This window comes from Pelodiscus sinensis, chromosome 31 (assembly GCF_052426305.1).
Source record: "Pelodiscus sinensis isolate ZL-2025 chromosome 31, ASM5242630v1, whole genome shotgun sequence".
NCBI lineage: Eukaryota > Metazoa > Chordata > Testudines > Trionychidae > Pelodiscus > Pelodiscus sinensis.
The window spans coordinates 14,813,385-14,929,222 of record NC_143082.1 but is presented as its reverse complement, the minus strand read 5'-3'; the positions used below and the strand labels follow the sequence as shown (position 1 = coordinate 14,929,222).

At 56.8% G+C, this 115,838-nt stretch overlaps 3 protein-coding genes across 7 annotated transcripts; 1 reads left to right on the top strand and 2 right to left on the bottom strand.

Annotated features, from left to right (window-relative positions):
- Positions 1-24,573: 24,573 nt before the first annotated feature.
- BCDIN3D (BCDIN3 domain containing RNA methyltransferase) lies at positions 24,574-31,647 on the bottom strand. The gene is made up of 2 exons (XM_075901673.2): positions 31,388-31,647; positions 24,574-26,281 (listed from the first exon to the last, which is right to left on the bottom strand). Exons 1-2 carry the CDS (start codon positions 31,580-31,582, stop codon positions 25,688-25,690), a joined length of 789 nt encoding a protein of 262 aa, XP_075757788.1. The 5' UTR covers positions 31,583-31,647; the 3' UTR covers positions 24,574-25,687.
- A 10,843-nt stretch (positions 31,648-42,490) lies between these two features.
- FAIM2 (Fas apoptotic inhibitory molecule 2) lies at positions 42,491-92,339 on the bottom strand. Of its 5 annotated transcripts, none has more exons than XM_089774661.1 (12): positions 92,186-92,339; positions 70,449-70,638; positions 65,007-65,110; positions 63,157-63,221; positions 60,293-60,346; positions 57,075-57,125; positions 55,736-55,775; positions 53,324-53,361; positions 52,614-52,701; positions 51,512-51,607; positions 47,053-47,106; positions 42,491-42,700 (listed from the first exon to the last, which is right to left on the bottom strand). In XM_089774661.1, the coding sequence occupies exons 2-12, from the start codon at positions 70,516-70,518 to the stop codon at positions 42,551-42,553; spliced, it is 810 nt and encodes a 269-aa protein (XP_089630787.1). In that variant the 5' UTR covers positions 70,519-70,638; positions 92,186-92,339; the 3' UTR covers positions 42,491-42,550. The 5 variants fall into 5 exon arrangements, with proteins under 5 accessions (XP_089630787.1, XP_089630788.1, XP_089630786.1 ...); XM_089774662.1 differs by lacking the exon at positions 92,186-92,339 and adding an exon at positions 88,744-88,851; XM_089774660.1 differs by lacking the exon at positions 92,186-92,339 and adding an exon at positions 78,268-79,626.
- A 5,917-nt stretch (positions 92,340-98,256) lies between these two features.
- On the top strand, positions 98,257-109,388 carry LOC102463738 (aquaporin-2). Its single transcript, XM_075901674.2, has 4 exons — positions 98,257-98,701; positions 103,028-103,192; positions 103,962-104,042; positions 107,362-109,388. The coding sequence occupies exons 1-4, from the start codon at positions 98,342-98,344 to the stop codon at positions 107,575-107,577; spliced, it is 822 nt and encodes a 273-aa protein (XP_075757789.2). The 5' UTR covers positions 98,257-98,341; the 3' UTR covers positions 107,578-109,388.
- The last annotated feature ends 6,450 nt before the right edge of the window (positions 109,389-115,838 follow it).

Sequence of the window (115,838 nt, the reverse complement as noted above, 5' to 3'; positions counted from 1 at the left end):
TTCCTTGAGGGACGCGCGACAATAATCCTTCAGACCCTCCTGACGAGCCCCTGCTGATGCCTCCCACGGCAGCAGTAGCTGGCTTGGCCACCGCGTCCCGCGAGGCGCGCACGATCAGCTGAGGATCCTGCGCAAATCTGGGTCCATCGAACCATTTCCTCCGTTTGCTCCCCTCCCCTCCCCCTCCAAAAACTCCCAGAAAGTTCAAAATGTTTCCTTCCAACAACCAACTCCCTCCTGCTTTGCAAACTGCTGCACACACGCCAGGGCGAGACGACCTGGGGGCAGGGCTCCCCCTAAACGCCAGACCCTGCCGAGCCCTGGGCCGCCAGCCGAGTGGGCCAAGCATGAAGCAGGGCTGGTGGGAACCGTTCTGAAATGAAGGGGACACGACTCGGGGGGGGGGGGTGTTCAGGAGCCTGCTCTGACGAGCACAGAGCTCTTGGCACGCCGGGCGGGGCTGAGGGGCCGCAGGGAGAGCGGGGGAACGGGAAGGGGTCGTGTTTCCACACCCAAAAGGCCGGGGGGGAATGGAATCCGGGGGCGTGTGAGACGTGAGCTCAACACGGGAGTAAGCGGCACTGTCCGGGTCAGCAGCTGCAGCTCCGTGCGGTAGGAAAGCGTCCCCGGCTGGCTGCCCTGGCTAAAGAGCATCTAATCACCTTTCCGCTCAGCCTCGAGGGAGAGGAGAGGGAGGTCTAGTGGTGAGAGTGGCCAGACGGGGTCAGACCCAGTGCCCTGTCTGCCAACAGTGGCCAATGCCAGGTGCCCCAGAGGGAGGGAACAGAACCGGGAATCACCAAGTGATCCCTCCCCCATCACCCACCTCCAGACAAACAGAGACCAGGGACCATTCCCACCCATCCAACTAATAGACATTGATAGACGTAACCTCCATGGATCGATCTAGCTCTTTTTCGAACCCCGGTAAAGTCCTGACCCTCACCACATCCTCTGGCGAGGAGTTCCACAGGTTGGCTTTGCACTGAGTGAAGAAAAACTTCCTTTGGTTTCTTTTCAACCTGCTGCTTATTCATTTCATTGGGTGCCCCCTAGGTCTTATATTGCAGGAATAAGTAAATAACTTTTCCTTATTCACTTGTTCCACACCAGTCAGGATTTTATCCTGATATCCCCCCTTCGTCTCCTCTTTTCTAAGCAGAAAAGTCCCCGTCTTTTTAATCTCTCTTCCTATGGGACCCGTTCCAAACCCCTCATCATTTTTGTTGCCCTTTTCGGAACCTTTTCCCATGCCAAGAGATCTTTTCGGAGAGGAGGCGACCAGCAGCCCGCAGCATTCAAGATGTGGGCGTCCCATGGTTTTATGGAGAGGTATTTTCTGTTTGATCTCTAAGATTTTTTAACGATTCCCCATGTTCTGTTTGCTTTGCAATAAATCTCCAGGCATTGCCTCCAGCCGAGGAATTCAGGGACTGGCGCCGTTCCCAGATGCAACTGAGGCGGCCTCTCCCGCGGAGTGGCAATATTCGAAATGTCCGGCTGTGGAGGGGTGCAGGGTTGCGGGAGTGGGGTTGGTCCCCAGATATTAGCGAGAGCAGGTGGGTGGAGGATACCACCCCCGTACCAGACAGTACCTGGCCCACCTGGCCTCGTTCGTGACTAGACGGTAATGTACCGGTGTCGGCTGGGCGCCCACATTTCCTCGTCACCTGCGAGGGCAGCAGCCGGGAAGGACTCTGGCAGATGTGCCGAGGCAGGTCCGAGTGGACGGGTCAGAGCTCCGCCACTTCTCTGGTGTGGGAGAGTCAATGCCTGGACACACACCTGGGCCACGCTCAGGTGCTCCCAAGCGTGAGCTTCCAGCGCCCCCTTGTGGCCAGGTGTGCTCAGTGCAAGGAGGCCGAAGCAGGCTCCGAGGCCTGGATGCAGGGTTTGCTGTGATCCTGGCGCTCTGTGGACCCCGCGCTCGGGGAAGAAGGGAAACCAGAGTCCCCTCGTGCCCATCCGAATGCAGGAGAGGATAGCCTCATACCCTTCCCCCAAGCCTGGAGCGGCCTCACTGGAAGAGCTGAGCCCATGCAGCTGGTGCCCTTTCCTGGGACTTAGGAGAGCTGGGTCCCTGCTCCGCCACTGCCTTCCTCTGGGCTCTTGGGCAAGTCACTTCGCCGCCCCGTGCCTCAGTTTCCCCATCTATAAAAGGAGGGAGATGCGCGGATGTAATACCCTCCGACAGAGTCCCTCCATTACAAGGAATCCCTTCTTTTTGCTTTACCATCCTGCCTTCGATGGCCCGAATAACAGGGGGGCCACATAACGTGTAGGCGGTGGGGGCCAGTAGGCACAAGCCCCCCGGGCCAGGCGCTCAGCCCCGCTTACAGTCCTGCGCTTTCCACCAGCGGCTTAGGGAGGCCATGGAATCTCCATCGCCGGGGATTTCCAAGAGCAGCTTAGACACCCGCCCGTCAGGGACGGGCTAGAGAAGACGCAGCCCTGCCAGGCCCCAGGGCACGATGCAGATGAATGTGGGGGGGGGGGGGGGGCGGGACAAGGGGCAAAGAAGATGGGACCGGCTCTTAGGGAAAGCCTGGAGCTTGAGAAGGGGCGAAAGGCGCCGGATGAGCCTCCTACCCATTCCCAGCGCAGGGAGCTGCAGGGAGCAGAGGGCGGGTTGGTCTTGCCCGGAGAGCGTTGTCCCCCCCTTCTCTCTGCGCCGGGGAGGGGAACCTCAGGCCAGGGGCCGGATGTGGCTCTCGGCTTGCCTGGATCCGGCCCCCAAAGCTCAGGGGCCCCCCCGCTACCCTAGCACGGGGCTGGAGAGCCCAGAATCTACGAGGCGGGGTGCCAGGGGGGATGTGGGGAGCCGCTTTCTCCTCAGTCGGGGGCACCTGGGCTCTTGGGCAAATCCCATTGAGGGGTTTGTCCCTTTGCTTTTCACTGGTGTGTGGCCCGACCGGAAACCGTGCCTCAGTCTCCCTCTAGCCAGCGGGGAGGCCCACCCCGGCTGGCCCGCCTTCCTGCCCCACCCCTTCATCTAACCTGTGTTGTGTGTGTGTGTGTGTCCCTCCTTCCTTCCACACCTGCATCTAACCTGTGTTGTGTGTGTGTGTGTCCCTCCTTCCTTCCACACCTGCATCTAACCTGTGTTGTGTGTGTGTGTGTCCCTCCTTCCTTCCACACCTTCAACTAACCTGTGTTGTGTGTGTGTGTGTGTGTCCCTCATTCCTTCTCCATCCCTTCAACTAACCTGTGTTGTGTGTGTGTGTCCCTCCTTCCTTCCACCCCTTCAACTAACCTGTGTTGTGTGTGTGTGTGTGTCCCTTGTTCTTTCCCCACACCTTCAACTAACCTGTGTTGTGTGTGTGTCCCTCCTTCCTTCCACCCCTTCAACTAACCTGTGTTGTGTGTGTGTGTGTGTGTGTCCCTCCTTCCTTCCCCACCCCTTCAACTAACCTGTGTTGTGTGTGTGTGTGTGTCCCTCATTCCTTCCCCACACCTTCAACTAACCTGTGTTGTGCGTGTCTGTGTGTGTGTGGTGTCTGTGTGTGTGTCCCTTGTTCTTTCCCCACCCCTTCAACTAACCTGTGTTGTGCATGTCTGTGTGTGTGTCTGTGTCAGTGTGTGTGTCCCTCATTCCTTCTCCACCCCTTCAACTAACCTGTGTGTGTGTGTGTGTGTGTGTGTGTCTGTGTGTGTGTGTGTGTGTGTGTGTGTGTGTTCGTCTCCCCCCCCCCCCCCCGGCCGGGCAGGGTGACACGCCCAGCAGCGGGTTCCAGGCAGGTTCTGCTCTGCCGAGGAGGTGGAGCGAGTGGGGTGACTTTTTTGCCCGTATAAGGCGACGCGTCTCGCCCGCCCGCCCCACTGGCCCCGCAGGGACACTCTCCCCTCCCCGCCTCGCCAGGTGGGGGGGTTGCACCTGGGGGGGAGAGCACCTCCCGGCCGGATTTCTGGGGCTCGCCTCTGCTCCGCGCAGGAGCGGAAAACGGAGCCGCGGCCCTGTGTGACCCCCCCCCCACACACACACACCCCACTTTGCGGCACAAGGCCCGGGCACCCTTGTAGTCCTCAGCGCTGCAGAACGGACCCCTCCCCCCCACACACACCCCCCACTTTGCAGCACAAGGCCCGGGCACCCTTGTAGTCCTCAGCGCTGCAGAACGGACCCCCCCCCCCCCACACACACACCCCACTTTGCGGCAGCAAAGGCCGGGAGCCAGGCAGGCCGTTGGCAAGGGTTGCTCTCCCTGTGCGTCTCCGTCCAGCCTGCTGCCACCCCCCCCCCCCACTCCGTGCCGGCCTCCAACGCCCCACAGGCCGCTCTGCCGCTGCCCCTTATCGAGCCCTGGAACCGCTCGCTGTAGCCCTGTCCGGCGCCCCCCGCCCACGGCCTGCCAGTGCCCCTCGGTCCTACCCCCTGGGCCCCAGTTCCAGTCGGGCGCCTCACTCCTGTGGCTTCCCCACAAGCACAATCTGCTCCTGTCTGGCGACCCCTCCTGCCCCCGAGCCACCCACAACTCTGCTGCTGCCCCCACCCCGACCTGCAGACCCCCTCCCCCTCCACTCTTCTAGCCCAGGCCTCGCCGCTCCTTTGCCCCCCTGGCCTTCACGCCTGCTCAGCAACCACCTCCCGACCCCCTCTGGGCCCGCACCCACCCACTGCCGGTGCATGGCCCCCTTCCCGCCTTCCCTCCCCGCCACGGCTACAGAGGGGCAGCGGCTGCGCTCCGGGGGGGCCTGCAGCGAGGGGTGGTTGCCCCTCAGAACGGACCCCCCCCACACACACACACACCCCGCATGGCGCCGGGAGTGCCCACCGGGCCCCCGTGTCGTCTCATGCCACGGCTGCGTGGGCCGCCACGCGTGGGGCTGTAAGGCTACACTGCAGGAGCACATGGCGGTGGGGGAAGGAGAAAGACCCTGTGATCCCGTAGGGCTCAGCCGGGCCCTCTCCAGGGCCCACAGGGGCCCGGGGCCTCTCCCAGTTTTGGTGGCCGCCAAGCCAAAACAAAGCCAAAGACACGGCGCCCCGTGGAAACCGAGCTGAACCCCCCAAGAAGCACAAGATGCCACCGGGATAATTGCTGAGTTAGCCACGGCCTTTCCCGGCGCACGCAAAATTCACAGAGGTCCAGATTTGAGTCCCAGGCCCTGGGCTCAGCTAGAAGCCCCCGGCACCGGCTGCCCACCTGCCCGGCTCTGGGGAGCTCGATGGCCGGCCGCCAGGTTGGCCCCGCACCGTTCTGGCAGGGCCCGAACGTGCACGCCAAGCCGGCCGGGACCCTGCATGCCAGAGCTGATCGGGCGGGCCCAGGAATGTCTCCGAGACACTGCAGAGGCCTTGTTGTGCTGCCAAGAGGCAGCGTCTTCCTTGCCAATGCGCGGGCCGGCTTCCAGGGGGGGTTGCACCTGCCCGCACCGGGCGGAGCCCTCAGCAAGCGCCCGCACCTTTGCCCGAAGGTGTGCCAGGCGCTCTCTTTCACACACACACCCCGGCAGCAGCTGCTGCCTCAGCAGGCGGCCACGCCCGGCCCCATGCTTCCCACAGGGCCACCGGCTCGGCCGGAGAGAAGCGGCCACGCGGCTGGTGGCCCACGAGGACCCCAGAGAGCCCCCCCATGGAGCAGAGCCCTGGCACGGGGGTGGGGTGGGGCTGGCGGGTGCGGGTCTGCGTGGGTGGATGGCCGGGGTTTCGTTGCGCTGGAGGCAACAGGACGGCAGGGCCCAGTGACCCAAACACAGGCCTTTTGGAACTGCTGGGGTCGCCTGTGGCCTTGGGGGACGGAGGAGCAAAGGCTGTAGAGGGCAGAGGGTGTGTGTGTGTCCCCCACCCCGGCCTGGGGCAGCTCAGACCCCAGCTGAGATCAGGGCCCCGTTGCGTGAAGCGCTGTGAGGACCTCCGCGGAGATATAGCCGCCTCTGGAACGCTGCGTCCGAGGTGGTCGCCTCCTCTCAAGAACGGTATCTTAGCATTGGGGAAAAGTTCAGAAAAGGGTAACAAAAACACCGAGGGGTTGGGAGCGGCCGCCATGTGAAGAGAGATGAAAAAGACGGGGACTTTTCCGCTTAGAAAAGAGGAGACGAAGGGGAATAGGATGGAGGTCTGTAAAATCATGACTGGAGTGGAGAAAGCGAATAAGGAAAAGTTATTTACTTGTTCACCCAATGAAATGAATAGGCAGCAGGTTTAAAACAAACAAGAAGAAGCATTATTTTCATGCCGCGCACAGGCAACCTGTGGAACTCCTTGCTGGAGGATGTTGTGAAGACCAGGACCATAATGGCATTCAAAAACGAGGTAGATAAATTCATGGAGGTTTGGTCCATGAATACTGATAAGCCAGGATGGGCAGGGAGGGTGTCTCTCGTCTCTCGTCTCTGTTTGTCAGAGGCTGGGAACAGGTGACTGGGGAAGGATCATGTGAGGATTCCCGGTTCTGTTCACTCCCTCTGGGGGACCTGGCATTGGCTGCTGTCAGCAGACAGGCCCCTGGGTTAGCTGGACCTTTGGTCTGACCCAGTCTGGCTGTTCTTATGTAGAGACAGGGCCGGGCCCCATAAGCAAAAGGCAGCTCTGGGGGAAATCCATGCTTCCTTGTATCCCAGAAGCCAGCCTCATTTTCTACTGGGGTCAACAGACAAGCCAAAGGGTGGGAGGCAGCGCAGAGGGGAAGTGACTTGCCCAAGGCCACCCAGTTGGTCAGTGGCAGGGAGTAAAACCTGGGTCTTCTACTCTAACCACCCAGCCCGCGCCCGCCCCGCTGCCCAAGCCCGCACATAGGTGTCATGCCGGGGGTGGGGTTTCCAGCGGGGGCATAGACTCCCACCAGCAGCCTCCAGAGCCACGGGCTGACGCTGCCGGCCCAGCAGGGAGGCATCCGGAGCCCGGGGCCCGTGGGTAGGGCAGGGCGAAGAAATGTGCGAGATGGAGGCTTGGGCAAGATGAGTCACGCTGGGGCGCAGCCGCTGGGGCTCTCGCCGTGGGAACCGGGGCGGGGCGCGAGGGGCCGTCTCCCCGCGAGAGGGGCTCACGCCGAGGCGCCAGCGCCATGCACACAGGGGTCTGGGTGCCGGGGAAGGGGCTGAGCCCGGGTAGCTCTAGGCCGGGTATATCTGGCGGTGGGAAAGGCCCTGGCTGCTTTCCTGCCCAGGCCTGTGTGTTTGGGAGATGACAGGCCACACCCTCTGATTCAGGGCATTGAAGGGTGTTAAACACAGCGCGGCGGGGGGGGAAGGGGGGAGCCACCTCAGCGCTAAGGCATCCCTGGGTGAGTCACCCACCGCAGAGGGGCAGGGGCAGGAAGAGCCGGAGAAGGGCTGCGCCTACCCGACAGGTGCTGACTGGGAGGCGGGACTCTCCGGGAGCAAAGGGAGCCTGGTGCCTTAAAAACAGCCAGACGGGGTGAGACCAAAGGTCCATCTAGCCCCATGCCCTGTCGGCCCACAGTGCCAGGCGCTCCAGAGGGAGTGAACAGAACAGGGAGCGATTCCTCCCATCCCCAGCCTCTGACAAACAGAGGGACACCACCCCTGCCCAGCCTGGCTAAGAAGTATGGATGGACCTATCCTCCATGAATCTATCTAGTTCTTTTTTTGAACCCTGTGAAAGTCCTGGCCTTCACCACATCCTCTGGCGAGGAGTTCCGCCGGTTAACAGTGCGCTGCGTGACGAAAAACTTCAACCCGCTACCGATTCATTTCAATGGGTGACCCCCATCCTTGTGTTAGGGGAACAAGCAAATAACTTTTCCTTCGCTTTCTCATGCTGGGCTTGGTCCTGCCTTGGGCAGGGGGCTGGACTTGATGACTTCTTGAGATCTAGTCCAGCTCTGTTTCTATGATTCTGTGCTCAGGCTTGTGCTAATGAGTCTGGTTGTTTTCCAGCACAAGGGAGCATGGTCTCTCCCGCTGCATATGCTCCCGGCCTTCTCTCGCGCCCCGGCACCTTGCCTCGTCTTTCGCATTGGCGGGGAGGGTGGTACTGACTGGCAACGTCTCATATCCACCTACTCCCACCCAGGGCCAGATGAAGCTATGCCGAGTTTCAAAAGCCCCACAGCATTACCAAAATATGGGTATTCCTCTAACCGAACGGACAATGAAACCAGAAACAATACAGTTGTAGATTTCCATCTCTACCGACTCACAGGCGAGGCTGCAACTAAAAACTAGCAATTTTTAAAATTAATTTAGAGGCCTCTCATAATCCGAGGCCCTAAAATACGGCTTCCTTAGCTTGTGCGTTTCCCAGCCCCGCACGCTCTTTGCATGCAGGCGTGTGCCCTCCGTTTCCAGCACGGGGGGTTGCAGAGAACTGCTTTAAAACATGAGCCAGGACGTCTCAACACACAGAAATCCGAGGAAAAGAAACACATCCCCCACCCCGCAATGATGTGTGTTTAATCTCATGATTTTAAGGCAGGCTCATGTCTGCAGGGTTCAGGCCTTTGCTAGATCCAGCTAAACCCTGCTAGAGGCCTTCTTGGTCTCCTGCCCCCAACACGATTTGCTCCCTAGTGTTTGCTTTCCAGTGCCTGATCTGGTTTAGCTTTCCGTATAGACCAGTTGGAGACGCTTCGGTAGATTCAGCTGCTACCCAGCTAACTCAGGAGCGATTCAACTGCCACCCGGCTCACGCCGAGTGCCCATGGCCGGCAGCCCGTGTTTCTACGGGTGGTGCACGCCCACCTAGGGCTCGGTGCACTGCACAAAATTCATTCCACGCAGGGCACGACAACAGCGAGAGGGAGCATTGCACGGGGCCCTTCGGCAGCTGGAGGGAGGACGATGAAACTGCAGACACCGTGTGTCCGTGTGCAAGAGGCAATTCCCAGCCCGTGCTAATCGCCCCAGCGCCTAACGAGCACGTTCCAGCCTGAGCAGCCAGTTTAGAGTGGCCCCAGGGGATTGGCTCCATAGGTAGGTGGAACGTGTTCTGCGGGTTGCACAATGCAACGAGGTAGGACACAGGCAGCTAGTGTCTCCTAGAGAGAGGCCCCAATCCTGCAAGGTGGCTGAGCCCTCCCAGCCCGGGGCTTTGAATGGCAGCGGGGGGCTCTTGACGGCTCCAAGGGGCATTGCAGGAGTGAGCCCCGTGTGCAAAGGATGCACTGGGACACCACGGGTGCATCAAGCTTAGGCTGGCCCTTGGGAAGAGCCGCTACCATAGCCGGGTCACATCCTGCTGCAGAGATCAGCCAGTATCACCCCACTGATTCCAGGGGAGCTGTGGGCCCACAACTGGAAGATGCCCCATTACTGCTTGAAGCACTGCAAAAGAACCAGAGTCAGCGCCTTGCTGTGCCACAGGTTTCCTATTTGACCTTAGTCAAGTCACTTATTCGCTCCGGGCCTCAGTTCACCATCTGTACAATGGGCATAAGAGCAGAGTCCTACCTCACTGGGAGGTGCCGAACTACTGAGGTGAGAGGGAGCATATAGGTACCTTAGATAGGGGGTGAAAGTGCTAGTGGACATGGGCACTGAAAACAGAGCAGAGACCTGGTAGGAGCTGGATCCTGACTCCATCGATGGCTCTGCTCTCGCTCGCAGGGCCTGAAGTGCAAATCCGGAGTGACTCCAGTTCCACTTCTCCTGTTTACACACGTGCGGTTGCATCAACAGAAGTGGAGTTACCCTAGTGAAATTGGAACCTGGCCCACTGTGGAAGTTGCGACCAACTGCCATGTGTGAGGTCTTGGAAAGGCCTGGTAATTTGAGGGTCTGTTCTGGCTCCCCTTGGATTCGGTGGGAGCAAGATCAGATTCGGGAACGGACACGTATCCTGCTCTCTCTGCAATGCAAAAAGAAACGTGGGGTGTTTTTTGCAGACTCTCCCTGACATGCAAGGAATGGGGTGGGGAACGTTGCAACACAGCAGGCTGGGCCATTTATAGCTCAGCTCCCTCGGTGGTCATCTTTGAATGCTCGCTGGAGTGTTTTCCTTTCTCGATAGCATCTGGGAGGGGGTGACTCCGACAGCTAGACACCAGCTATTAAAACACGGCCCGTGCGCTGAAGAAATGTGAAGTCACAAACAGAGATTAGAGGCTGTTGAGGAAGATACCAGGGATTGCAAAAAAAGCTGACGCACATGGGACTGTCAGGGACGGCATGTGTGCACACAGGGCGTGGGTGTGTTTGTGTGTGCCCCGTTCCCACGCCTGGGAAGGTGTCTGTACCCGTGAGCGGAGCTCTGGGTTCTGAGTGCAGAAGCGAACGGGCCGGGCAGACATACCTGCGTCTGGGCGTGTGAATTTGTGCGGGGGAGCGTGCGCACACGCGTGTGAAGCCTGTGTGCACGTTAGTGTATGGGCATGGGCGTGAGTCCATGTGCACACACGGGGGAGGTCTCTGTATGTGTGTGTGTGGAGGGGGTGCGTGTTTGCACGAGAGAATTTCGTGCACCTTGCATGAAAACCGGACTCTCAGCGGGGCACAATGTTGCAGCTACCTCAAGGGTGCATCACTTTGGCCCCGCAAGAGAAACATCCCCCTGCCCTTAGACATCCTGACTCTCGTTGCAGGGCCCGGCGGAGGCCTGAGGCCACAGAAAGGGGGAGTGCAGGGCCCGTTCCGGCTACTGCTGGGTCGGAGGAGCAGCGCTAGGGGAAGCTGGCAGTTAGCAAGCCCAGCGAATTCATCCCAGGCCTGTCCAGGCTCCCGAAGGCCCCCCTCGGCTGGAGATCAAACCGCTGAGCTGCCGGAGTGGACAGGAGAAAGCGTTCACGTCCTTTGGGATGCCAGGGACCTGCCGTCCGATCTCCTGCGTCCGATCTCCTCTGCACCCGCAGACGCTGAGCCACAGCCCAGGGGCGGTTTCCCTGCGCTGCGGGGGAGGCCAGCTGATTTAGTGGGCGTCACTCCCGACGGACGTGACACAGACCCACGCCCGACGGAGCCACGCCGGCGTAATCCCGGGCGAGAGCAGAACCGGGCCAGAGTTCGGAGCCCTGTCGGCCGCTGACCTGGCCCCTCCCGGATCCCCCCGATCCAACTGCCCCCCAACTCAAGGGGGGTTGGAGACCCAGCCAGGAAGGTTGCCTGCAGGGTTACGGCGCCGCAGGCCGAGTTCCGCAGGTGCAAACGCTGCTTCTGGCTCCCACGGAAGCAGACGCCAGTTGAAGGCTCATGACCGGGGTGGCCCGTGGGGCGCAGTCGGGGGCTGGGCCTGCTCCCATCCCCCTCCCCAGCTGGACCACGGCGGGGAGATATTGGAGCTTAGGGTTACCCAAGGACAAATGGCCACCAGGAGGAGGCCAGGCCAAAGGGCGTAGCCGGCCTTCTCCGGTAAGACGACTGAGGCGCGCCGGGTCACGGCTGGCTGAGCTCGGGCAGCATTTCAGCCGCCCCCTGCATTGCAGGCCCCGTGCTCAACCCCCGAGCCCCCTCTGCAGCCGCGGCTTCCAAAAGCCCCAGGGCGGGGCCGTGGGATGGCGGGCGCTGGGGCTCGTGGCTGGGGGGGGATCCGGTGAGCAGCAGGAGGGGGTTAAGGCAGCTCCCTCCCTCTCCTGCCCCGCAGGCTGCGCCCCAGAAACAGGCAGGGAGGGAAGGGGGGGAGGCGCACAGGGCTGCATGCACGACCCTGGCCCCCAGCACTAGCTCCGCACTCCCACTGGCTGGGACCCTGCTGCCGGCTACTTCTGGGGTGCAGCCTGGTCTGCGGGGCCAGGAGAGGCAGGATGCAGCCTTAGCCCCCCCTTCCCCCCGCCCCGCTGCACTGCTGACCCAGAGCCGCTCGAGGGAAGCCCCTCCCACCCCCCAGAGCCAGAGCCCCCCCGAACCCCAAAACTCCATCCCCAGCCCCACCCCAGTTCCATTCAGCAACGATTTTCTTTAACTGGGTCATGAGAAAAAACCGGCTGAAAAGCGCTTGCCCTGCAAGGCCGGGTTCCCCCCGCCCCGCTCTGGGCAGGCAGGGGCCCGTGGGCTGACAGCCCCATGCCGCGCCGCGTCACCTCCCTGCCCAGGGAGAACCCGGGCTCCCTCCAGGCGGGCCCACCCTGGCCCAGAGCGCTTGGGGTTTTCTTTGTTCTCTCTTTGTCAGCGTTGTTCCCAGCACGGGGCGGGCCCCGGGCCCCGCCCAGCCCTTCCCCTCCTGTGTGCTGAGCTGGGAGCTCCCAGCGGCCACCCGCCAGGGGAGTGGGGGCGACGCTGCCCGGACGGCGGGGTCTGCCCTAGATGGCAGGCGCCCCCCCTGCCGGCGTGCCAGGGCGGAGCGGTGGAGGGATTCACTCACCGTCCGTGGCGGGCCAGCCAGGCGGGGTCTTAGCACCCGTGGCACAATGCCCCCCTCCCCCCCAGGCGGGCGAGAGCAGCCCTGGACTCGTGGGACCGGGCCGCGGTGAGCCCCCGCAGACCCACAGCCGCCCACGTGGGCCTGGGGGGCCAGCGAGCCACCTGGCGTATGGAGGCTGCCGCGCCGGGTCCGGAACCGGGCCACCCAGCGGCCCCCGGGGAACACGGCCGAGACCTGCCGACCTCCCGTCACCCCCCAGCTGTCTGACAGCGGCCGACCTCGGCGGGAGAGGTTCCGGGGGAGCCCCAGGAGAACGGGGGCGATAAGCAAGTCGGGAGCCACCTCGTCTGCATGCGACTAAAATACCACCCCGGGGGGGGGCGGGGGGGGCTTGTTTGGAGCAGGGGCTGCTGACCCACCAAAAAATCGGCTGGGGGGTCGCGCACTGAGAGAAGCGAAGAAAAACCCCTCGGACGGGGCTCTGGCTGAGACGCAGAAAGACGCCTCCCCAGAGCCAGGGGCCTGACTTATAGATGTTGTGAGCGTCCCCCACAGGCTCTGGGGTGGGGCCAAAAATGAGGGGTTCAGTGTGGGGGAGGGGCTCCAGGAAGCACGCTGGGGGTGGGGAGGTCAGGACAGGAGGGCGGGGCAGGAGTGGGGTGGGGGTACAGGGTCTGGGGGAGGCGGGTGCGGGGTCCCCGATGCTGGGGGTGGGGAGGTCAGGACAGGAGGGCGGGGCAGGAGTGGGGTGGGGGTATGGGGTCTGGGGGAGGCGGGTGCGGGGTCCCCGATGCTGGGGGTGGGGAGGTCAGGACAGGAGGGCGGGGCAGGAGTGGGGTGGGGGTATGGGGTCTGGGGGAGGCGGGTGCGGGGTCCCCGATGCTGGGGGTGGGGAGGTCAGGACAGGAGGGCGGGGCAGGAGTGGGGTGGGGGTACAGGGTCTGGGGGAGGCGGGTGCGGGGTCCCCGATGCTGGGGGTGGGGAGGTCAGGACAGGAGGGCGGGGCAGGAGTGGGGTGGGGGTCTGGGGGAGGCGGGTGCGGGGTCCCCGATGCTGGGGGTGGGGAGGTCAGGACAGGAGGGCGGGGCAGGAGTGGGGTGGGGGTACAGGGTCTGGGGGAGGCGGGTGCGGGGTCCCCGATGCTGGGGGTGGGGAGGTCAGGACAGGAGGGCGGGGCAGGAGTGGGGTGGGGGTACGGGGTCTGGGGGAGGCGGGTGCGGGGTCCCCGATGCTGGGGGTGGGGAGGTCAGGACAGGAGGGCGGGGCAGGAGTGGGGTGGGGGTACAGGGTCTGGGGGAGGCGGGTGCGGGGTCCCCGATGCTGGGGGTGGGGAGGTCAGGACAGGAGGGCGGGGCAGGAGTGGGGTGGGGGTACGGGGTCTGGGGGAGGCGGGTGCGGGGTCCCCGATGCTGGGGGTGGGGAGGTCAGGACAGGAGGGCGGGGCAGAAGTGGGGTGGGGGTACAGGGTCTGGGGGAGGCGGGTGCGGGGTCCCCGATGCTGGGGGGTGGGGAGCCCAGAGCTTTAGGGGCCCGATCCAGGCAAGTCAGGGGCTGGCTCCAGCTCCCAGGCCTCAGATTCTCCACCCTGGTTTGGAGCCTCCAGTTCTTGCTGCTCTGGGAGCGTGAGGCCAAATTCCAGCTCAGTGAGGATTCCCAGGCGGAGAATTTCCATCCCTCCTGGATCGAGCCGCTCGGGGGGGGGGAACCCCGAGACCCCAGGGAGGTCCATTCCACGTTCCCAGGGGCTGCACAGAGGCCCTGAGGCCACCTCGAGATTTTAGGGCCAGCGGGAACCATTGTCTAGGCCGGCGGTTTTCAAACTCCGGGGCGCGCCCCAGGACTGAGGGGGTGGAGTGTGGGGCCCTGGGTCTCATGGCTGCAGGGGGATCCGGTGAGCAGTGGGGGGGCTACGGCAGCTCCCTGTCCTGCACCAAAGACTGCGCTGCGCCCCAGAAATGGCCTCCAATCGTGTGTGTGTGGGGGGAAGGGGCCCTGGCTCTGCACTCCCATTGGCTGGGAACCTGCTGCCGGCTGCTTCTGGGGTGCAGCCTGGTCTGCGGTGGATTTTCACACCCCTGGGAGGGGTGCCGAGGCACGCCCCAGGCATACTCAAACGACACACGCCCCAGGGGTGCAGACACACCGGCCTAGAATCCTAGCACACGAGACCGGGAAGAGGTCGTCCAATCCAGGCCCCTGCCCTCCCGGCAGGACCAAGCACCGTCCAGATCATCCCGACAGGCGTCTGTCCAACCTGCTCTTAGATATCTCCAGGGATGGAGATTCCACAACCCCCCTGGGCAACTTATTCCAGTGTTTCACCCCCCGGAGAGTGAGGGAGTTTTTCCTAAAGTCCAACCTGAACCTCCCTTGCTGCAGTTGAAGCCCCTTGCTTCGTGTCCTGTCCTCGGAGGCCTAAGAGAACAATTTCCCCCTCTCCACGACACCCTTTTAGGTCCTTGAAAACCGCTCTCATGTCCCCTCTCGGTCTTCTCTTTTCCAAACTAAACAAGCCCAGTTCCTTCAGCCTCCCCTCCTAGCTCCTGTTCTCTAGACCTTTCAGCATTTGAGTTGCTTTTCTCTGGACCCTCTCCAATTCCCCCACCGCTTTCTCCGAATGTGGCACCCAGAACTGGACACAACTCTCCAGCGGAGGCCTGACCAGCGCAGAGCAGAGCGGGAGAACGGCTCCTCGGGTCTTGCTCACCACACGCCTGTTCATGCCTCCCAGAACCGTGTTTGCTTTTTTTGCAACAGCGTCCCACTGCTGACTCCTATTTAGCTTGTGGTCCGCTCTGACCCCCCGATCCCTCTCTGCAAGGCTCCTTCCTAGACCTGCCCGTGCACGCACTTAGAGCACACACCACTGGCAAACACATTGGCCTGGCACCTCCGAGGCATGGTGGAGAGCCATGGCGTTCACATGGCTGAGCGAGCTCTTTTATTCCCTGCTCTTTTTAACCCTGCAAAGAAAACAGGACACCGTTGCCAATATTTTCATTCGCCACTTTTTGTTTGCAATCCTTTAAAAGAGCTTTCTCCTTCCCTCCTCAAACACACTCACCCGCCCCCCCCCCCCCCCCCCCGATGCCTAAAGTCAGCACTTTGCACAAAACCAGCTGAAGCTGGTCTCTGTTGTTGGAAAAAATAACTCACAGGCGCGCATGCACACAACCCCCACCGGAGAGCAGCTACCAGCCGGGGCCTGCTGCCTTGGCAGGGAACGGACACGTTCTGCCGGTGACACGCCAGTGAGAAATGCAGAACCAGAGAGAACACAGAACAGCAGGGCTCGGTCTCCTTTTCATACTTACCCCTCCAGGCAAAGCCCACTGGTTTTGGCCACTAGCTAATCACTTAGGAATCTTGCCAAGGGAAATGACCTAACAGGATCCTGCTTGACTTTACACACCTTTTTGACCCTTGATCTGCAGCCCACAGGGCAGTTGAGGAGGTGAAGGAAACCGGTTGCAAGGCCCAGAATGACCCTGTCATGGATGGGTGGGGTACCACCCTTTTCTAAATATCCCACCGCTGCCACCATGTTAAGATTGTTCCCCACTTTGGCACAGAGAATGCAGGGCTGGGTCTACGCTCCTGCTCTAGGGAGCCCAGGATACCAAAGAGCTTCTACAATATTCACTGTACACCCTTCTGAAAAGCCACTGCAGACTTTTTAGAATGCTCCTACACCCGGGCTTCTTTCAGACCCAATGGTGCCGCGTACCTCACGTTAAGACACACTCACAAAGCCGATCTCACACTCGGCCTCATTTTCACAGCACCAGGGCAGCAGGGAGAAAGGCGAAGGCAAGAGAGCAAAGATCTCTGCCGTGCAAAGTCAGGCTTCCATTTCGGTGGTTGCCTGATCACCAGCCATCTTCTGTGCCAGGCCCATTTCTCAGCTGGTTCATTCTCATTTGCACCCTGTCGCTAAGTCCTGAGCTTTGCATCCCTGCCTCCCCACCCCATGCAATTCTGCAACGGGACGTGCCACGTGCTGGGGTACCAAGGAAGGGAAAATCCTTCCCCCAGAAGAGCCAACCGCCGGAGACAGCCTCCTTTGCGGAGGAGCAATATGAGCAGCTCAAGCGGCAACCGCCTCGTGTATCGGCAACAGGCGGAACCGAACCTGGGACCTCTGTGCACGAGCCTCTCCGGCTTGAGCTGAAAGCCAGCTGACGCTCAGCTAAGCCTGTCGAGGAAACGCTCGCTCTGCAGGTGGGCTTAAGCGCCCCTCCACGGGCCCGTGAAGCACACTCAGGAGGAGCACAGACCTCCCCCGCACCCAGCTAAAACAGTGCCTTTCTGGGAAGCAGCTGAGATGAAAGGGACAGAGAGAACAGGGGCTGAGAAATCGCATCTTCCAGCCAGGAGAGGAGCCGCCTGCTTCTGTTCTTTGATCTCGGGCGGCGAAGCTGACAGATCTGCCCTGCTCCTTTGATGCGTCATCCCTCCGCTTGCCCTTTCTGGGGAAGGCAGGCCTGCTGCCGCACGACCAACAGGCTCATTCAAGCCCCTGGATTCCGATCTCCGGGTTTCAGCAGTGGCGACGCACGTTTGCAAATCTCAGTGTTTCTGGGGGAGGCCAAGAATGACCCTCACCCTGAGAGGCAGACCCGCCAGCCGGGCCTCCACACCCCGCTCGTGCCGGGTCACTGACAAGCACAGCCATAAAACTAGGATCCCCCCTTAGGAAGCGGATTTCTCCTGCCGGGTCTGGTCGGGGCCCGCGGAGTCCTGCCTCTCCTCCGGAGCAATCTTAGCCCCTCGAGCGGGTGGCCCTCTCCCCCCGCCGCCCACACAGAGCGATGCTGAATTTCCCCAAATGGTGCACGAAGGGGGAAGAATCACCATTGGCCGGGGCACGCCCGGCGCCATCGCATCTCCCTGGAATATCCCGATCCAGCGAGGCCGGCGCGTCTCGCCGCGACGCTTGGATGTTTTCAGTCCCCTCCCGGCCCAAAGAACCCAGGGCCCAGTTTCCCTGTGCAGGACTGAAGGGCCAAAGGCCTGCCCCCCCCCGGGCAGTGCAGAGATGAAGGCAGCCAAGCACGGTACTTTGCGTCTAGGCCTGATCTGAATCCCAGGGAAGTTAGTGGGCGGCGGGGGACTTTCTGCGGCGGGCGGATCAGGTGCTTGTATGTCGCACTCTCCTCTGCAAGGGCTTCACAGCTGCAAATCGGCCTCCCCAGGCGGGAACTGCAGCCTGGCGAGTAGGAGCGGCCGGTCCCCAGTCCCGCAACAGGACCCAGGGCACGGGGCTCAGCCAAAGCCGCCTCCGAGCACGGGAAAGTGGAACGCCGTTTCCTCCAGCCACTCCCGCGCCCGGTGACTTTTCGGCGCGTCCGAGCCGGGCAAGGGGGGAGTCAAACCCCGAGCCAGGTCGAGGCGCGGGGTCGGGATGGGGAGGCCAAGACCCCCCCGAAGCTCTCACCCGGACACAAAGCCAGGATCGGCCCGAGTGGCCAAGGCAGGCGACAGAAGGGACTGAATCAGGCTTCCCCCCAGGAAAGCGGCCGAACTCTTGCCTGGTCTAAGGGCTCTTGGGCGCTGGCTTTGACCAGAAACTCCATTAGGGACCAGAGATCACGGGTGAAGGCCCAGCTGGGGAAGGCAAGCCCCAGCCCCGCCCCTTCTGCCCAAGGACCGCCCCTGGAAATCAAGCCCCGCCCACCCGCAGCCCGATGCTTCCTCCCTGATGGCTGGGGAAGCCGGGAAGCCACACTGCAGGCCCCAGCCTTCCCAGCAGCCGGGGCATGTAGGCTCCGGGCGAGGGGGGAACCTGTATGTGTGCATTCACAGGTGCACCCTGGATGTTGGGGGCCGAAGGGTCCTTGTGCTCTTCCCTTCCAGTCAGGAGGAGATGCCCCATTTTCCATGGGTTGGCAGCGCCCCCCCCACTTCCCCTGCCCCTCTCTGGAGAAGAGAAGAACATGTTCCTGGAGCCAGGTGGGAAATCACACCCAGAAAGCCGAACACAGAAGAGCTGAGGCTCTGCCACGGGACGCTTGTAGCAACACGCTACCGAGCTTACGGGAAGCGGCTTGCCGAGGGGCGGGGCTGATTCTTATTTCCCAGACTCGAGTAGCACACCGTTGGCCAGCTCGGGCTGATCGCGGGGAGCTGAATGAATTGACCCATCCATCGCCAATGCTTTATTCGCCGCGAAATCTGGCATCAAGAGGGGGGGAGTAGGTGTCGCGGGGTAAGCAGCAACGTAGGGGCTCTGAGTTCCGTATGAAAATCCCTTCCCCTCCCACCTTTACTCTTCATGCAAGCTCAGCTCTAACTCTCCAGCCAGCAGAAGTCTCTGCAACAAAGTAGTCCTGGCTCTCAGTCCCACCCCTTCACCTGATCCCTCTCCTGGCATCCATTTCCAGACACACAAAGGCGAGGGACAGCATCCCTAGCCACCGATGGACCTGTCCTCCATGAATCTATCTCGCTCTCTTTTGAACCGTTAACGTCCTGGTCTTCACAAAGTCCTCTAGCGAGGAGTTCCACAGGTTTTCAACCTTCTAACAAAAGGAAGTTTTTCTTCAGTCCACAAAGCCGGCCTGCTGCCCCTTCCTAGTCCAGGTTGCTGCCCACACATCTTCTCCTGCTCCATGTCAGAGGAAGGAATTGGTCTCCTCACCAACCAGACACCCACACCAACCCTTGCTTGTTTGGCTCCCAGAGCCTCCTTTATGCTGGGTAATTCCATGTACTTAAATGGTTCGGCTACCGGTCCACCGAGGGGTTAATGAAAGGACTGAGTCCCCAGAACAGAGGGTCTTTGGGTTTCTTTCTCCAACCCAAAGCCCTATGGCCCCGGAGGTGATCAGGTGCCCCTCCTAAAGACGTCCTCCTGGTGCCTTTCCAGACAACCAAAGGCTGGCGGGACAGAGAAGAAGAGGGGAGCTAACTCGCTTTTAAGAAAGATGTGGAGAAACTGGAGCGCAACCGGGGGAGAGGGCTGCAAAAGATGAACAGGGTCAGAGCACCTGGCCAGCGAGGAAAGGTTAACCAGGGCACATCTCGCCTTCAGAAAAGCAGCCTGAGGAGGGAACCTGGTCACGGCCTTCCATACGGTGAGGGCTGTTCAAAAGAGGCCCGAGGTCGATTGTTCTCCATGGCCACTGAAGGCCGGACAAGAAGCACCGGGCAGCACCGACCGCAGGGGAGATGCAGGTTAGAGATGAGGAAAGCGTTTCGGATGATGGGGATAGTTAGGATCTGGAGCAGGCTTCCAGATGTGCGGAATCCCCATCACTGTGGATTTTTAAGAACCAGCTGGACGAACACCGGCCAGAGATGGCCTAGGTTTACTTGGTCTTCTCTAGGGTCCACCCCTCATGTCTGTGTGTGAGCAGCGGCTATTTTCAAGCACAACGCTGAGCTCAGCGCTGTTGTCCAGAAAGCCAGCGAACGGTGAATCCGGATTAGTTATAGCAGCCCTACGAACCCAGCTGACCCACAGCCACCCAGGCTCACCAGCCTGCAGTCTCATGACCTAGCGGCCCTACCGTTTCTATGCACCGTATATCCACCGTTTGCCCTGTGCACTCCACCTAGGGAATCAAACCGGGTGGGGAACCACCAAAGTGTGGGATGGGGGGCTGTCAGATGGGCGGGCGTGGTCCACAGATGGACCGTTTGGCTAGTTCCTGCCGGGTTGGCTCTGGGCTTTTCTGATATGAATTAGCAGGCCAAGCATCAACATAACCCCTCTCTGGGGAATTGCAGGAGGCAGAGGGGGTTAGCTCCATCACAGAAGAAGCTGTTGCGTCTTTCCCGTCCCCCTCTCAAAGTGAATCTTCAACCTGCCAGAGCTGGAAGGGGTGGAGAGAGAAATGTTGGAAGAAAAGCAGCAGCTGGGAATCGAACTGATGTACAAGTGCGGGGATTAGATGGGGCGTCAGCACCGCCTGCTGGGCCATTCGGGGAACAGCAACAGGCACAAAGGGGCTGGCTGGGTTGCAGCAGGTATGTTGTGGTGTTGTGTGGAGAGAGGCCCTGATCCACGCCCGTGGAAGTCAGGGGACGCTTTTCCCCTCAGCTGCAAGGGGCGCTCGACCACGTCGACACCGCCACAAAACGTCGGTCACTCCGGAGCGGCCGCCCCCGGACGACAAGACTTACACCGGCCTCCACGCCGGCGTGTACGGCGCCACCTCACCGGGACAGCTTCCCCCGCCAGCACCGCACCTGCCACTGACGGGATTGGGGGAGGGGGGATGTTACGCCAACAGGCAGGCATCTCTCTCATAGAGCAGGGTGGGGGAGACGTTTTTGGGTCGGGGGCTGCTGCTGCACAGGAAAATCAGCCGGGGGCTACACACAAGTGACAAGCAAAAAAATGTTTTAAAAACTCCAGATCCTCATTGATTGAAGAGGAGAGCGAGGGGGGATTTGAGAGCAGCCTGCAACTCCCTGAAGGGGGTTCCAAAGAGGCTGGAGAGAGGCTGATCTCGGGGGGGGGGGGCAGAACAAGGAGCAATGGGCTCAAGTTGCAGTGGGAAAGATCCAGGTTGGAGATGAGGAAAAACTCTTTCCCTAGGCGGGTGGGGAAGCGCTGGGCTGGGTTCCCTAGGGAAGTGGTGGAGTCTCCATCCCTAGAGGTGTTTAAGTCTCGGCTTGACAAAGCCCTGGCCGGGTTGATTTAATTGGGATTGGTCCTGCCTAGAGCAGGGGGCTGGACTTGACCTTCTGAGGTCTCTTGCAGCTCTATGGTTCTATGACTGAGGAGAAAGCCCCTCCCCACATTCCCCTCCCACACCAGAGCCTGGTGGGCCCAGCTAGTAGATTTTGTGCGCTCCAGACCCACGGTGGAGCACCAGTGGGGCTGGAGCACCAGCATGAGCTCTCCACGGCTGGGGGGGAGGGAGCCCTGAGCCTTGGGAGCTAGATCTAGACAAGCTGGGGCTGCATTTATCCCCCGATTCTGAGCTTCCCCACCCCTGATCTAGAGCAGCTTCATCACGTGCTGCAGCGCTAGAAGAGTGTTTGTGCCAAGATCAGAAGAATTCTCGAAAAAACCTGCCCCACAGAGCCCCAGGGTTGGGCTGAATCTTGAGAGAAACGGGCGGCAGGTCTGCGCCCCGCCCCCCGCGAACCTCGGGAAGGTTTTAAACGCTGTCGTCAGAGGATTAATAATAACGAGAGGTGGAAACGAGCGTAACCCCGGGCTGAAAAACTGGAGGATCAAGGCGCTTAAGAGGAAAACAAGCCCCTTCCGGCTCACTCGCCAGCCACTCTGCTCAGCCAACTTCCCCGTAGGCCGAGCGGGAGAGGAATTCATTCTTCCAAGCCTGGAACGCCAGCCCCCTAACGACGCTGCCTGGGATTCAAAGAGTTTCCTGCCAGTGGCACACACAGCAAAGGGAGCAAGGGCTGTCGCTTCCAGACAGCGGCCACGACCGTAGGATTGGGCAGCGAGGGCAGAGCTCTCTTCTGGTCTGTGCTGGACGTCCCTCCGGCTCACGTTCAGGATTTCAGCCAGACGGCGGCAGGGGGAGAGAAGGGATTTTCCACACACTCTGGGATTGTCCCCACGCTCTGGATTCCGGGAGGGCTTCTCCCATCATCTGCCTCTTCAGTGCCAGGGGAGCCTGGAGACGGGCTTGTGGGCAGGGAAGCTAGGGGTTGGAGATGCACCAAAGCTTTCCCACTCCTGGCTGCTTGGCAGCCTGGTTCTTGATCCTCTGCTCTGGGTCTAACTCAGGGGTTTTCAACATACAGGTTGTGACCCAGTACCGGGTCCTGGAAGGTCGGGCATCGGCCGCACTGCTGCAACCTGGAAGTGGCCAGCAACAGGTCCAGCTCCTCGATGGGGGGCTGCCCCTGGCCTCAGCACCGACTCCCCACTGCCATTGGCCGGTTCCTGGCCAATGGGAGCAGCAGGTGGGGGGGGGGGGACACCTACTGGCGAGAACAGAGCACAGAGCTGCTGGGAGCTGGCCACAGCACGGTCTGGGGTGTGAGAAGCAGGAAACCTGCCGTAGCCCCCCTGCAGCACAGCCGAGCGGGAGCCGCTTGGAAGTCAGCCTGCGCCCCAATCTCCTGCCTCGCCCCCTCCCTCATTCCTGACCCGACACCGTCGCCCGTGTTCTAGCCGTGAGGGGTCACTGTGTGGGGTCGTGAGCATCAACAATTTTCTTCAACAGGGTTGCAAGAACAGTTCGGAAACTCGTGGTCGAATCCCTTCCAGGAAAAAACTTTCCCGTTAAAAGTATTTCTGCAAAATCTTGCCAGTCTAGACGCACCCTAATTAGCGAGGGAAAACCCAGCTTCCAATGAAGGAGTGTCTAAATTGGAGGCCCCCTTTGAGCTCAAGGCACAGGTCAAACGGCCCTCCTGCACCCCGCCCCCTTCCCGATTGGCCCTGAATCCAGCCTCCCCTGGGCTGTAATATCTTCATCTCGTTTTGGGTGCGGGGTGCAGTGTGCAAAGGCATTTCTGCCCAGTGCTGGGCAGGAAGTCTAGAAATGAGAAGGAAGGGGCTGCCGGGCTCTAATGATTTACGCAGAATGCAACGGGGTCCAAATTACTGAGGCGCTCGCTGGGCTGGGAGACGTCCAAGCAACAGCCTCAGTTGTTACGACCAGAAATAGGGCTGGTAAGTCCGACATGGTTTGATTCCTCCCTGGGAGTGGGCCACGAAGAAAGGCCTCAGCTCGAGGCTGAGCGCGGTGCTGTAACCTGGAGATGCTGGTTTGTCAGATAAGATGGGCCAGCTCCCTGCCCGCTGAAGTCACATGGGACTAGGCATGCGAACAGGTATACAGTTAATCGATAAGCCTGGCCTCAGCGATTAACCCGCACAGTTACAGGCACACACATACCATCCTGCTGCCTCGGTATCAGAGGCAAGGGGGGAGGAGGGGAAGGAGGAAAGTGGGAGCCAGCTTTTAAGCCGGCTCTCCCCATGTGGCGGCTCCCGCGGAGCCACCTACTCCCTTCCCCTGCTGCCTCCCACAGAGCAGCAGCGCAGGGTGGGGGCAAGCGGGAGCCGGTGCTAGGGGGAAGTTGGATTAAAAGCTGGCTTCCCACAAGCACCGGCTCTTGCCTGCGCCCCTCCACCTCCAAGTGTTAACGTGAAAAAAATTCAGCAATTATGTTTACAAAAATAAATGTATTTTCACACCCCAACATGCAACTGAATGTCACAGTTGTTTTGATTGCTAACTTGGAGTGCTGGCCGTGGGTGATTACATATCACCTCCCTGCATTCTCCTTAGAGTTTTGATTGGGTACAGAAGTCTTCCCTCTCTCTGAACTTGCGCTCTAGAACTGTGCACAGTGTTCCACGCTCAGCCAAAGGGATGGAAGACATCAAAAGCTTGCTGGGTGAAAGGAGGTTATCACTGCCAATGACCGTTCCTTTACTACTTCTCTGAACAAGTTTGTATTTCCAAAAGCAACTCGAAGTAAAATTATGCTCGGCAGCAATGGAACCATGCCTTGAACTCTGCCCATGAGGCCTTTTTGTGATTCCCGCTCCCTCATGTCATCGATAGGAAACACCCTTTGTTTGTGAGTAATACTCAGATTCCAATCGCTAATTTCGCTCACCCTTTGCCTTTAAAACTCTCTGGCTGACTGCAGGGCTGCGATGGGATTTGGTTAAAAATGTAAGCCCATAATGGGTTGTTTAATCATTTCCTCAAGCACTACACAACAATACTGTGATTTAGAAAGCTCCAATAAGGGGGGAAAAGACAGTCATACAGATAAGCAACCCATGGAGGTTAGGTCCATAAAAGGCTATTAGCCAGGGGATAAAATGGTGTCCTTGGCCTCTGTTTGTCAGAGGCTGGAGAGAGATGGCAGGAGACAAATTGCTTGATCGTTGTCTTTGGTCCACCCTCTCTTGGACACTTGGTGCTGGCCACTGTCAGCAGACAGGATACTGGGCTAGAAGGACCTTTGTTCTGACCCAGTACGGCCGTTCTTAAGTTCATGGTATTCCACCCAACTGCATGAAACGTTAGACAAGAACGCCTCCTGGAGGAAGATTTTGTCTCTGCAGTTTTTCCTTTCATTGGATCAGTATCATTAAAGGAAAATGTGCTAATAATTTCAATACATATCCAAGTTTAACTCCAACTCTACTGAAAAGTAATAAAGAGGTAGCCATGTTAGTCTGATCTTGCTAAAACAAAAGGAAAAACTATGTAGCACTTTAAAGACTAACAAGATGGTTTAAGTGCTACATAGCTTTTCCTTTTGTTCCAACTCTATTGTAAGAAAACAGTGGCACATGGAACTGGAGAGCCTTATAACTTACACCTACCTCAAGTCTTTGAAGTGTGCAAATTATAATTAAACCACAAGACACGTGTATTCTGAAAAGCAGATGAAAAGTAAATCTTCTCAATTACCACAAGTACTAGTAATGTTTACTAGCTTTATTATACACAGCTGAACAATGATAAAAGAGCTAAAATTGGAATTATGTTGAAAATCATTACAGTGTGATGATAAATATGAAATGTAGAACTGCTAAAAAGGATTGAAATGTGTCTTGATAGAAAAAGGAAATGTTTTAGAATTCTTTAACTGTATTTCCCACATTTTAAGGCTTTTAATTGCTGTCTTACCTGAAAAAATATTAACATACCATTTCAACCAAGGCCCTTGATTTCAGGAAGTATAAATTATCTTCCTATGATTAAGGTACCAGCAAAGGCATTTCTTTTATTGCAAAATTGTACTATAAACTCCATTAGCAGAACCCTTGATTTCTAAAATACAACTGAATATCCTTACTGGTTGCATGGAAAGGCTGAGAAGAAAAAAATAAAAGGCATGTCTGATTAAAAATAAAAAATAGCTTATCAAGCGCTCTCCCTTGTGTCACAGAATTATAGGGACACGAGTCCCACAAAAACTTCATTCCGTGTGACACTCAAAGGCCACAAACGTTGGCCAGCTGCTGAAGTTGGCTTATGAGACAAGTGGCAGTAAAGTTGCCTTGATACTGTTTAGGCCCCTCTTAACGCTAGCCAAATCCACACCTCTTGGGAACTGACCTTCGGAGGCCACTTACAAATACGAGGAAGGCCAGTCAGAAGTTTGTCGGAAACATTTACTAAAGAAAAACATTACAGGAAGTGAGATAAGAGAGTTATCGCACGTGATAAGTGGAAGTGTGTTATATTCCTCTTTCTTAAAAACCCCAGGGAAAGACAAAAACACGGGTTATTTCCTGGAAGGACAGTGCATGTACAAAGCACTTATATGGCACTTTTTACCTTCAAAAGCACTTTCTAAGAGCATCCCAAGAGATAGGGCACAATTATCATGCATCTTCTGCGGATGGAGAAACTGAGGCAGAGAAGGGTGAGGAGACGTGCCCAAAGCCACTCAGAATCAAAGCATGAGATCGGGGATGTAGATTCTGAGGCTCCTAGCTCCCAGTTCTATACTCAAACCATCAGCCCCGCCACCCTGCCCCCCTGCACGGGTGCAAGAGGGTGTTCTCAGCAGGCCTCCGACAGCCCTCTCTCAGAGTTGCTTGTGAGCCAATCTGTTTGATTTAAAAAGCAAGAGGCGCCTGTCCCAGCTGGTGCTCCCAAAGCAGCACACTCGTTCCATGGCCCCGTCCTCAGTTAAGATCTCCGTGATCCTTTCCGCCATGTCCCCGTTGATGGCCAGCGAGCGGAAGTGGTCGAAGTCATTCCTCCCCAGCTTGCGGAGGCGCCGGGCGGCTGCTCTGTAACACTTCCACGGCTGGGGTTCCACCAGCAGGTACTTGCACCGAGACGAGAGGTAGGCTAAGAACTCCACCAGGCCATCGTCCCCGTGGTTGAGGTGGATCCACATCGTCACTGACATACAGAAGCCCATGTCAAAGGCAGAACGGCGGAACCGGCTCAAATAGGTGCTGAAGAGTAACTCCCGGGCGCCAGGGTCCATGACGTCCAGGGTGGCGTAGGAAATGGAGGCCGGGAAGGGGCTGCCTCGCTCGGCCCTGTCAATCAGCGCGGCGTCAATGTCGCAGCAAAGAAGGTGCAGATCCTTTCCAACCACGGGCAGGGCAGGGCAGGTCTCGTTCCCCTGAAGGCCCAGGAGGTGCCGGTACAGAGCAACGCTTAGCTCCTGCGGAAGGAAAAACAGCAGGGGTTCATCGGGCAGGCCCTGCTGTGCAGTAGCCCACCACTAAGGCACGAGGGCCCAGCCTCAGCCCGGGTCTCTGATTTTCCTTGCGGTTCTGAAGTCCGGCAAAGTAAGGTAGCCCAGTGACGGAGTCATCCTTTCTGTAGCCAGGCCAAAAAAATGCCATAGCACGTGTCACTTGGAGATCTCCAAGGGCTTTTAAAGACATTCATTATCTAAGCATCACTCCCCCCCCGCCAGTGTTATTCCCATTTTAGAGGCATTAAAGTGACTTAAATCAGGATCGCAACCCAAGGACTTGATCCAATGCCCACTTCCTTCAATGGGAGCCTTTCCATTCACTCTACGGGGGGCTGAGTTACACCGCAAGGCAGCAGCAGAGCCAGGAACAAAAGACAGGTCTTCTGACACCCAGTATCCCGCTCTAAACACTGCGGGCAAGACTAGCCCTGCCATCTACATCCTGCTGAATACCCCCTTTCTCTGGGGAGGCGGATGCTCCCTAGGTAAGCCTCAGAGGACTAACAGCCAGAATAGCGATGTAGAAGGCCATACTGATAGTAATGCACTTCCGTTAGTTACGGACAAATATTTCCCAACTATGTATTTCAGCTTGTCTGTCTGAGCATGCTTGTCTGTCTGTCTGTCCGTCCAAGGATCCAACTAACTGGTAAGAGCTAGGACGACCAAATTTGGCAGGCAGCTTCCTCTGATCATAACTTAAACTGAGGCAGCTGCTCTCGCCCATCGGGACAGGGACATCGCGGGCTGTTCTCCTTTGTCAGGGAGCAAGAGCAAAGCGCAGACAAACTGGGACCTCCCCCAGCTGAGGGACATACACCCTGCCCCTGGCAGTGCCCACTGGAGGTGCTGCATCCATGGAAAGGCATTTCTCCCCGGCCCCAAGCTGCTGCGGGCAGAGAAGGCTGGGGTTGTCCTCTCCCCCCACGGCAGCCTGCATCATGAACCCCTCCTCCCCGGCCCCACCCCAGAGCACTGATTGAAATGAAAACAAAATTAATTGATTTAAGGATCAGAGAAAAACTGGGTCAATCTTCTAGTGATGACAAAAAATAGGTACTGGCAGGGCTTTTTTTCCCTTTTCCTTTTCCAGGCTGTTTCACTGAATAGGAAAATGTGTTTTTTCCATCAAAGTTACTGGTCAAATTTCCAAATGACGTAACACCGAGGAATAAACAAGCGGTGTACATCCCTAGGGATGTACAAGTAAAGCGTATCAGGCTATGCATGGATATGATGCCCTCTAGTGGTCAAATACTTCTTTGCTGGCTTCTGTAGTTTAGTACAGTTCTCAATCAGCTGTCCAGCGGCCCCTGGGGTCCTTAAGCAGGTTTCAGGGAGCTCACCATGCAGTAAGGATGGAAGTGTGTAAAGTTTATTAGGTTCTGTTAATGGTTTAACTCTCTAGAGTCCCAGCTGCCGGCAGCACCCCTGCACGTATGGGCTGTAGAAGCTGTAGAAACCATTTTCATATTTAGCTAGAAGCCATCTTGTATATCAGAAACCATTTCAGCTTTTCTCTCAAGCACGTAGACCAGAGTGAACTTTCTGTCACCCCGTGAGAAGAGGCCTACAAGATGGGCTATTGGTATGTGTTAATTGGGCTGGTTGGGACAGGAGATGTACTCCCTCGTACTTGTCCGCCATCTTGTTGATAAGGCTTTGTTTTTCCAAATTTAATTGAGGATTTCTGTAATTGGATGCCCTGACGTCAGACTGTTTGGCTAAGAGTATAAAGATACTAGGATTAATTGTATTAGCAGCCTTACTGGGCCCGGCTCTGCTGTGACCACCTTTGGCTCATGCTGTGCTTTATTAATTAATAAAGCTGTTTGTTAGCTGCCTAAACACAGAGGAGCGTGTTTTTGCTTCGACAGGGCTTTCGGCTGCCCACCTTGACCTCTGCCACCAGCAGGCATCCCGACATATGTGGGGCCAGGAGCTGGGACCCCAGAAGTGGGGACACCCCTCTAGCACTTGTTCCTCCCTACCCTTAGGTTCCTGAGTAACTGTGTAACCAACAGAATCTTGATCAGTTACAGAGTTACTGTTTTGAGCCATTTTTTACATCCCTACCATGCAAGATCAGTATTAGACTCATTTCTGCCCAGAGCAGAAGTCACACCGCATGGTGCTGAAGCCTGGGGCTCCGAGTCCTGACCCCCGGGTCGGAAGCCAAAGACTGAGTCACTTAACAGGGCTGGCGAAGGTATGGTTCCCCAGGTATTGCCCTGCTTGCTAACCACTCTGAGGCTGGCCTTGGTTTTTATATGCAGAAAAACATTTGCTGCAGCCCAGTCAGGTCATGGCATTTTTATACCAGCTTGGGAGAAGGACTCAGACAAAGGCTGAGAACCCGTTTTAGACACTGTGGCCTTATGACCCAATATTTAGTTGATTTCTTTAAAGCTCATTGGAAATGAGGTTTAGAATCATTCACTTATCCCTTAGATCAGTGGTTCCCAACGTGGTACCCACGGGCGCCATGGCGCCCACAGGGCCATTTCTGTGCGCCCACCAACTGATCAGGGCCGTCCCCTCCCCCGAGGCACATGGGCGGCCCCGCCCCCAGGCGCGCGGTGCATGGGCTGTGCCAGCCCCGGGCGCGCGGCGAATGGGTGTCCCCGCCCCTCGGCGCGCACATAGGAGCGGCACTGACCCCGGGCATGCTGTGCGTGGGCTGTTCCAGCCCCAGGTGTATGGCATATGGGCGGCCCCGCTTCTGGGCGCGCGGCACAGGAGCAGCGCCAGCCCCAGGAATGCAGCGCATGGATGGCACCAGCACTGGGCACATGGTGTATGGGTGGCCTGGGCGCGTGTGCAGCCCTGCCCCCATGCGCCTGTGAGGCCCCAAAAGGTTGGGGATCACTGCCTTAGATAATACAAGGAGATGAAGAATAGCCCTAACAAATTACACAAATGCATCCAAAGTAGAATGTGGGCTGGAGGGGTGCATGTCCCCACACTGGGCAGGTCCAGTATAATACATGAGTATTACATTTGTGTGGCATTCTTTTTAATATAGCTCTCAGACTAATAAAGCCCTCTCCCTCTTTAAGTGCCATTTTTAAAGTCACCTGCAGCTTGTACCCTGGATCATTTCTCTGTGCACCGAAGAAGTCTAACACCAACAGACCCCTGGTCGTTGGCAGGCAGGATCAAACCTGGAACCTTTGGTGCTCAGCGCTTGAGCTGAAAGCCACAAGGCTCTTAGTTAAGGCTGTAGCAGACTAATTTGTCTCTAAGTCTCAGTGCCACTGCTGGGCGGAGAGGAGGGGGGCGGTGAGAGAAGTACACCCAGACATGTGGGGGTTACAGACACACAGCCACTTTTGGAGCAGAACGCACCACACCTTCAAACACTTCAAAAGGAAAAATATCTAACAATCTCTCAGATAAAATGCAGGGAGAAATTAGAAAAATAAAATATAATTACATAAGAACATAAGAATGGCCATACTGGGTCAGACCAAAGGTCCATCTAGCCCAGTAGCCTGTCTGCCGACAGTGGCCGGCACCAGGTGCCCTGGAGGGAGTGGACCAAAGACAACAATCAAGCAATTTGTCTTGTGCCATCCATCTGACAAACAGAGGCCAGGGACACCATTCCTATCTCCTGGCTAATAGCCTTCTATGGATCTAGCCTCCATGAATTTATCTAGCTTCTCTTTAAACTCTGTTATAGTTCTAGCCTTCACAGCCTCCTCTGGCAAGGAGTTCCACAGGTTGACTATGTGCTTTGTGAAGAAGAACTTTTGCTTATTAGTTTTAAACCTGCTACCCATTAACTTCATTTGGTGTCCTCTAGTCCTTATATTATGGGAACTAATGAATAACTTTTCTTTATTCACCTATTCTTTATTTCTCCTAATCTCCAATCTGGACCTCTCCCACCACAACTTGAGACCATTGCTCCTTGTTCTGCCATCCGTCACCACTGAGAACAGCCTCTCTCCATCCTCTTTGGAACCCCACCTTCAGGAAGTTGAAGGCTGCTCTCAAATCCCCCCTCGCTCTTCTCTTCTGCAGACTGAACAAGCCCAAATCCCTCAGCCTCTCCTCAGCTCATGTGTGCCAGCGCCCTCATCATTTTTATTGCCCTCCGCTGGACTCTCTCCAATGCATCCACAGCCTTTCCATAACAGGAGCCTAGAATAGGACACAATATTCCAGATGTGGCCTCCCCAGAGCCGAATAAAGGGGAATAATCACTTCTCTAGATCTGCTGCCCACGCTCCTCCTAATTCAGCCCAACATGCCCTTAGCCTTCTTAGCAACAAGGATACGCTGTTGACTCATCTCCAGCTTCTCATCCACTGTATCCCCAGGTCCTTTTCTGCCGAACGGCTGCTTAGCCAGCCGGTCCCCAGCCTGTCACAATACTTGGGATTCTTCCGTCCCACGGGCCGGACTCTACACTTGTCCTGGTGGAACCTCATCAGATTTCTTGTGGCCCAACCCTCCAATGTGTCCAGGTCACTGGACCGTGTCCCTGCCCTGCAACGTATCTACCTCTCCCCCACCCTCGTTCCCCACTCTCCTATTACCCACGGTCTACTGCTCCCCACGCTGATCACATCCACCGCCCCTCCCCCACGCTACCCCCCAGACCTCCCCTCCCCCTGTGGAACCCCCACCCCCATCCACTGCCCCTCCCCCCACACTACCCCCAGACCACCCCTCCCCCTGTGGAACCCCCGCCCCCATCCACTGCCCCTCCCCCTGTGGAACCCTCAGACCCCATCCCCCAGACCGCCCCTCCCCCACGCTACCCCCAGACCGCCCCTCCCCCTGTGGAACCCCCAGACCGCCCCTCCCCCTGTGGAACCCCCAGACCGCCCCTCCCCCACGCTACCCCCAGACCGCCCCTCCCCCTGTGGAACCCCCGCCCCTCCCCCATCCCCCAGACCGCCCCTCCCCCACGCTACCCCCAGACCGCCCCTCCCCCCACACTACCCCCAGACCGCCCCTCCCCCTGTGGAACCCTCGCCCCCACCCACTGCCCCTCCCCCCACGGATGCCCCAGTCCCCCATTCATGGCCCCTCCCCCCGGGGCCCCGCCCCTACCCCCGAGTTGCACCCCACGTCCAGCCCCAGCAGCGGGGCGGGCCCGGCGGGGAAGAGGCGGCCGAGCAGCGCGGGCGGCAGGAGGCGGACGCGGCCCTCGGGCGGGTGGAAGCGGGCGTAGTGCGGGAAGTTGCCGTAGGGCGCCGCGCCGGGCGGGGGCATCGCCTCAGCCGCCTCCCGCGCGGGGGCCGCCATCTTGGCCGGTCCCTCGGCTCCGCCGCCCGGCGGGCCCCCAGCGCCGGCGCTTCCCCGGCCCGGAGCAGAAAGGTTCCGCGTGGCCGCGCTGCGCATGCGCGATCTCGGCGCGCGGGGGAGGGGGAGGAGAGGCTGAGCGGGGAGGGGAGGAGCGGTGCAGCAGCAATTGCCTTCCCCCGAGTGCACGCTCCTGGGACAGGTGCTGCTGCAATGGGGAGTGTGGCCTGGTGCCCACTCTTGGGGTCCCTTTAGGGGCTTTCCGCCAGACCCGCCCTGGGCTGTTAGTGGGTCTATTACTGTAGGACCTACAAAGCCCAAGGGAGAGCAGAGCCCCCCTGTGTGATGCACCCGGCTCTGGGTGCCAGATGGTTTCAGCAAAAATAGGGGACACGCTTGACATGACATCGCCACCGACATCACAGCCCATGTAGAAAACACCCGACAGTTCTGTTGGCTCGTTTCTATTGTCTCCGTGTGTTTCCCGAACAGAAAGCTCAAATACCGGACTGTCCGGTTTGAAACAGGACATCTGGCGGCTAAGGTTGCCCGGTGTCCGGTATTCAACCAGACAGTCCGGTTTTTGGGCCCTTTGTCCGATGTAAAAATTCAGAAAATACCGGACAGGTGCAATGCCTGGTATTCTGGCTGGGTGCCCGACGGAAGCCTGGCGGGGGTGGGGGGAATGACTTGGGTGTTGGGGCACAATCGGCGCTGGGCGCCTCTGGTTGCGTCTGACGTAGGAGTGACGCCTTGGGGAGGAGGAGAAGCCCTGTGTGTGCTCCTGAGCGCTGGTCCAGCGCGTTGTGGAGCTGTAGCCGGGCTCCTTGTGCTTCTCTGGGACTGTGTGCAGGACAGGCAGCGCCCTGGGATCTCCATGTTCCCAGGTCAGTCCCGCTTCCCGCTGGCTGATTCCCTCCCCCCGCTCCCTCCACCCCCTCCTGGCCAGCCGTGCTTCCTGCCGGCCGGTTCTCCTCCTACCGATCTCCAGCCAACCCTGGTTCCCACGACACCCCCCCCCCCCAACCAGCTCTGCTTCCCGCCAGCTCCCCCCCCCCCCCGATCTCCCTGGCCAGCCCTGCTGCCCTCCCCCCATCCCCCCCATCAGCCCTGCTTCCCATCTCCCCCCCCCCCCCCCCCCCCTGGCCAGCCCTGCTCCCCTCCCGGCCAGTCCCCAGGTGCTTTTCCGGAAAAACTTGCCAGCTGTCTACACTGTCCGCTTGAATTTCCGCAAAAGCACGGACGATCTCATGTAAGATTGTCAGTGTTTTTGCAGAAATACTGTGCTGCTCCCATGCGGGCAAAAGTCTTTTTTCGAAAAACTTTTGCGCAAAAGGGCCAGTGTAGACAGCAGAGATTTGTTTTCCGCAAAAAAGCCCCGATCACAAAAATGGTGATCGGGGCTTTTTCGTGGAAAAGCGCGTCTGGATTGGCCACGGACGCTTTTCCACAAAAAGTGCTTTTGCAGAAAAGCGTCCTGCCAATCTAGCGCTTTTCCGAAAATGCTTTTAACGGAAAACTTTTTAAAGTCAGGGTAAAGGCTCTGGGAGAGGGCCACAAATGAGGGGTTCAGTGTGTAGGAGGGGCTGCCAGGAAGTGATCTTGGGGTGTGGTCTCTGGGAAGGAGATAAGGTGCAGGGTCTGGGCGATGCGGGGGATGCTTCGGCATTCAGTTATTATTCCCTGCAAAGGGGTGTGTAGAGACATGCCCACACGGTGGCGCTGAAAGTTAAAACTGTAAGTGCTGCTCTCTGTCCGCAAAGGGTGCTATGGTGTTCGGCAATAAAAGCATTACACACGTTCTTTGCAAAGTGGGGTGTCCAAAATGAAGCCCAACGTAGGCACCCACAGTGGCGCTGGAACTATTGTTGGGGGGTGGGTGCTGAGCTGCAACCCCCTTTGGACCTGTTGAGCTCGGGTTGCGGACAGCCAGACTCCGTCGCTGCAAATGACGTCCAGTCAGGTTGGGGCAGCTGCAGAGCCCAGGGCTAGTGGCGGAAACCCAGGGCAGACAGGGCCAGTGGGATGCCGGGGAACTCCAAGGGCCAGCGGAGCTTGTGGGACCAATGGGTGACAGGCCCTTGAGAACTGGCGGAACCATGGGGGCCATCATAGCCTGCGACAGCAGGACCCCGGGGGGGGCTGGCAAAATACATGGGGCAGGCAGCACCCTGCAGGAGCCAGCTGGAGGTCCTTTCCCCCGCCCCACAGCCTGCTACGAGTTCTCCATCTCTCAGTTCCCTGGTTTTGAGTCTTCTTCAAATAGGCGAGTACAGGGAATTCACTCACTCCAGTGGGGCTAAAATCTTGCTCCAGAGCAAGGAGAAGGCTAGGTATCTCATCCCCATTAATAATTAGGCGCCGAATAATTATCTAATTTATTAGCGAGGTGGCCTCAGAGGCTGGCGTGGGCTGGGGCACTTACTTCCTGTAAACACGGGAGCCTGTGGCCCCTGTGTAGGTGAGTCGGGGCAGGAGAGATGGAGCGTCCAGGGCTGTGAGCGTGGGATGCATTGGTCACGAGGGGAGAACACGCCGTGCAGGTCAGCCCGGGACCAATTAAAACTTCACCCGCTATTTTGCTTATGCCCGCCAGCTTAAAGGGTGAAGGCGGCATTCCCTGGATGAGAACCAGCAAGAGGCGACGCGCCAGACCACGGCAGACAGGTCGAGAGGTGAGCCAATATCTCCGATGGCCAGCGGGAGGACACGAGTGCAGGAAGGCTCTGAGTTAGGAGCAAGAATTTTTTCCAAGGTCTGGCTGGAGGGGTCTGAGCTCAGCATCTACCTCATCACCATGTTTAGGGTCAGGAGGGAATTTTCCTCCGAGTCAGATTGACGGAGACACTCTTCGCCTTCCCCTGCAGCACTTCCAGGTTTCAGCACAAGTAAAACATGCTGGGTCCCGTGTAGCTTGAAAACTTCAAACCCAGATCTGGGGATGTCAGTAACTTTGTCAGAGGTTACGGGCCTCCCCCAGGGGTGCGGCGGGTGAGGTTTTGTGGCTTGCAATGTTCAGGAGGTCAGACTAGCTCAGCGGTGGGCAATTATTTTTGCAGCCACTTCACAAATTTTGATGACTAGGGGCTGGCTCCACCTAGAAGGGGCGAGGCCTCGAGTGGAAGGGGCGGGGTCTTGGATGGAAGGGGCGGAGTCTTGGGCAGAAGGAGTGTTCCCACTAGGCCAGGGGTGGCCAACCCAATAAACAAAGAGACGAAGCAGTCGCCGAAAAAATGCAAAGAGCTGCACCAAAATTGTTGAGCAAAAAAAAAAAAAAAAACGAACCAGCTTCCTACGCTACCCCTTTAAAAACTGCAGGCAGGTTTTTTGGCCACATCAGGCTCCCATCGTCCACTGCCACCTTGCTGGCGCCATTTTGCCGTGCCGGACGGCTTCCCTGCATCCGATGAGCACAGGGGCCCAGGGGCCGATTGTAGGGGCGCATGGGGGCGCTTTGAACAGTGAATGACTTTACGCACTCACCCATCTGCAAGCCTCGATTGGTCTGAGGGTGGTCTGGGGCCGGATCAAAGGGCTTGGTGGGCTGAATGCGGCCCGCAGGCTGTATCTTGCCCCCGCCAGCTGTTATACCTAATGCTTGCGCAACGAGGCCGAAATGGAGCTAATTAAACATGGCCACTCCAGAGGCCAAGTGTGGAAAGCAGCTGCCACTGGCAGCAAAAGCCAAAGCAGCCTATTGGAAGCTACGGCTCCTTTTCCACACCCCATCTCCACTGGAAGGGTGCGCTCAGGGGCTCTCCCGTTAGCACCTCCTGGTGATCCTCTTGCACATCCGCCCCACAGGCCGGTGTGCCGCCTCTCGCTGATGTCTTGCCCGCTGTCACGTCTGCTGGACCCGTGTCGCCCTATGGATGGCAGCATCCTCGTCAGAGCACAGCCCTGCTGGGCTCTTCCCTTCCAGAGCATGGTACCTCAGTCCGACAACCCAGCCACTTCCTCGGGGGTACCCGAGCCCACCCAGCCAAGGGACCCTGAAGATGACAGCCACACGCTGGATCCCTTCCAACCTCTCAGTCTACTTCCCTGCAGCCCCAGCACCTACTCCACCCTTATGCCCCTGTTAATATCCTGGTCTTCACAACATCCTCCGGCAAGGAGTTCCACAGGTTGACGGTGCGCTGCATGAAGGAAAACTTCCTTTGGTTTGTTTAAAACCTGCTGCCTATTCATTTCATTGGGTGACCCTTAGTTCTTATGTTATGGGAACAAGGAACTAACTTTTCCATATTCACTTTCTCCACACCTGTCATGATTTTATAGACTGCTATTCTATCCTATCCCCCCTTAGTCTCCTCTTTTCTAAGCTGAAAAGTCCCAGTCTTTTTAATCTGTCTTCATAGGGCAGCTGCTCCAAACCCCTCATCATTCTTGTTGCTCTTTTCTGAACTTTTTCCAGTGTTCCTGCCCTCCTGAAGTCTGCGAATCACTGATACTTACATACTTTCACACAGATAGTCTGGGCACTGTTATGATCCATGCTGAGATGCGGATGGCAAACCTATCACGTCGTGCACCCCAAATACCCTGCAGCGTCCATTCATAACACACGTGCTAAAGCTGTGGAGGAGTTGAACACAGAGAGACTCCCAGGGTTCAGTTTGCAATTATCCAAAAGAAGGTTCTTTCAGGGGAGAAAATATCAGCTGCTAACGGGCTCTTTAGCGGAGAAAGGCAGGGCAGGAAGCAACATTTGTAAATGAAATTTAAGCATGTTGAAATGAGAAATCAGGCACGTTTCATTTTAACCCAAAGGCCAGGTCTACACTACGGGCAAAAGTCGACCTAAGATACACAACTCCAGCTACGAGACAGAGTCGCTGGAGCTGACTGACCGTAGGTCAAATTTCTGCAGCATCCCCACTGCGGGAGGTCGACTTCCCTTCCTCCTCACGACCTGGTGGAGTACCAGGGGCAACCTCAACGATCGATTGAGTGAGTCCTCACCAGACCCACTCAATCAAACTCCGGGAGATTGATTTCCAGCGTGTGGATCTCTGGGTAAGTGAAAAGAAGCCCAGAAGGTGATTACAGAGCAAAAGCCACCAGTACACAAGGGGCGGATTTTAACAATGCCTTGACATTTTTTAATCAAGACCGGCTGCCTTTCAGGAAGAGATGCTGCCGTTCATCCTAAGTTATTCTGCTCGGTCCCGAAGTAGAGGAAATTCCCAGGCCTCGTTTTATACAGGCGGGTCCCAGCTGATCCCAGGGGTCCTTAAAAACCACGATTTTGAAGGTTCTTTCTGAGCTTAAACAAATCCAGTCTCCAAAGCCAGCGTGCCCTCCGCCCTCGCCCCTGCCAAAAAAGAAAAACCAGGCTCTTTCCAGTTTTGCCACCATTTATTAGCAATGTCCAGAGAAAATACAAAATTTGTATTTACAACAAACTCAAAGGAACGGCTGGAGGGCGCCAGGCAGGTGTTGGGCTGGGATGTCGAGGGTGGAGGACAAGTACCGCACAAGAGTAGCTGTGTGAGATAAGCAATCCTGTATCCCCCAGCCCGCCTAGACAAAACCCAGCCCCCTGCCCTCCGATGCATCTTCTGTAGCCGCCCCTCTCCTGCGCCAGAGAAACCACCAGAGATGCCGTCTCTCTCGGGGCTCAGGCATTCCACCCTCCTGTTCCACCGGGGGCGTTGGCTGTTGGCTTCAACGGGGAACAGGATCGGGCCCTGGCTTGGGGGGCCGGCGGGGATGGGATCCTCTGCAGTTCCACAAAGAAACACAAGGGGGCAGCAAGCTATTTTGATTGTTTTGCCCTGGAGAGGGACTTCTGAGGTTTCCCACTGGAAAGCAAAGGGGACGGGGGGGGGGGGACAAGAGGCAGGAGCAGCCACGCAGACCTGGGGAGTGAAACGTGCATCACTCCATGCCGGCAAAGCGGGCAGGCCCCAGACAGGATCCGGATCTGGACCCCTTCCCAAAGCCAGCAGGCATTTGGATCCAGGGTTCTGGTGCAACCCAGTGTCAAGACAGGAGGCAGCTGCAGACCTGGGTCTGGGCTTTTTCCTACAGAATATGAATGCCCAGATTCGGATCCTTCTCCGTGAGAGGCCTGTGGCAGCGAACGCCTCCAAAGTCAGCCCTGGGAGCGGGTGCCGAAGAGAGAACTTGCCCTTCTCCACAGTAGTTGTCCGGGGGGCAGATAATGGGGGAAACATCAGTCTACGCTAGCACAGATGCTTGCAGAGAGCCTCTGTGTGGGTCTGACCGGGGACCCGATGAATGGGCTGTCCCGACAATTTCTGCCTTCCAGCTGCATCGCTCGAACCACGTCTCTTAGGGGGCGCTCTGCTTTTCCCCCATCTCCTCTCTGTCTTGTTCCTAGGGTGACAGTATCCTACGCAAGATATCGCCTTGGCCCAGCGAACAAACACATGCACCACCACATGTGACAAGCTAGAAAGGGAACGTCAGCTGTGTGTCATAGGCCCTGTACTGCCAGCAGCTAATGGGGATTTTCTTTGTGTCCCGGCATGTGGGCTTTTGGACTAGAAATACTCAGGCTCTACCCCTTCTGTCGCCGGGAAGTTCAGAATGGCCACCGCGTGCAACATCTAAGCAGACGCGTTATATACCAGCCTGTTTACTTTGGCCTGCAGCTTCCTTCGCAGGCCACAGGAATCTCATAAATAAATTAATCGGTGGGTTGGGAGGTGCCTTGCGTAAGAACTAATTCTCAAGGACATTGGCAGGGCAAATATGTTGGAAAGCAAATTGTGCTGGCTCCTTTCAGCTGGTAAATTTCCAGTCTGCTTCTCTGCGCACCTGCACCCTGTGTCCTCATGGATGCCCGTGTTTGGTGCACACTCTGCAACAGTGTAAATGAAGCCACGTGACACGGGGCCACGGTGAACTAGATCCCGGCTTGCACAGCTTCTGCAGCCGGCACTTTCTCTCCTCTGCTGTGTTGATCTTCCCAGAACAGGAGAGAATCTAACGTTAAATGTTGTAACCTTCCACTAAAGCAAAAGGATTCTAATCTCCGAGCCTGGCTCCAGGGTTCCTGCGACCTAAATTATCATAAAACTCGCTGGCTAATGATTTGGGCCTATATGTTATAAAGGGGTCTAGATCTTATAAAGTTTGCGGATGATACCAAGCTGGGAGAGGTTCCCACTGCTTCGGAGGAGAGGGTCAGAATTCAAAATGATCAGGACATACTGGAGAAATGGTCGGAAGTAAACAGGATGACGTTTAATAAGGACAGATGCACTGAGGAAGGAACAATCCGTGTCGCACACACAGAATGGGAAGTGACCGTCTAGGAAGGAGTACGGCAGACAGAGATCCGAGGGTCCAACTGGACCACAAGCTACATAGGAGTCCACAGTGGGACACCGTTGCAAAAAAAGCCAACAGGATTCTGGGAGGCACGAACAGGAGTGTTGTGAGCAAAACCTGAGGAGTCCTTCTTCTGCTTTATCCTGCGCTCATTAGGCCTCAGTGGGAGTTTTGTGTCCAGTTCTGGGCACCACGTTCCAAGAAAGATGTGGAGAAATTGGAGAAGGTCCAGAAAAGAGCAACAAAAATGATGAAAGGTTCAGAGAACATGAGCTAGGAGGGAAGGCTGAAAGAATTCGGTTTGTTTAGTTTGGAAAAGAGAAGACGGAGAGGGGACAGGAGAGCGGTTTTCAAGTACCTGAAAGGGTGTTACAAGGGAGAGGGAGAAACATTTTTCTCCTTGACCTCTGAAGACAGGACAAGAAGCAATGGGCTGAAATTGCAGCAAGGGAGGGTTAGGTTGGACATTAGGAAAAACTCCCCACCTGTCGGGGTGGTTAAACACTGGACTAAATTGCCTAGGGGGGTTGTGGAGTCTCCATCCCTGGAGATATCTAATAGCAGGTTAGACAGACGTCTATCAGGGAGGGTCTAGACGGTGCTTGGTCCTGCCGTGAGGGCAGGGGATGGGACACGATGACCTCTCGAGGTCCCTTCCCGTTCTAGGATTCTGTGACTTCACTGCTGGTCGTCGTGGTGCTTGATTCAAGCCAGCGGAGCTGTGGCTACCCGAGCCGGCATCGCGCCTCCCACGACCATGTCGACACGCAACCCAGAGGGGGCCGCATGAGCGGCGGTGCATGGGTCAATCAGCGGGCAGCACTGGGGTGAATCCGGAAGACGCTAGCGCCTCTCCCCTCTGTCGCTGTGGAGGTCAGAGGGGTGGCAGGTTGCAGCATCTGGGATCAAGTCCCTCTCCTTAAAGCCCGCCATTGTGTCAGTGAGGCCTGTGCCCAGGGGCCCGGGCCGATTGTGAGGCTCCAGAAAAACAGCCAGAGTGGGGTCAGGGAAACTGGGTCTTGTGGTAAGAACGCTGGTGGGACCCCGTGCCCCTAACTCCATTTCCATGGCGGGAGCACAGGTGGGGGGAGCTGCAGGTGGAAAGGGAAGCAGTGTTCCCTGTAAGATGAGCACTTGCAGAGATTCAGGTACCGCTCAGCTGATTCAGAGAGCACGCACAGCCTGTGTGTCTATGGGTGGTGCACATCCACACCTGCCTCGGTGCATGGAACAAAGTTTATTCCACACATAACAGAATTCGAGGGCGCATTGGTAGGGAACAGCTCCCCCTTGCTCCGGCCCAGGGGCCCCTCAAAACCCTCATTTTCCCCTGCACACGTGCAAAAGTGATGTTGTTGACTCAGGCAATAAGGAACCGGAAGGCAAAGGGGATGTGGGAAGAGCAGGATTCGTGCTGAATATGGTTCAGCAGCGGCACGGTAAAGGAGAACCAGGCAGTTTTGCTCCCTACAGCCCGTTCGCCCTGGGCTCGGCCCCTTGCCCCGCTTGGCTCGGCGTGGGGCAGCGGAGGCCTTGTGGCAGGCGTGCACATGCAGGTGAAGCAAGCCAGCAGCGGGGAAGGAATGTACAGTATGGAGAGCTTGGCCCGGCTCCCCCTCCAGCGGGTTGGAAGGGCCAGAGGCGACGGGCTGACGCACATGCCCTGGTCTTCCCAGGGAGATTTCAGATAACCGGGCCTATCAAGGCCAAGGATCGCCTCTTAAATCAGAGTTAAATGCCTCTTATCTTATCTCGGCCTGGGGCTCTCCAGCCAATTAGCTGGCTGATTTTCAAATGGGGAATATTAACAGGGCGCAGATGGAAAGATACTGGTGCGCTCCGAGGCGGAGGGCAGGGGAGCTGAACACGAGGGGGATAAGGCCCGAGGCGGCAGCGGGGGGAGTGGATAGCGAAAGGGGGCCGCTTTCGCTCCCCAGCCTTTCATGGCAAGAGCTCAGAGTGGCGCTGGGAGAGGGAGACCCGCCGGGGCGGTTCATGGCTCGTCCTCCCAGACGTCTTACTCAGCGCTCCGTCCGGAGAGTTCCACGCCAGGGAGGGGCAACCGAGGCGAGGGAGTGGGCCGCGGGATCGCGGTCACCAAGACAGTCTCCCGGGACGGGGCAGCGAGAATGCGCAGGCGGTGCCGACGGAGCCGTCGCCGCACCGGGATTGGCTGCCGGGGGAGCGCCCGGCGCTCACCGTGTCGTGTGCCCCCCGTCCGCCCCTCCCGTCCCGTGCCCTGGCTCTCCACGCGTGTCACATTAGGAATACTGATAGGAAAAAACCACTGCGGATGGAAAGCAGCAGGCTGTTCTGCGTGGGGGCCACCGTCAATCAAACGCCCGGTGGGCCACGCCCAGAACCCCGCGGGGCCACGTGTGTCCCGGCGGCGGTAGGTTGCCCACCGCTGGGCTCCGCGGGGTCCCCCCGTTCCTCCTCGCACACCCTGGCGCGAATCCAAACGGTCCCCTTTTCCCTCCCCAAACGGGAACGCCGCGCCGGAGCCTGCTGGGGTTTGCTGTTTCGGGGGCTGCTCTCCGAAGCTCGCTGCCTCTTCTGTCCCTGACTCCTGAGCTGACTCTGTCTTGGGGAGACTCTCGGCAGCCCCCCGGACTGGAGCTACGAGGAGCCACCGGAGCTGGGCCGCAGGACAGCTCGTTTTGTCCTCGGGGCCCTACAACCGAGCACGTGGGCCCAGACGCCTGGCCCTCTTCACGGCACGCCGCCTGTGGAGCTCCTCATGAAGTGATGGGGTATTTCTGGGGGCGTGGCGGGAGGGCAGCGGATGCCCTCCCTGGGCTGCCCGAAAGGAGACACACGGAGCTTGGGATTGTCGGGGAGGGTGCTGGGGACGTCTCGGGGCCCGGCCCTGCCAATCGGTGGATGACCGCTGTGGGGGGGATTGCCAACAGGCGCTATTCGGCCCTGGACGACGTGACGCCCTCCAGGCCCGGCTGTCCGCGGGTGGAATCGAACCTACCGCCGCCGGAGCTTAGCGCCTGGGCCTCCCCGTGCTCAAAGCCAGCTGGCTCGCGGTAAAGCCACCTCATTCCTCTCCCCAGAGGTGGCCTTGCTCGCCGGGCCAGGCCCCCCCGCTTCTCCGTGGGCGGGCGGGTTGCACCTGGAGGCAGGCGAGGAGGGACGGTGAGGGGCCTAGGCAGTCTGGGGACCCGATCCTGCTCCCCACTTTAGTTCAGCTTGGTCCCCCGCCAATTCCCCGCCAATTCCCCAGCTGGGTCCCCCGCCAACCCCCCTCCTTTCCCCACCTGGTTTTGCGTCGCAGGGCAAGGGGCGTGCATGTGGTAAGGGGTCAAAGCCGGAGGAGGGAGCGGAGGGACCTTTGTAAATGGGGGTGCCCGGCCTGCTGCCCTGCCGGTACCCCGGCCCCAGCTCTGGTTTGATTTTGGGGGGCGGGGAAGAGGGGGGAAGCACAGCATCCCCCCCCCCCCCAGTTTGCATTCTGGGACACAAAGGGTTAACAGCGCATGTACAAGCTGCAAAAGGAACTGGGAAGGGGACGGGGGGGGGGGACGGGGGCTGCTCAGTCCATGGGGTGGAACTGGCAGAGGGGCCAGGAAAAAGGCTGCTTATCCCCCCCCCTTTAGGTGGGTTTTTTAAAACATTTTTCTCTTTTGCCGGGTGCAGCGGCGCGTTTTCTCACGGCGCTCACTCCCGGCTGGAGCCGAAGAGCTGGAGGAAGAAGGAGAAGATGTAGACGATGTCCAGGTAGATGTTGAGGGCCCCGAAGATGTATTCCTCCGGGCTCAGCGAGTAGCGGCGGTTCCCCATCAGCAGCTGCGTGTCGAACGCCAGGAACTGCGGGGAAGAGAAGGAAACCAAACACGGCGTCATCGCAGGCTTGGCCCTGGTCCCCTTTTGCCCCCCTGGACTCAGATCCACCGCTACGAGATTCGCTTGCCGACGCCCACTATGAAAATGCAGCTGCTTCTTGGTCGGAACGCTGCGGCTACTGAACACCCCACAGCAACATGGCAGCACTTTGTTATGGCGAGGCAGCGGGGCCCAGGGGTGCTCAGGAGACCTGAGGCCCTATTCTCCCCCTGACCCCCCGGACGACTTGTGTAGGGAGATGCAGAGATATCGCTGCCCTTCAAAAGATGTGGCCAGCCCAGCACCGCCTTCGCCTGCAGTGCACTGGTGGCTGCCCCGCCCATTCTGCCCAAGGCCCCGCCCCTGAGGCCAAGCCCCGCCTACCCAGCCCAATCCTTCTTGGCCACCTGGAGGGCCAGGGCTGCCATGCTGCGGCCCCGGCCCCTCTCCGGCGGCCAGGGAGCTGGGCTGCGGCCTCATGAACTCGCCTCCTTTCTCAATTTCATCCCCTTCCTCCCGGTTATTCCAACCAGCCGTAATTCCTTGCTGCTAACTGCTGTCGGGCAGTTCCACTGGCTCACCCCACAGCTCCGGCATAGCCACGGCTTGGCCAACGGCGCGCCCTGGTTCCGATTGCTCCCCTCCTGCCCCCCGGGATCCTCGCGGCCTCTTCTCTGCATTCCCTCCAGTTGAGCAACACCCGTCGAGTCACGAGCCGTCCCGACCGCAGCGGCACATCCCAGTGTGCTCACGCGACGGCCATAAAGAGTGACACCCGCACACGGCGGATCAGGGGCCCTGAGTGGTATTGTTGGCTCTGCTCTGAGCCTCCGACTCCCCTTGCCACCTTGCGTCCATCTTGTCCGATTTTCCCTCTCATTTTTTTTCAAACCAGGCGTGGAATAATTTTTTTCTGTGCACCAAGGCACGTGCAGATGTGCACCACCCATCGTAACACACGCTGGGGACACTCTGCTAATCCACCGGGGCGGCATTTAAATCTCTCCTGGGCGGCTGCCCAAGCGCTCAGCTTGCAGGGAACCCTGGCGTGGTCTATTAACCTTCACAATGGCTTTCGCCGAATCCCCGCGCCTTCTCTGCTCGCACGATGCCTTTGGGGGCAGCGTGCGGGAACGTGCAAAGCCCAGCCCCGCGCGATCTGGGACGTCTAAGTGCGACGATGCCCAAAAGGCGAACCGGCCACGGGGCCCAGCTCCGTCGGCTTCAGCAGCCATGGGCCTGCCCGGGTACGTTTACGAGCTGGTTCTATCCCACGGAGCGCGAGGCGCGCTTTACAGGCCTCGTAAAACCTCCGAGTGCTTCCTCGCTGACTTGACTAGCTGCTAGACAGATCGCTCCACCGCGGCTGTTGTTCCCAGCGGGCCCCGATGGCACCGCCCCCGCCCCCGCCCCCTGGCTTCGAGGGTGCCCCACATGCTCCTGCGGCAGGCGCTGGCTGGTTGCCGGAAGGACCAATGCAGAAGCTGAGCCAGGCTTGGGAGACCTGCCTTACCGGGACCCCCACCTGGCCAGCTCCTCACCCCTGGGTCTCCCCCTCAGGCCGAGGTCACCGGCTGGGCCGTAGTTCCCCTAGGGGGGAAGGGGGCGCTGTCCGGTCACAGGGCCTCTCTTCAACCCCACCCCGGCTCCAGGGGTGAAAGGAGCTGAGATTTCTTACCGGGACTGTCCTGTCTCACCCTGTCCCCCAGGGCATGGCTGGGGGAGTGTTGTGGATACAACAACACCTGTGTGAAATGTACGTGTGGGGTGGAGGGAGGGGGGCTCAGGGCAGGAGGCTGAGGGGTGGGGGAGGTGTAGGGGTCAGGGTTGCGGGGTGTGAGGGGTTCAGGGCAGGAGGCTGGGGGGTGGGGGAGGTGTAGGGGTCAGGGTTGTGGGATGTGAGGGGTTCAGGGCAGGAGGGTGGGGGGTGGGGGAGGTGTAGGGGTCAGGGGTGCGGGGTGTGAGGGGTTCAGGGCAGGAGGCTGGGAGGGGTGGGGGAGGTGTAGGGGTCAGGGTTGCAGGGTGTGAGGGGCTCAGGGCAGGAGGCTGGGAGGGGTGGGGGAGGTGTAGGGGTCAGGGTTGCAGGGTGTGAGGGGCTCAGGGCAGGAGGCTGGGAGGGGTGGGGGAGGTGTAGGGGTCAGGGTTGCGGGGTATGAGGGGTTCAGGGCAGGAGGCTGAGGGGTGGGGGAGGTGTAGGGGTCAGGGTTGTGGGGTGTGAGGGGTTCAGGGCAGGAGGCTGAGGGGTGGGGGAGGTGTAGGGGGTCAGGGTTGTGGGGTGTGAGGGGTTCAGGGCAGGAGGCTGAGGGGTGGGGGAGGTGTAGGGGGTCAGGGTTGTGGGGTGTGAGGGGTTCAGGGCAGGAGGCTGGGGGGTGGGGGAGGTGTAGGGGTCAGGGTTGTGGGGTGTGAGGGGTTCAGGGCAGGAGGCTGAGGGGTGGGGGAGGTGTAGGGGTCAGGGTTGCAGGGTGTGAGGGGCTCAGGGCAGGAGGCTGGGAGGGGTGGGGGAGGTGTAGGGGTCAGGGTTGTGGGATGTGAGGGGTTCAGGGCAGGAGGCTGGGGGGTGGGGGAGGTGTAGGGGTCAGGGTTGTGGGGTGTGAGGGGTTCAGGGCAGGAGGCTGGGGGGTGGGGGAGGTGTAGGGGTCAGGGTTGCGGGGTGTGAGGGGCTCAGGGCAGGAGGCTGGGAGGGGTGGGGGAGGTGTAGGGGTCAGGGTTGTGGGGTGTGAGGGGTTCAGGGCAGGAGGCTGGGGGGTGGGGGAGGTGTAGGGGGTCAGGGTTGTGGGGTGTGAGGGGTTCAGGGCAGGAGGCTGAGGGGTGGGGGAGGTGTAGGGGTCAGGGTTGTGGGGTGTGAGGGGCTCAGGGCAGGAGGCTGGGAGGGGTGGGGGAGGTGTAGGGGTCAGGGTTGTGGGGTGTGAGGGGTTCAGGGCAGGAGGCTGGGGGGTGGGGGAGGTGTAGGGGGTCAGGGTTGCGGGGTGTGAGGGGTTCAGGGCAGGAGGCTGGGGGGTGGGGGAGGTGTAGGGGTCAGGGTTGCAGGGTGTGAGGGGCTCAGGGCAGGAGGCTGGGAGGGGTGGGGGAGGTGTAGGGGTCAGGGTTGTGGGGTGTGAGGGGTTCAGGGCAGGAGGCTGAGGGGTGGGGGAGGTGGAGGGGTCAGGGTTGCGGGGTATGAGGGGTTCAGGGCAGGAGGCTGGGGGTGGGGGAGGTGGAGGGGTCAGGGTTGTGGGGTGTGAGGGGTTCAGGGCAGGAGGCTGGGAGGGGTGGGGGAGGTGTAGGGGTCAGGGTTGCGGGGTGTGAGGGGCTCAGGGCAGGAGGCTGGGGGGTGGGGGAGGTGTAGGGGTCAGGGTTGTGGGGTGTGAGGTGTTCAGGGCAGGAGGCTGGGAGGGGTGGGGGAGGTGTAGGGGTCAGGGTTGTGGGGTGTGAGGGGTTCAGGGCAGGAGGCTGGGGGGTAGGGGAGGTGGAGGGGTCAGGGTTGTGGGGTGTGAGGGGTTCAGGGCAGGAGGCTGGGAGGGGTGGGGGAGGTGTAGGGGTCAGGGTTGCGGGGTGTGAGGGGTTCAGGGCAGGAGGCTGGGGGGTGGGGGAGGTGTAGGGGTCAGGGTTGCGGGGTATGAGGGGTTCAGGGCAGGAGGCTGGGGGTGGGGGAGGTGGAGGGGTCAGGGTTGTGGGGTGTGAGGGGTTCAGGGCAGGAGGCTGGGGGGTGGGGGAGGTGGAGGGGTCAGGGTTGCGGGGTATGAGGGGTTCAGGGCAGGAGGCTGGGGGGTGGGGGAGGTGGAGGGGTCAGGGTTGCGGGGTATGAGGGGTTCAGGGCAGGAGGCTGGGGGGTAGGGGAGGTGTAGGGGTCAGGGTTGTGGGGTGTGAGGGGTTCAGGGCAGGAGGCTGGGGGGCAGGTGTAGGAGTCAGGGCAAGGGGCTGAGGAGGGGGGCTCAGGGTGTGGGGGGCAGGAGTCAAGGCAGGGGTGGAGAATCGGGGAAGCTCAGGGCAGGGATATGGGGGTGCAGGAGTCAGGGTGGGGGTTTTGGGGGGGTTCAGAGCAGCAGATGGGGAGTCTCAGAGTGTGGCCACCACACACACACACACACACAACCCCCCCAGCGACCTCTGCCCCTCGCTTCTGTCCTGCCCCACGGCGTCCCCAGAGACGCACACAGCCAGACCCCCCGCTGACGCGCCTGGTCCCTGCTGCCAGGGACTGGCCCCCGAGGAGCCCGGGACTTGCGACTGGGCTGTGAAAGTCCGACAACAGGCCCCTTCCCCCACTGGGCTGGCCAGGGACAGGCCATTCGCTACCCCCTCGGCTCAGTGGTTTGGCCAGGCTCAAGGGCCCTTCCCGGGGGTCCGGCGCCGCTTACCATGGTGAAGACAATCGCCCCCAGCACGGCGTAGATCGCATGGAGCCACGGCACCTGCGGGAAACAGACCCCACCCCGGTCAGCCTCTGGGAGAAATCAACACAGCAGGGAGGGAGGGCGGGAAAGGCCGGGGGGGCTGGGTTAAGGAAAGCAGCAAGGGCACAGTGAGGCAGTAGCAGAGGTGGGAGCAGACCCCGGGGTTTCCAGTCACCTGCGCCAGCACATGACCCCCCAGACCACGCGGACTCCCTGAGCACAGGAGCCAGGGACAGGAAGATCACAACGACCCCTTCGCCCCCCCCCCCAGCCCCGCAAGGCCCTACCGGTAGAAGAGGGACCACGTGGAGCTGGATTTGGGGTCCCCAACCTGAGTCCTAAGAACATGAGAGCGGCCAGGCGAGGTCAGAGCAAAGGCCCATCCAGCCCGGTATCCTGGCTGCCCCAGCAGACAACGCCAGGTGCCCCACGGGGAGGGAACAGAGCCGGGAATCACCAAGTTCCCAGCTACTGACACACAGAGGCGAGGGACGTCCTCCCTGCCCCGCCTGGAATAAGTATTGATGGACCTAACCTCAGACGCTGGCTTGAGCAGCCACTGGTCCTCAGTCGTGAGATAAAACCCTTCAAGAGCCCGGGGCATGTGCCCCGCACACCTTGGCCCCCCAGAAAGGCCGGGTTCCATCCAGAGGCCGGGCCGGGGGGAAGAGGCATTTATGTGGGGAGAAATCAGTGCGGAGAGCTATCGGTGCTGCCTGGAAACTGGGCACTTGTGTGACCACTCAGGAGAGAGTCAAAAGCCACCCAGCTGAAGAGCAAAGCGTCCCCAGCTACCTGTGCGTTTCTGCAGGTGGTGCACATTAGCACATGACTCGGTGCACGCAATAAATTTATTCCGCATGTGTGTGGGAAAAATCTGCACACGGATGGCAAAGATTAGCAGGAATATTGGCTGCCATCAAGGAGGAAGGCAGATCTCTCCAGACTAGGGGGATATGCCCGATCAGCCCGGTCGGATACAGGTAAACAACTGCAGAGCGAACGCTGCAGGACTCCGGGTAACATCCTGCTTTGTTAATGTTTCCCCGCGTCCGCGGGGTTCTTGGCAATGAAGAATGGCAAGATAACAGCTCCGGGATGGAGAACAAGACGCCAAAGGCTGGGATGCCAGTCCCCCCCTCACTCCCCCCGATGGCAATCAATCACCATCAGTCGCCAACACTAACAGGATGTGGGCCGGGAACAGCAAACACCATTGTCGCACATGGATGGTGTTGAGCGCCAGACGCAGGGAGAGACAGAACGTGCGGCACAGGGGGGCGAGGGCAGCAGCGAGATGAGTGTGAAAATTTAGGAGCCAACAGGGCACCATAGTAGCCAGGAGGGCTAACGGCATATTGGGGGGCATTAGGAGGAGCCTGGCCAGCAGATCCAGAGAAGTGATTGTTCCCCTTTACTCAGCTCTAGGGAGGACACATCTGGAGTATTGCGTCCAGTTCTGGGCCCCATTGTGGACACACTGGAGAGGGGCCAGCGGAGGGCAACCAAAATGATTCGGGGGCTGGAGCACATGACCTACGAGGAGAGGCTGAGGGATTTGGGCTTGTTTAGTCTGCAGGAGAGGAGAGTGAGGGGGGATTTGAGAGCAGCCTGCAACTCCCTGCAGGGGGGTTCCAAGAGGCTGGAGGAGGCTGTTCCCAGTGGGGGCAGAACGAGGAGCAATGGGCTCACGTTGCAGGGGGAGGTCTAGGTTGGGTACTAGGACAAGCGATTTCCCTAGGCAGGTGGGGAAGCGCTGGGCTGGGGTCCCTAGGGAGGGGGTGGTATCTCCATCCCTACAGGTGTCTAAGTCCTGGCTTGGCAGGGCCCTGGCTGGAAGGATGCAGTTGGGGTTGGTCCGGCTTTGGGCAGGGGCCTGGATCTGAGGGCTCCTCCAGCCCTAGGATTCTAAAATACTCCACTAGGCCTCGGGAGACCCAGGTTCTGTTCCCAGTCCGGGGAGCAGTGGGGTGCAATGGTTAGACCAGCACACCCCGAGGCAGTAGGATGCCTGGGCTCTCCTGGCCCTTTGGTGCTCCCACGGCAGTTCAAAGGTGCTTCGGGCCCCTTTGAACGGCCAGGCCCCGGGGGGAATCACCCCCTTTCCTCCCTGCAATGGCAGCCCGCCTGCACCCTCCGTCCTGCACCGCCTCCCCGGCGGGTGGGGTGCAGAAAGGTCGGCATTGCGCGGCATGGGCCAAAACGTGAGAGCACCGCGGCTCTGCCTGCCAGGCCTGTGCGTGGGATTCGCTATTCCAGCGCCGACCCAGGCTCAGCAGGACGCCCAGGCAATTCACAAAAGGCCGGGGGGTTGCCTGGCCTTATGCACAAGGGTGCAAAGTACCAGCTGGGATTTCCACAACTGGCTTCGTGTCTGTCTGTCTGCACGGCCGTGGCCGGCACGAATGCTGCGCTCGCACGCGGGTCCCTGCTCGCCGGGGACGCCACGGCTGCAGGGCCCCATGCAATCCGGGACCACTGTATCTGCCCCGCTACCTCACTCTCAGGGCTGCGGCTTCACGCGCTCGCTCGGTGACCGCTCGCTCAGGGGAGTCTAGTTCGAGATGCACCCGTCGCACCGGCCATTTCGAGTTCCTCCCCTGGCTCCGTCTTGGCGGCCCAACGTCCGCACACGAGGGATGGGGCTCAGGAGCGCTGGGAGGAGACCTGATCCACCCAGTATTCCTGGCAGGCCCTCTCAAGAAAGCCTGGTTCAGCGCACAGGAAGGGAAATTAGCGAGAGGTGTACGGGACTCAAATAGGAGACGAGCCGTGTGATACGAATAATCCTGCCACTCTTCTCAACTATAGATCTCCAAGCATTTTACAGAGAGGGGCGGGGGCATTATATCCCCATGTAACAGAAGGGGAAACTGAGGCACGGAGCGACGTGACTTGTCCCCGGTCACCCCGCAGCAGGGCCAGAACTCAGGTCTTCCACGACAAAGCTGGTCCACGCTCTGCGTAGGCACATAGCCGCCCTCTTCCCCCCAGAACAGGGCCAGTTACGATGCATCACATGGCCCAAGAGCACCTGTTGGCTGGTCTCTCGCCACCTCCGGTTCCCTGCTGGGAGCCAGGGGAACGATCAACAAACGCGGGGCAATTTCCTGCGCTTATCTCTGCGAGCACTTTAGCTTTTTCGGAATACAATCGCCAAGCTGATAGTTAGCGCCTGGGTTGAAAAGGCCCAGGCTGTTTATTCAACTCAGTAACAAGGGGCAGAGGCGGAGGGGTGGGGAGATGTTGGGGATTTTTTTCCCCATAAGCCGTGTAAGTGGCTGGGCCAAACATCCTGCTACGGAGGGACGCCGGGGTAAATCCAGACTCCCGCCAGGGAGGGCAGAAGGAGTTAGCTCCTATTGGGAGCAGAAACAGGCACTGCAGGGCGGGACAGAGGGGGGTTATAAATTATTATTGTGATTAGATGCACTGCAGTGGCGCCTACATGCCCCACTCACAGACGAGGACTCTCCACACACGCACACACACACACGCATGCGGAGATAGGTGCTGGACAAATAATTAAGAGGGGAAATTAAGGGCTAAGTCTACACTAGACCTGGAAGATCAGCTTGAGGGGCGCAGCTCCTGCTATGTAGAATACGTAGAATACCTAGCTGGAGCTGGCTTCCCTTAAGCCGAGCTCTTGCAGCCGGTGTCCACGCTGCGGGAGGCCGAGGGGAGCAAACGCAAAAGGAGGCGTGTCGGAAGCTGGCGGGAGCTGCCCTCAGCGATTGATTTACGGGTCTAATCTAGACCTGATCAATCAAACGCCAGAAGATCGACCTCCAGAGCATCGATCTTCCGGAACGTAGAGGCGTACCCTGAGAAAAGCTTGGACAGAGATCTAGAAAACCATGACGGGTGTGGAGAAAGCAGACAAGGCAAAGTTATTTACTTGTTCCCATAACACAAGAACGAGGGGTCACCAATGAAATGAAGAGGCAGCAGGTTTAAAACCAACCATAGGAAGGTTTTCTTCACGCAGTGCACTGTCAACCTGTGGAACTCCTCGCCGGAGGATGCGGTGAAGGCTAGAACTTTAACAGGGTTCAGAAAAGAGCTAGATAGATTCACGGAGGTTAGTCTGTCAATGGCTGTTAGCCGGGATGAGCAGAGATGATGTCCCTCGTCTGTTTCTCGGGCTAGGAATGGGCGACGGAGGAGGGGTCGCTGGATGATTCCCGGTTCTGTCCATTCCTTCTGGGGCACCCGGCGTTGGCCACTGCGAGGTTAGCCCGGGGGTGAGTTTAGCCTGGTGTTTGCAAGGGCAGAAAGGGGGTGGGGCCTTTCCTGCCTTTAATCCTGGGGCCCGACTAAGCGAGGCTGCCCTGCCCAAGTAGGAACCAGGCTGCGTTGTGGTTTGCGCCTGGCGCTGCCCCGCCCGGACCCCGAGCAGCCAGGGCCCCGTGGGACTTACGTATTGGAAGGGGAGCAGGATGGCCAGGAGCAGCCCGCTGAAGAGCAGCACCATGAGCATGACGAAGAGGACGCCCTGGCAGGACGTGAAGTCGAACTGCGGAGGGAGAAGGGGACGTGGGTCAGACGGGCGCCGGCCGTGGGCCAAGCGCTGTCGAGGGGGCGGCACTCGGGGACGGGGCGCTGGCTCCTTCACACCCCCATCACATGCGGCGCCCCGTCAGTCACTAGCCCGCCTATAACCCGAACCCTCCCCAGCACCCACAGAGCCCAGCTAGATCCTAAACCCCCTAAACTATACAGTCTACCTAGATCCTACACCCCCACCCCAGCACCCACAGAGCCCACGTAGATCCTAAACCCCCTCCCCAGGACCCAGAGAGCCAACGTAGATCCTAAACCTCCTACTCCACATCCACAAAGCCCAGCTAGATCCTAAACCCCCTCCCCCACACCCCCAGAGCCCAGCTAGATCCTAAACCCCCTCCCCAGGACCCACAGAGCCTACCTAGATCCTAAACCCCCTACCCAAGACCCAGAGAGCCTACCTAGATCCTAAACCCCCTCCCCAGTCCCACAGAGCCTACCTAGATCCTAAACCCCCTACCCAGGACTCAGAGAGCCTACCTAGATCCTAAACCCCCTACCCAGGACTCAGAGAGCCTACCTAGATCCTAAACCCCCTACCCAGGACCCACAGAGCCAACGTAGATCCTAAACCTCCTACCCCACACCCACCAGACCCCAAACCTTCCACCCCAGCACTCATCAGACCTCCAGTCCTGTCCTCTTCCCCTTATGGCCCAGTGCCCAACATACCCCCTACAGCCCGCACCCGGCAGCCCACCCCCCTTACACCCGGGCCCCCGTGACTCCAACTCCTCCGAATACCATGCCGTGCACGGCCCACCAGCCCTTCTCCATCTCAGCTGGGTCTTCTTCCAGCTGCCCTCCCCCACCCCGCCCATGTTACACTCCCACCCCTCCCAGACAGTCCCCCCCCAGCCTATAGCCTCTTTCCTGGAGCCCAACGCCCCCCTCCGCCCCCGTGCACGGTGCTCCGAGCCACGCCCCCTCTCCCCCGCCAGGCTGGGCAGGCTCACCTTGGTCTGGAAGCTGAAGATGGTGACGGAGAGGCACACCAGGGCGGTGATCCCCAGACACAGGAGAACCGACGTGGTGTTGTAATAGCTGCCAAAGACACAGGGACACGGCCTTTCGAATCGCTCCCCAGACGGGAAGGGGGGAGGGGACCCCCGGGAGCAGAGACCCGCCCTGCCCACGCGCCTGGCTGGGGCGCAATGGGAACCCCGAGCATGGCCGAGGTGGATTCTCCCGCCGCTCTCGATGGCCGGAGGCCGCTGCCATGGCCCCCGTGAGCCGGCAACCGGCTTGCTCCTTCGGCACGCAGGAGCCTGGCGCTGTGAACCTGCAGCCTGAGAATTCTTTTGCCGGACAAGATGGGTCCCGGGGTCCGTGCGATCCCGTCGCTGACCCTCCGGAGGGAGGTCGGAGAGCCCTGCGGCCAGCAGACCCCCTGCTCCCGAAGGGCGCGTCTCCCCTGCCCCCGCCGCTGCAAAGAAGCGGCGCCATTGGCGCTGGAACTGGCGGCGGGTCCATTTCGAAAGACCTTTCGGCCGCTGGCGCCACCCCAGCCCGCTGGCGTCAAAGGAAGGGTCCCGTGTGGTTATTTTACCCGCTCCGAGATGAGCCCGGGGCCAGCGACGGTCCTTACCCGGGGACGGAAGGAAGGGGGGGAAAGGGCAGCCGGGACGTGGAGCCGAAGGAAGGAAGAGAAATCCGATTGACCTACCTGGAGAGCATCCCAGTGAGATAGGACATGGAAAGCGTCTAGGGGGCGGGAGGAGAAAGAGAGACCGTTAGAATCGGCGTCACGCCTCGGAGGAGACCCGGAGTCACCTCTTGCCGGAGGCGTCCCACCCCCCGTGGCCACTAAGGATGTCGGCTTCGTCCCAGATCTAGACGGGGCTGGTCCTGCCGTGAGGGCCGGGGCCGGGTCTTGATGCCTCTCGCGGTCCCGTCCGGTGCGAGGGGTCTAGGGCTCTAGCCCGGGGGAGCAGCCACACAGGGAGCCTGGTTCTCAAGTCCAGTCCCAAAGGGGGCCGGGCAGGTCTGCGGAGAGGACACCCGAAGGCTGGGGACGGCAGGCGGCGCCAGGTCGTCCCCGACTGCATAGGCCAAACCCGCCTGACATGAGTGGGAAGGAGGGAAAAAGCAGCGAGCGACGGTGGGGGGCGGGGGTGAGAAGTGCATGGGGGCGGGGCCTAAGGGAAGGAGGCGGGGCAGAGACTCGGGGGAAAAGGTGGGACCTTGGCGGGGATGAGGCAGGGCGGGGGATTTCCGACACCCTGGCCCGGTTTTTAAATATTCCCGAGTGGGCGCCGACGGCGGAGTCCCTGGGGGCAGAGAGGCTATTCCGACCCACAGACTGGAGGTCAGGACAGAGTCTCGGTTCCATCCAGAGCCGGGCACCGTTGCTGGTAGACGTCTTTCAGCCGTGCCCCCCAGTGTAATCCTGCAGGAAGCAAAGCCTCTCTCTGAGGCGCCCTAGGAAGATCGTGTCTGGACGGTCGATACTGACCGTCGAAGGGTAAAGCCCCCATGCAGGGTTACATAGGGCACCTCCCAATCAGTAAGTCTACAAGTGAGTCCATATTGCTGCGTGGGACCCAGCTACCCCTCTGCCCCACTGGGCCTGCCTCTTCCTCCTTGGTCTCCAACTTATCTAGTTTTCACAGAATCCCAGAGCGAGCAAAGACCTCAGGAGTCGAATCCAGCTGGGTAAATCTTCCCGTCTGCTTGACAGGTTTTTATACCATACACATCACTGTAGCATCGCAATGCCCTTATAGCTGGTCACGTGCGGTTTATCCTCTCATCCTGGGTAGTTCCTGGAGTGTCTTGTGTAGGCAGGTGTTTGTTTTTTTAAAATCTACATGTTGCTATTGGAAGATCTAACATCTGTTGTTCTCATGGTTCTACTTAACCCGTACCCTGGCCTGCAGAAATTAGTATTTGTCACGCCCTTTGCTCGGCGTGTATCTTCGTGGCTCTGCTGTATTGCTGTCAATCCAAGCATCAGTGTTCTCGGCTGGCATCGTCCCCGCAGGCCAACGAAGCTGCATGTCAGTGTGATTTGGGAATTCATAGAATCCTAGAACCCCAGGGTGGGCAGAGATCTCAGGAGTCATCGAGTCCAGTCCCCTGCCCAAAGCAGGACCAACTCAACTCAATCATCCCAGCCAGGGCTGTGTCACGCCAGGACTTAAACCTCTAGGGATGGAGATTCCACCCCCTCCCTAGGGAACCCAGCCCAGCGCTTCCCCACCCGCCTAGGGAAAGAGTTTTTCCTAATCTGCAACCTGGACCTCCCCCACTGCATGGGGAGCCCATTGCTCCTTGTTCTGCCATCTGCCCCCCACTGAGAACAGCCTCTCTCCATCCTCTCTGGAACCCCCCTTCAGGCTGCTCTCAAATCCCCCCTCCCTCTTCTCTTCTCTTCTGCAAACTAAACAAACCCAAATCGCCCAACCTCTCCTTGTGGGTCATGTGCTCCAGCCCCCGAATCAGTTTGGTTGCCTCTGCTGGCCCCACTCCAGTGCACCCACATCCTTTCAGTAAGGGGGGCCCAGAACTGGACACAATACTCCAGATGTGGCCTCTCCAGAGCCGAATGAAGGGGAATAATCACGTCTCTGGATCTGCTGGCCAGGCTCCTCCTAATGCCCCCCAATATGCCGTTAGCCTTCTTGGCTACAAGGGCGCCCTGCTGACTTGTATCCAGCTTCACATCCACTGTATCCCCAGGTCCTTTTCTGTTGAACGGCTGCTTAGCCCGTCGGTCCCCAGCCTGTCACAATGGTTGGGATTCTTCCGTCCCACGGGCCGGACTCTGCACTTGTCCGTACAGAACCTCTTTTGACCCAACCTTCCAGTTTGTCCAGGTCACTCTGGGCCCTGCCTCTCAAATCGGTTCGTCTCCAGGGTGCCACAGGGCTCCTTGGTGTTTTGGCAGATACCGACCCACACGGCCGCCCCTCTGAGCCTGCTCTAGCGCTAGCTCGCCCCGCAGGGACTGGGCGTCCGGCAGCAATTACGGGCCATGGCTCTATGGGCGACCCTCCTCATCCCTTCTGGCCTGCACTGTGTGAAACTGACGAGATTCCCAAGGGCAGCCCAGCCTCCGTCCCGGGACGGTACTTACGAAAATACTCAGGAGGATCAGGTTCCACGGGAAGTATCTCCTGCAAGCGAGGGGAGAGGAGTCGGTCAGCAACCCTGCCCCGTAACGGTTTGGCACTGTGGGAACTCCATCAGCAATTAGCAGGGCAGCCTAGCCAGGCTGGATCGGCTGGGGCCCTGCACCCCAAGCGCATCCGCTGCACGAGACAGCAACACGGAGCGAGAGCAGCAGCAATGCAGCTCCGACTTTTTCTAGCACATGACAGGTGTGATGGTGCAACAGCTCCTTGCACCAACACACAATGGCGCCACACACCCGCGCACGACCTCTCCTTGTGCCTGCACAGGGCTGCTCCTTGCACCAGCGCATGTCCACTCCCTGCGTAATCACCACTGGGCAGATCTGAACCGGGGACCTCTGGGGAGGAACTGCTACAGCTTGAGCGATAGAGCCAGCTGGCTCCCAGCCAAGGCTGTAGAGCTCCCTCATTCGTCTCTCTCGCTGGAACTGGTCTAGGTGCCGCTCCATGGGCCAGTGACCCACAGCGGGTGTGTGGGCCACACTTGCGCCGACGCACGTCCGCACCATGCACCAGCGCACGACAACTCCATGTCTGCAGCCTCGGCCCACGCGGTCCCAAGATCCTGCAGCAAGGAGCCAGACCTGCCTTGCCCCTGTACCCCCCGCCTGGCGACGTGATTGCAAACCCTCCGCCTCCCGTGGGGCAGCACTTCCGGATGTGCCCCCGGTGCTACCGCCCAGGACCAGCCCTACTGGATTCACCCTCGTTTGGATCCATGTCGCAGTCCCGGGGTTTTCAAAATCGTAAATTTCAACGCCTGCAAGCTGAGCTGTCCGGGGGTTGTCGCTGGAGGAGCTCTGACCCAAAAAGCAGCTTGGGGGGGGGGGGGATTGCGAGGTTATTGGGGGAGAGGGTTGGGGTGCTGCTGCCCTTCATTCTGCACTTTGGCGGGGGGAGGGAGGGGGAGTCCTGCCTTCAGAGCTGGGCGTCCGGCCAACAGCCGCTGCTCTCTGGTAACCCAGCTCTGAAGGCAGCGCGGAAGTAAGAGCGGCAATACCGTGAACCCCCCCCCCCCCCAAATAACCCTGCAACCCCCCCACCTCCCTTTGAGGTCAGGGCCCCCAGTGTGAGACACGCTGGCCTCCCCCGTGCAATCTCAATAGTGCAGAAGAAAACCACAAAACCTAGATTTCATGCGGGGAAGGAGGGGGGCAGATTTCATGCTCCGTGGCGCATGTTTCATGGCTGCGACCATGGCAGCAGGCACAGCTGGGATCTGAGCCGTGGTAGGAAAGCCCTGGTTCGTGGGGTTGTATGAAGCCGAAGGAGGACTCTTACCTGGGTCCAGAGCAGCAGGCCAGGATGAGATATGTCACAAAGAACACGGCGCTGTGAGGAAGACGAGAGAGAGCCAGGATGGGAGAGGAGGTCTCACCGCAATGCCTGTATTGCTATCGTAGCTCCAACACACTCGGAGGAGGAGGCAGGTTCGGGGACGGGAGCTATGGGGACGTGGTGGATATAGGGCGGGGCAGGGTGAAGCAGAGGTCCCTGTGCGCAGAGCACTTGTGAGAGAGATTCCAGAACTGCCCAGCTGAGCCACAGAGCGCCCCCAGCTCGGTGGGTGTGGTGCACATTCGCACATGCCTTCGCGCATGTCACAAATTTATTCCGCACATGGATGGAAAAGAGTTGCAGGAACATTGGCGCGGAGGTGGGGCGAGGGAAAGGGGTTGCAATGCTGGCAGGGCAGTAGCAGGAAGAGACAGGGCAGGAACTTGGGGAAGTGCTGGGGTGAGGGTGGGGTCTGGGGTGGGGAGTGTCAAGCACCCTGTTGGCTAGAGCGGAAGTCAGCACCTATGCTTGTATGGCACCCCCTGTCATATAGTGTCCAAGAGCAACCCCCCTGGGAGGCAGGACCATGCTGTGAACCCCCATTTCACAGAAGGGGCACTGGGACTCCGATGGTGGAAGGCCGAGGTCCTCACAGGCATATTGAGGCATCTAGAATTTGGCACCTAAATCCCTAGACCCAGGGCTAAGTGACATGCTCAAGGTCACACAGGAAGTCAGTAGCAGGGCAAGACCTTAACCTCAGGTCTCCCAAATCCCTGGTTGGTGGCCCAACCGCCAGACCGTCCTTCCTTTACAACAAGGGCAGGGAGCTTTTTTTGGGTTGGGGGCCACTGACCCACAAAAAATCAGTTTGGGGCTGCACAAAATTGAGAAGCAAAAAACCAAAAACAAAAGACCCCTCACATTCTCCTCACATACCAGAGGCTAGGGGGGCCCAGGCTAGTAAATTTTGTGAGGAAATGCGATTGGGGGGAAGCCCAAGGTTCGGCGGGGGGGGGGGAGGATCCAGGAAAGCCAGGGGCAAGACCCAACCTCTGGGCCTTAGTTTCCCCACCCCTGCTTTACAATAATAATAATTTCAACAGGAATAGGAATCTGAGTTGAGAATACACCATAGAGGCCAAAACCTATTAAATGGATCCACAAATCAAGTAGCCAAATTGCCAGAGAACTAACCATCTCCAGCGTGGATCCACTCCAGAAATTGACCATCTCCAAAGTTTACCAACTCCAGAAATTGACCGTCTCCAGAGTGGATCCCCTCCAGAAATCAACTGTCTCCAGAGAGTGGATCCACTCCAGAAATTGATGTTTGCAGAAATTGACCATATTCATAGTGGACCATCTCCCCGCAAGGAAGGGATCCTCCATCCCTCTCCAGAGCTCCACATGGCGGCTTGTCTTTTTCCACAAGACCGACAGCTCTCCTGTAACACTAAACCCACAGCCCCTCCTGCCCAAGGCAGCCGGTGGCAGGCGAGAAGGCTGGTTCCAAAGGCAGGGGTGGTAATCAGAGAACCGGCAGCTCGTGTCTGATGACAAAGCCACAGGGTGGCCAACCTCAGAGTCTCTGACATAGGTGCCGTTGGCAGCTCTGCCCTGTGGAAGGAAGCCACAGAATATACAGGGGACTGGAATAATCATGGGGCAGGGGAAAGAGGCTTCCCAGAGGAAGAGAGAGGAGAGGGCTGACCCATTATGCTGAGGCCTCATTCTGCCTCTTGCAGTGTAAAGGGACCCTTAAGTCACACCCCTTTGCCACCACCTGAGCAGTGATAGGAGGTCTTAGTGCATATGGGAATCAGGCCCAGAGGTAATAAATAAAGCATAAATAGAACAGCTAGCTGGAGAGACAGGAAGGGAGGAAGGAAAGGGCAGGTAACGGATGGACCAAAAAGACCGAGAGCCAAGGAAAGGAAGACATCCCATGATCTAGGAACCAATGTTCCCTCGTTTCCATCCCTGTGTGGAATAATTGTTATGTGCACCGAGGCGTATGAGAATGTGCACCACCAGTGGAAACCCAAAACCGAGCTGGGGGTGCTCTGCTAATCAGCTGGGCAGCATTCCAAGGAACCCTGCTAGGGACCCTCCCCCCGAATAGGGGTTGCAATGCAACACTGACTAGCACCAGCTGCATTCTCTGCCCTGCGAGGGAGGAATAAGACAGACGGAGGGGGAGGCCAGGAGAGGGAAAGCAGGTGGGGAGATATCTGGGAACCTGCCTTGATAACTGGTCCGGGCCCTAATGGGAAGCTCAAATCTGGAAGAGGAGTTGAATCGGCCCCTCTCACTTTGTTCTGCGTTCGTCCAGCGCCTAGCACATTGGGGGCCTGATCCATTACTTGGCTCCGAGTGGCCACCACAATTAAATACCACTGCTACTCACGAAGTGCAGTCGTTTTCAGGCTACGAGGGTCTCTCAGCTTGCTAGATTCTAAGGCTAGAAGGGGCTATTTTGAGCATCTAGTTCAGGGGCTCTCAAACTTCCTTGCACCCCCTACTGACAGAGCACTTCATGACCCCACATGGGGGACTCTGGCCTGGGTCCTCCCAAGCCCTGCTGCCCCAGAAGAGGGCAAAGCTGAGACTTAAAGGCTTCAGTCCCCAGTAGGGGGTGGGTAACTAGAGCCCAAGTCTAAGCCAGCTCTGGCAGCCCCACGGAAATAGGGTCGCGACCCACTCCAGGGTCCCAGCTCGCGGCTCTAGTCCGGTTTGTTTGTGCAGCCATGGCAGAAGGCGGCCATCTGGTCTTTGGCATCCATCTGAAAAGGGATGGGTTCTGAGTCCGCTTTTCTATAGGGCCTAGGTGACTCGGGCACTTAAGTCCACGGAAGCCAGGCTCCTAAACCCGCTGGGCGCTTGTGAACATTTCATTCTGTAGCTTGGGGAATCGTTCTGGACGGTGAATTCACCAGCCCGGGTGATCTTTCAAAACTGCCTGGCGGGACCTAACCGACGCATCCCTCTCCGGCCGGCAGCAAGCACTCTAGCTAAGGTGACCCCGAGGGGCACGCCTTGATTTTCCCAGGCGCCTGCTTGTTCCCCTCTGGAGGCGAATTGCCGCCCTGGCGTGCGGGGGGAGGCGCCCCGGGGCAGCAGCGTGTTCGTGAGGTGCTTATACATTGGCCTCCGGCCACATTCCGCTGCTCACGCTCAGGGTCCCCGGGTGTGAAGGGGAAAAGGCCTCACATACTTACTAGGAAGTCCAGTACCAGGCTGGGTTTGACTGGATGTAGTTTTTGACTGGCTCGCTGAGGGGACAGAGAAAGAAAACGGGAGGGGGTGGAGTTAGTCGGAGGCCGCGCACAGCAATCCCCCACAGCCGGCTGGCCAGCGCTGCCCAAGGACAGGACTGCGTATTGGCTAGCGCCTGACAGCCACCATCTTAGGGTTGCCAGATGGTTTTAACCAAAGATACCGAACACCACCACCCCTCAAAAAAATAAAAAACACTCCGGAAAAAATTCTGTTGAGAAAAAAAAAACCACCAGCATGGTCCCTTTAAGAAAAGCTTTTGAGGCTTTGTGGCCCTAACAGGCTGCTGGCGGGTGTCCACCATCTTGTCTTCCTGCTGCAGGCCACACGGCTCCCCGGTGGAACCAGAGAAGCACCCGGTATTTTTGCCTCCTGGCTGGGAAAAAAAATCAGACAGTACTGGACATTTTACGTGTCTGGTATTTTATGAATTTTTTACCGGACGGGAGATGAAAATACCAAACTGTCCCAGTCAATCGGACCCCTGGCAACCCTACGCCATCTTGCCTGGCGCACCAGCACCCCCAGAAAAGCAGAGCTCAAGGGATGAGCTGCTAGCATGTAGCCTCCAGAGCCCAGAACGGGGGCTTGTCCCATGCACTCACCCAGGGGCAGCGGGTAATGCAGGCAAGGGAAGGGACAGCCTTCCCAAAACTGCCTACACGCCCAACCGACTGGGGCTGCCACTGGGGAGGGATGGGACCACCGTGCGGCAGCCTGGCTTCCCCATCCACCGAGGTGGGCCGGGCCGGGGCTGCAGGACGGTAGTCCTGCCTCTCCACGTGTCCAGGAAGGATCGGGTGAGAAGTGGGCGGGGCTTGGCTCCAGGGGCAGGGCCTAAGGCAGAAGGGGCGGGGCTAGGTTTTGCCTTCCCCAGCTGGGCTTACACCCGCCGCTCGTGCACTCACCAGTGGGTTATACAGACACCTGAGCTAAAGCACTACAGGTTGAACCTCTCTGGTCTGGCAACACCCATAGTCCGGCAGGGCCCCTGGATGTTGCTGGACCAGAGAGCCCCAGTGGCTGTCGGCTGGGAGTCCGGCAAGGTGCCGCATCCCACCCCACACGGCTGGTGGCTGGGGCCGGGAGCTGGCAGCTAGTCCCACTTGGTTCACCAGTTAAATGTTCGGCTAACCTAACGTTTAATCGGTGAACTGGTTCATGGGGCTTTCACGTCCCTAGTTCCCAAGGGCACTTTACTGTGCTGAAACTTGCTGTGGTGGGCAGGGGGGGTTGTGTGTAGGGATCTGTCCCACGACAGGCTCTCAGAGCTGTTCTGGGGCATTACTCTGGCTTGGACCACGTGGAAACCAGACTGCGGGGTCACGTCCGACCGTGGAACCGATGACTGACGTCGTCATCGGGGCATCATTTCTACAATGTAAGCACGGACGCCCAACCCGTCTCGTCTTTGGGATGCCCATTGTGCTGATGGGAAACTGAGGCACATCAGTGTCTTGCCCAAGGTCACGCGGGAAGTCCACAGCAGAGGCAGGAGGTAAACCTGGCTCTCCCACCTCAGTGCCCCAGCTGTGGGGGCCCCAGACTTCCTCCCTGTGGGGGTTTCACTGATTGGAAATAAACCAAGCTGCCCACCAGGAAGGCTGGTCCATGGAAGAGGCACTCGCTTTGGCTGACTAAGGAGCCGGTTCGATTCCCACCTCCCTCCCGAGGCTCCTGGGGGAGTCGCTTAATGTCACCGGTCCACATCTCCCATTTGGAGCAGGCACCGTCTTTTACAAAGTGTTAATACAGTGCCGGTTTCCGTGGCGCCGAGATAGCTGCAGTAATATTCATGCTAATCACCTGTCATCAAAGCACTTGCCTATGCAAATTACCCATGGGAGGTAGGCCGCATCATGAGCCCCATTTTAGGGATGGGGAAACTGAGGCAGGAAGCGGGGAGGAGAGTTGCCCAAGATCCCGCAGTCTGGGGCAAGGTTAGACTTCAAAGCCCGGGGTCCTTTCTAAAACCCAGGTGGCCTGATTCGGAAACCCCTGCTCTCAATATTCGTTGTCCCCAGACAGGCTATTACATCTGAAAGTGACTGTCTAAAAGAGCCCCTTGCCCTGCAGAGTTATCAATTATGCAGCCCAGCCTGCTGGCAGGAAACTGGCCCCTGCCTCTTTGACAAGTCGCTGGACTGCTGCAAGCGGCGCTGATCTATTATTAATCCCACAGGGAATTTGATCCCAGGTGCACCCAAGATCCTAAGTTATCCGCCCGGCAGGGAGCCTGTCACCTGCTTACTTGAGGAGAGGCAAGCTACCCCCCAAGGCAGGCCCACTGACGGGGTGGGCAAAAGAGGCAGCTGCTCCAGGACCCGGCGATTCAAACGGGCAGTCATGACAGCCGGAGCTGCTGGCCCTTTAAATCCCCGCCAGAGCTCTGCGCAGCATGCTCCGGGTGGCTCTGAGGGCTGGCTGCCCCAGCTCCGCCCCTTCTGCCTGAGGCCCCGCCCTTCTAGCACAGGGCACCAGCAATTTGGAAACAGAGCCAAGCGTCAGGGGCTGAGTGGATGTCTATGGGAAAGCTCTCCAGGTGTCCGCGTGACAGGTAGAACGCTACCCAGGTAACCGGCCGGTTCACACCCCCAGAAAAGTTGTCCAGGGACCTGAGTGGCAGACAGCCTGCAAGGAAAAAATACCCCAAGTGACAGCGCCCAAGGGAAAGGTACCCAGGTACCGTGGGACCGATCACGGCCAGGTGAAAGATACTCAAGGATGTACGTGACCGATCCCTGGAGCCCCAGGTGCAAAAGTTAAGACGTGAGAGCTGAGGACGGCTGCGAACTCGGAGACCTACCAGAAGGTGAAGAGAGCCACGATGTTGACGGTGACAGACAGCTGGACCATGAGGATGGCATAGACCTGGAGAGAGAAGCCACCTTGTCAGTGCGGGTCCCACGCGTGGCTGGCTGTAGGCAAACCCCGCCCGTGGGAAAGCGGACAGGCTCCTCCGCTGGCGGAAAGCCTCCTTCCACTCCTCGGGTGATGGACGTGACCCCACTGGCTTCAGGAAAGCTGAGGTCTTGGTACCCACAGGCCGTCTGGCCCATGGATTTCAGGAGCAGTGGAACCTCTCTAATCCGGCACCCTCCGGACCTGGCCTGAGAATTTGCCGGACCACGGGAAGTCGATATTGTCTAGCAACATCACCCACCCTTCCCCGGATTCCTGGGCTCTTAGAGACTCGGAGGGGTAAATTAGAGCGAACTAACAGTGCAGAACCCTCAGAGCCAGGACCAGAGGCTGTAAACAAACTTTATGGGACCGCGGGAAACTTGGCCACGCCCGTGACAAGTGGACCTCCGGGCCAGAGCGGTTCAAGCTGCAGAGCGACGCTCAGCTAAGGATCTGGCCACGTTGACTTTAGCGGAGCTGTGCTGGTTTGCCCCACGCAGGGTCGGGTCCATTATAGAATCCTAGAGCTGGACGAGACCTCAGGAGTCATCAAGTCCAGCCCCCTGCCCAAGGCAGGACCAACCCAACTCAATCAACCCAGCCAGGGCTTTGTCAAGCTGAGACTTAAACACCTCTAGAGATGGAGACTCCACCACCTCCCTAGGGAACCCAGCCCAGTGCTTCCCCACCCGCCTAGGGAAATAGTTTTACGTAATCTCCAACCTAGACCTCCCCCACTGCAACTTGAGCCCATTGCTCCTCGTTCTGCCATCTGCCCCCACTGAGAACAGCCTCTCTCCATCCTCTTTGGAACCCCCTTCAGGGAGTTGCAGGCTGCTCTCAAATCCCCCCTCACTCTTCTCTTCTGCAGACTGAACAAACCCAAATCCCTCAGCCTCTCCTCCAGCCCCCGAATCATTTTGGTTGCCCCCTGCTCTACCCTCTCCAATGCGTCCACATCCTTTCTGTAGTGGGAGGGGGGCGAGCAGAGCTGGACACAATACTCCAGATGTGGCCTCACCAAAGCCGAATAAAGGGGAATAATGACATCTCTGGATCTGCTGGCCAGGCTCCTCCTAACGCCCCCCAATATGCCATTAGCCTTCTTGGCTACAAGGGCGCCCTGCTGACTCATCTCCAGTGTCTCAGCCACTGTATCCCCAGGTCCTTTCCTGCCGAACGGCTGCTTAGCCAGTCGGTCCCCAGCCTGTACCACTGTTTGGGATTCTTCCGTCCCAAGGGCCGGACTCTGCACTTCTCCTTGTGGAACCTCGTCAGATTTCTTTTGGTCCGATCCTCTAATCTGTCCAGGAATCCTCTAATCGGTCTAGGATTTACCCCACGCAGGGTCCAGTCCATTGATTTACCCCACTCGGAGATCTGGCCCCCGGAACATTTTCTTCCTCTCCTCCTACTTAAGAACACGTGTTCCAAATGCACGACAGAGACAGCCCGGAGGCCGCACCAGGATGCACCCCCACCCCATCCGTTAATTCTTCCTGCCGCATTTTGGGCTCCTCTTCCGCAGAGGGTGGTGGTGGCCGGAGCTGGCAGCTCAGATGCAGACCCGGGCATGCCCCGAGTGAGGTTAGCACGACAGCCCGGCCGCACGGCCCTGACCGGGTCTCACCAATCTCAGCCGTGCGAGCCTCGCACGGACTAGTGCATCACTGCCCTCCCTGGGACCTTGCAGCTTCATTCTCCCACCCCCCTTGGGGCCCATTAGCTACAGCCGGCCGCCCTGGGGGTTACCTTTCTGACGAACACTCGGCGCACGTTTTTGTCGTCCCAGTTGAAGGTTGTGAGGAGCTCCGTGTCCCCCGGGTACCCGCCGCTGCCATAATTGGGGCTGGCACCTGGAAAGAGAAAGACACATCCAATGCGACCTCCCAGCTTTGCCCATCCCCCCAGCTGTGTCCCACCATTTACCCAGGGCGCATTGGGGGTATCGTCTGGAACCAGGGGTGGATCAAAGTTGATAGCAGGCCTGGGTCACCCCCGGCTACCCCAAGATCTCCCACACACGTTGCACCCCCAGGGAACAGTTTCTGCTAGCCATCCCGGCATAGGCCGTGTCCTCTGGAGCCCTTGGAAGAAGACTATAAGTCTGATGTCTAATGCCTTGTTCGGAAGCTCTGTGGGGGTCTATGGCGCCCTGTTCCTCATGCTTCGGCAACATCCGCACCGCAAACGAAGTTGTGTCTTCTCGTGACTCTGGCGTCCTTTGTCTGAAATGCTCTGCAGGGTTGTCTGGGATGCATGGAGGAGATGTGTGTGAGCAGGAAAACCATCCCCCATGCCCAGATAGCCCAGAAGTGAGAACCTTGAAGATAACCAGGAAATGTCCATGGTGAACATAAGAGCAGCCAGACTGGGTGAGACCAAAAGCCCAGTGTCCTGTCTGCCAGCAGTGGCCAATGCTAGGTGCTCCAGAGGGAGTGAAAAGAACCAGGAATCATCACCCATTCCCAGAGGCTAGGGATACCATTCCTAACCATCTTGGGTAGTAGCCTTTGATGGACCTAACCTCCATTAATTTATCTAGATTTTTTTGGAATTCTGTTGACGTCCTGGCCTTCACAACATCCTCTGGCAAGGAGTTCCACAGGTTGGACCATCCGTTTCATAAAGAAAAACGGCCTTTAAACCTGCTACCTATTGTACCTGAGGCAGAATTAACTTAGCAGAATTGACAGAGCCCTGAAGACAGGCAGACGACCCCCAAGAGTGAGAGAAAACAAGAAACAAGATTAAGAAACCTAACAACAGCCAGCAGAGGAGAACTGTGGAAAATCCAGAGATTAAAACCTCTTAAGGACGAGTAACTGCAGCAGGATACTGCAAAACCCCTAGACTTTAATGGGAACTGACATGTATAAAATGTGGGGGGTTCACCATTAGACTCTGGGTTCGGTCCTGGAACCCAGCCTCAGAGGAGCCTCAAATCGTGATGGTTAGACCCTGACACCTCAGTCATGCTCACTCTGACTCGGCCAATAACATTGACATGAGCCACAACAGACTAGTCGCTATAACTCACCTGCAGGACGTGTGTGTTGTGTGTGTAACTACATACACTGCTTTTCATACTGTATTTTTAATAAATGCGGCATATTGCCTTTTCCCCTGAAAAAGATCCCGTGTGCCTAGAAAAGCTTGGAAAAGAGGAGACAACGGGGGGATATGATCGAGGTCTATAAAATCATGACTGGCGTGGAAAAAGTGAATAAGGAAACATTATTTACTTGTTCCCATCACATAAGAACTAGGGGTCACCCAATAAAATGAATAGGTAGAACATTTAAAACAAACAAAACGAAGTTTTTCTTTGGGCAGCATACTGTTAACCTGTGGAACTCCTTGCCGGAGGATGTAGTGCAGACTAGGACTTTAACAGCGTTCAAAAAAGAGCTAGATAAGTTCATGGAAGTTACGTCCATCAATGGCTATTAGTCAGGATAGGTAGGAACGGTGTCCCTAGCATCTGTTTCTCTGGAAATGGATGGCGGGGGGAGGGAGGGGACAGATCACGTGATGACGGGGGAGGGGAGAAGTGATCCCTCCCTCTGGGGCACCTGGCATTGGCTACTGTCTACAGACAGGACACTAGGCTAGATGGACCTTTGGTCTGACCGTGTCTGGCCACTCTGATGTTCTTATGTGTGCTTCTTATAAGCACAGCACCTCAATCTTCCCAGCATATCGGGAATGTCTTCCTGTGGTTTTGACTCTGATTTATGTCCTTGTGTAGCAGCCAGTGGTCTGCGGTTAGCAGCTCTGTAAAGCTGACCAGCGGCTGTCACATCAGCAGAGATTAATGGTCTGCCTGCAGATTCCTCCACCGACAGGGCTGTATCCTGCGGCTTCACACCAGAGCAGGGCGAAAAGCAACGGTTTTGGTTCCCCGGCTAATTCAAAAAGTCGAGGGAGAATCGCATCAGGCCGGATGGAAAATGCACAGGCTGTTTTGGAGAACTGTCAGTGAGTTGAAAAGTTTTTAAAAAAGGGGGGGGGGAGTTGAACCAACTGTTTTGGGGGCGATCAAATCAAACCATTTCAGGAGGTTGAATGGTTTTTGAATAAAAGGCAGCCATGAAAGGAAAAACCGCTGGGGAGGAGCACAGCAGCTGTCGAACCGCCAACAGCAACGCTGCTCAGCTGTTTGGGATAGAAGCCAGAGCAGAGCACGAAGTCTGGGGAGAATTTACAGCAGGGAAATATAATTATCCAAATGGGAGCATGGCCCAGGCACGGGGCTAACACGCCTCTTCTTGCAAACAGTGTCATGGGATCGTTAATAGCGATAATGAATGCTAAAATTATACCCTTCCTTTTCAGTCAGATCCAGAGGCTTCACCTGTCACTGAATATTAAACACCCCCCGGGTGTGCATAAGACTAACTCTGCAATCTCGTGGTACTGGCTAATTGCCTGAAACTACCACACGCCTGCCTTGTTTCTTGGGACAACCCGTCTCCTTTCAGACCCGTTCACCCCGGGCTGTTTCATACAGATCCTTGTCCCTACCCCGGATGCGAGTGACATGCCAGGCTGCTGGCTGATCTTCCCGCTGTCACAGGGCCAGCTGGCCTAGACCAGAGCATCCCGGGCGGCTTTCTAGACCTTTTCCCAAACTGCCCGAGTCTCCTCTGCCAGAAAGCACCGGACACAAATCCAGAAAAGGGTCAAGAGCTCTGCATGAAGAAGGCTTCCTTGACTATGACCGAACACGACCACAGACGACCCAAACCTGCCCCGTGGATCATCTCGGCGGTTTGGCACACAGGACCCGGGCAGCGGCAAATATCACCCCTGGAGTGCGGGAATGGTCTGACCCAAGAAATTCTCAGATAAAGGAAGAGCTGAGCTAACAGGGGGAGGTGGGAGGGGCAGTATGAGTAACCATGGCAACCGGTGATGCGGCTGCAGATGAATAATAATCCCTAGGTCTGATCAGCAGAGATCAACCCCTCTTGGCAAAGGAGACCGGTACCATCCGGCCCATTTCACAGGTGAGGAAACTGAGGCAGGAAAGTGACTTGCTTGAGTCCCCCTTGAGGCGTACAACAGACCCAGGAAGGGAAAACAGGCCGCCTGACTCAGTCCTGCGTTCTAGGCCGCATCTCCTGGTGAAAGCTGGCACCATTTGTTTGACGGATGCTAGTTACAGGGATTGTGGGGTTGTTTGAAATGTGTGACTGGAGGACAGGCAAACAGAGCAGGGTTGCCTGCGGGGAAACTCCCAGAGGTTTGGTTTTGTTGCCTTTCAGGCCTCTAGGAGCAGTAAACTCAACGTCCGAAGCAGCCGTTGGAAGGACAAGACGGATAGCGAGCGACCGGCTGCCGTGACTTGCGAAGGATGGGCCACGCTTGTCTCAGTCTCTCTGTTACAGGGTGTTGGTGACACCACATGGGACAGCAGGTGGGAGAGTTACACAGGTCCCCTCACTGTGGAAGCACATGCCAAGCTTCAGAGATCCAGTTGAAACCCTGGACGAGGTGTAACGCCGACAGGCGGAATTGAACTTGGGACTTCCAGAGCTGAGTGCAGGAGCCGTTACTGCTTGGGCTGTAGAGCGATGTCTCTGTCGCCCCCTTGTGGGGCAGTGAACCGCCACACCCAGTACGTGTGTGGGTTACACCTGCCGGTCTCCATATTAGACAAGGTTAAAGGACCAGAGGCCCACGTATTTGCCTCGCGTGGCAACAGAGAAAACGAAAACTTGCTGGATCCATGGGGTTCGAGCGTGGACCACGAGACATTTTACTGACTGTTTCCCACGTGCAGGGCCACCGGATTCTGCTGGTTTCTGACAACATCGGGTATTTTTCCTCCAAGTGCTACTAAAATGACATGCAGGAAAAACAAGGGCGTGTGACGCGAGGCGTGTGCCAATTGCGCACCACACTGGCCGTGAGCGCTGGGCGCTCCCTTTGCAGCCAATCAAAGCGCTGCTACAGTTCAGTCGCCACCCCCTACAGAGGGAGGACAATCCAGAGGACTACAGATCCGTCACCTTCCCCTCTGTCCCTGGAAAAATCATGGAGGGGATCCGCAAGGAATCCATGTTGAAGCAGAGGAAAGTGATCAGGAACTGGCAACGGGGATTCACCAAGGGCAAGTCATGCTAGGCTGGGGGTCAGAGATATCAGAGAGAGAGAAGGGAAAGGGACCTGGAATGAGAAGGAACGTGGGGACCAGCAAGGGAGCTGCCGGGGGAATTAATATGAGGGCGCACAGAGTGGGGATACACCTGGCAGCCGCATGTGCTTGCATCAAAGCTGTCCCCCCACAAACGTGTATCCTTGAAACGTACGAGTGCCTGTTATTTATCGCCTCTCTATGATAGACTCACACTCCGAGGCAGAAGGGGACGAGAGAAAGATTCCGAGGAAATCCAGGTTCCAGCGTCTGCAGGGAGCTAGTCCAGATAAACAGCTCAGCGACTTTCTAGCCCCGCACTGCCCTGCAGCGGGAGGTCTCTGTGGACCTATCTTTAGCGTCATCGGAGCCCGAAGGATGCAGTTACAGGATGTAACAGAAATAATCCCCATGCGCACACACCTGGAAATTCGATCCAAACAAGCCAGGAACGAGAGGCAGCCACCAAAAACATGCTGGGAGATTCACTCTACCACAACCAGCTAGTTTCTTACTAAGAAATCAGACCTACCCTGGTAGCCGCTCTGGATAGATTCAGCCCTCAAGCTCTCTGACATGGCATGTTAACCCTGGGCGGTCGCATTCAGACCCTGCAGATGCAGAAACCAAGCTGCTAAATGTCATAGGTTAGATGTGGAGACATAACGGGCCGTTTGAAAGGAGAAACAAGAGAAAATGTTTCCTAGTGGGCAGAGGAAAAGGCTTGAATCCAGATTCCGGATCTATCGCCACCTCTGAGAGGGAATAGGGTCTAATGGTTAGAGCAGCGGCAGTCAGAACTCCCAGCTCCAAGAGATAGTGCGGGGCCAGTGGCTAGAGCAAGGGACTGGAAGTCAGAACTCCTGGATTCTATCCCCTATTCTAACAAGGAGTGGAATCGAGAAGACTCCTGAATTCTGTTTCTGGCTCTGCCACCGACTTGCTCTGTGACCTTGGTCACATCTCTTTGCCTCAGCTTCCTCATCAATAAAGCGGGAACGATAACCTAGCCATGTGAATTTCCTAGCAGTGCAGGGCAAGCGGGTACTCACTGGGATCCACGTAAGCCCAGCTGGGGTGCATGGGCACTGACGGTGGAGGGGCGAATGCCTGCGTTTTCATCCCTTCCCCTGAGGTCGCTTCCTCATACGTTGGGGGTGACGAGGGGGCGGTGGCATTGTCCTTCTTCGCTTCCTGGCCTGGCTGTCCCTCGGAGTTAGGAGGTTTGTTAGTCACAGAGAGCTGGGAGGCAAAGAGAACACGGGATTAAAATAGCCAAGGCACAATACAAACAGCCTCGCAGCTGGAACCAGCGGCTGACACAGCCTGGATGCCACTCGCCTGCGGACTGGCCCGAATGCAAAACCCACCAAGACGCCCATCCACCTCCACGGGTTCTGGAACTCGCCTGCGGCTGACTTCACGCCAGAACCCTGTGAGACATGCAGCCCTGAGACGGGGAGAGGCCAACGGAACCTGCCAGGCCCATCCCAAGCCAAGGTGGAAGGAGGTCAAAATGGAGGAGGAAAAAGAGCCAATGAGGGACAAATATGGAGTGGACACAATGGAGGAGAGGGAGGGCTGACTGTCTTGTGCCCACCCGGTAATAGACGCGCTCATTGCAGTCTCGCCAGTCTGTTATATGGGCTCAAATCCCACATGTTAGCCGGCCACTGTCTGCAGCCACTGACTACAAGAGTTTTTCCGGGATAACGGAGGTAACCAGGAAAAACTCTTCCGCATCCGCATTTTTTTGCAGAAGAGCAAACGTGCTCTTTCGGAGGCCCTTGTATTGCTCGTTTTACGAGGAATAATGGGGCTTCCAAAAGAGGGGTTTTTCCGGCATTTGACCCCGTCTAGATGGGCCAAATGTCGGAAAGCCTCTTCCGAAAAAATAAATGACGTCTAGACATACCCTGAGCTGGTCTGGGTGGTGACAGAGCACCGTGCCCAGGTGGGATCTAGAAACCCACGCAGGGCTCAGAACGACAACTCAGTCCATAAGCAATCCCGAATTATAAAACAGCCGAAGACGGACCCCAATAGAATCCGAAACGGGAAGGGCCCTCGAGAGGTTCTCGACCTCAGTCCGCTGCCCGCACGGCAGCACCAAGCACCGTCTACATCAGGGCTACTCAACATGCGGCCCGTGGCCCGTTTGTTTGTGGCCCGTGGTGCGGCTTGGGTTCACGCGGGGCTCAACCTGCGGCCCATGGGTGGGAGCCAAAACAAAAAAAGTCGCCAAAAGAATGGTCTTCTGTTGATATGAGTTTAGTCGTTACATTCCTGGCCTGTCGTTGCTCAGTGAAAGTGCTGGCATATCGGTGGAAATGGGGTCAATGTTGCAGTTTCTTAATATCAGCGGAACTGACTTACATGGGGCCTGTGTGTTGTGTAGTTTTGCCTTCATCTTTGTATTCGTGCCCAATAGCATGACAAGCTATTTGCATATATTTGCATGTCGATGCAACCACACCTGAGTGGCAGCCCTCAGCTTGTGCTGCGAGTATCACTGTGGCCCCGGGGCTTCCGAAGTTGAGTCGCCCTGATCTAGGTCAATGGTTTGCTAACTTTTTTGCTCATGACCCAGTTGCAGAAAACTGTTGATGCCGCGACCCAACAGATTGGGGCTGAGGATGGAGCTTTGGGGCGCAGGAGGGGGCTCCAGCTTTGGGGGGCAGGGCCGGGGTAGGAGGTGCTTCCCTCGAGCGGCTCCCAGGCAGCAGGTTCCCAGCCCATGGGAGTGCGCAGCAAGTGCTCGGGGCAGGGCGTAGAGCCCTATATTCTCTCCCCCCAACCCCACCTAGGAGCCGGGCCTGCTGCGGCTGCTTCTGGGGTGCAGCGCAGTCTGCAGTGCCAGGCAGGGAGCTGCCTCAGCCCCTCCCTCCCCCCGCTGCTCACCAGATCCCCCTGCAGCCACGAGCCCCAGGATCTGACACTGCACGGCCCAACCCTGGGTCACACCCCGTCCTTTGGAAACCCCTGGTCTAGCCCATCCCTGACAGGGGTCCCTCCAACCTGCTCTTAAACATCTCCAGGGATGGAGATCCACAACCCTCCAGTGTTTCACCCCCCGGACTGTGAGGACGTCTTTCCTACTGTCCAACCTGACCCCCCCCTCGCTGCACCGGAGGCCCGTTGCTTCCTGTCCTGTCCTCCGAGGCTACGGAGACTAGAGACAATGGGGCGACGCAGCCCCGGACGGTGCCGGTGCAGGACCCGCCAGCCCCTGTTTGCATGTCTCCCCATGCACCGCCCCACGTGTGCACCACCCCCCGGGAACCGCGCTCCCTAGCCACCCAGCAGAGATACCCGATTTCAACCAATCGCTGGCTGCGTCCTCTTAGCACGCACTGACGCCTGTCATTGGCTGGTGGAAGCCCCGAGACAGCCATCCCGGTGCAACCCGAGCCAATCGCTGGCTGGGTAAAACCCGTATCAACCAATCAGCAACGGCATCTGTCTAGCGGCCACCAATGGCAGACATTGCTGCGGCCACACCGGAGCCAGGGTGAGATGACCTCATTCAAATGGGGCGGGAGGGGGCAAATGGAAGGTGTGGAAACCTTCCCCTGCCCGCCCCGGCATCCACCCCCCGCTGGAGTCAGACTCCCCGGGCGATGGCTGGGAACAGCGCCTGGGACAGGCAGAGCACTGGCTGCAATACAGGAGCATCCCTGCTGCAGCTCCCCAGAGACAGCACGTCCCGCAGGACAGACCAACGGCTGGTTATGTAACCCCTCGATGCAGCGCCGCCAGGCCTTACGTAACCAGCCTCTGATCCCACGTGATAGCCGGCCTCCGTCTGCAACGAGCAGCTGCTGAGCTGCTATGGATGGAGACAGGGCACCGTGCCCGGGGGGATCTGGAAACCCACGCAGGGCTCAGAACAACAACTCAGCCAGAGAGAAACGTGCAGGGGCATCCAGGAGATTAGATAGATAGATAAGGGAGGGGTGGGGGGGGGGGGAGCTAGATAAATAGATAGATAATAGGGGGGTGTGGGCATAGATAGATAGATAGATGGAGAGATAGATAGATAGATAGATAGATAGAGATAGAGATAGAGAGAGAGAGAGAGAGATAGATAGATAGATAGATAGATAGATACAGGGGAGTGTGGGGCTAGATAGATAGATAGGGGTGGGGATGGATAGATAAATAGATACAAGGAGGTGTGGGGATAGTTAGACAGACAGATGTGTTGTGTGTGGGGATGGATAGACAGATACAGGGGAGTGTGGGGATAGATAGATGGACAGACAGACTGACAAATGCGGGAATAGATAGATAGATGTTGGTAACCATAGGATGCTCTGTTGCTATGGCAACTGCCTTCTTGAGGTAGGGATGGGTGGGGGGGCGTGTGTGACAGCCCCCCCCCTCGGGCCCCAGTTCAGTTACATGCTGGGGTCACAGCCCTTCCCTGCCGTGCTGACCTGCTCACACAGAGCAGCCTTGGCAAGGGTGGATCGAAGCCCAGCCCGGGCCAGATCCCATCGGGCAGGACGCAAATCCCGACCGAGCCAGACCCTGCACCTGGCAACCCCCCACTTCTGCGGCAGGCCCCCCCCGTTCCTGCCCCAGGCCGCGACAGGCCCCGCCGCCGTCCCCACTGCCATCCTTGCATTCCCGGCCCCGCCAGCCCCCCGTGCGCAGGCAGCCCGGCGGCTGGGTCCCGACCTACCTTCCCCTGTGTCATGGTGCCTGGCGGAGGAGGATGCTCCAGCCGGGGGCGCTGACCCTCGTGCAGGCAGATGGGGGCGAGAGCCCTGCAGAGTAGCCGCCGCTGCAGCCAACACGTCTCTTGCTGCCCTGACGCCCGCCCGGCGCGTGACGCGCTCGCTGTATCCCAGCCGGTCCCTGCAGCTTTGGCGGATGCTCTCGTGTTCTAGCAACATCCACCCAGCTGCTGGAAGAGGACTGTACCATTCCCGCCCAGCAGGGCAGGGGGGGAGGCGAGATGGGGGGGAGGCAGTCCCGTGCCAGGAGAAAAGTCCAGCAGATGCCAGGATGGAGCTGAAAAGGGGCAGATGGGGGGGGGGGGGGAGCGTGGAAAGATGGAGAAGGGACGTTCTCCCTGCAGCATCTATCCCCGTGCTGCATCCCATCGGAGCCAGCCGCAGCCGGGGGGAGGAAGGGGGAAATCTTTCCCCGCCATCGCTAGGGCTGCCAGTGTAACCTTGGGTGGGCTAAGACTTCACTGCTCTTCTCCAGTGCCTAAAAAAAAACCCCAACCCCCCCCCCCCCCCCCCCACAGCCACACAGTACGGGAGACCCAGACTTCAGTCTGTAAGGAATTTCAGCCAGGACGGCCCCATGTCAGCCTCCCTACATCCAAGTTCCTAAAGAAATGAATGTAATTAAATGACTTTATAAAAGCTGATGAAGAAACAAATACTCTCATTCTTACAACAGAACACGACTCTGTTATAACCCAGAGATAATGTCCATAGTCACAGCAAACATAAGTAAAAAAAAAAAACTAAAAGCAAAATTTGAAGAATTCGGTCCACACAAACACAGTGAGAAAAGACGGAGAGGTCCCAAAAGCTTGGATTTAGTTCCCCAAAGCCTCAGATCATCAAATCTGCACTGTATGCTGAATCGGAACCATCTTTCGAGATATACCTATGGAAGGGACCTTGAGAAGTCATCGAGTCCCGTCTCCTGCCCTCACAGCCGGACCAAATACCATCCCGGATAGATTTACCCCAGATCTCTAACTGGCCTCCTCAAGGATTGAACTGACAACCCTGGGTTTAGCAGGCCAATGCTCAAACCATAGAAGTCCAGAAATAGAGATGTAGCCGTGTTAGTCTGGTCTTGCTGAAACAAAAGACAGGACGATGCAGCACTAACAAGATGGTTTATTAGCTGATGAGCTTTCGTGGGCCAGACCCACTTCCTCAGATCAAATAGTGGAAGCAAATTGGCACGACCGTGTATACCAAAGGGATACAATGAAAAAAAATGAACACGTTATAAAACTGACAAATCAGATTTAGAACAGAAGGAGGTGAGGGGGAGGGCTAGTATCTTTGAGATAATGATACTAGGGGTGGCACTACGAGGCAGCCAGCTCCCTGATAAAACTAGGCAGGTAACTCACAAGGAAACCCCGTTACAAGAAAATACAAAAATATAAAACTGGAGGATAACAAAGGGGGACTCTTTCCCCCTTGCTACATTTACAGAGAAGTTGAAAAATCACACTGTAACTGCAACAGTAACTAACGAAAAGTAACGAAAACAGTTTGGCAAAAATCAAGACAGCATTTCAAGCAGACAATTAACACCGAAGAAGCAATTTCCCCTCCCAGGCTCTCCTTGCTCTAAGTAGCATGGCCTGTGATCCCTGGTGGAGGGTCACAACACACGCCCGGCTGCAAAGTGCGGAACAACAGTCTGCTCTCTGCTCCTGGCTCATTTTCTCCAGCTCACACAGGCCTTAGAGACGCATCTGCCCTGCCTGCTTGCTCATGAAGTCTGACCCCAAACTACTAAACCCAACTCCAGAAACTTCTGGGTGCAGTGGTAAATCCTCCCAGCAACAGTAACACTCAACTGCCTCCGACCTCCCCCACAGGGGTCTCTTAAGCATTCAGATGCCGCCCGGATGATTAGCAGAGCATCCCCAGCTGGCAGCGTGTGTTTCTATTGGTGGTGCACAACTGCCCTGCCTCAGTGCACATAATCCCTATGAGGTGCATGGATTACACCAGCCCCCCAGGACCATCCCGCTGTTTCCAGGCATTGAAGATTCATCTGGAATGCCCTGTGACCTCTAGGAGCACACCCGAGCAATATCCACAGCCCGGAGGAGCACCAGTGCAGTCCCACCTGCCCTGCCAGCAGAGGAACAGGGATGTTCAGGGAGGGAAAAGGCTCTGCAGGACCCCAAAGCGGCCCCGGGTTCAAAGTAAGGCCTGAGACAAGCTTTGTAAAGTGAGGCATCTGGTGCAGATCACTCCCAGGGTCACCCCAGCCTGGCTCTGTGATGCAGAGAGGGAATCATGAACCTCCCTCTAAGCGTTTCCATCCGCGTGTGGAATAATTTGATGTGCAGCGAGGTGCGAATGTGCACCACCACCGGAACATAAAACCTAGCTGTAGGTGCTCTGCTATCTGTTTGAATCTCTCCTGAGTGGCCACACAAGCATGCAGCTTACAGGGAACACTGCTAGGGACCCTCCCTCCAAATAGGGGTGGCAAAAACCACACGGACGGGCACCAGACACATTCCCTGCCCTGCGAGGGAGGAATAAGATGTACTGATGATGAGGCCAGGTGAGGGAAAGGCTGGTGGGGAGATATCTGGGGACCTACCTTGATAACTGGTCCGAGTCCGAATTAAAAGCTCAAATCTGGAACAGGATCTGAATCCACCCCTCTCCATAGGAGCTCTCTCAGATCTACCAAACCTTCAGTGCTAAGGCAAACTCGGTCCCCTTTAAGGACACGAACCCTGCGTCATTGCCAGCTTCCTCCCCGAATCAGGGTTCCCCATAAGCTGAGCACCTGGGTAACCACCCAGGAAACATTCAGATGCCACCCGGCTAATTAGCAGAGCATCCCCAGCTGGCAGCGTGTGTATCTATTGGTGGTGCACAACTGCCCTGCCTCGGTGCGCACAAAATTTATTCCACACATCAATGGAAAAAATTAGAGGGAACACTGCCACTGACTGTTATTTGGGTCTTTTCCCAACTTGGTAATGTGGTATAAGCTAGATTCTCATCTTAAGGGGCTTGAGGAAGAGGGAGAGTGGGAACAGGGCTGGGCGGGGGAGGAGGGCAGGGAGAGGGTCGAATCTGCCCCCCCCCCCCCCAACTAGAATAGAAATAATCATTCTGCCTGCATTATTTTTACTCTTGGGGTGTTTCATTTGTTTGTTCCCGTGCCTGGCTGGGGGTGGCAGAGGCAGGGGAACAGCCTATGTGTAGAGTACTTGGGTGCATTTAGATTTCACATCACTTCTCTCGGTTTGCTAGCTTCTCCGGCCGCTCAGGAGCTGGCCTTTTAAATCCCCGTCCGACCAGAGGAGCCCTCCCCCCCAACTTGCCAAGGGACTTTAATGGGATTAGCGATTAAAGGGCAGCCAACCAGAACCGCTTCGCGCAGGAAGCTCTTAGCCTGGCCTGCGTGAAAAGCAAAACAAAAACGAAGCATCCGCCACACCCGGGGGAGTCTCTGAAAGGGAGAACCGCAGGGGCGTTTGCGAGGTCGGTTACAAACGCCGGCTACTGCACCCTCGAGAGGCAGGGCGAGGCAGTAATTAAAGGACTCGGTGGGGACTTAGGCAACACAGGTGTCACGGATTTCCTGCATGCCCTCTTGCCTCAGTTTCCCCTCTGTAACAGGAGGCTAAAAAACCCTGCCCTGCCTTCCAGATGAAAGGCTGGGGGAGGGGGTGCACATTAGGACCCAGGAGCGTGTCTACACAGCCATTTTGGACCGCCCCCTGCTGGCCGATGGCAGCCGAACCTGGCTTACAGGGCTTGGGCTGCAGGGCTGTTTCACTGCTGTGTATATAGGCGGTGGGTGAGGACAGGGCTGGGGGAGGCAAGCCCCTAGCTCCACTCACAGCCCCGCCCCTTCTGCTATGGCCCCGCCCCCATGGGAGCCAAGCCACCCCCTGCTCCCTCCCTGCCCCCCGAGCACGGGGAGGGCAGACGTGTGGCCCCAGAACACAGGGGAGGGCAGGTGCTCAGGGGCAGTAGGCGTTCTGGGGATGGTCCCTGGCCGTGTCGCTATTTGAGCTCAGGTGACAAGGTGGGAGGGTCCCACAAGCTGGAAATCTACCCGGCAAGGCGCCTGAATCAGCCGGCATGGGCCAGCGCCGGGTGCTTCTTTGCTGCATAGACATACCCCGAGACCAAGGAGTTTTCATGGCAGGCCAGAAGCAGGAAGGATGATTGTGACACCTGTTTTACAGAGGAGGAGCTGAAAGATCGCATGACAGGCCCATGGCCATACAGGAAGTCGGTGGCAGAGGCCAGGAACCGACGCGCACGCTCCCCATGCCTGATCCGGGGGCTTTCGTCACAACTCCAGCCAGCCACCCATTCCTCCTTCCTCTAGTCTCTTTACATTCTGTACAATCTCCCTGGTCTAGGTAGCCCCGGGCCTTGTGTGACCCACTCAGCTACTGGCTGTGACATTGCTGATTGTGATGTATTCATGCAGGGGTCCTCTGGCAGGGGGGCAAAGGGAGCCACAGCCCTGCAGGGCTCCTGGCCCTGGCCCCTGAAATCACAGCCAGGGTGCAAAGCAGCACACACCAGGCAGCCCTACTGGTTGCCCCACCTCCACCCCTCCTGTCCGAGGCCCTGCTCCTTCCGGGAAAATGGAGTTAGCGCCCCCCACACCGCCCAGGGGCCCAGCAATTCTCATGCAGCTGGGGTCTGAACCTGTTGTTTGGTTGACCCAACGGCGCCCGACGCTCCAGTCTACAGAAACTATCAGGCCGCGCCTACACGCAGAAGCCGAACCCGACTCGCTCTGGATTAGCGCCTCTCCCGCGACACAAGATCACCCTCCGCGGCGTGTGCGGGGTGCGTTCTGCGACGACCAGCCCGGCCGTGCGACGCACGAGGGGCGCTTCAAAACCCAAATCATTGCATATTCCCGTGCGAGGGGATGACACCTTTCTCACGCTCGGAGCCCTCGGTGATTTCACGGGGATTAGTGCCGTGGTGCGGACTCCCCGGGGGTGTCAAAATGGAAGCCCAGCAAACCTGCTGGGCGAGTTAAGGGAACAGCTGTGCGAACACAAGCAGGCGTTTACATGCCCCACGGGAACGCGCCACTCCTCGGCAGGGCTGAAATCCCTCCTGAAGGCAACGAAAGCTCTGCCACTCGATACTGAAGCAATCACGCTCTCTAAAAACACGGCAGGGAACAATCCTGGGGTGGGAGGGGGCGGTTTAGGTCACGTGCCCCTGTGGCCCCAGCACAAATGAGTGTAAACTGGCCGGCCACACGTTTAGGCTCCAAATTAGGGGGAGGTTTCTAAGCATGAGTGAGGCAAAGTTCTCCTCCAAGAACAGCAGCAGGGCAAAACACCTTTGAGCTTAAAACAGCCGTGGCCAACCTGTGGCTCTTCCCCCCACCCCCCACACCCCGAAAGTGCAGCTGGCGAAGCCTCCCCTGCACCCCTGAAAACAGCCCTCACCTCCTGGCTCCCTGTGCTCAACAGCACGGCCATTCAGAAATGGCAGTGGCCTTTAACTGTGTTTCTTAAAGGTGCAGTCCTTTTTTTTTTTGCTTGATCAAATGCGACTGAGGGCTTTTTTTTTGCTCGACAAGTTCGGCCCCACCCCCCTGGTAATGTGCACAACTATTCTGGCTCTTTGTCTGTAACGGGTTGGCCACCCCAGCTTAATACATGTATGGCGAGGATTATAGGACGGGACTGCCTATATTAGCACATGGCCCAGAGGCCTCAGGGTATCGGCCTCCTATCAGGGCGGGTCAGGAAGAAAATTTCCCGGTCTCAGGAACTCCTAGACTGCCCGTGGTATGGTTTCTTGCACCTTCCCTGATGCATTTGGTAATGATCGCGGTGGAAGGCAGGACGTCGGACTTGATGTACCGCGGTGCCAATCCAATTCCCGGCTTCTTAGGGGCTGGTTGGTGAGTCTACTCCAGTCTCGGATCTCATGCGCTGTAACTCCAGCAGCAGAGCTTTTTTTAGATCCTGAGGTCGCAGGGTCAATTCCCCCGCACCACCACCGCCCCCTAATGAACCACCTCTTCAAGGGTGTCCCATTAGAGCAGCAGGTCGAAAGCGCATTGGCGACTCCCTCTAGTGATGGAGTCCCAAACAGCAGCATTGTGGGAGGGGGAGATGCCAATCATCCTGTCCCTCTGATCCTGCCCCCCTGCTGCTCCCGCCCCACCTCCGGCTCCCAGCCCAGTAGCTGTAGGGGAAGGAGGGCAGAGCAGGGTCAGAATGGACAAACTGGATAGTAGAAATGTAGAATCATAGAACACTGGAATTGTGAGGGACATCGAGAGGTCATCAAATCCAGTCCCCTGCTCTCTTGGCAGGACCAAGCACCGTCTTGATCATCCCTGATAGATGTCTATCCAACCTGCTCTTAAATATCTCCAGGGATGGAGATTCCACAACCTCCCTGGGCAATTTATTCCGGTGTTTAACCACCCTAAGAGGGAGGAAATTTTTACTAACATCCCACCCCAGGGTGTGTCTAGACTACAGGGGTCTGTCGACAAAAGTGGACAGAAGGCGTTATTGCATCTACACTGCCCTTTGCGTCTGCACTGTCATGTCGACAAAGCGGCTTGCTGTCGTCTAGACGCTCTTTGTCGACAGAAGCTTTGTCGACAGTAGCTGTCGACAAAACTTCTGTCGACAAAACCCTGTCGTCTAGATGTACCCCCGTAGCATTCTGTTGTGACCAAACTCCACTTGTTTCCCAAAGGCCACTTGACATAACATTTCAACCTCAGTGCCATTGTCTTGACACTCAATGCGTTCATAAGGGCCAGATGCGCAGAATTGTTTGTAGATCTGGTCTCATGCCCGTTTGGAAAACCCACTCTGGGCTTCTTTAAACTCCTCCAGATCTGGGGCAGAGGTTGCGGGGGCAGGGGCGGTGGCAGGGGGTGAGGGGGGGGGAATTGGGTTTCATGAAACAGCCACAATGGCAAAGTTAAAAACAAACTCAAACAAAATTCCACGCTGGTTGGAAGTAGAACAAATTATGCCAGAGGGTGGCGAGCAGTGGACAGATAAATAGTGCAGCCAGGCACTCCCTGAGATTAAATTATTCAGCTAGTGAGGAGCACGGGTGGGTCATCAGCGCCTAGAAGAACATGTTCCTGCCACACTTGTGCAAATTAAAGGCGATTAAGTAAAGGTGGCTGCACAGGTATTCAAGGTAACACTGCCCAAACTGGGGGAGTGAAACAGGTTCTGGTGACAATTAAAACAAACACGATCTTTCCCTGCCGCTGTCGAGTCCCTTGTCTAACGCAAACTATTAGGATGGTAAAATAAAATGTAAAATGTCAGCGTGGCAGCCGTGTTAGTCACTTTAAAAACGAGTGGTCCTGCAGCCAAGGATGGAGACAAACCGAAATTGAGGGAATCATGAGCTTCCGTGGGCAAAACCCACTTGGTCAGATGAGTTGGAGAGGAAATAACAGAAACCGAGCTCTCTATATATGTTTGAAGCAATATTGCCTTTTGTTTGTTTGCTGCTTCTTAATTTAATTGGGCGCCCTCTGGCTCTTGTGTGATATGAAGGAGTAAATAACACCTCATTATTTACTCTCTCCACACCAGTCCTTGTTTTGCAGGCCTGTGTCATCTCCCCTCTTCCTCGCCTCTTTTCCAAGCTGCATCTTTGTAATCCCTCCTACGGAAGCGGTTTCACACCCCTAACCAGATAGATAGAGGGGGTGTATGGGGATAGATCGATAGATCGATAGATAGATAGAGGGGGTGTATGGGGATAGATAGATAGATAGATAGATAGATAGATAGATAGATAGATAGATAGATAGATAGATAGATAGATAGATAGATAGATAGATAGATAGATAGATAGGGCGTATGGGGATGGATGGAGAGAGGGAGGCAGAGAGATCTACTCAATGTGAATAGGATGGCACTGAATTTACTCAGAGCCAGCCGAAATTCTTTTTTAAAAAATCAATGAAAATCCATGAAAATGTGGCTCATTTGTTACTGGTTTTTCCTCTCTGCTGGCCCTAGGTCACCATTAGTGCCCCAAAGGCAATTCCAGGCTCCGCTGCCCCTTCCTGGAACATGCAGCCTCCTCGCGTCAGGCTGACGTGGGCTCGGGATGACGCGAGATGGAAGGGAAACCACGAAGCCGGCTGAGCGGTGCTGCCCTTCGGCCTGTCCTCGCCCATGCGGACGGTCTCTTGTGCAACCGTCCCCAGCCGCCCTTGGGGTGCAAAGGTGACAGTGATGGAGCTGGCCGGTGGCTCCGGGTGCCTCTGGGAGGGGGAAGGGTTGAAACTGTCTGCAGAAGGCTCTCTCTTTGCGGCTCCCGGGGCTGCGGAAACAACGTTCGCTTGGCGGGCAGGTGCTCTTCCTCACGGAGCGGGCAGCTGGCTTCCGGGGTACCCCCGAGAGATGTGCCTGAGACTGGCAGGCCCCGCTCGGTTCTTCAGATCCTCCGGGGCTGCCATTACGCAGCCACCAGCGTTCTCAGCCTTGTTCATTATCGCCTGGAGCAAGCCAAGCCCCCGCCGCCCTGCGACCACGCAGCACGACTTTCAATGCCTCCAACACGGGGCTGGAATCCCAGGCAGAGCCCCTAGCACCAAGCTGGACAGCTGCCCCAAGCCTTGCACTTTTGGGGGCCCCATGGCAGTCACCCCAATAGTCCGGGGGCCCCAGGCCCCACACTTGGGTTGCAACCCGCCCCCCAGGCACCCCTCAGGACAGTCCTGATCCCAGATCTATAGTGCCCGGGAAACTGGCAGCGAGTTACAGGAACATGTCGGGATATGCCCATCAAAATTAAGGTTCTGCGGCTGTCACCGTTATTCCTAATGACAGTCATGGGAGGGCTGGGGGAGGGGGGCTCACAGAGCTCAGATGCTGACTGCTCCCTGCCCCAAATGGAAGGGATGAATTTGCAGGGCACATGGGGGTAGAAAGAAAGAAAGCAAGAAAGCAAGAAAGCAAGCATGGAGCTAGACAGAGAATTGTCACATATTCTCCTGTTTAGCATACACTCAAGCTTGCCCGTGTAAGGATAAGGCCTTGTTCTGCAGCCATATTGGAAGGCCTAAAGCAGAGCAGGGAATCTGTTTTGGGGTTGGGGGGCTGCTGATCCCCAGAAAAATCAGTTGGGGGCCACACACAAGTGAAAAGCAGAACAAAAACAAACAAAACCCAGAAACAAACAGCCCCTCACGGACGTGTCCCCCGACTGAGAAGCTAAAAGACTCTCCCGCATCAGAGATGAGGGGGGCCAGGCTAGTAGATTTTGTTTGCTCAAGCCTCATGGGGGGATAATGAGGGGGGGCTGGAGCACCAGTGTGGGCTCCCCAGTGCTGGGCAGAGAGCCCTGCGCGTTGGAGGCCAGATCCAGGCAAGCGGGGAGCTACATTCCAGGCTTGACGTTCCTCACCCCCGGCCTAAAGCTACGGCCTTTGTCTGCAGCCATATTGAAAGAGCAGCGGCCATTAGCGGAAAAACAGGGAGTCACATACTGTCACGCCATCGAAACTGCATGAAAATAGCCTCCTACCAGGCAGTTAAGAAGAAGACCCTGTTTTAAGAGCAACCTGTATCACCAGATAACGAAACCGAGCTCAAGATGGGTAAAGAGCGTGAGAGCATTTTGTCTAGCAAGAAACTCCTTATCAACCCTGAGGGTTGTGAAATCCTCATTCCTTTCTTTACCATAGTGTTATGGATTACATAAGAACATAAGAACGGCCGTACTGGGTCAGACCTAAGGTCCATCTAGCCCAGTAGCCTGTCTGCCGACGGTGGCCAGCACCAGGTGCCCCAGAGAGGGTGGACCGAAGACAATGATCAAGTGATTTGTCTCCTGCCATCCCTCTCCAGCCTCTGACAAACAGAGGCCAGGGACACCATTTCTATCCCCTGGCTAATAGCCTTTTATGGACCTAACCTCCATGAAATTATCTAGCTTCTCTTTAAACTCTGTTATAGTCCTAGCCTTCACAGCCTCCTGTGGCAAGGAGTTCCACAGGTTGACTACACGCTGTGTGAAGAACTTTTCCCTGTTGTTTGTCTGCAGGATCTCTGTCTGGGTTTTAGCCATTGCCATCTGCTGTGTAATTAATTTTGCCAGGTGCCAATCAGTCAAGGTGGGGGGGTAGGATTGGGTGGCTAGGCCTGTCGCAGTAGGTTAGGGTTGGCTAGTAACATTTTAGTACAATAATTGGGTGAGACGAGCTAAGCAGGACTCAAAATTCACTCTGCAAACTGGGGTCCCACAGGCAGTTCTTGGGGAACCAACTCCAGGACATGGCCCCAAGATCAGAGCTGCCAGACCTCCATCCTGAGCCAGCGACACCTAGGGTTGCCAGATGGTCTAACCAAAAATACCGAACACCGCCCCCTCCAAAAAAAAATACTGTTGAGGAAAAAAAGGGGGAGACCAAAGTCGTTGAGCAAAACAAACAAAAAAAAAAAACCCAACAGTTATTGAGCAAAAAAAAAAAAAAAAAAAAAATACAAAATTAGCATGGCCCCTTTAAGACTTTTGGGGCTTTTTTTGCTGGCGGCCATCTTGTTTTCTTACTCTGTACTGGAAGAGAGCTCCCCCGTGGAACCAGATAAAGCGGGTGGTTTGGCGGGGCGTCCAGGAAGGGCCTGGGTCGGGAGGGATCCGGGGGCTGGGCCCGGTTGCTGAGTATGTTGTAGAGTTGCCAGCTGTCTGGTATTTTCACCTCCTAGCAGGGAAAAAAAAATCAGAAATTACTGGACATTTTAGATGTCTGGTATTTTCTGATTTTTTTTTATCGGACAGGAGGTGAAAATACCGGATGGTCCGGGTCAATACCAGACACCTGGCAACCCTAACGACACCGTGTGGGAACCGGAGTCCTGTCTGGCCCTCAAGAACAATTCACCAGTCTTACTGGGAGTGGTGAGCCGTGTACGTGCTGTTTATGGTGACGGTTAACAAACAGTGATTAAGTAGGAGATGATTGTGCAAGGCTCTTTCACTAGTAAGTGAGAGCGGGTGCCTATATTGAGAGGACTTCAAAAGCAACGAATAGTCCTGCCGCACCTTAGAGACTAACGAAACATGTAGCTGGTATCATGAGCTTTCGTGGGCACAGCCCGCTTCTTCAGATGACTGGAGTTAAGGGGTCCAGGCGGCAAAATAAATAGCAGAGAAAGAGAGGAAGGAAAAAAATGGGGGAAAATGGTCAATTAGAGTGTCGGTGTTAAATGAAGCGGATAGAGTGGGGTCTACGTACTTTTCAGTACCCGGTGCTTGGCTCTTTATGTCGTTATTGAGAGGGTTATGCCTGAGCCCTAGGAATGGGTGAGGGCGGGTGCTCCTGGGTGCCCCACAAGCGGCCCACTGGTGTTCCACCTGCAGCCCATGCACCTGTCTGTCTGGGCACTGGAGCGCTTCTTACTCCCTCCCCCGCACTTTTGGAGTGGGGGCAAAGGCACATTGGGGGAGGAGGGGGCCGCAGGTTGCCCACCACGGTGGCCCACTGGGATGGAGGAGACCATACCTGCCGCCCGGTCGCTAGTCTTGGTTGCCCATCGCGTGTGACGTGAGGCAGCCACGTGCAGGGAACATGGGCGGCATGGGAAGGGAAGTCGGTAGGTCGGCCCCCGGCTATCACGCAATCCCCAGCCGTAACGCCATCTCCAGCGCCATTTTCAAACAGGGAGGAAGGAGACGTTCCCACCAGGAGCTCCCTCCCGTGTTCCTTGCCGGCGTGTCGTAGGCTTGCGTTGCTCACCTCCTTTATTTCCACTCGGCACTGGCTCGGCTCCCTGCTCCCTGCAGGGATTGCACCGGGCACGTAGCCCGGGCCTTTTCATCTGCGGCCGCCTTGCTCTGGGACAGGCTCGCAGAAAGGCAGAAAGGACGACGTGGGAGTCTCTCCCTTTGCCCCCGCTCTTAACAAAGACGGTGGCGGAGCAGACAGGCTGACGAAGGACCCCGCCCTGGCGCTCTGAGGCTGCCGAGGCCATGCAATCCCACATGGGCACCGCCGCGGCGAGCAGGACACCCACGCGCCAGACATTCCCTGCCAGTTTCGCATGCCAGGGCCCGATGCAAGGGCAGCCATGGCTGTGGTGGGATATGTGCTACCTGCATGGACTGGATTGAGCTGCAGAGGCTGACAGACAGACAGACAGAGAGACAGATAGATAGATAGATAGATAGATAGATAGATAGATAGATAGATAGATAGATAGATAGATAGATAGATGGGGTGTGTGGGGATAGATAGATAGATAGATAGATAGATAGATAGATAGATAGATAGATAGATAGATAGATAGAGGGGGTGTGTGGGGATAGATAGATAGATAGATAGATAGATAGATAGATAGATAGATAGATAGATAGATAGATAGATAGATAGATAGAGGGGGTGTGTGGGGATAGATAGATAGATAGATAGATAGATAGATAGATAGATAGATAGATAGATAGATAGATAGATAGATGGGGTGTGTGGGGATAGATAGATAGATAGATAGATAGATAGATAGATAGATAGATAGATAGATAGATAGATAGATAGATAGATAGAGGGGGTGTGTGGGGATAGATAGATAGATAGATAGATAGATAGATAGATAGATAGATAGATAGATAGATAGATAGATAGATAGATAGATAGATAGGCCAAGTTTCCCGCGGCCCCATAAAGTTTGCTTACAGCCCCCAGTCCCGGCTCTCGGTGTTCTGGGCTGTCATTTCGCTCTAACTTACCCCTCAATGTCTTCTCCGAGCCCAGCAAGCAGGGGTAGTGTTGGTGAGGCTGCTAGACAATATCGACCTCCCATGGTCCGGCAAAGTCTCAAATTCAGCCCCAGAGTGTGCCGGACCAGAGAGGTTCCACCTGTCCTAGAATGGCAATCAAGGGACCTGGATTCTCGTCACAACTCTGCTGTGTAAACATGGGCAATTATTTCAAATTGATTCTCGTGACAGGCCCCAGCTGAGATCAGGGCCTGGCTTTGCTTGGGAGCCGTGCACGCACACGTCACACGAGGGGCCCTTACCATCTACATCGGCCAGACAGACAAAGGGCAGGATGGGAAACTGAGGCACGGAGGCAGGACAGGCCCACGCCGGGCTACGTGAAAGGTATTTTCCTCTCAAAGGAACGGGCACACACCCGGCAGGAGAGAAGAGATTTGGACTTTACGGGGCTGACTGGAAAATACAGCGAGGTGACCACTGCAAGCAATGCGCAGGCCGCAAGAACAGCCCTGCGTTTGGAAGAGGACGACACTGCCGCGGGGCTGTTTCCCGCTGTATTTGCAAAGCTCCGGCTCCCTTTGCTGACAGTTCACTTCTCGCAGGCGGCTGGAGGCTTTGGTACACAAGACAGATTTCACCACGCAAGGTTGCAGGATCCTCGTGCCAAGCTTTTGGAGAGGGAGTCCAACTTTCTGTTCTCATCTGAGCACCCGTTCCCAGCTGCCAGTGACAGGCCCTGCCGGGCCTGAAGGAAGAGTTGACAGCCGCTGATTAAGTCCATGCCAGCAGTTTAGGGAGGGACCTGGCCTCTGCTTTTATTTTTAAACCTTCCACAATGGTGCCAGTGTTGAAAATACAATCCAGAAACCCCCAGAGGGCTTGGGCTAGTTTTGTTTCTATGACTCGGCTCTGGGTTAAATAAAAAGTGTTTCAAAGCAGAATTTGTTGCCGGGAATGCTGCGAAGGCCTGAAGTACAAACACAAGGACGGCCAGACGGGGTCAGGCCAAAGGTCCAGCTAGCCCCGCGTCCTGACTTCCAACAGTGGAAGCGAGAGAAGGAGAGAAAGAAGATTGCCCCCAAGTCTTGCAAGTTAAGCACCGACCGTCGAGGCGTAGGCATGACGGCTGCCAGACGAATCCAGACAGCTCTTCACACATACCCTAAACCTGAGACAGGCACGTGTGTGGGCCTTAAAAAGACTCCCCGGTTCTTTTGGCAGACGTTTACGGTTCACGTGTTGTCTCCCTCGAAGCCATATCGCTGAACTCCGCTGACTTCAGTGGAATTCCTTTGGATTTACCTCCGTGTCCGAGGAAGCAAAGGCCAGTTTTGGTGTCCACGTAAGAGACGCACGACGGAAAGTGACGTGTATCAGTCTACAGCCCGACGCTTAGTCCCTTTACACCAGGTTTACTCTGGTAGAACGTCGCTGATTTTCACTGCGCCTCTTCCTGATTTCCACCGGTGTCAATTAGATCAGAAACCAAGCCATGCCGTGACTAGGCCCGATTCTTTCTCATTCCCACCAGTTTGACCCCAGTGTAATTCTACCGACTTCCATTGACACCAGTTTAAGGAAGACCAACTCAGATCCAAATTCCTGAGCGGGTGTAAATCAAAATATCGCCCTGTTAAAGTCACTGGAGTGACGCTGATTTACACCAGTGAGTAGGGTTGCCAGGTGTCTGGTATTGACCTGGATAGTCTGGTATTTTTGCCTCCTGTCCGGTAAAAAAATTCAGAAAATACCAGACACCTAAAATGTCCGGTACTTTCTGATTTTTTTTCCCTGTCAGGAGGCGAAATTACCAGACACTTGGCAACCCTACGACACACTCGGCAACTGGTCCCAGCCCCTAGCCCCAACTCCCACTCCTGGCCCCCTTGCTTACCTGGTTCTGCAGAGAAGCTGCATTCTGGCTCCATGAAGAAAACAAAATGGCCACCGGGAAAAAGCCTAAAGAACTGAAGCCTTCCCCTGGGTCTTAGTGCTCAACGACTCCCCTCTTGCTATCCCTATTCTGACTCTGCAGGCAATTAAAGCTGTTTTATTTTTTTTTCTTGTGCTTAATAATGCTTTTTTTTTTTTGCTCAACAATTTTGGTCCCCCCCTTTATTTTCCCTCTACAGAATTTTTTCCCTGGTGTTTTTTTTTGGGGGGGGAGGGGCATTTGGTATTTTTGGGTAAACCATCTGTCAACCCTACCAGTGAGGAGACTGGTTCATTGCTTCTAGGTTGTTTCACAAAAGCATGACCTTGTGTATTCACCGCAACGGGGTGAATCCAAAGTCTGTCTCTTGCTCTCTTCTGTCGCCTGGAAATCGTGTTGCAATTTGGTTGGGACCTGGAGTGATATTCACGCCTGACTAGGCAGCAAACGAGCGCTCACTCTTCAGAATGACTCCGGCGGTCGAGGGGTGTATCTTGTTTGAAAATCTGCTTAACAAGCAGGCCTGGTCGATAGCTTTTCCCATTTCATGGCTTGAGAGAAATGAGCGATGCGGTTAGCTGGTCCCCCAGAGATTTTTATGCAGAATATTCCATGCCCCGGCCATGAACTGCCACTCTGCCGTGGGCGAATACATGCTTTTCCTGCTAGCATTATTAACAGGAGGAGGTCACCCAACTAAACCCTGCCTTTTGCTCCATGACATGCTATGGCTCGGCCTGCCCAGGTCTCCCCTATGAAGCTGTCCTGCGTTTTCAAAGAACAGAAACAATTCTCTTCTCTCCTGGCCCCATCTCCTCTCTCTGCCCATCCCAGGCCTCATGCGCGTGGTGTTCGGATGGGAGAATGGTTCCTGCGGGCAAATCGAGAGGGAGAGCAATTCCGAGCTAGACAGGATCTGGAAACAACCCGGGCTGGGAGCGGGCTGAGAATTTCGCCTCTGCTTCGTGTCTACCGTGAGCGTGGTGGCGAGCGCCATCGGCAGGAGCACCCCTGAGGAAAAAGGGAACGTCGGCACCAGTGCTGGACACAGAAAGGGGAGGACGGAGGCAGATGAACGTGCCAAGGAGCTGAGGAGAAGATCCGGCCAGGTCTGACTCTCGGCCACCTCGCGGTGCCACGCAGCCACCCGCTGCTTCCAAGCCACAATCGCTTGGTGCCGGTTTCCAAGGCAACCTACAGGGAGCCAGGCTCAGCACTGACTAAGACACAAACCTGGTCTGCTCAACAAAACCCACCAGGAAGGAACGCAGCCCCAGGTGTGGGCATCCCTCCCTATCACAGCACTGATCGGGGCCCCGCCACCTCGCAGTCTTTACCACACGTACCCTGTGAGCCAGGGCAGTGCTTTTATCTCCATTGTACACATGGGGAAACTGAGGCACGGAGCGGCTAAGGGACTTGCCCAAGGTCAGTCAAGAAGCCTGTGGCAGAGCAAGGAATTCGGCTCCTGAACTGTCCTTCCTCTCTTTTGGGGCAGGGTTTCCTGAAGGCAAACCACCGTCATCTCTATTTCAAGGGACTGCCGCGAGCTCCCTCCTAGAAGCTACGGCATAGACTCCGGCCCACTTCTGGATGAACTCTGCAAAGGCAAAAAGAGGCTTTTCACCAGCCACATGCCATGTCAGGTGAACCAGAATTAGGGCTGGGTGGAAGAAGAGAAGAAATGCCAAAAGCAAACGCTTCAAACTGGGACATGTCTGAGGCCACATACCAGATAAATTCCCTCCTAGCTAGCTTAGACCTGTGGTTTTCAACCTTTTCCCCCTAACATATTTGGGATGGAGGTGCGGACCCCTTTGGAAATTTTAGACAGAGCATGTACACCACCCGCCCCTCCTCCCCCCCCCCCCCCCCCCCACACACACACATCTACAGAGCACAGACTGAAAACCACCGTTATAGGGTAATGACACCCTTTCGCAGACCCCTTCGACAAATTCTGTGGACCCTCAAACAACTGGCATTGACAGAGTCAAGAGCCATGCAAGTCTACCCAGTCGAAATGGCTTCAGGCAGTATTTCTCAACCAGTGGTACAAGTCCCCTTAGGGGTACTCGAGAGACGTCTGGGGGGTACGTCAACACAACTGAAATTTGGGGAAAACTGAATTTGTGTTTTACGTTTTACAGCGTTTATTATTTTTGTACCCAAAAATGTTATTGCCCACCCGGCTACGATTAAGTTGTTTAAGCACATGTGTTGCATTGGTAGAAAAAAACTGCGTGGCTGTGTCTAGACTGGCAAGTTTTTCCGCAAAATCATCTGCTTTTGCGGAAAAACTTGCCAGTTGTCTACACTGGCCGCTTGAATTTCCGCAAAAGCACTGACGATCTCATGTAAGATTGTCAGTGCTTTTGCGGAAATACTATGCTGCTCCCATGCGGGCAAAAGTCTTTTTCGGAAAACTTTTGTGCAAAAGGGCCAGTGTAGACAGCTCAGATTTGTTTTCCGCAAAAAAGCCCCGATCGCGAAAATGGCGATCGGGGCTTTTTTTGCGGAAAAGCGCGTCTAGATTGGCCACGGACGCTTTTCCACAAAAAGTGCTTTTGCGGAAAAGCGTCCGTGCCAATCTAGACGCGCTTTTCCGAAAATGCTTTTAACGGAAAACTTTTCCGTTAAAAGCATTTCCGGAAAATCATGCCAGTGTAGACGTAGCCTGTGTGTCTGAAAACTGTAGGTACTGGGGGTACTTTTTTTTTTTTTTTTTTTTAAAGGGGTACTTTATAAAAAAAGGTTGAGAAACACTGCCTTGGGGTAATTCTTACGTAACGGGGCTCCCTAGGGTATTCAAGAGAGGTATGGGCATAGACAGCAGGAGACGGCGCAGCTGGGAAAGGCAAGCCAGTGCCCCGCCCTTTCCGCCTGAAGCTCCGCCCCTTCAGCAGCCTTCCCCACCACATGCCTGCCATGGAGCCAAGCCCCACCCAATCCTTCCTGGCCACCTGGAGCTGCCACGCCTTCCCCGGCGGACCATGGAGTGTAGGCATTTTGGGAAGGCAATCCCTTCTCTTGCCTTCATTACCCAGCACCATGGGCGTGGGGCTCTTCCTCCTGTCCGGCTCCCTTCGCCGTGGGATGTCGTAATTCATTGCCAAAGTGGGGAACTACAGGCCGGGGCAAGAGGAAGAAGGTGCAGAAGCAGACCCGGTGACGCTAGGGGAAAGAATGCAGGTGAGGGAGAAGAAAGGGACGCCTGAAGACACGGCTTGTATTCATTTCCCTGAGCAGGAGCCCTTTCCAGACCAGTCTGCGACCGTCTCTTCGTGACAGAGAAAACCCAAGTGCCAGAGGGAGCGAAGCCCTCGACAGAGCAGGAGTGGTAGCAAGCACGCAGGTCACCCAGACCAGGAAACGTTCAGCCCGACGCGTCTCCAGTACATACCCCATTTCCCTGTGGCTCGGGGGCGTGCTGCGTTGGGCTGTAGATAGCATCGCATGTTTACGCTTCCCCCAACGCCAGGCTATTGGAGCAATCTCGGTGCTTGCCCCAGGACGGCATGTGCAGCCAGCACCTTGCTGGGCCGTTTGCCTCGTTCCCGCCGGGTGGAGGAAGCAAGCGGCCCCTTCGCCGTCACTCCAGACGTCAGAAGCCAAGGGAAGCGCCCGTACCGCGCATTAATGTGTGATCGCAGTTAAGGGCTGGGCGCGGTGTTCCTCAAGGCTGTGCCGGTTTTCTGGGTCAGTGGCCGGCGGAGCTAGTTCCAGGACCCTAATGCGGGAACAGTCCCTGCGGGGCTATGGAGTGCATGGTAGACCCTTTAGAGGGGTCGCCGTGTGAGTCTCTAACTTTGAACATGGGGGGGTGGGTCGTGTGGCACCTTAGAGACTAACCAAAATATAGAGGCACATGAGCTTTTGTGGGCAAAACCCACTTCCTCGGATGAACTGGAGCAGAACATAAGAGCATCAGAACGGCCAGATGGGGTCAGACCAAAGGTCCATCCACCCAGTGTCCTGTCTGCCGACAGCGGCCAATACAAGATGCCCCAGAGGGAGGGAACACAACAGGTAATCCTCATGTGATCCCCGTCACCCATTTACAGACAGAGGCTAGGGACACCCATTCCTACCCATCCTGGTTAATAGCCATTGATGGACCTAACTTCCATGAATTTAGCTAGCTCTTTTTTGAACCCTGTTAAAGTCCTGGTCTTCATCGCATCCTCTGGCGAGGAGTTCCACAGGTTGACCGCGCACTGCGTGAAGAAAAACGTCCTTTTGTTTGTTTTAAACCTGCTGCCTATTCATGTCATTGGGTGACCCCTTGTTTGTAGAAATAACAGGAATGAAGAATTTATAACAGAAAAAGAATAAGAAAAAAAGGTACCTGTTCATTGTAGCACGAAGCTCATTGAATAAAGCTGGAAGTGTCCCATACTTCGCTTCTGATGCAATTCCCCTGCATTTAATACCTCATTGACATCAAAAACCAAGCATGGTACACTTCCAGCCCTCTTAATTAGCCGCGGCACTACAATTGACAGGTACCTTTGTTTCCCCCTCTTTTTCTGTTATAAATTCTGTGTTCCTCTTATTTCCACCCCAGCTCACCTGAGGAAGTGGATTTTGCCCACAAAACCTCATAAGAGCATAAGAACGGCCGTACTGGGTCAGACCAAAGGTCCATCTAGCCCAGTATCCTGTCTGCCGACAGTGGCCATCACCAGGTGCCCCAGAGAGGGTGGACCGAAGACAATGATCAAGTGATTTGTCTCCTGCCATCCCTCTCCAGCCTCTGACAAACAGAGGCCAAGACACCATTTTATCCCCTGGCTAATAGCCTTTTATGGACCTAACCTCCATGAATTTATCTAGCTTCTCTTTAAACTCTATTATAGTCCTAGCCTTCACAGCCTCCTCTGGCAAGGAGTTCCACAGGTTGACTACACGCTGTCATGATACCATGATATTTTTGTTAGTCTCTAAGGTGCTGCAGGATCACTCCTTGGTAGAACCTTATTATTGGCCAGGAACGGGGGTTAGGACTCCTGGGTGCTCTTTTCAGCTTCATGAGAAGATGTCTCCTAGCCCCCAGGATGTCTCAGGTCAGCTACCAACCTGGTGATCCAGTTCCAAGGTTTTCATATTACCCAGCTGGCCAGCATGAGGCAGGCAGCATGGTACAGTGGGGCAGTGTACTGAACTGGGAGGTTTGCAACCTGGTGTCAACTCCTGACATGTCCACTGACTCATGGCTTGATCTTGGGAAAGCCTGTGCCTCAATTTCCCCATCTATAAAAGGCGAGCAATGAGACCGACCTGCCATCCTAAAGTTTTATTGATGAAAGTTGCGACATCGTGTCCTTAATAACGCATGGAACACCGTGACTCGCAATGCGGGGAATGGGACCTGGAAGTCCTGGACACACAGCTTCAAGCTTAAAAGACGGTCTACTCCCTTCTCGAGTTAAATTAGGAAAGTGAGAGTCACTGCCTGCCCATAGATTCCTAAACTTTCAAGAGAGTTTGGTTTGGTTCCTACATTATCTCACCTCCCAGCTCTGAGGCCAGAAGACTGTCTAGAGCAGCGGTTCCCAAACTTTTTGGCATCACACCCTGCTTTTTGATTTTTGAAAAATCCTCACGCCCCCCCCCCCCAAAATAGCAGCAAAACTCGTTGAGCAAAAAAAAAATGGAAAAAAGGAACTGAACAGGGCAGCAAAACCTGATTGAGGGGGCAGGGCTGGGTCACCTCATGCCCCCCCTGGAATTTCTTCACATTCCCACCCGGAGGCACGCCCCCCCCGTTTGGGAACCCATGGTCTAGATCCATTGCATCTGGAGCCATGTATTCTGCCAGCCATACGGATTCATCCACAGCACAAACACCTTGAATCATTGAATACTGGGACTGAAGGGGCCTTAAGAGTCATCAAGTCCAGTCCCCTGTCCTCACGGCAGGACCAAGCATGGTCTAGACCAGTGGTTCCCAAACTTTTCGGTATCATGCCCCCTTTTGGATTTTTGAGACACCCTCATGCCTCCCCCCCCCCCCCCCCCCCGCAAAAAAAGCAGCAAAACTTGTTGAGGGGGGAAAAAAGGAACTGACGAGGGACGAGAAACAAAAATAGCAGCAAAACTTGGGGAGAGGGGGAGATTGATGGGGGGCTGGGTTGCCTCACGCGCCCCCTGGAATTTCTTCATGCCCCCCCCCCCGTTTGGGAACTCGTGGTCTAGATAATCCTTGACAGGTGTCTATCCAACCTGCTCTCAGATAGCTCCAGCGCTGGGGGCTCCACATTGTCCTTCGCTAGGTTCTAATGACAAATGGGCGATCGTTATCGTGGTTTCCAATCACATCGTCTTCCGGCTTCCTTCACCATTCGCTCAGTTACGTCGATTTGTGGGGAGTGGACGGAAGCCAGTCCCATTCCAGGCACATCCCATTGTCCGGGCGCAAGCAACCACTGCCCTGGCTGTAAGTTATGATGCTGCCGAAATTGGTGGCCCTACCTCGTACAGTTGACAGACAGACACACAGACCAAGTCTCGCAAATATAGAGTAGATATAATAATATATAAAGGAGCAGAGGGTGACCCACTAGAAGCTGGAGTCAGGCACCCAGTGGGCTGGGAGGGCGGCAGGGTGGGGCAGGCTCTGGGGCTGCTCCGGCTCCCATTGCCAGGGTGAGTTGGGGGGTGGGGTGACCCCCTACAGCCACCCGACTTCTGGTAATCCTCCAGCTTGCATCCCATGGGACGGGGGCAGAGCAGGGGAGGGAAGGAACACAGCCGGAGTGGGGCTTGGGGGAAGAGGGGCGGGTGGAGCAGAAGTGGGGTGGGGCGTGTCCTGTAGTGGGGCACAGGATGGGATTTTATAGGGATGAGGGAAAAAATGTACTTGATGGAATTCCCATTTTAAAAATCAATAAATTAAATGGGCACCTTTTCACAATCCCCTTCTAAAGACGTCTGAAATAATAATTAACTTCATCAGAATAATACTGTAGTTAGGAAAAACACAATCATTCCAACAAAGCATTCACATTAAACAAACCAACCAACCAACCTTCATTAAGGCCCCGAGCAATACTGGGTAGGTCTGCTCGTCTCTGTACGAACACGCCTCGAGATGGTCACCAATGGCAGGTCTAGGACCATAGTTGCTCCTTCTTCTCCAACGTCTTTCTGGTTCGACGGATGCAGCTTCAAAGGACGAGTGTTGCCCACACATCTCAGTCCCCACCCAGAGGCCCCGCCCTATTGCAACCAGGGCCCTGAGCTTCTAGGGGGTTAGGGTATGTCTACACTTGCAGCCTAATTCGAACTAGGGCTGCAAATGTAGGCATTCAGAATTGCAAATCAAGTCCGGGATTTAAATATCCCACGACGGATTTGCATCTTCCCATCTGGGCGCCGTTTTTTGAAATTTACAAGCCCAAAGTAACTGCTTCCTGCAATGAGGTTCCTCCTGCAATGAGGTTTAACTGGCAGTTCGAATTAGGGCTTTATTTCGAACGCCCGTTTCACTGCCGCGTGTAGACGCAGGCAGTTACTTCGGGCTTGTACATTTCAAAAATGGCACCCGGCCGGGAAGATGCAAAGCAAGGGCGGGATATTTAAATCCCGGGCTTGATTTGCAATTCCGCATGCCTACATTTGCAGCCCTAGTTCGAATTAGGCTGCAAGTGTGGACATGCCCTTATTGTTTGCCTCAGAGGCTCGCGGTCACGTCCACCAGCCTGCCTCTTATGGCTTCTAGAGGCCAGGGTTATAACTTACTGAGCCAAGCTCATCACTGGCAAAGTCAAAGGATTGGGGGAACTCTTCCCCCCTCCCGTAACCCTGGCCTTCCTTTCCAGGAACAGACTTTTCTTAGTGGCTTGGGGGGAACCGGACCTGCCCACTACTCCGGTTCCCGCCCAGGGACCCTAGGCAGCGGCCACTAACAGAGTTTTTCCTCGAGCCCCAAGACAGCAGCCCACGTGCCCAAAGTACCTTCTCCCTGGGACCTAGCGAATCTTTCCTGCTTCAGCACAAACACTCCGTCCTTTTCGCAGTCCCTGGCTCTCCAGCAAGGCGCTTCCTCCTCTCAGTCCTTCCCTCTTCTCCTTCCCCCTCGCCTGGGGGAAACCTTTCCAGGAAACTCCACAGGCCTCAACCAGCTGCAGGTGCCTGATCAGCCTGCTGCTCCACTAACCTCAGGTGCCTGCCTGCCTTGATTACATGGCCACAGTCTCTGGCAGTTTATTCACGGAACTAGAAAGCCGTTCACCCAGCTCCCAGCATGTCTGCCCTCCACTCCACTATTGGTGCCAGCTCCCCTGGCTCCATCACACGAACTTGAGCTATTGCACCCCACCGTCAGTGCACCACAAGCCTGACCCGCAGTCCTCAGGGCTGTGTGCTCCCACACACGGAACACAGGGCTCCCCCACACGCGTGCTCCCACACACGGAACCGAGCCAGTGTGATCCTGACCCATGCGTCTCCCCCACGCAAACCCGCTGCTCCACTCCTGGCCTCCCACCGGCACAGCTGTGCCCAGGCATGAGGAGAGATTAAAAAGACCGGGACTGTTCAGCGTCGAAAAGCAGAGACTAAGGGGGTCTGTAAGATCATGACAGCTATGGAGAAAGCGAATAAGGAAAAGTGATTTGCTTGTTCCCATAAGAACTAGGGCTCACCCAATGAAATGAATAGGCAGCTTAAAACAAACCAAAGTTTTTCTTCATGTAGCACACCGTCAACCTGTGGAACTCCTCGCCAGAGGATGTGGTGAAGAGCAACTTTAACAAGGTGCAAAAAAGTGTGAGATAGATTCATGGAGGATAGGTCCATCGATGGCTGTTTGTCAGAGGCTGGGAATGGGTGACAGGGGAGGGATCACATGAGGATTCCCGGTTCTGTTCCCTCCCTCTGGGGCACCTGGCATTGGCCACGGTGGGCAGACAGGACGCTGGGCTGGAGGGACCTTTGGTCTGACCCCGTCTGGCTGGTCTGAAGTGTTTATCTAGACGTGGTTCTGAACAGGATGGCCCAGCGTGAAAGCGAAACATCTGCAGACTCTGGAGTTTGGAGCCAGGTCTGATCCTCCCTCCATCTCGCTGTGTCGCTCTCCATCCCGACGCAGACCCAGCCACCTCACTACGTGTCTTTCTTTTCCCTCCCGTCGCCCATTCCCAGCCTGGGACAAACAGAGGCCAGGGACACCACACCGCTCCTGCCCAGCCTGGCTCGTCTCGTCCCCCCAAATGCTGCCACGTCCGTTTTCTCCCCTCCCTGCGGAAAAGGCCGGTGGGGGCGAAGAGGAGAGAGGAACGGCACCGGGGGAGGGTGGGCCCCGGGGCTGCCCAGCGAGTGCAGGAGCGCCTGAAATTGGCAAATGCCACGGTCGCGGGTGAACAGTCGGGGCAGGGTCTGAAGCCAGCCGCGGCTGGAACTGGAGGGAGCAATGGATCAGGTTTCCAAAGCCCCTGCCCCTCCTCCGTCTGCAGATGTTCTGCCTATATATACACACAGGGAGCGTGATCGCACCCCGCACCCTGCAGGGAGCCGCACACGGCAGCGCTTAGGGGCATTCCCAGCGCGCCCCAGGATGTGGGAGCTCCGCTCTGCAGCCTTCGCCCGGGCTGTCTTCGCAGAGTTCCTGGCCACGCTGCTCTTCATCTTCTTCGGCCTCGGCTCTGCCCTCAGCTGGCCGCCGGCCCCCCCGGACGCCCTGCAGGTCTCGCTGGCTTTCGGCCTGGCCGTCGCCACGCTGGTGCAGGCCGTGGGGCACGTCAGCGGGGCCCACCTCAACCCGGCCGTGACGGTGGCGTGCCTGCTGGGCTCCCACCTCTCCTTCCTCAGGGCCGTCTTCTACGTGGCGGCGCAGCTCCTGGGGGCGGTCGCCGGGGCGGCGCTCCTGCACGAACTCACCCCGCCGAGCCTCCGGGGACAGCTGGCCATCAACAGGGTAAGGAGGCCACCCACACGGGGGGATGAACAGGAGTGGTGGGTGATTAGGGAAACTGAGGCAAAGTGACGCGAGGCTGGGAATAGAACCCAGGTGTCCTGCTACCCAAAGCCATGTTCCAACTACTAGACCACACTGCCTTCTAGTAGTAGCAAGTGTCTGTCCAACCTGCTCTTAGATATCTCCAGCGATGGGGATTCCACAACCTCCCTGGGCAACTTATTCCAGTGTTTAACTGCCCCAACAGGTAGGAAGCTTTTTCTAATGTCCAACCTAAACCTTCCTTGCTGCAATTTAAGCCCATTGCTGCTTGTCCTGTCCTCAGAGGCCAAGGAGAACAATTTTTCTCCCTCCCCCTTGTAACACCCTTTTAGATACTTGAAAACCGCTAGCATGTCCCCTCTCCGTCTTCTCTTTTCTGAACCAAACAAATCCAGTTCCTTCAGCCTTCCCTCATCCATCATGTTTTCCAGACCCTCCGTCATCTTTGTTGCTCTTCTCTGGTCCTAATGACCCCAGGTGTCCTGACACCCAGCGCCATGTTCCAACCTCTAGGCCATACTGCCTTCTAGTTGCGGAACTAAAACCCAGCAGTTCTGGCTGCCAGACACCCTTGTTCTAACCCAACTCCCTCCTGCTGGGAATGAATCCAGGTGCCCCGACAGGCGGTACGGCGTTCCAACGGCTAGATCGTGCTTCCTTCTAGCGGTGGGGATACACCTGGGATGTCTTCGCGCCCAATTGTCCCTGCTCCATACAGTCCCCGGTGCTGCTCAGGCAGCCAACAAGCGGCAGGCAATACACAGCCAAGCGGGCATGAGAGCGGGTTGGAGTTCCTAGCACAGCCGGGAGAACCCTTCTCGGGAAGTGTATTGCAGCACCGATGCAATGCCCCTGTGTCTAGTGAATCTGGCATATGGGGCGGGGGTCTTCCTTCCCGCTGGTATTTCCTGGATGCTGGTGGCATGAAAGCTGGCACGACAGTTGTTTTTTTAACACGACGGCATCAGAGGAGGCTGGTTAATGCTCCACTGCAGGGAGATCGGACGTGTTTTCTCACGACCCTAGGGCAGGGGGCTGGACTTGATGACCTTCTAAGGTCTCTTCCAGCTCTATGGTTCTATGATTCTATGACCTTGCTGAAGAAATTGGTGGATGCCGCGACCCAACAAAATGAGACTGGCGTGTGGGGCAGAGGAGAGGATCTTTGGGGTGTAGGAGGGGGCTCTGGCTGGAGGGGGGGTCACCTCGAGCGGCCTGTAGGAAGAAGGGATACAGTAGGCTGGGATACCACACGTGAAACGAGATTCCTTCCCCAACAGGATGGCGCTGGAGTCAAACCTCCGTCGCTTGGATAGCGCTAGCTCCAGGTTGGTAAAGGGTCTGCGTGGGGCGACAAAAATCAGGCGACTTTCGCGGGGCCCCGGGCAGCCGGAAACGTGCTTCTTGGTTTAACTGCAACAGCGGAGAGCGGAGGGGAGGGGGGAGAACTGGCTCCATAGGAAGTAAGGGAGAAGTCAGAGAAAACCTCGCTAAGCCCTGGATGGCCACTGGACTACCACGTTGCTGCGAATGGGGTTCTCGTTCCCAAGTTCAAGGCAGGTCAGCTACGGCTGTGATCTGCAGTGTAGACGTAATCTGTGTCTAGACCAAGCTGCAGCCACACCCGTGGCAATCCAGAGTTCCGCAATCCCTGGGTTTACACCAGTGGACTGCAGATCAGCACCCAGCCACTGGATGGCGTCGGGGAGCCCACGCTGGTGCTCCAGCCCCGCCCCTCCTTGCAGGGCTCTGATTGGCCCTCATCCTGGACAATAGGAGCAGCAGGGGGCGGTGCTTGGGAGCGGCGGGGGACCCGGAACCGTGTGCATCCCTGGGGAGCTGTGTCCCAAGCCTGCTTCCCGGCAGCCCCCTCCCATACACTGAACCCCTCGTTTTTAGCCCTACCCCAGGGCCCTGACAATCTGGTGTGCGAAGGGAATGTGGGGCGTGTCTTTCTGCTTCCCCGTCAAGGGCCACACCAGTGAGGGGTTTTTTTCTCACACATGCAGCCCCCAACTGATTTTTCTGTGGGTCAGCAGCCCCCCAGGCTCAAAATAGGTTCCCCACCCCTGATCTAGCCCTTAACCTTCCTGGGAGGCAAAGAGGCCACACAGCAAGGGGGGAAAACCTGCAGGTGGACTTTCTGGTTCTGGATAAAACATCAAGATTTCAGTGTGTAGCAGAGCATGTGTCGGGCTCCGGCAGTGTCGCTGGCCCAGAGATAAGATCTCAGCCAGGACTGGCAGCACTACAAATTGGTCAGTTAACACGCAACCTCCAGGGGTACCGCCCTGGAGATTAGCTTAAGGGAACGTGGGTTAGCTACGGGTCACCCTGTATATTGCAAAACCGACACGGCCGCAGGTCACGAGTGACATGAATTTTGTGGGTCTTGTGAGCATCCTTCCTGGGTCACCTCACAACTACCAGACAGCTGGATGTAAAGTGGCAGGATCGCCTTAAAAAGAGGCACAGGATTGGACTAGCGCCCAGGGAGAACCAGGAGACTTTTGACAGACACTTAAAAGGAGGTGAACGCTATGAAGCGACACGCCAATGCTCTTGTGTACAGTGCCCCACCCACGAGCCTACGGAACTCACTGCCACAAGATACTATTGAGGCCAAAGAGCTTTGAGGAGCCCCTCAAAAAACTAGGCAGACCCCCGATTCCAATCCGCTCTTGTAGATAGGGGATGATCTAGGGGTGCTATGAAGAGAGATTGGAAAGACTGGGACCTTTCAGCATAGAAAAGAGGAGACAAAGAGGGGATATGAGAGAGGTCTATAAAAAACCATCACAGGTATAGAGAAAGAGACTAATGAAAAGTTATTTATTTGTTCTCATAACATAAGAGCTACGGGTCACCCAATGAAATGAATAGGCAGCAGGTTTAAAACATACAAAAGAAAGTGTTTCTTCACGCAGCACACAATCAACCTGTGGAACTCCTTGCCAGAGGATGTGGTGAAGACCAGGACTTGAACAGAGTTCAGAAAAGAGCTAGAAAAGTCCATGGAGGTTAGGTCCATCAACAGCTATTAGCCAGGATGGGTAAGACGGTGTCTCTGGCCTCTGTCGGAAGCTGGGAATGGGCGACAGATTGATGATTCCTGGTTCTGATTCCTCCCTCTGGGGCACCGGGCATTGGCCGCTGTTGGCAGCCAGGACACTGGGCAAGATGGACCTTTGGTCTGACCCAGTGTAGCCATTCCGCTGTTCTTATGTGCTTGGTCCTGCCATGAGGGCAGGGGACGGGACTTGACCTCTCGAGGTCCCTTCCTGTTCTAGGATTCTAGGATCCTAGGATCTGTTGACAGAGATGGAGGGGCCCAGGCTGAAAGCACAAGGGCGTCTCCCGGGAGGACTGAGATGCACTGACAAAGCAGGCGCAAAGGAAGGGCAGAGAGAGAGGGAATTTGCAAAGCCAGATGCCTTGGCAAGAGCTGGCCAGGTCAGGAATCTGAGACTGCAGTGGGTGACGCTCCTAGGGCTGAGCTGCTTGCACGGAATCTGCTTATTCCATCGCGTCTCCCGGCCTTCCAGAGGGAGGGACCAGGCAAGGCTCAGCAGGGCGGTGCACCAATTCGAAGGCCAGGAGGGACCCCGTGGCCATAGAATCCGACCTCCCTCAAAATCCCGCGTAGAGCAAAGCTAGTCAAAAAGCCGTCAGGTCCGGATTTCAAAATGGTCAGTGATGGAGCGTCTCCCAGGATCCCCGGTAAATTCCTCCCCCCCTCCCGCAAGGACGGCTGCATCCTTGGCTCCCAGATGTACAAACACGTTTCCATGTAACCGCATCCAAACACGAATCTCTTGCTTGCGCCCAACTGACCAAGTTGTCTCGATGCCGAGCCGGCCCGGCCGCAGAGCCGTCTAAGGCAGCTGCCCCAGGCCTTGCGTTTTGGCGGGCCCCGAGGTGGCGGCCTCACCCGTCCTATGGACGGGACAGGCCCCCACATCGAGGTTAGCCCGGGGGTTACCGGATGGGCCCGGCCCAGGGCAGCAGCGGGACTCGGGTCCCCCCACTGTGACGACAGGAGTCACGGAAAACAGAGCAACCCAGCGGCCGCTGCCGTGTACCAGCCAGGTTCCTCCGCTCCCCCATGACGGTGGGAAACAGGGCGCCCCAGGCAGGCCGGGATGCTCCCTTTCCTGCTGCTGCCCCACTCCAGGCCCCTCAGAGACCCCCCCCAGATTGCATCTCTCGGGGGGGGGGGCTTTGGGGAAGGGCTACGAGAGGGGTGAAGCCCGTGACCGACACTCCGGTTTCCTCTCGTTTCAGCTGCGCAACGGCACCACCCCCGGCCAAGCCGTCACCGTCGAGCTCTTCCTCACCCTGCAGCTGGTGCTGTGCGTCTTCGCTTCCACCGACGACCGGAGGGGCGACAGCCTCGGCTCCCCGGCCTTGTCCATCGGCCTGTCTGTCGCCGTCGGACACCTGCTGGGGGTGCGTCCCAATGGCCCAGCGCCGGCACGCTTGTGGGGTAGATCCAGGACACACGTGCGCCCATGCCCCAGAGAGCTTAACAGGGGGGGAGGTGCTCCACGGAGCTGAGGCCCAGGGGCGAGGGTGCCAGCCGGGGATTCATGAGCCCTGCCATTGACGTTTGGCTCTGCCACCGCTTTCCTGTGTGGCCTCGGGCATGCCACTTCGCCGCTCTGTGCCTCAGTTTCCCCAATGGGGAGTGGCATCACCAGGGGTGTTGCGAGGCTAAGTGAGGTGTCTGATACCACAGCGAGGGGATCAGTCTGTGTTTGTGCAGTGCCAAGGAGGGGAAGGGGGAGTCCCAAAGCGCGGCAGTAACAAATAATCAATGGATCCCTCCTGCCCCAGAATCCCAAAGCTAGAGATGGAGCAGGAGCAAAAATCCTGCTTCCATCGGTCTCAGCTCCTTAGCGCGGAGGAGGAAACGGACGAGATTCGCCCTCTCTCTCTGCTGCAGATGGGGGAAACGGTCCCCTGCTTTACCCATTAGCCTGCGCTCTGCAGAGCTCCCAGCAGGAGGCGCTGTACGGGAAATTCCCAGCTACTCCAGGCCCCGCCCCTGCCAGCCAGAGCCAATGAGAGCCTGCAGCCACAGGCCAGCACGAGGCCAGCTGGCCGATGGGCCGCGGAAAGATTCCAGCCAGTTTTGCTAGACCAGGGCAAAGCGCTCACCCCAGGGCTGCGATTAACTTTGGTTCACGTTGAGTCGTCTCCCCGCCTTCCCTCCCAGATCCACTACACCGGCTGCTCCATGAATCCCGCCCGCTCCTTTGCCCCGTCTGTGATAGAAGGCGACTTCAGCGCCCATTGGGTAAGAATTCGGTCCTCCCACGCCTCGCAGCAGGGTGTTATTTTGGCAGGGCGGGCTGGCGTGCCGAGGGTTGCCAGTTTTGGTTGGACCCATTCCTGGAGGTTTCATCACCGGACCTCACCTAGGATTTGAAAGGAAACTTTAATTTCACGAGGCTTTAGGATAGGGGTGGGGAACCTCCGGCCCGGGAGCCGGGTGTGGCCCTCGGCTAGTCTGGATCTGGCCCCTGAGGCTCAAGGCCCTCCCTAGCATTGGGGGGCCAGCCCCCTGCTACACCCCGGGGGCTGTCGTGCACAAAATCTGCTACACTGCCCCCCCCCCAGTTCTGGTGCGTGAGGGGATGTGGGGAGGGTCCTTCTCTTCAGTTCGGGGGCCACAGCGAGGGTTTCCCCCTCCCCTTCTCCCTTGTGTGTGGCCCCCGACTGATTTTCCTGGGGGTCAGCGTCCCCCGACCCAAAAAAGATTCCCCGCCCTCTTTAGGATAATGCTGGAGGACTGGCAGACGGCGCTCACGGTAGCACTCCGCAGGTGCACCGCCCCCTCCTGTACCCCAGCTAAAATTTAATTGGGGTGCTCCCCCATTCCTCTGGGTGTCCCTCCCTTCACCTCCCACAGGACTAGGCTATCCAGACACTGGCGTGTCAGCATTTCCAGCACGCTCACCTGGCTGCTGGCACTTTGACAGTGAGAAGGATCATAACAATAACAATCATAATAATATTCTCCACACCGGAAGAAAGATCTAGAGATAGCGTCACCTACTGCTGCCAAACCAGAGCCACTTACTCCCCTGAGCACCAGGGCTAAGTTGCCACAGGGAGAGCATGTGGGGCTTGGTCTCTGTGGTTCGGCAGCAGGCACAAAATCTCCAGCGCTAAACTCTAGCTCTTATCCCACGCGTCGGAGCCAGCCGGTTCAAGTGCTCCGTCCGAGATGGTCGGCGTTGGTTTGGCGTCAAGGGTTTGTGCTCAGTGACCCAGAAAAGGGACAGTGGAAGAAATGCTTTCCTCATGCTTGGCCAGCTCGTGCAATATTCGGAGAGTCGAATCGACTTCCTGGGTCAGAGGTCAGGCGGACGCCATCTTGAAAACGTTTTGTTGGGGTGTTGACCAGGAAAACGTGCTGGGCGAGTGCAGATGCGGCACGTAGGGAAGCCGTGTGGTACTTTTGCAGAACGCCATTGGGTTTGTGTGAGTTTTGCAGAAATCACACGGCACTCTCATTTTATTCAAACCACCGTGGTTTAATAGTGATAGAGATGTAGCCGTGTTAGTCTGGTGTAGCTGAAACAAAAGACAGGACTATGTAGCACTTTAAAGACTAACAAGATGGTTTATTAGGTGATGAGCTTTCGTGGGCCAGACCCACTTCCTCAGATCAAATAGTGGAAGAATAAATTGTATCCTTTGGTATATATGGTTGTGACTATTTTCTTCCACTATTTGATCTGAGGAAGTGGGTCCGGCCCACGAAAGCTCATCACCTAATAAACCATCTTGTGAGTCTTTCAAGTGCTACATAGTCCTGTATTTTGTTTCACCGTGGTTTAAGGCGGCTAGAAAACAGCCACACAGAGAGCTCACAGCGGCTTCTGAGTTCGTTTTGAAAAAGCTCATTGATTGGATCTTTGATCCACAAAACCAACGACAAAAACACAGGGCTGCTTTCAGATCCATGTTATCAGAACCACCAGACGCTGGGGTTGGATAGTTCCGACCAAAGGTTCTGGTTTGGAGTCCCGGATATCGAGATGGAGTAAATATAGATGGAGTAGACCACAAGCTAACTAGGGGCAGTCTTGGTGCAGACCAATTGTACAAGCCAAATACACAGAGAAGGGTTGGGATTACAATTCATCCACAAATTGAATTCTCACACCTATGGCCTCAATTGAGATAATGGATGGCTGGGACATTATCAACCGACCAAACAAGGAAGGTGCCAACAGCTCTTTGTTTGTGTAGATTCTTGTGTTAGTACACTTCCTTTCTAATTGCTATCCTATGATCCTTATCTGCTTTTTTTAATTAGCCAATCTTTAGGTGCTTATAGATTACCAGTTTTGCCTGCTTGGTTTTCCCTTTGATATTTATATACTCTCTGATTCTTATTTCCTTCCCCGTCAATTTTTTTCCCTTCCTCTCTCTCCCTTCTCCCCTATTTATTTTGAGTCTGCCCATCCTAAACTCAAAACTCCAGTCATCTGAAGAAGTGGGCCGTGCACATGATCCCATCTACATGTTTTGCTAGTCTATGAAGTGCTACCAGACTATTTGTTGTTTTTAAGTTTATCCTGTACAGACTAACTCGGCTACGCCCTGAAGCTAAATAGGAATCCATAGTGGGACACTGTTGCAAAAAAAGCAGACATGATTCTGGGAGGCATGAACAGGAGTGTTGTGAGCAAACGAGAAGTCATTCTTCTGCTCTACTCTGCGCTGGTTAGGCCTCAGCTGGAGTCTTGTGTCCAGTCCTGGGCACCGCATGTCAAGAAAGATGTGGAGAAACTGGAGACGGTCCAGAGAAGAGCAACAAAAATGATTGAAGGTTTTAGAAGACATGACCGATGAAGGAAGACTGAAGGAACTGGGCTTGTTTAGTTTAGAAAAGAGAAGACAGAGAAGGGACGTGACAGCAGCTTTCAAGTCCCTAAAAGGGTGTTACAAGGAGGAGGGAGAAAAATTGTTCCCCTTGGCCTTTGAGGATGGAACAAGAAGCAATGGGCTTAAATTGCAGTAAGGGAGGTTGAGGTTGGACATTAGGAAAAACTTCCTACCTGTTACGATGGTGAAGCACTGGAATAAATTGCAGCAAGGGAGGTTGTGGAATCTCCATCTCTGGAGATATTTAAGAGCAGGTTAGACAGACATCTGTCAGGGATGGTCTATAACATGGGTGCCCAAACTGGGGGGCATGCCCCATGGGGGGAGGAGCATGAAGAAATAAAAGGGGGGCCTGAGGTGACCCCCCCATCAAGTTTTGCTGTCCCCCTCCGTTCCTTTTTTTTTCTCAACAAGGTTTGCTGCTATTTTGGGGGGAGGGACGTGAGCGTTTTTCAACAATCAAAAAGGGTGCACGATACCAAAAAGTTTGGGACCCACTGGTCTAGATGGTGCTTGGTCCTGCCGTGAGGGCAGGGGGTGGGACTTGATGACCTCTTGAGGCCCCTTCCAGTTCTAGTTTTCTACAATTCTATGATTCTCGGAAGGTTGAAGATCCGACTCCGATCCATAAAGATCTCGGGCCCCTTTTCAGTGCCAGCTAAATGTCTCCTCCAGCTCGTTCAGGAGCCTCGTTTCTTCTTTCTCCATCTCCCCAGGTCTTTTGGGTGGGCCCCTTGGCCGGAGCAGCGGTGGCCTCGCTGATCTACAACTACATCCTCTTCCCCCACGCGAAGACCCTGTCGGAGAGACTCGCCATCTTGAAAGGCGTTGAGCCCGAGGAGGACTGGGAGGAGCGCGACATTCGCCGGAGGCAGTCGATGGAGCTGCACTCCCCACAGACTCTGCCAAGAGGCATGACAGAGAAAGTCTAGCGCCGCAAAAGAAACTAGCCACGTTCTCAGGTAGCCACGCTCTCCGGCATCTTCCGGAGGGACAATCGCACGTTCCGACGAGCGCCAAACGCACTCTCGCCACCCATCCACCCAGAAGTTGCCCCAATGAGCTCAAAAAAGGTTTGTTTTCCTTCTCCGCTGTGCCTTTCTCCCTGGTCACCTCACTTAACCTGCCCTCTGCTCGCCAGCTGAAGGGCATGATGCCACGTGCAATCCCCTTGCCCAAAACAAACACTGACTTGGCCTACAGAACTCCTCATGGCCCCGGCATGGCAACACGAACCAGGACCGATTCCCAGCTCTGCACTCATGTGGCCTGGCACTCCGCTCCTGTGTGCCTCAGTTTCCTCATCTATCAAATGTGGGAGGGATCACTCAGTGGTTTGAGCATTAGCCAGCTAAACCCAGGGTTGTGAGTTCAGTCCTTGCAGGGGCCGTTTAGGGCTCTGGGGCAAATCTATCAGGGATGGTACTTGCTCCTGCTGTGAGGGCAGGGGACTGGATTCAATGACCTCTCAAGGACCCTTTCAGCTCTATGGGATAGGTATATCTCTGGGGTTCCCCCCCCCCCAAGAGATAGGTACTTGCTGAGCACTTTAAAGCATGAGATATCAGCACTGTATGTAGGATTGCTGCCAATTAGCAGAGTGGGGAGATGGCTACCTATTCTGGCCCACTTCCCCCTCCAAACCCCCCGTTGTTACCCGGACCCACATGGGGGGGTTGCTCCATGTGCATGTGATGTCTCACGCACAGCAGACTCCGGGGCGGGGGTCACAACCTCACCCAGGAGGTTTCCCACAGACACATGAAGGATGCATCGTTCAGCCTCCTACAAGGTCTTTCAGAAACTTTGTCCGGGTGGTACACCCCCTTAGTCTGTATTCCCTGCAGCTGTTTTCCACCAGCCCCCACTGGCACCCTGCCACCAGCCCTGTTCCTATGGGCTCTGCAGCTGGCAGCTGGGGTAGAGAGGGGGGAAACACAGCCGGGGGGGCCACAGCGCTGCACCCCTCCCTTCAAACTACTTCCAGTGCCACTCGCCATCTCTAAGCTTGTGCCAGAGACATTTGCCTCCAAGTTTGCTGCACTGTATTCAAGCACCTCCTTACCCACCCCATATTACATTGTCACAGACACCTTTGTGAGGCTCTTACGTAGCTGCCGCTGCCGCATCCCACATCCCACCCCAGAAGTGGCTGCATTTTCCCAGCCGACCAAGCAGCGACGACGTCACCTGTTCTGTTCCAGGACTAAACGAACGGCTCTCTTGTCTCCCAAGCTCCTTCTTCCAGTCAAAATAGTTACAAAAAATAGTTAAAAAAATCCTTGCCCTGCCTCTGTGTAAATTGAACTGGGGTGCTGTAAGTCCCCGATTTAAAATGTGATCTGAGTTAGTTGCAATATACCTATCATTTAAACCACCAATTTTCTTTTTAAAAATACCGCTTGTTTTGGTTACTCTCCGACGGACAACTCAGTTCTCAGTAGCTGGCAGAAGAACTCAAGAAACGTACCCAGAATTTCTTAGCCATGAGAGAGCACAGATAATGATTGTATAGATTTATTTAGGTTCTTCGTTTTCACCTTCCAAAACTCCCCGGTATCAGGGACTGTTTTCTTTCTTGTTTCCACTGTTAACTTATTATTCATCGGGATTGTGGGTAAAGCTACTAATGAAATTGAGCGAAGCCGTGCAAATTCATGGGTTTTAAATGTGGCGGAATATTTGTTGTACTAACTTCTAATAAAGCACCTTGCCTTTGCTTTGACAAGTCAATGCCATAAAAGAGTCACGTGGCATCTGTCATCCCAAACGGCTTTACAAGCCTCCGTATAAGATGAGATGCTATCCTTGTGCAGACAAGTAAAAAACCCTGGGGGGAGGGAGGGAGTGTGTTAAGTTGTGACTTTAAAACCGAGTCATCCTGCAGCACCTTTGGAGTCTATAGTATCATGAGCTTTTGTGGATAAAAGCCACTCCCTCAAATTAATCACAGGACAGTAATTTATACCTGGCATAGAGACATTCAGATGTGAGAGAACAGATGATAGAAGCAGATCCCGAAACATCACTCACTTGCCGTTAAAATGCAGCCACCTCTGGGGTAGAACGCAGCTACCTTTCAACCACCAGCAACACGCTGCTGCTTTTTCCTGGTTTTGGATGGGGATCTTGGCTGTTTTAACCTTTTATAAATCCCAGAACACATCGGCCAGCTGGGGGCATAAGCTAAAAATCGTTCCCTTAGCAGGACTCCGGCGTGCCACATTTTTATGACACACTTGAGACTGATTTTGTTTTCTGCCACACCCGCGTTAATGTGCAACAGCATCCTGTCCCAGCAGACATCGATTGGCCTACACCGATCAATGGCGCGACATCCTCTGATAACTCTGGCCTGTGACCAATGGATTTATGCCGATTTACATCAGCTGGTGATCTGGCCCCATTGACTCCAGTGGAGTTACACCCGTTTACATCCATTGAGGATCTGACCGTCTGACTTCTGAGTTAGTTACACTGAACTACACCCACTGGGGTAATGGCTTATTCACTTAAATGGAGCCACTATTTATACCAGCTAGGAACTTGGTCCCACCCATTCCAAGGGATTTAGGCGCCTAAGCGAGTTAGGTGCCTAAATACCTTTGAGGATCTGGGCACCGGTCCATTGTCTTCACTGGAGCTGGGACCATTTACACCCCTGAAGCAGCTGGCTCCTTTGTTGCAACGGCGCTAAGCCAGTTTACACTCTGCCCCTGTTTACACCAGTGGTTTCGCTCCAGATTTACACTAGGGTCGGGCGTCGCTGGGTGTCGCAGGGCACATATAAGGGCCCACTCTGGGAACCACCCAGTGCTAGAGAAATGCGAGATGGTTATCCTCTCCAAAATGCCCAGCCCCACACTGCTCTGGGATGGCTCCGAGCCAGCAGAATGACCCTTGTCCTTCTGACCTCCGGCAGCAGCAGCGTCAGCCAAAGGGCGGCTGCCACCCAAGGCGTCTTTTTATCTCTCTCTTCATCCATTAGCCTCTGGATCACCTTGGCCATGACCCTGAGGCTGTTGGATTCGCTGCCCCTGAGCCTCCCACGGCCCCATTGCAAGCCATTTTCCCATGGCTGCAGTGTCCGGAGAGGCACGTGAACGCTGCGGCAGCGGGTTGCAAAGTGCTCTCCGAAGGTGGGCCATAGAACCGTGCCCATTTTACAGATGGGCACACTGAGGCATGAGGGGATGATTTGCCCCAGGTCACCCCCAGCAGTGCTAGGACCAGACCCCAATATCTAGGCCAGTGCACTAGCCAGTAGGCCATATTGCCTCTCGGTTAACCAACCAGGTACACCAGTCCGTTTGAAAATGCAGAAATACCTCCAAAACATTGAGAAGGAACTGACATTGCTATTGTTGAACAGAGCCGTTGAAACAGCAGTTCATCAGGATTCATTTTTTCCTCACGCTAATTTGCTTTGAGATATTCGCTTGAGATTAGGGCCGCTGATGGAGGGGGGAAAAGGGGCTGGGTGCTCGGGGGAGGGTAGTCCCCAGCCATACCCCTATTGCCCGAGGCCCCATCCCTTTCGGGGGCCCCCACCAAGCCCCCCCACACCTTACCCAGAGCCTGGGGAAGTCTGTCGCCAGTCCTGCTTGAGTTAACTGTGATGAATTGACAACTCTACTATTAACCCCATTTTGCAGAGGGAAACTGAGGCACAGGGAGGCTACGATTAGGTCTACCCTCGCCTGTTGGCCGGTATAACTTATGTTCCTCAGGCCTGTGGAAAAGTAACCTTCGGAGTGACACGGGCCGCTACGGCTCATGGGGGGGCGGTTTTACGATGTCGCCAGGCGAACGCTCTCCCCCGGACCTCACAGCTGCACCGCAGTACGGTCTCTAGCGTAAACAGGGCCCAAGTGAAGGCAGGAAGCCACCGGGGATTTGAACCCGGCTCCCTCGGCTGACACGGCCGCCTTGCGCAAGGCGGGAGAACGGAATGTGCCGCTCTCGCAAGATCTGCAGGGGAGCTAGAAAGAAAACATTCGGACGTTTCTACTCGGGTCCAGACTCACAAGCCCAAGTCTTTCGATTCCTTCCTGCCCCACGCCTGGCCCACAGCAGCCACAGGGCCCACCAGCACATGCGTCAAGACGGAGGCACTGGCCTCATTCACAGGCAAGTTGATATCAAAGGCCTTGCCCTGAAGTTGGTGGCTGAATTTCCAGTCCAACAGGGTCACGGAGGGGGCAGGGAGACACAGGCCGAACTGGATTTTCCAGGCCCACGGGCATGCTGCCGAAGACGGTGTGTTTCTGCAGGGAGCCCTCGGTGCCAAGGCTGGACAGACAGTCCTGGAGGGAGACCTTCGCCCGTAGTCATCCTTGAGTGACACCGGCGTACATCTGGAGTCACTCCGCTGGTCACTTTGCAGCTTGTGACCCAGGCCAAATGGTCCCCCGCCGTCCGGACTGGCCCAGTGCAGACCGCAGCAAAGATCTCGGGGATAGAAAATTCGTATCCGCCAAAAATGAGCCGCGGAGATCGGCATCCCTGTCAGCGGCCGTGGGTAGAAAGCGCAGCTCTGCAAATCTGCCGGGTTCTCGGTACAAACTCTGCATCCGTATCCGCCAAAAAGAGCCGCGGAGGACTGTCAGGGACGCGATCTGAACCGCCCCCCGCTCCAAGGGCCTGGATGCTCCCCGACCTTGACCCCCCGTGCAGCCTGGACTCCTTCCGCTCCGGCGGTTTCCCCGCCCCTCCCGTCTGGCCCGGGTGTAAAAGGGGAGCTTAGCCCAGGCTCTCCACTGGTGTGAATTCACACCCCTCCTTTGACTTCCGGAGAACGGTGGCCGATGCCACCAGTCTGTGCCGTGCCGCAGGGGGCTAAAGAGCTCCGAGTTTTTAGAGAGGCCCTTTCCCCCGGCCTCCTGGGCCGAAATGCCTGCTCCCCGCTGCAGCCGGGCAGTGTGCTGTGGAGGAGCTGGCGGGTGTGGCCCCCTTACCCCCCAAAGTGGCTGCCTTTCTCGCGGTCGGGTCTATTTGTGCGTCTCCAAGGGGCTCGCGGTTTTTGAAATTGCAGACGGTCAGGGCGCCTCCTCTGAGTCCGGCAGCCACAGCCACGTGCCGGGAGGGACGCGGGAAACCACCGGCTCGCCCTCACCGGGAGACAGGGCCGCGTAGCCCCGACAAGCCCAGCGGATTGCACTCCTCCACCGCTCTCAGCTTTCCTCCATCCTCCAGCTTGCTGCCAACTCCCCTCTATTTCCGCAGCTCCCCCTTACCTAGGGGTTCTGTGACCCCCCCCATCATCCTTCCTCCAATATCAGGATCCCCCACTTCTCCCCCCTCCATTTCAGCAGCTCCCCCTTACCTAGGGGTTCTGTGACCCCCTCCCCCCCAAATTGTCCTTCCTCCAATACCAGGAACCTCCACTTCCCCCGCCCCATGCCAGAGGTCCGGGCAGGCCCCCGTTCCGACGTCTCCGTGCCAGGACTACAAAGCCCCCTCCCTAGCTTGCCTGATGCTTTCACCAAAAATCCCAAACATCGCAAAAAAAAAATCCCCCATGCTCCTCGCTTTCCCCCGCCTTTCTCTGGGACGGAAGATTGTCCCCACCGGCCTTCCGTCCCAGAGAAACAGAAAATACACCAGACATTTGACATGGATTATTTTTACCGGACAGAGGCCAGAAAAAATGGAGTGTCTGGGTGAAAACCGGACACCCGAGAGCCCTGCCCCTCCCCAGTTGGCGGGTGGGGGGAGGGAGGACTGAGGGGTTAATGCCTCCAGCAGTCAGCGGGTTGTTGGAGCAGTTTGCATTCTCCCCAAACAGCAAAGCAACCCCAGGCTAAGCCCTTGAGGTTGACCGATCGCTGACCCCGGGCATCTCACCCTTCGCCTCCTCGCGTCTCCTCACACGGGAGGGCGAAGGGCCAGGAGATCAAAATGCATCCCCGTCTCTTCGTGCAGCTTCACCTGCTGCCCCCTGGAGCCCGCAGGTTCCCCCCCCCCCCCCCCCCCCCCCCCCCCCCCCCCCCCCCCCCCCCCCCCCCCCCCCCGGAGACTTGGGATTCCAAGGGTCAGACGGCTCCGGGGCACATCTCAAGCGCTATGCACGCTCCCGGGGGAGAGATCAGATCTCGGTTGCCTGAGTCCTTAGCATGTCACTTAGGGGTGGCTGAACACATTACGGAGAAAGCAAGGACTTAACTGGTAGCTCCAGGAGGGCTGTTGATTTTGCCAGACCACAGCTGGGGCCTAGAATCCTAGAACCCTAAAATGGGAAGGGACCTCGAGAGGTCATCAAGTCCCGGCCCCGGCCCTCCCGGCACCACCAAGCCCCGTCTAGCTTGGGAGTTTTCGCACTTTTTTTCTCACGGCCCAGTTGAAGAAACTCTTGGATGTCCGTGGTCCCCCCGAATGTGATGGGAGGGTGGGCTCTGGGGTGGAGCTGGGTGCTTTGGGGTGCAGGAGGGGGCTCCAGTTTCGGATCAGTCCCCTGGCTTCCCCTCTGCTCCAGTATTGGCTGTTTCAGAGAAAGAAAGCCCAAAAGCAGCCGCTTGGGTTAATCTGCCCGCAAGGCACGTTCCTTCCTGACCCCTGCCATGGTCACAGAGGGGTTATGCCCTGAAGCCTGTGGGTTTGTCTAGCGCTTTGAGATCTTGGCACGGAAGCCGCTAGAAAAGAGCGGAGCCAGACTGGCACCAAAGCAGGCTTGCTGTTTAACCCTTTCCATGCTGCAGAATCCCAAATGCAGTCACCTCTGCGGTGACGGATGCCAGGCAGGTGGACGAAGGACACCATAGCGAGGTGGGGGATATTTGCTTCAGGGCAACAGGATAAACGTCGCCTTTCTAACGGGTTATCTGATCGTAGTAGCACCTCAGGCCCCGACCGAGATCAGGGCCCCGGGGTGCTGTGGGTTGCAGACATGTGTCAGATTTGACCAAACAAAGTAGCTGAGGTTTTTTCTAACTCCGACCACCCATCGCTGCCCCGATGCATAGACACAGAGAGGCAATGGGGTGGGAGACAGAACTGACTTGCCCAGTGGAAGTTTTGGGAACAGAAGCCGGCTCTCCCGGATCCGCACACCAGCACGCTAACCACTAGGCCTCCTCACCTTTAACAGCCATGCTGACCAAACAGGGATGCACTTTTGAGGTTTTCCCCTGGAGGAGCCCCCTCCAACATACACACCCCAGACAGACGAAGGACTAAGACCGTCTCTACATTGCAAAAATGCTGGCGACCGACATCAGCATCTAGCCACGGTGGTTATTCACTCGCCGGGGAGCATGCGCCCCTGGCTTCTTGTCGGCCGGGGGCATTGGCAGACGGCTCCCGAAAGCCAGTAACAGGTGACACGAGCAACCCAACGTCTACACTGGCCCGACAGCGACTCGGCACGCCACTGGGAAGTGACGTAACTATATCGGCAAAGAAAGACCCCCCCCAGACCTCAGACCCCGGCTGGTGCCATGTAGTGACACTTAGGGGTGTCTGAGGGTTTGACAAACCCTGACGAGAACCACTCACCAGCCCTGCACTGCGCATGCGCCAGTCCGGCACTGCACATGCACGAAGCGCCGGTAAATGGGGTGCACGGAGCAACCGGCTGAAATCTACTCGCCACGGGTGAGTAGATTCAGCGGTTTGTTGAGCCTTGGATATTAGGGTTGCCAGATGCTTTTGCAAAAAATCCTAAACATGACGGGGAAAAAAATTGATTGAGCAAAAAAAAATAAAAAGGTTGCTGTGCCTTTAAATTCCCGCCGGCCTTCCTTCTGAGAAAAACAGGACATGTAAAATTTTCTGGGTTTTTTTTACCAGACAGAAGACATAATTACTGGATTGTCCGGGCGAAAACCGGACACCTGGCAACCCTAGCATGGATCCCTGGCCCACAGACAAATCCACTGGGGGCCCTCACATGCCAGAGCCTAGAGGGGCGCAGGCTAGCAGATTTAGTGGGGCCCCCCTACACTCTGGGGTGGGGCCAAAAATGAGTTCAGTGTGTGGGAAGGGGTTAATGGGGAAGCGGGCTAGGGGCGTGGGGTCTGGGCAGGAGGAAGGGTGCGGGAGCAGAGTGGGGGTCCTGGGGACTGGAGGGGTGCAGAGGGTTGGGGTGGTGACCTCGGGCAGGAGGAGGGCAGTGACCTGGGACATGGAGTTGGGATGTCAGAGGGGTTGGGGTACCAGAGGCGGGTTCTAGCTGGGAGGTGCTTACCTAGGTGGC

What these genes read in the sequence shown, in the direction of transcription:
- LOC102463738 (XM_075901674.2), top strand. Translation starts at nt 98,342, where the DNA reads ATGTGGGAGCTCCGCTCTGCAGCCTTCGCCCGGGCTGTCTTCGCAGAG. An exon ending in GACAGCTGGCCATCAACAGG is followed by an intron (nt 98,702 to 103,027) that starts GTAAGGAGGCCA and finishes CTCTCGTTTCAG; the next exon opens with CTGCGCAACGGCACCACCCC. An exon ending in CCGTCGGACACCTGCTGGGG is followed by an intron (nt 103,193 to 103,961) that starts GTGCGTCCCAAT and finishes CTTCCCTCCCAG; the next exon opens with ATCCACTACACCGGCTGCTC.
- BCDIN3D (XM_075901673.2), bottom strand. Translation starts at nt 31,582, where the DNA reads ATGGCGGCCCCCGCGCGGGAGGCGGCTGAGGCGATGCCCCCGCCCGGC. An exon ending in ACGTGGGGTGCAACTCGGGG is followed by an intron (nt 26,282 to 31,387) that starts GTAGGGGCGGGG and finishes TTCCTTCCGCAG; the next exon opens with GAGCTAAGCGTTGCTCTGTA.
- FAIM2 (XM_075901676.2), bottom strand. Translation starts at nt 78,356, where the DNA reads ATGCGATCTTTCAGCTCCTCCTCTGTAAAACAG. An exon ending in GCCGAGTGTTCGTCAGAAAG is followed by an intron (nt 63,222 to 65,006) that starts GTAACCCCCAGG and finishes TTCTCTCTCCAG; the next exon opens with GTCTATGCCATCCTCATGGT. An exon ending in TCTTCAGCTTCCAGACCAAG is followed by an intron (nt 51,608 to 52,613) that starts GTGAGCCTGCCC and finishes CTCCCTCCGCAG; the next exon opens with TTCGACTTCACGTCCTGCCA.